The sequence below is a fragment of the Spermophilus citellus genome (assembly GCF_964194105.1).
Source record: "Spermophilus citellus genome assembly, chromosome: 3".
Lineage (NCBI taxonomy): Eukaryota > Metazoa > Chordata > Mammalia > Rodentia > Sciuridae > Spermophilus > Spermophilus citellus.
The window spans coordinates 63,940,707-64,084,885 of NC_138184.1; positions in this window are offsets into that span (position 1 = coordinate 63,940,707).

Consider the following 144,179-nt stretch of genomic DNA (forward strand, 5'->3'; position numbering starts at 1 on the left):
GAAAACAGAGTGAAACGCCAAAATTCAAACTGTTACTGGAAACGAACGCTTCAATATAGAAGAACAAAATTTGGGGAACCAAGGGGGCTTAGTGTACCGATCATTTCCTGAAAGTATCATCCAGTTTGGGTGAAAAAATAGTTGCTGGGATTTCTGGAGACTCGTAATTTTTGGAAGCTTGGCAACCCCTTTCAATGAAAGTGTTTCTCCCCAGTCACTGCTGAGGGTTACATCAAGAGGAAACAGAACATAGAGATAGAATATGAAACTTCTCTATTGTGTCAAGTTTCAAGAAGCTAGCACAAACCGTGTTTGATTTAGAGTTCCAAATACATCTATCAGTATAGGAGAAAACAGAGTGAAACGCCAAAATTCAAACTGTTACTGGAAACGAACGCTTCAACATAGAAGAACGAAATTTGGGGAACCAAGTGGGCTTAGTGTACTGATCCCTACCTGAAAGTATCATCCAGTTTGGGTGAAAAAATAGTTGGTGAGATTTCTGGAGACTCGTAATTTTTGGAAGCTTGGCAACCCCTTTCAATGTAAGTGTTTCTCCCCAGTCACTGCTTAGGGCTACATCAAGAGGAAGCAGAACATAGAGATAGAACGTGAAACTGCTTTATTGTGTCAAGTTTCAAGAAGCTAGCACAAACCGTGTTTGATTTAGAGTTCCAAATACATCTATCAATATAGGAGAAAACAGAGTGAAACGCCAAAATTCAACCTGTTACTGGAAACGAACGCTTCTACATAGAAGAATGAAATTTGGGGAACCAAGTGGTCTTAGTATTCTGATCATTACCTGAAAGTATCATCCAGTTTGGGTGAAAAAATAGTTGCTGAAATTTCTGGAGACTCGTAATATTTGGAAGCTTGGCAACCCCTTTCAATGAAAGTGTTTCTCCCAAGTCACTGCTTAGGGTTACATCAAGAGGAAACAGAACATAGAGATAGAACGTGAAACCGCTTTATTGTGTCAAATTTCAAGAAGCTAGCACAAACCGTGTTTGATTTAGAGTTCCAAATACATCTATCAATATAGGAGAAAACAGAGTGAAACGCCAAAATTCAAACTGTTACTGGAAACTAACGCTTCAATATAGAAGAACAAAATTTGGGGAACCAAGTGGGCTTAGTGTACTGATCATTACCTGAAAGTATCATCCAGTTTGGGTGAAAAAATAGTTGCTGGGATTTCTGGAGACTTGTAATTTTTGGAAGCTTGGCAACCCCTTTCAATGAAAGTGTTTTTCCTCAGTCACTGCTTAGGGCTACATCAAGAGGAAACAGAACATAGAGATAGAACGTGAAACTGCTTTATTGTGTCAAGTTTCAAGAAGCTTTCACAAACCGTGTTTGATTTAGAGTTCCAAATACATCTATCAATATAGGAGAAAACAGAGTGAAACTCCAAAATTCAACCTGTTACTGGAAACGAACGCTTCTACATAGAAGAATGAAATTTGGGGAACCAAGTGTTCTTAGTATTCTGATCATTACCTGAAAGTATCATACAGTTTGGGTGAAAAAATAGTTGCTGAAATTTCTGGAGACTCGTAATATTTGGAAGCTTGGCCACCCCTTTCAATGAAAGTGTTTCTCCCAAGTCACTGCTTAGGGTTACATCAAGAGGAAACAGAACATAGAGATAGAACGTGAAACCGCTTTATTGTGTCAAATTTCAAGAAGCTAGCACAAACCGTGTTTGATTTAGAGTTCCAAATACATCTATCAATATAGGAGAAAACAGAGTGAAACGCCAAAATTCAAACTGTTACTGGAAACGAATGCTTCAACATAGAACGAAATTTGGGGAACCAAGTGGGCTTAGTATACTGATCATTACCTGAAAGTATCATCCAGTTTGGGTGAAAAAATAGTTGCTGAGATTTCTGGAGACTCGTAATTTTTGGAAGCTTGGCAACCCCTTTCAATGAAAGTGTTTCTCCCCAGTCACTGCTGAGGGTTACCTCAAGAGGAAACACATCATAGAGATAGAACGTGAAACTTCTTTATTGTGTCAAGTTTCAAGAAGCTAGCACAAACCGTGTTTGATTTAGGGTTCCAAATACATCTACCAATATATTAGACAACAGAGGGAAACGCCAAAATTCAAACTGTTACTGGAAATGAACGCTTCAACATACAAGAACGAAATTTGCGGAACCAAGTGTTCTTAGTATACTGATCATTACCTGAAAGTATCATCCAGTTTGGATGAAAAAATAGTTGCTGAGATTTCTGGAGACTCGTAATTTTTGGAAGCTTGGCAACCCCTTTCAATGAAAGTGTTTCTCCCCATTCACTGCTGAGTGTTACATCAAGAGGAAACACATCATAGAGATAGAACTTGAAAGTGCTTTATTCTGTCGAGTATCAAGAAGCTAGCACAAACCGTGTTTGATATAGAGTTCCAAATACATCTATCATTATAGGAGAAAACAGAGTGAAACGCCAAAATTCAAACTGTAACTGGAAACGAACGCTTCAATATAGAAGAACAAAATTTGGGGAACCAAGTGGGCTTAGTGTACCGATCATTACTTGAAAGTATCATCCAGTTTGGGTGAAAAAATAGTTTCTGGGATTTCTGGAGACTTGTAATTTTTGGAAGCTTGGCAACCCCTTTCAATGAAAGTGTTTTTCCGCAGTCACTGCTTAGGGCTACATCAAGAGGAAACAGAACACAGAGATAGAACGTGAAACCGCTTTATTGTGTCAAGTTTCAAGAAGTTAGCACAAACCGTGTTTGATTTAGAGTTCCAAATACATCTATCAGTATAGGAGAAAACAGAGTGAAACGCCAAAATTCAAACTGTTACTGGAAACTAACGCTTCAACATAGAAGAACGAAATTTGGGGAACCAAGTGGGCTTAGTGTACTGATCATTACCTGAAAGTATCATCCAGTTTGGGTGAAAAAATAGTTGCTGAGATTTCTGGAGACTCGAAATTTTTTTAAGCTTGGCAACCCCTTTCAATGAAAGTGTTTCTGGCCAGTCACTGCTTAGGGCTACATCAAGAGGAAACAGAACATAGAGATTGAACGTGAAACTGCTTCATTGTGTAAAGTTTCAAGAAGCTAGCACAAACCGTGTTTCATTTAGAGTTCCAAATACATCTATCAATATAGGAGAAAACAGAGTGAAACTCCAAAATTCAAACTGTTACTGGAAACGAACGCTTCAACATAGAAGAACGAAATTCGGGGAACCAAGTGGGCTTAGTGTACTGATCATTACCTGAAAGTGTCATCCAGTTTGGGTGAAAAAATAGTTGCTGAGATTTCTGGAGACTCGTAATTTTTGGAAGCTTGGCAACCCCTTTCAATGAAAGTGTTTTTCCCCAGTCACTGCTTAGGGCTACATCAAGAGGAAACAGAACATAGAGATAGAACGTGAAACTGCTTTATGGTGTCAAGTTTCAAGAAGCTAGCACAAACCGTGTTTCATTTAGAGTTCCAAATACATCTATCAGTATAGGAGAAAACAGAGTGAAACGCCAAAATTCAAACTGTTACTGGAAACTAACGCTTCAATATAGAAGAACAAAATTTGTGGAACCAAGTGGGCTTAGTGTACTTATCATTACCTGAAAGTATCATCCAGTTTGGGTGAAAAAATAGTTGCTGGGATTTGGAGACTTGTAATTTTTGGAAGCTTGGCAACCCCTTTCAATGAAAGTGTTTTTTCCTCAGTCACTGGTTAGGGCTACATCAAGAGGAAACAGAACATAGAGATAGAACGTGATACCAATTTATTGTGTCAAGTTTCAAGAAGCTAGCACAAACCGTGTTTGATTTAGAGTTCCAAATACATCTATCAGTATAGGAGAAAACAGAGTGAAACGCCAAAATTCAAACTGTTACTGGAAACGAACGCTTCAACATAGAAGAACGAAATTTGGGGAACTAAGTGGGCTTAGTATACTGATCATTACCTGAAAGTATCATCCAGTTTGGGTAAAAAAATAGTTGCTGAGATCTGGAGACTCGTAATTTTTGGAAGCTTGGCAACCCCTTTCAATGAAAGTGTTTCTCCCCAGTCACTGCTGAGGGTTAAATCAAGAGGAAACAGAACATAGAGATAGAACATGAAACTTCTTTATTGTGTCAAGTTTCAAGAAGCTAGCACAAACCGTGTTTGATTTAGAGTTCCAAATACATCTACCAATATATTAGAAAACAGAGAGAAACGCCAAAATTCAAACTGTTACTGGAAACGAACGCTTCAACATAGAAGAACGAAATTTGGGGAACCAAGTGTTCTTAGTATACTGATCATTACCTGAAAGTATCATCCAGTTTGGGTGAAAAAATAGTTGCTGGTATTTCTGGAGACTCGTAATTTTTGGAAGCTTGGCAACCCCTTTCAATGAAAGTGTTTCTCCCCATTCACTGCTGAGTGTTACATCAAGAGGAAACAGAACATAGAGATAGAACCTGAAAGTGCTTTATTCTGTCTAGTATCAAGATGCTAGCACAAACCTTGTTTGATTTAGAGTTCCAAATACATCTATCAGTATAGGAGAAAACAGAGTGAAACGCCAAAATTCAAACTGTTACTGGAAACGAACGCTTCAACATAGAAGAACGAAATTTGGGGAACCAAGTGGGCTTAGTGTACTGATCACTACCTGAAAGTATCATCCAGTTTCGGTGAAATAATAGTTGCTGAGATTTCTGGAGACTCGTAATTTTTCGAAGCTTGGCAACCCCTTTCAATGAAAGTGTTGTTCCCCAGTCACTGCTTAGGGCTACATCAAGAGGAAACAGAACATAGAGATAGAGCATGAAACTTCTTTATTGTGTCATGTTTCAAGAAGCTAGCACAAACCGTGTTTGATTTAGAGTTCCAAATACATCTATCAGTATAGGAGAAAACAGAGTGAAACGCCAAAATTCAAACTGTTACTGGAAACTAACGCTTCAATATAGAAGAACAAAATTTGTGGAACCAAGTGGGCTTAGTGTACTTATCATTACCTGAAAGTATCATCCAGTTTGGGTGAAAAAATAGTTGCTGGGATTTCTGGAGACTTGTAATTTTTGGAAGATTGGCAACCCCTTTCAATGAAAGTGTTTTTCCTCAGTCACTGCTTAGGGCTACATCAAGAGGAAACAGAACATAGAGATAGAGCATGAAACTTCTTTATTGTGTCAAGTTTCAAGAAGCTAGCACAAACCGTGTTTGATTTAGAGTTCCAAATACATCTATCAGTATAGGAGAAAACAGAGTGAAACGCCAAAATTCAAACTGTTACTGGAAACGTACGCTTCAACATAGAAGAACGAAATTTGGAGACCAAGTGGGCTTAGTGTACTGATCCTTACCTGAAAGTATCATCCAGTTTGGGTGAAAAAATAGTTGCTGAGATTTCTGGAGACTCGTAATTTTTGGAAGCTTGGCAACCCCTTTCAATGAAAGTGTTTCTCCCCAGTCACTGCTTAGGGCTACATCAAGAGGAAACAGAACATAGAGATAGAACGTGAAACCGCTTTATTGTGTCAAGTTTCAAGAAGCTAGCACAAACCGTGTTTGATTTAGAGTTCCAAATACATCTATCAATATAGGAGAAAACAGAGTGAAACTCCAAAATTCAAACTGTTACTGGAAACGAACGCTGCAACATAGAAGAATGAAATTTGGGTAACCAAGTGGGCTTAGTGTACTGATCATTACCTGAAAGTGTCATCCAGTTCGGGTGAAAAAATAGTTGCTGAGATTTCTGGAGACTCGTAATTTTTGGAAGCTTGGCAACCCCTTTCAATGAAAGTGTATCTCCCCATTTGCTGCTGAGTGTTACATCAAGAGGAAACAGAACATAGAGATAGAACCTGAAAGTGCTTTATTCTGTCGAGTATCAAGAAGCTAGCACAAACCGAGTTTGATTTAGAGTTCCAAATACATCTATCAGTATAGGAGAAAACAGAGTGAAACGCCAAAATTCAAACTGTTACTGGAAACGAACGCTTCAACATAGAAGAACGAAATTTGGGGAACCAAGTGGGCTTAGTGTACTGATCATTACCTGAAAGTGTAATCAAGTTTGGGTGAAAAAATAGTTGCTGAGATTTCTGGAGACTCGTAATTTTTGGAAGCTTGGCAACCCCTTTCAATGAAAGTGTTTCTCCCCAGTCACTGCTTAGGGCTACATCAAGAGGAAACAGAACATAGAGATAGAACCTGAAACTGCTTTATTGTGTCAAGTTTCAAGAAGCTAGCACAAACCATGTTTGATTTAGAGTTCCAAATACATCTATCAGTATAGGAGAAAACAGAGTGAAATGCCAAAATTCAAACTGTTACTGGAAACGGACGCTTCAACATAGAAGAACAAAATTTGGGGAACCAAGTGGGCTTAGTGTACTGATCATTACCTGAAAGTATCATCCAGTTTGGGTTAAAAAAATAGTTGCTGAGATTTCTGGAGACTCGTAAATTTTGGAAGCTTGGCAACCCCTTGCAATGAAAGTGTTTCTCCCCAGTCACTGCTTAGGGCTACATCAAGAGGAAACAGAACATAGAGACAGAACGTGAAACTGCTTTATTGTGTAAAGTTTCAAGAAGCTAGCACAAACCGTGTTTGATTTAGAGTTCCAAATACATCTATCAGTATAGGAGAAAACAGAGTGAAACGCCAAAATTCAAACTGTTACTGGAAACGAACGCTTCAACATAGAAGAACGAAATTTGGGGAACCAAGTGGGCTTAGTGTACTGATCATTACCTGAATGTATCATCCAGTTTGGGTGAAAAAATAGTTGCTGAGATTTCTGGAGACTCGTAATTTTTGGAAGCTTGGCAATCGCTTTCAATGAAAGTGTTTCTCCCCAGTCACTGCTGAGGGTTACCTCAAGAGGAAACACAACATAGAGATAGAACGTGAAACTTCTTTATTGTGTCAAGTTTCAAGAAGCTAGCACAAACCGTGTTTGATTTAGAGTTCCAAATACATCTACCAATATATTAGAAAACAGAGGGAAACGCCAAAATTCAAACTGTTACTGGAAATGAACGCTTCAAATTAGAAGAACGAAATTTGCGGAACCAAGTGTTCTTAGTATACTGATCATTACCTGAAAGTATCATCCAGTTTGGGTGAAAAAATAGTTGCTGAGATTTCTGGAGACTCGTAAATTTTGGAAGCTTGGCAACCCCTTGCAATGAAAGTGTTTCTCCCCATTCACTGCTGAGTGTTACATCAAGAGGAAACAGAACATAGAGATAGAACCTGAAAGTGCTTTATTCTGTCGAGTATCAAGAAGCTAGCACAAACCGTGTTTGATTTAGAGTTCCAAATACATCTATCATTATAGGAGAAAACAGAGTGAAACGCCAAAATTCAAACTGTTACTGGAAACGAACGCTTCAATATAGAAGAACAAAATTTGGGGAACCAAGGGGGCTTAGTGTACCGATCATTTCCTGAAAGTATCATCCAGTTTGGGTGAAAAAATAGTTGCTGGGATTTCTGGAGACTCGTAATTTTTGGAAGCTTGGCAACCCCTTTCAATGAAAGTGTTTCTCCCCAGTCACTGCTGAGGGTTACATCAAGAGGAAACAGAACATAGAGATAGAATATGAAACTTCTCTATTGTGTCAAGTTTCAAGAAGCTAGCACAAACCGTGTTTGATTTAGAGTTCCAAATACATCTATCAGTATAGGAGAAAACAGAGTGAAACGCCAAAATTCAAACTGTTACTGGAAACGAACGCTTCAACATAGAAGAACGAAATTTGGGGAACCAAGTGGGCTTAGTGTACTGATCCCTACCTGAAAGTATCATCCAGTTTGGGTGAAAAAATAGTTGGTGAGATTTCTGGAGACTCGTAATTTTTGGAAGTTTGGCAACCCCTTTCAATGTAAGTGTTTCTCCCCAGTCACTGCTTAGGGCTACATCAAGAGGAAGCAGAACATAGAGATAGAACGTGAAACTGCTTTATTGTGTCAAGTTTCAAGAAGCTAGCACAAACCGTGTTTGATTTAGAGTTCCAAATACATCTATCAATATAGGAGAAAACAGAGTGAAACGCCAAAATTCAACCTGTTACTGGAAACGAACGCTTCTACATAGAAGAATGAAATTTGGGGAACCAAGTGGTCTTAGTATTCTGATCATTACCTGAAAGTATCATCCAGTTTGGGTGAAAAAATAGTTGCTGAAATTTCTGGAGACTCGTAATATTTGGAAGCTTGGCAACCCCTTTCAATGAAAGTGTTTCTCCCAAGTCACTGCTTAGGGTTACATCAAGAGGAAACAGAACATAGAGATAGAACGTGAAACCGCTTTATTGTGTCAAATTTCAAGAAGCTAGCACAAACCGTGTTTGATTTAGAGTTCCAAATACATCTATCAATATAGGAGAAAACAGAGTGAAACGCCAAAATTCAAACTGTTACTGGAAACTAACGCTTCAATATAGAAGAACAAAATTTGGGGAACCAAGTGGGCTTAGTGTACTGATCATTACCTGAAAGTATCATCCAGTTTGGGTGAAAAAATAGTTGCTGGGATTTCTGGAGACTTGTAATTTTTGCAAGCTTGGCAACCCCTTTCAATGAAAGTGTTTTTCCTCAGTCACTGCTTAGGGCTACATCAAGAGGAAACAGAACATAGAGATAGAACGTGAAACTGCTTTATTGTGTCAAGTTTCAAGAAGCTTTCACAAACCGTGTTTGATTTAGAGTTCCAAATACATCTATCAATATAGGAGAAAACAGAGTGAAACTCCAAAATTCAACCTGTTACTGGAAACGAACGCTTCTACATAGAAGAATGAAATTTGGGGAACCAAGTGTTCTTAGTATTCTGATCATTACCTGAAAGTATCATCCAGTTTGGGTGAAAAAATAGTTGCTGAGATTTCTGGAGACTCGTAATATTTGGAAGCTTGGCCACCCCTTTCAATGAAAGTGTTTCTCCCAAGTCACTGCTTAGGGTTACATCAAGAGGAAACAGAACATAGAGATAGAACGTGAAACCGCTTTATTGTGTCAAATTTCAAGAAGCTAGCACAAACCGTGTTTGATTTAGAGTTCCAAATACATCTATCAATATAGGAGAAAACAGAGTGAAACGCCAAAATTCAAACTGTTACTGGAAACGAATGCTTCAACATAGAACGAAATTTGGGGAACCAAGTGGGCTTAGTATACTGATCATTACCTGAAAGTATCATCCAGTTTGGGTGAAAAAATAGTTGCTGAGATTTCTGGAGACTCGTAATTTTTGGAAGCTTGGCAACCCCTTTCAATGAAAGTGTTTCTCCCCAGTCACTGCTGAGGGTTACCTCAAGAGGAAACACATCATAGAGATAGAACGTGAAACTTCTTTATTGTGTCAAGTTTCAAGAAGCTAGCACAAACCGTGTTTGATTTAGGGTTCCAAATACATCTACCAATATATTAGACAACAGAGGGAAACGCCAAAATTCAAACTGTTACTGGAAATGAACGCTTCAACATACAAGAACGAAATTTGCGGAACCAAGTGTTCTTAGTATACTGATCATTACCTGAAAGTATCAACCAGTTTGGGTGAAAAAATAGTTGCTGAGATTTCTGGAGACTCGTAATTTTTGGAAGCTTGGCAACCCCTTTCAATGAAAGTGTTTCTCCCCATTCACTGCTGAGTGTTACATCAAGAGGAAACACATCATAGAGATAGAACTTGAAAGTGCTTTATTCTGTCGAGTATCAAGAAGCTAGCACAAACCGTGTTTGATATAGAGTTCCAAATACATCTATCATTATAGGAGAAAACAGAGTGAAACGCCAAAATTCAAACTGTAACTGGAAACGAACGCTTCAATATAGAAGAACAAAATTTGGGGAACCAAGTGGGCTTAGTGTACCGATCATTACTTGAAAGTATCATCCAGTTTGGGTGAAAAAATAGTTTCTGGGATTTCTGGAGACTTGTAATTTTTGGAAGCTTGGCAACCCCTTTCAATGAAAGTGTTTTTCCGCAGTCACTGCTTAGGGCTACATCAAGAGGAAACAGAACACAGAGATAGAACGTGAAACCGCTTTATTGTGTCAAGTTTCAAGAAGTTAGCACAAACCGTGTTTGATTTAGAGTTCCAAATACATCTATCAGTATAGGAGAAAACAGAGTGAAACGCCAAAATTCAAACTGTTACTGGAAACTAACGCTTCAACATAGAAGAACGAAATTTGGGGAACCAAGTGGGCTTAGTGTACTGATCATTACCTGAAAGTATCATCCAGTTTGGGTGAAAAAATAGTTGCTGAGATTTCTGGAGACTCGAAATTTTTTTAAGCTTGGCAACCCCTTTCAATGAAAGTGTTTCTGGCCAGTCACTGCTTAGGGCTACATCAAGAGGAAACAGAACATAGAGATTGAACGTGAAACTGCTTCATTGTGTAAAGTTTCAAGAAGCTAGCACAAACCGTGTTTGATTTAGAGTTCCAAATACATCTATCAATATAGGAGAAAACAGAGTGAAACTCCAAAATTCAAACTGTTACTGGAAACGAACGCTTCAACATAGAAGAACGAAATTCGGGGAACCAAGTGGGCTTAGTGTACTGATCATTACCTGAAAGTGTCATCCAGTTTGGGTGAAAAAATAGTTGCTGAGATTTCTGGAGACTCGTAATTTTTGGAAGCTTGGCAACCCCTTTCAATGAAAGTGTTTTTCCCCAGTCACTGCTTAGGGCTACATCAAGAGGAAACAGAACATAGAGATAGAACGTGAAACTGCTTTATTGTGTCAAGTTTCAAGAAGCTAGCACAAACCGTGTTTCATTTAGAGTTCCAAATACATCTATCAGTATAGGAGAAAACAGAGTGAAACGCCAAAATTCAAACTGTTACTGGAAACTAACGCTTCAATATAGAAGAACAAAATTTGTGGAACCAAGTGGGCTTAGTGTACTTATCATTACCTGAAAGTATCATCCAGTTTGGGTGAAAAAATAGTTTCTGGGATTTCTGGAGACTTGTAATTTTTGGAATTGGCAACCCCTTTCAATGAAAGTGTTTTTCCTCAGTCACTGCTTAGGGCTACATCAAGAGGAAACAGAACATAGAGATAGAGCATGAAACTTCTTTATTGTGTCAAGTTTCAAGAAGCTAGAACAAACCGTGTTTGATTTAGAGTTCCAAATACATCTATCAGTATAGGAGAAAACAGAGTGAAACGCCAAAATTCAAACTGTTACTGGAAACGTACGCTTCAACATAGAAGAACGAAATTTGGAGACCAAGTGGGCTAGGTGTACTGATCCTTACCTGAAAGTATCATCCAGTTTGGGTGAAAAAATAGTTGCTGAGATTTCTGGAGACTAGTAATTTTTGGAAGCTTGGCAACCCATTTCAATGAAAGTGTTTCTCCCCAGTCACTGCTTAGGGCTACATCAAGAGGAAACAGAACATAGAGATAGAACGTGAAACCGCTTTATTGTGTCAAGTTTCAAGAAGCTAGCACAAACCGTGTTTGATTTAGAGTTCCAAATACATCTATCAATATAGGAGAAAACAGAGTGAAACTCCAAAATTCAAACTGTTACTGGAAACGAACGCTTCAACATAGAAGAACGAAATTTGGGGAACCAAGTGGGCTTAGTGTACTGATCCCTACCTGAAAGTATCATCCAGTTTGGGTGAAAAAATAGTTGCTGAGATTTCTGGAGACTCGTAATTTTTGGAAGCTTGGCAACCCCTTTCAATGAAAGTGTTTCTCCCAAGTCACTGCTTAGGGTTACATCAAGAGGAAACAGAACATAGAGATAGAACGTGAAACCGCTTTATTGTGTCAAATTTCAAGAAGCTAGCACAAACCGTGTTTGATTTAGAGTTCCAAATACATCTATCAATATAGGAGAAAACAGAGTGAAACGCCAAAATTCAAACTGTTACTGGAAACGAATGCTTCAACATAGAACGAAATTTGGGGAACCAAGAGGGCTTAGTATACTGATCATTACCTGAAAGTATCATCCAGTTTGGGTGAAAAAATAGTTGCTGAGATTTCTGGAGACTCGTAATTTTTGGAAGCTTGGCAACCCCTTTCAATGAAAGTGTTTCTCTCCAGTCACTGCTGAGTGTTACCTCAAGAGGAAACACAACATAGAGATAGAACGTGAAACTTCTTTATTGTGTCAAGTTTCAAGAAGCTAGCAAAAACCGTGTTTGATTTAGAGTTCCAAATACATCTACCAATATATTAGAAAACAGAGGGAAACGCCAAAATTCAAACTGTTACTGGAAATGAACGCTTCAAATTAGAAGAACGAAATTTGTGGAACCAAGTGTTCTTAGTATACTGATCATTACCTGAAAGTATCATCCAGTTTGGGTGAAAAAATAGTTGCTGAGATTTCTGGAGACTCGTAATTTTTGGAAGCTTGGCAACCCCTTTCAATGAAAGTGTTTCTCCCCATTCACTGCTGAGTGTTACATCAAGAGGAAACAGAACATAGAGATAGAACCTGAAAGTGCTTTATTCTGTCGAGTATCAAGAAGCTAGCACAAACCGTGTTTGATTTAGAGTTCCAAATACATCTATCATTATAGGAGAAAACAGAGTGAAACGCCAAAATTCAAACTGTTACTGGAAACGAACGCTTCAATATAGAAGAACAAAATTTGGGGAACCAAGGGGGCTTAGTGTACCGATCATTTCCTGAAAGTATCATCCAGTTTGGGTGAAAAAATAGTTGCTGGGATTTCTGGAGACTCGTAATTTTTGGAAGCTTGGCAACCCCTTTCAATGAAAGTGTTTCTCCCCAGTCACTGCTGAGGGTTACATCAAGAGGAAACAGAACATAGAGATAGAATATGAAACTTCTTTATTGTGTCAAGTTTCAAGAAGCTAGCACAAACCGTGTTTGATTTAGAGTTCCAAATACATCTATCAGTATAGGAGAAAACAGAGTGAAACGCCAAAATTCAAACTGTTACTGGAAACGAACGCTTCAACATAGAAGAACGAAATTTGGGGAACCAAGTGGGCTTAGTGTACTGATCCCTACCTGAAAGTGTCATCCAGTTGAGGTGAAAAAATAGTTGCTGAGATTTCTGGAGACTCGTAATTTTTGGAAGCTTGGCAACCCCTTTCAATGAAAGTGTTTCTCCCCAGTCACTGCTGAGGGTTACATCAAGAGGAAACAGAACATAGAGATAGAACCTGAAAGTGCTTTATTCTGTGGAGTATCAAGAAGCTAGCACAAACCGTGTTTGATTTACAGTTCCAAATACGTCTATCAGTATAGGAGAAAACAGAGTGAAACGCCAAAATTCAAACTGTTACTGGAAACGAATGCTTCAATATAGAAGAACAAAATTTGGGGAACAAAGTGGGCTTAGTGTACTGATCATTACCTGAAAGTATCATCCAGTTTGGGTGAAAAAATAGTTGCTGGGATTTCTGGAGACTTGTAATTTTTGGAAGCTTGGCACCCCCTTTCAATGAAAGTGTTTTTCCTCAGTCACTGCTGAGGGCTACATCAAGAGGAAACAGAACATAGAGATAGAACGTGAAACTGCTTTATTTTGTCAAGTTTCAAGAAGCTAGCACAAACCGATTTTGATTTAGAGTTCCATATACATCTATCAGTATAGGAGAAAATAGAGTGAAACGCCAAAATTCAAACTGTTACTGGAAACGAACGCTTCAACATAGAAGAACGAAATTTGGGGAACCAAGTGGGCTTAGTGTACTGATCCCTACCTGAAAGTATCATCCAGTTTGGGTGAAAAAATAGTTGCTGAGATTTCTGGAGACTCGTAATTTTTGGAAGCTTGGCAACCCCTTTCAATGAAAGTGTTTCTCCCAAGTCACTGCTTAGGGTTACATCAAGAGGAAACAGAACATAGAGATAGAACGTGAAACCGCTTTATTGTGTCAAATTTCAAGAAGCTAGCACAAACCGTGTTTGATTTAGAGTTCCAAATACATCTATCAATATAGGAGAAAACAGAGTGAAACGCCAAAATTCAAACTGTTACTGGAAACGAATGCTTCAACATAGAACGAAATTTGGGGAACCAAGTGGGCTTAGTATACTGATCATTACCTGAAAGTATCATCCAGTTTGGGTGAAAAAAATAGTTGCTGAGATTTCTGGAGACTCGTAATTTTTGGAAGCTTGGCAACCCCTTTCAATGAAAGTGTTTCTCTCCAGTCACTGCTGAGTGTTACCTCAAGAGGAAACACAACATAGAGATAGAACGTGAAACTTCTTTATTGTGTCAAGTTTCAAGAAGCTAGCACAAACCGTGTTTGATTTAGAGTTCCAAATACATCTACCAATATATTAGAAAACAGAGGGAAACGCCAAAATTCAAACTGTTACTGGAAATGAACGCTTCAAATTAGAAGAACGAAATTTGCGGAACCAAGTGTTCTTAGTATACTGATCATTACCTGAAAGTATCATCCAGTTTGGGTGAAAAAATAGTTGCTGAGATTTCTGGAGACTCGTAATTTTTGGAAGCTTGGCAACCCCTTTCAATGAAAGTGTTTCTCCCCATTCACTGCTGAGTGTTACATCAAGAGGAAACAGAACATAGAGATAGAACCTGAAAGTGATTTATTCTGTCGAGTATCAAGAAGCTAGCACAAACCGTGTTTGATTTAGAGTTCCAAATACATCTATCATTATAGGAGAAAACAGAGTGAAACGCCAAAATTCAAACTGTTACTGGAAACGAACGCTTCAATATAGAAGAACAAAATTTGGGGAACCAAGGGGGCTTAGTGTACCGATCATTTCCTGAAAGTATCATCCAGTTTGGGTGAAAAAATAGTTGCTGGGATTTCTGGAGACTCGTAATTTTTGGAAGCTTGGCAACCCCTTTCAATGAAAGTGTTTCTCCCCAGTCACTGCTGAGGGTTACATCAAGAGGAAACAGAACATAGAGATAGAATATGAAACTTCTTTATTGTGTCAAGTTTCAAGAAGCTAGCACAAACCGTGTTTGATTTAGAGTTCCAAATACATCTATCAGTATAGGAGAAAACAGAGTGAAACGCCAAAATTCAAAAAGTTACTGGAAACGAACGCTTCAACATAGAAGAACGAAATTTGGGGAACCAAGTGGGCTTAGTGTACTGATCCCTACCTGAAAGTATCATCCAGTTTGGGTGAAAAAATAGTTGGTGAGATTTCTGGAGACTCGTAATTTTTGGAAGCTTGGCAACCCCTTTCAATGTAAGTGTTTCTCCCCAGTCACTGCTTAGGGCTACATCAAGAGGAAGCAGAACATAGAGATAGAACGTGAAACTGCTTTATTGTGTCAAGTTTCAAGAAGCTATCACAAACCGTGTTTGATTTAGAGTTCCAAATACATCTATCAATATAGGAGAAAACAGAGTGAAACGCCAAAATTCAACCTGTTACTGGAAACGAACGCTTCTACATAGAAGAATGAAATTTGGGGAACCAAGTGTTCTTAGTATTCTGATCATTACCTGAAAGTATCATCCAGTTTGGGTGAAAAAATAGTTGCTGAGATTTCTGGAGACTCGTAATATTTGGAAGCTTGGCAACCCCTTTCAATGAAAGTGTTTCTCCCAAGTCACTGCTTAGGGTTACATCAAGAGGAAACAGAACATAGAGATAGAACGTGAAACCGCTTTATTGTGTCAAATTTCAAGAAGCTAGCACAAACCGTGTTTGATTTAGAGTTCCAAATACATCTATCAATATAGGAGAAAACAGAGTGAAACGCCAAAATTCAAACTGTTACTGGAAACTAACGCTTCAATATAGAAGAACAAAATTTGGGGAACCAAGTGGGCTTAGTGTACTGATCATTACCTGAAAGTATCATCCAGTTTGGGTGAAAAAATAGTTGCTGGGATTTCTGGAGACTTGTAATTTTTGGAAGCTTGGCAACCCCTTTCAATGAAAGTGTTTTTCCTCAGTCACTGCTTAGGGCTACATCAAGAGGAAACAGAACATAGAGATAGAACGTGAAACTGCTTTATTGTGTCAAGTTTCAAGAAGCTATCACAAACCGTGTTTGATTTAGAGTTCCAAATACATCTATCAATATAGGAGAAAACAGAGTGAAACGCCAAAATTCAACCTGTTACTGGAAACGAACGCTTCTACATAGAAGAATGAAATTTGGGGAACCAAGTGTTCTTAGTATTCTGATCATTACCTGAAAGTATCATCCAGTTTGGGTGAAAAAATAGTTGCTGAGATTTCTGGAGACTCGTAATATTTGGAAGCTTGGCAACCCCTTTCAATGAAAGTGTTTCTCCCAAGTCACTGCTTAGGGTTACATCAAGAGGAAACAGAACATAGAGATAGAACGTGAAACCGCTTTATTGTGTCAAATTTCAAGAAGCTAGCACAAACCATGTTTGATTTAGAGTTCCAAATACATCTATCAATATAGGAGAAAACAGAGTGAAACGCCAAAATTCAAACTGTTACTGGAAACGAATGCTTCAACATAGAACGAAATTTGGGGAACCAAATGGGCTTAGTATACTGATCATTACCTGAAAGTATCATCCAGTTTGGGTGAAAAAATTGTTGCTGAGATTTCTGGAGACTCGTAATTTTTGGAAGCTTGGCAACCCCTTTCAATGAAAGTGTTTCTCCCCAGTCACTGCTGAGGGTTACCTCAAGAGGAAACACATCATAGAGATAGAACGTGAAACTTCTTTATTGTGTCAAGTTTCAAGAAGCTAGCACAAACCGTGTTTGATTTAGGGTTCCAAATACATCTACCAATATATTAGAAAACAGAGGGAAACGCCAAAATTCAAACTGTTACTGGAAATGAACGCTTCAACATACAAGAACGAAATTTGCGGAACCAAGTGTTCTTAGTATACTGATCATTACCTGAAAGTATCATCCAGTTTGGGTGAAAAAATAGTTGCTGAGATTTCTGGAGACTCGTAATTTTTGGAAGCTTGGCAACCCCTTTCAATGAAAGTGTTTCTCCCCATTCACTGCTGAGTGTTACATCAAGAGGAAACACAACATAGAGATAGAACTTGAAAGTGCTTTATTCTGTCGAGTATCAAGAAGCTAGCACAAACCGTGTTTGATTTAGAGTTCCAAATACATCTATCATTATAGGAGAAAACAGAGTGAAACGCCAAAATTCAAACTGTAACTGGAAACGAACGCTTCAATATAGAAGAACAAAATTTGGGGAACCAACTGGGCTTAGTGTACCGATCATTACTTGAAAGTATCATCCAGTTTGGTTGAAAAAATAGTTTCTGGGATTTCTGGAGACTTGTAATTTTTGGAAGCTTGGCAACCCCTTTCAATGAAAGTGTTTTTCCGCAGTCACTGCTTAGGGCTACATCAAGAGGAAACAGAACATAGAGATAGAACGTGAAACCGCTTTATTGTGTCAAGTTTCAAGAAGTTAGCACAAACCGTGTTTGATTTAGAGTTCCAAATACATCTATCAGTATAGGAGAAAACAGAGTGAAACGCCAAAATTCAAACTGTTAGTGGAAACGAACGCTTCAACATAAAAGAACGAAATTTGGGGAACCAAGTGGGCTTAGAATACTGATCATTACCTGAAAGTATCATCCAGTTTGGGTAAAAAAAATTGTTGCTGAGATTTGGAGACTCGTAATTTTTGGAAGCTTGGCAACCCCTTTCAATTAAAGTGTTTCTCCCCAGTCACTGCTGAGGGTTACATCAAGAGGAAACAGAACATAGAGATAGAACATGAAACTTCTTTATTGTGTCAAGTTTCAAGAAGCTAGCACAAACCGTGTTTGATTTAGAGTTCCAAATACATCTACCAATATATTAGAAAACAGAGTGAAACGCCAAAATTCAATCTGTTACTGGAAACGAACGCTTCAACATAGAAGAACGAAATTTGGGGAACCAAGTGTTCTTAGTATACTGATCATTACCTGAAAGTATCATCCAGTTTGGGTGAAAAAATAGTTGCTGAGATTTCTGGAGACTCGTAATTTTTGGAAGCTTGGCAACCCCTTTCAATGTAAGTGTATCTCCCCATTCGCTGCTGAGTGTTACATCAAGAGGAAACAGAACATAGAGATAGAACCTGAAAGTGCTATATTCTGTCGAGTATCAAGAAGCTAGCAAAAACCGTGTTTGATTTAGAGTTCCAAATACATCTATCAGTATAGGAGAAAACAGAGTGAAACGCCAAAATTCAAACTGTTACTGGAAACTAACGCTTCAATATAGAAAAAGGAAATTTGGGGAACCAAGTGGGCTTAGTGTACCGATCATTACTTGAAAGTATCATCCAGTTTGGGTGAAAAAATAGTTTCTGGGATTTCTGGAGAATTCTAATTTTTAGAAGCTTGGCAACCCCTTTCAATGAAAGTGTTTTTCCCCAGTCACTGCTTAGGGCTACATCAAGAGGAAACAGAACATAGAGATAGAACGTGAAACCGCTTTATTGTGTCAAGTTTCAAGAAGTTAGCACAAACCGTGTTTGATTTAGAGTTCCAAATACATCTATCAGTATAGGAGAAAACAGAGTGAAACGCCAAAATTCAAACTGTTACTGGAAACGAACGCTTCAACATAGAAGAACGAAATTTGGGGAACCAAGTGGGCTTAGTGTACTGATCATTACCTGAAAGTATCATCCAGTTTGGGTGAAAAAATAGTTGCTGGGATTTCTGGAGACTTGTAATTTTTGGAAGCTTGGCAACCCCTTTCAATGAAAGTGTTTTTCCTCAGTCACTGCTTAGGGCTACATCAAGAGGAAACAGAACATAGAGATAGAACGTGAAACTGCTTTATTGTGTCAAGTTTCAAAAAGCTATCACAAACCGTGTTTGATTTAGAGTTCCAAATACATCTATCAATATAGGAGAAAACAGAGTGAAACGCCAAAATTCAACCTGTTACTGGAAACGAACGCTTCTACATAGAAGAATGAAATTTGGGGAACCAAGTGTTCTTAGTATTCTGATCATTACCTGAAAGTATCATCCAGTTTGGGTGAAAAAATAGTTGCTGAGATTTCTGGAGACTCGTAATATTTGGAAGCTTGGCAACCCCTTTCAATGAAAGTGTTTCTCCCAAGTCACTGCTTAGGGTTACATCAAGAGGAAACAGAACATAGAGATAGAACGTGAAACCGCTTTATTGTGTCAAATTTCAAGAAGCTAGCACAAACCGTGTTTGATTTAGAGTTCCAAATACATCTATCAATATAGGAGAAAACAGAGTGAAACGCCAAAATTCAAACTGTTACTGGAAACTAACGCTTCAATATAGAAGAACAAAATTTGGGGAACCAAGTGGGCTTAGTGTACTGATCATTACCTGAAAGTATCATCCAGTTTGGGTGAAAAAATAGTTGCTGGGATTTCTGGAGACTTGTAATTTTTGGAAGCTTGGCAACCCCTTTCAATGAAAGTGTTTTTCCTCAGTCACTGCTTAGGGCTACATCAAGAGGAAACAGAACATAGAGATAGAACGTGAAACTGCTTTATTGTGTCAAGTTTCAAAAAGCTATCACAAACCGTGTTTGATTTAGAGTTCCAAATACATCTATCAATATAGGAGAAAACAGAGTGAAACGCCAAAATTCAACCTGTTACTGGAAACGAACGCTTCTACATAGAAGAATGAAATTTGGGGAACCAAGTGTTCTTAGTATTCTGATCATTACCTGAAAGTATCATCCAGTTTGGGTGAAAAAATAGTTGCTGAGATTTCTGGAGACTCGTAATATTTGGAAGCTTGGCAACCCCTTTCAATGAAAGTGTTTCTCCCAAGTCACTGCTTAGGGTTACATCAAGAGGAAACAGAACATAGAGATAGAACGTGAAACCGCTTTATTGTGTCAAATTTCAAGAAGCTAGCACAAACCATGTTTGATTTAGAGTTCCAAATACATCTATCAATATAGGAGAAAACAGAGTGAAACGCCAAAATTCAAACTGTTACTGGAAACGAATGCTTCAACATAGAACGAAATTTGGGGAACCAAGTGGGCTTAGTATACTGATCATTACCTGAAAGTATCATCCAGTTTGGGTGAAAAAATTGTTGCTGAGATTTCTGGAGACTCGTAATTTTTGGAAGCTTGGCAACCCCTTTCAATGAAAGTGTTTCTCCCCAGTCACTGCTGAGGGTTACCTCAAGAGGAAACACATCATAGAGATAGAACGTGAAACTTCTTTATTGTGTCAAGTTTCAAGAAGCTAGCACAAACCGTGTTTGATTTAGGGTTCCAAATACATCTACCAATATATTAGAAAACAGAGGGAAACGCCAAAATTCAAACTGTTACTGGAAATGAACGCTTCAACATACAAGAACGAAATTTGCGGAACCAAGTGTTCTTAGTATACTGATCATTACCTGAAAGTATCATCCAGTTTGGGTGAAAAAATAGTTGCTGAGATTTCTGGAGACTCGTAATTTTTGGAAGCTTGGCAACCCCTTTCAATGAAAGTGTTTCTCCCCATTCACTGCTGAGTGTTACATCAAGAGGAAACACAACATAGAGATAGAACTTGAAAGTGCTTTATTCTGTCGAGTATCAAGAAGCTAGCACAAACCGTGTTTGATTTAGAGTTCCAAATACATCTATCATTATAGGAGAAAACAGAGTGAAACGCCAAAATTCAAACTGTAACTGGAAACGAACGCTTCAATATAGAAGAACAAAATTTGGGGAACCAACTGGGCTTAGTGTACCGATCATTACTTGAAAGTATCATCCAGTTTGGTTGAAAAAATAGTTTCTGGGATTTCTGGAGACTTGTAATTTTTGGAAGCTTGGCAACCCCTTTCAATGAAAGTGTTTTTCCGCAGTCACTGCTTAGGGCTACATCAAGAGGAAACAGAACATAGAGATAGAACGTGAAACCGCTTTATTGTGTCAAGTTTCAAGAAGTTAGCACAAACCGTGTTTGATTTAGAGTTCCAAATACATCTATCAGTATAGGAGAAAACAGAGTGAAACGCCAAAATTCAAACTGTTAGTGGAAACGAACGCTTCAACATAGAAGAACGAAATTTGGGGAACCAAGTGGGCTTAGAATACTGATCATTACCTGAAAGTATCATCCAGTTTGGGTAAAAAAAATTGTTGCTGAGATCTGGAGACTCGTAATTTTTGGAAGCTTGGCAACCCCTTTCAATGAAAGTGTTTCTCCCCAGTCACTGCTGAGGGTTACATCAAGAGGAAACAGAACATAGAGATAGAACATGAAACTTCTTTATTGTGTCAAGTTTCAAGAAGCTAGCACAAACCGTGTTTGATTTAGAGTTCCAAATACATCTACCAATATATTAGAAAACAGAGTGAAACGCCAAAATTCAATCTGTTACTGGAAACGAACGCTTCAACATAGAAGAACGAAATTTGGGGAACCAAGTGTTCTTAGTATACTGATCATTACCTGAAAGTATCATCCAGTTTGGGTGAAAAAATAGTTGCTGAGATTTCTGGAGACTCGTAATTTTTGGAAGCTTGGCAACCCCTTTCAATGTAAGTGTATCTCCCCATTCGCTGCTGAGTGTTACATCAAGAGGAAACAGAACATAGAGATAGAACCTGAAAGTGCTATATTCTGTCGAGTATCAAGAAGCTAGCAAAAACCGTGTTTGATTTAGAGTTCCAAATACATCTATCAGTATAGGAGAAAACAGAGTGAAACGCCAAAATTCAAACTGTTACTGGAAACTAACGCTTCAATATAGAAAAAGGAAATTTGGGGAACCAAGTGGGCTTAGTGTACCGATCATTACTTGAAAGTATCATCCAGTTTGGGTGAAAAAATAGTTTCTGGGATTTCTGGAGAATTCTAATTTTTAGAAGCTTGGCAACCCCTTTCAATGAAAGTGTTTTTCCCCAGTCACTGCTTAGGGCTACATCAAGAGGAAACAGAACATAGAGATAGAACGTGAAACCGCTTTATTGTGTCAAGTTTCAAGAAGTTAGCACAAACCGTGTTTGATTTAGAGTTCCAAATACATCTATCAGTATAGGAGAAAACAGAGTGAAACGCCAAAATTCAAACTGTTACTGGAAACGAACGCTTCAACATAGAAGAACGAAATTTGGGGAACCAAGTGGGCTTAGTGTACTGATCATTACCTGAAAGTATCATCCAATTTGGGTGAAAAAATAGTTGCTGAGATTTCTGGAGACTCGTAATTTTTGGAAGCGTGGAAACCCCTTTCAATGAAAGTGTTTTTCCCCAGTCACTGCTGAGGGCTACATCAAGAGGAAACAGAACATAGAGATAGAACGTGAAACTACTTTATTGTGTCAAGTTTCAAGAAGCTAGCACAAACCGTGTTTGATTTAGAGTTCCAAATACATCTATCAGTATAGGAGAAAACAGAGTGAAACGCCAAAATTCAAACTGTTACTGGAAACGAACGCTTCAACATAGAAGAACGAAATTTGGGGAACCAAGTGGGCTTAGTGTACTGATCCCTACCTGAAAGTATCATCCAGTTTGGGTGAAAAAATAGTTGCTGAGATTTCTGGAGACACGTAATTTTTGGAAGCTTGGCAACCCCTTTCAATGAAAGTGTTTCTCCCCATTCACTGCTGAGTGTTACATCAAGAGGAAACAGAACATAGAGATAGAACGTGAAACTTCTTTATTGTGTCAAGTTTCAAGAAGCTAGCACAAACCGTGTTTGATTTAGAGTTCCAAATACATCTATCAGTATAGGAGAAAACAGAGTGAAACGCCAAAATTCAAAAAGTTACTGGAAACGAACGCTTCAACATAGAAGAACGAAATTTGGGGAACCAAGTGGGCTTAGTGTACTGATCCCTACCTGAAAGTATCATCCAGTTTGGGTGAAAAAATAGTTGGTGAGATTTCTGGAGACTCGTAATTTTTGGAAGCTTGGCAACCCCTTTCAATGTAAGTGTTTCTCCCCAGTCACTGCTTAGGGCTACATCAAGAGGAAGCAGAACATAGAGATAGAACGTGAAACTGCTTTATTGTGTCAAGTTTCAAGAAGCTATCACAAACCGTGTTTGATTTAGAGTTCCAAATACATCTATCAATATAGGAGAAAACAGAGTGAAACGCCAAAATTCAACCTGTTACTGGAAACGAACGCTTCTACATAGAAGAATGAAATTTGGGGAACCAAGTGTTCTTAGTATTCTGATCATTACCTGAAAGTATCATCCAGTTTGGGTGAAAAAATAGTTGCTGAGATTTCTGGAGACTCGTAATATTTGGAAGCTTGGCAACCCCTTTCAATGAAAGTGTTTCTCCCAAGTCACTGCTTAGGGTTACATCAAGAGGAAACAGAACATAGAGATAGAACGTGAAACCGCTTTATTGTGTCAAATTTCAAGAAGCTAGCACAAACCGTGTTTGATTTAGAGTTCCAAATACATCTATCAATATAGGAGAAAACAGAGTGAAACGCCAAAATTCAAACTGTTACTGGAAACTAACGCTTCAATATAGAAGAACAAAATTTGGGGAACCAAGTGGGCTTAGTGTACTGATCATTACCTGAAAGTATCATCCAGTTTGGGTGAAAAAATAGTTGCTGGGATTTCTGGAGACTTGTAATTTTTGGAAGCTTGGCAACCCCTTTCAATGAAAGTGTTTTTCCTCAGTCACTGCTTAGGGCTACATCAAGAGGAAACAGAACATAGAGATAGAACGTGAAACTGCTTTATTGTGTCAAGTTTCAAAAAGCTATCACAAACCGTGTTTGATTTAGAGTTCCAAATACATCTATCAATATAGGAGAAAACAGAGTGAAACGCCAAAATTCAACCTGTTACTGGAAACGAACGCTTCTACATAGAAGAATGAAATTTGGGGAACCAAGTGTTCTTAGTATTCTGATCATTACCTGAAAGTATCATCCAGTTTGGGTGAAAAAATAGTTGCTGAGATTTCTGGAGACTCGTAATATTTGGAAGCTTGGCAACCCCTTTCAATGAAAGTGTTTCTCCCAAGTCACTGCTTAGGGTTACATCAAGAGGAAACAGAACATAGAGATAGAACGTGAAACCGCTTTATTGTGTCAAATTTCAAGAAGCTAGCACAAACCGTGTTTGATTTAGAGTTCCAAATACATCTATCAATATAGGAGAAAACAGAGTGAAACGCCAAAATTCAAACTGTTACTGGAAACTAACGCTTCAATATAGAAGAACAAAATTTGGGGAACCAAGTGGGCTTAGTGTACTGATCATTACCTGAAAGTATCATCCAGTTTGGGTGAAAAAATAGTTGCTGGGATTTCTGGAGACTTGTAATTTTTGGAAGCTTGGCAACCCCTTTCAATGAAAGTGTTTTTCCTCAGTCACTGCTTAGGGCTACATCAAGAGGAAACAGAACATAGAGATAGAACGTGAAACTGCTTTATTGTGTCAAGTTTCAAAAAGCTATCACAAACCGTGTTTGATTTAGAGTTCCAAATACATCTATCAATATAGGAGAAAACAGAGTGAAACTCCAAAATTCAAACTGTTACTGGAAACGAACGCTTCAACATAGAAGAACGAAATTTGGGGAACCAAGTGGGCTTAGTGTACTGATCCCTACCTGAAAGTATCATCCAGTTTGGGTGAAAAAATAGTTGCTGAGATTTCTGGAGACTCGTAATTTTTGGAAGCTTGGCAACCCCTTTCAATGAAAGTGTTTCTCCCAAGTCACTGCTTAGGGTTACATCAAGAGGAAACAGAACATAGAGATAGAACGTGAAACCGCTTTATTGTGTCAAATTTCAAGAAGCTAGCACAAACCGTGTTTGATTTAGAGTTCCAAATACATCTATCAATATAGGAGAAAACAGAGTGAAACGCCAAAATTCAAACTGTTACTGGAAACGAATGCTTCAACATAGAACGAAATTTGGGGAACCAAGAGGGCTTAGTATACTGATCATTACCTGAAAGTATCATCCAGTTTGGGTGAAAAAATAGTTGCTGAGATTTCTGGAGACTCGTAATTTTTGGAAGCTTGGCAACCCCTTTCAATGAAAGTGTTTCTCTCCAGTCACTGCTGAGTGTTACCTCAAGAGGAAACACAACATAGAGATAGAACGTGAAACTTCTTTATTGTGTCAAGTTTCAAGAAGCTAGCAAAAACCGTGTTTGATTTAGAGTTCCAAATACATCTACCAATATATTAGAAAACAGAGGGAAACGCCAAAATTCAAACTGTTACTGGAAATGAACGCTTCAAATTAGAAGAACGAAATTTGTGGAACCAAGTGTTCTTAGTATACTGATCATTACCTGAAAGTATCATCCAGTTTGGGTGAAAAAATAGTTGCTGAGATTTCTGGAGACTCGTAATTTTTGGAAGCTTGGCAACCCCTTTCAATGAAAGTGTTTCTCCCCATTCACTGCTGAGTGTTACATCAAGAGGAAACAGAACATAGAGATAGAACCTGAAAGTGCTTTATTCTGTCGAGTATCAAGAAGCTAGCACAAACCGTGTTTGATTTAGAGTTCCAAATACATCTATCATTATAGGAGAAAACAGAGTGAAACGCCAAAATTCAAACTGTTACTGGAAACGAACGCTTCAATATAGAAGAACAAAATTTGGGGAACCAAGGGGGCTTAGTGTACCGATCATTTCCTGAAAGTATCATCCAGTTTGGGTGAAAAAATAGTTGCTGGGATTTCTGGAGACTCGTAATTTTTGGAAGCTTGGCAACCCCTTTCAATGAAAGTGTTTCTCCCCAGTCACTGCTGAGGGTTACATCAAGAGGAAACAGAACATAGAGATAGAATATGAAACTTCTTTATTGTGTCAAGTTTCAAGAAGCTAGCACAAACCGTGTTTGATTTAGAGTTCCAAATACATCTATCAGTATAGGAGAAAACAGAGTGAAACGCCAAAATTCAAACTGTTACTGGAAACGAACGCTTCAACATAGAAGAACGAAATTTGGGGAACCAAGTGGGCTTAGTGTACTGATCCCTACCTGAAAGTGTCATCCAGTTGAGGTGAAAAAATAGTTGCTGAGATTTCTGGAGACTCGTAATTTTTGGAAGCTTGGCAACCCCTTTCAATGAAAGTGTTTCTCCCCAGTCACTGCTGAGGGTTACATCAAGAGGAAACAGAACATAGAGATAGAACCTGAAAGTGCTTTATTCTGTGGAGTATCAAGAAGCTAGCACAAACCGTGTTTGATTTACAGTTCCAAATACGTCTATCAGTATAGGAGAAAACAGAGTGAAACGCCAAAATTCAAACTGTTACTGGAAACGAATGCTTCAATATAGAAGAACAAAATTTGGGGAACAAAGTGGGCTTAGTGTACTGATCATTACCTGAAAGTATCATCCAGTTTGGGTGAAAAAATAGTTGCTGGGATTTCTGGAGACTTGTAATTTTTGGAAGCTTGGCACCCCCTTTCAATGAAAGTGTTTTTCCTCAGTCACTGCTGAGGGCTACATCAAGAGGAAACAGAACATAGAGATAGAACGTGAAACTGCTTTATTTTGTCAAGTTTCAAGAAGCTAGCACAAACCGATTTTGATTTAGAGTTCCATATACATCTATCAGTATAGGAGAAAATAGAGTGAAACGCCAAAATTCAAACTGTTACTGGAAACGAACGCTTCAACATAGAAGAACGAAATTTGGGGAACCAAGTGGGCTTAGTGTACTGATCCCTACCTGAAAGTATCATCCAGTTTGGGTGAAAAAATAGTTGCTGAGATTTCTGGAGACTCGTAATTTTTGGAAGCTTGGCAACCCCTTTCAATGAAAGTGTTTCTCCCAAGTCACTGCTTAGGGTTACATCAAGAGGAAACAGAACATAGAGATAGAACGTGAAACCGCTTTATTGTGTCAAATTTCAAGAAGCTAGCACAAACCGTGTTTGATTTAGAGTTCCAAATACATCTATCAATATAGGAGAAAACAGAGTGAAACGCCAAAATTCAAACTGTTACTGGAAACGAATGCTTCAACATAGAACGAAATTTGGGGAACCAAGTGGGCTTAGTATACTGATCATTACCTGAAAGTATCATCCAGTTTGGGTGAAAAAAATAGTTGCTGAGATTTCTGGAGACTCGTAATTTTTGGAAGCTTGGCAACCCCTTTCAATGAAAGTGTTTCTCTCCAGTCACTGCTGAGTGTTACCTCAAGAGGAAACACAACATAGAGATAGAACGTGAAACTTCTTTATTGTGTCAAGTTTCAAGAAGCTAGCACAAACCGTGTTTGATTTAGAGTTCCAAATACATCTACCAATATATTAGAAAACAGAGGGAAACGCCAAAATTCAAACTGTTACTGGAAATGAACGCTTCAAATTAGAAGAACGAAATTTGCGGAACCAAGTGTTCTTAGTATACTGATCATTACCTGAAAGTATCATCCAGTTTGGGTGAAAAAATAGTTGCTGAGATTTCTGGAGACTCGTAATTTTTGGAAGCTTGGCAACCCCTTTCAATGAAAGTGTTTCTCCCCATTCACTGCTGAGTGTTACATCAAGAGGAAACAGAACATAGAGATAGAACCTGAAAGTGATTTATTCTGTCGAGTATCAAGAAGCTAGCACAAACCGTGTTTGATTTAGAGTTCCAAATACATCTATCATTATAGGAGAAAACAGAGTGAAACGCCAAAATTCAAACTGTTACTGGAAACCAACGCTTCAATATAGAAGAACAAAATTTGGGGAACCAAGGGGGCTTAGTGTACCGATCATTTCCTGAAAGTATCATCCAGTTTGGGTGAAAAAATAGTTGCTGGGATTTCTGGAGACTCGTAATTTTTGGAAGCTTGGCAACCCCTTTCAATGAAAGTGTTTCTCCCCAGTCACTGCTGAGGGTTACATCAAGAGGAAACAGAACATAGAGATAGAATATGAAACTTCTTTATTGTGTCAAGTTTCAAGAAGCTAGCACAAACCGTGTTTGATTTAGAGTTCCAAATACATCTATCAGTATAGGAGAAAACAGAGTGAAACGCCAAAATTCAAAAAGTTACTGGAAACGAACGCTTCAACATAGAAGAACGAAATTTGGGGAACCAAGTGGGCTTAGTGTACTGATCCCTACCTGAAAGTATCATCCAGTTTGGGTGAAAAAATAGTTGGTGAGATTTCTGGAGACTCGTAATTTTTGGAAGCTTGGCAACCCCTTTCAATGTAAGTGTTTCTCCCCAGTCACTGCTTAGGGCTACATCAAGAGGAAGCAGAACATAGAGATAGAACGTGAAACTGCTTTATTGTGTCAAGTTTCAAGAAGCTATCACAAACCGTGTTTGATTTAGAGTTCCAAATACATCTATCAATATAGGAGAAAACAGAGTGAAACGCCAAAATTCAACCTGTTACTGGAAACGAACGCTTCTACATAGAAGAATGAAATTTGGGGAACCAAGTGTTCTTAGTATTCTGATCATTACCTGAAAGTATCATCCAGTTTGGGTGAAAAAATAGTTGCTGAGATTTCTGGAGACTCGTAATATTTGGAAGCTTGGCAACCCCTTTCAATGAAAGTGTTTCTCCCAAGTCACTGCTTAGGGTTACATCAAGAGGAAACAGAACATAGAGATAGAACGTGAAACCGCTTTATTGTGTCAAATTTCAAGAAGCTAGCACAAACCGTGTTTGATTTAGAGTTCCAAATACATCTATCAATATAGGAGAAAACAGAGTGAAACGCCAAAATTCAAACTGTTACTGGAAACTAACGCTTCAATATAGAAGAACAAAATTTGGGGAACCAAGTGGGCTTAGTGTACTGATCATTACCTGAAAGTATCATCCAGTTTGGGTGAAAAAATAGTTGCTGGGATTTCTGGAGACTTGTAATTTTTGGAAGCTTGGCAACCCCTTTCAATGAAAGTGTTTTTCCTCAGTCACTGCTTAGGGCTACATCAAGAGGAAACAGAACATAGAGATAGAACGTGAAACTGCTTTATTGTGTCAAGTTTCAAGAAGCTATCACAAACCGTGTTTGATTTAGAGTTCCAAATACATCTATCAATATAGGAGAAAACAGAGTGAAACGCCAAAATTCAACCTGTTACTGGAAACGAACGCTTCTACATAGAAGAATGAAATTTGGGGAACCAAGTGTTCTTAGTATTCTGATCATTACCTGAAAGTATCATCCAGTTTGGGTGAAAAAATAGTTGCTGAGATTTCTGGAGACTCGTAATATTTGGAAGCTTGGCAACCCCTTTCAATGAAAGTGTTTCTCCCAAGTCACTGCTTAGGGTTACATCAAGAGGAAACAGAACATAGAGATAGAACGTGAAACCGCTTTATTGTGTCAAATTTCAAGAAGCTAGCACAAACCATGTTTGATTTAGAGTTCCAAATACATCTATCAATATAGGAGAAAACAGAGTGAAACGCCAAAATTCAAACTGTTACTGGAAACGAATGCTTCAACATAGAACGAAATTTGGGGAACCAAATGGGCTTAGTATACTGATCATTACCTGAAAGTATCATCCAGTTTGGGTGAAAAAATTGTTGCTGAGATTTCTGGAGACTCGTAATTTTTGGAAGCTTGGCAACCCCTTTCAATGAAAGTGTTTCTCCCCAGTCACTGCTGAGGGTTACCTCAAGAGGAAACACATCATAGAGATAGAACGTGAAACTTCTTTATTGTGTCAAGTTTCAAGAAGCTAGCACAAACCGTGTTTGATTTAGGGTTCCAAATACATCTACCAATATATTAGAAAACAGAGGGAAACGCCAAAATTCAAACTGTTACTGGAAATGAACGCTTCAACATACAAGAACGAAATTTGCGGAACCAAGTGTTCTTAGTATACTGATCATTACCTGAAAGTATCATCCAGTTTGGGTGAAAAAATAGTTGCTGAGATTTCTGGAGACTCGTAATTTTTGGAAGCTTGGCAACCCCTTTCAATGAAAGTGTTTCTCCCCATTCACTGCTGAGTGTTACATCAAGAGGAAACACAACATAGAGATAGAACTTGAAAGTGCTTTATTCTGTCGAGTATCAAGAAGCTAGCACAAACCGTGTTTGATTTAGAGTTCCAAATACATCTATCATTATAGGAGAAAACAGAGTGAAACGCCAAAATTCAAACTGTAACTGGAAACGAACGCTTCAATATAGAAGAACAAAATTTGGGGAACCAACTGGGCTTAGTGTACCGATCATTACTTGAAAGTATCATCCAGTTTGGTTGAAAAAATAGTTTCTGGGATTTCTGGAGACTTGTAATTTTTGGAAGCTTGGCAACCCCTTTCAATGAAAGTGTTTTTCCGCAGTCACTGCTTAGGGCTACATCAAGAGGAAACAGAACATAGAGATAGAACGTGAAACCGCTTTATTGTGTCAAGTTTCAAGAAGTTAGCACAAACCGTGTTTGATTTAGAGTTCCAAATACATCTATCAGTATAGGAGAAAACAGAGTGAAACGCCAAAATTCAAACTGTTAGTGGAAACGAACGCTTCAACATAGAAGAACGAAATTTGGGGAACCAAGTGGGCTTAGAATACTGATCATTACCTGAAAGTATCATCCAGTTTGGGTAAAAAAAATTGTTGCTGAGATTTGGAGACTCGTAATTTTTGGAAGCTTGGCAACCCCTTTCAATTAAAGTGTTTCTCCCCAGTCACTGCTGAGGGTTACATCAAGAGGAAACAGAACATAGAGATAGAACATGAAACTTCTTTATTGTGTCAAGTTTCAAGAAGCTAGCACAAACCGTGTTTGATTTAGAGTTCCAAATACATCTACCAATATATTAGAAAACAGAGTGAAACGCCAAAATTCAATCTGTTACTGGAAACGAACGCTTCAACATAGAAGAACGAAATTTGGGGAACCAAGTGTTCTTAGTATACTGATCATTACCTGAAAGTATCATCCAGTTTGGGTGAAAAAATAGTTGCTGAGATTTCTGGAGACTCGTAATTTTTGGAAGCTTGGCAACCCCTTTCAATGTAAGTGTATCTCCCCATTCGCTGCTGAGTGTTACATCAAGAGGAAACAGAACATAGAGATAGAACCTGAAAGTGCTATATTCTGTCGAGTATCAAGAAGCTAGCAAAAACCGTGTTTGATTTAGAGTTCCAAATACATCTATCAGTATAGGAGAAAACAGAGTGAAACGCCAAAATTCAAACTGTTACTGGAAACTAACGCTTCAATATAGAAAAAGGAAATTTTGGGAACCAAGTGGGCTTAGTGTACCGATCATTACTTGAAAGTATCATCCAGTTTGGGTGAAAAAATAGTTTCTGGGATTTCTGGAGAATTCTAATTTTTAGAAGCTTGGCAACCCCTTTCAATGAAAGTGTTTTTCCCCAGTCACTGCTTAGGGCTACATCAAGAGGAAACAGAACATAGAGATAGAACGTGAAACCGCTTTATTGTGTCAAGTTTCAAGAAGTTAGCACAAACCGTGTTTGATTTAGAGTTCCAAATACATCTATCAGTATAGGAGAAAACAGAGTGAAACGCCAAAATTCAAACTGTTACTGGAAACGAACGCTTCAACATAGAAGAACGAAATTTGGGGAACCAAGTGGGCTTAGTGTACTGATCATTACCTGAAAGTATCATCAAGTTTGGGTGAAAAAATAGTTGCTGGGATTTCTGGAGACTTGTAATTTTTGGAAGCTTGGCAACCCCTTTCAATGAAAGTGTTTTTCCTCAGTCACTGCTTAGGGCTACATCAAGAGGAAACAGAACATAGAGATAGAACGTGAAACTGCTTTATTGTGTCAAGTTTCAAAAAGCTATCACAAACCGTGTTTGATTTAGAGTTCCAAATACATCTATCAATATAGGAGAAAACAGAGTGAAACGCCAAAATTCAACCTGTTACTGGAAACGAACGCTTCTACATAGAAGAATGAAATTTGGGGAACCAAGTGTTCTTAGTATTCTGATCATTACCTGAAAGTATCATCCAGTTTGGGTGAAAAAATAGTTGCTGAGATTTCTGGAGACTCGTAATATTTGGAAGCTTGGCAACCCCTTTCAATGAAAGTGTTTCTCCCAAGTCACTGCTTAGGGTTACATCAAGAGGAAACAGAACATAGAGATAGAACGTGAAACCGCTTTATTGTGTCAAATTTCAAGAAGCTAGCACAAACCGTGTTTGATTTAGAGTTCCAAATACATCTACCAATATATTAGAAAACAGAGGGAAACGCCAAAATTCAAACTGTTACTGGAAATGAACGCTTCAAATTAGAAGAACGAAATTTGCGGAACCAAGTGTTCTTAGTATACTGATCATTACCTGAAAGTATCATCCAGTTTGGGTGAAAAAATAGTTGCTGAGATTTCTGGAGACTCGTAATTTTTGGAAGCTTGGCAACCCCTTTCAATGAAAGTGTTTCTCCCCATTCACTGCTGAGTGTTACATCAAGAGGAAACAGAACATAGAGATAGAACCTGAAAGTGATTTATTCTGTCGAGTATCAAGAAGCTAGCACAAACCGTGTTTGATTTAGAGTTCCAAATACATCTATCATTATAGGAGAAAACAGAGTGAAACGCCAAAATTCAAACTGTTACTGGAAACCAACGCTTCAATATAGAAGAACAAAATTTGGGGAACCAAGGGGGCTTAGTGTACCGATCATTTCCTGAAAGTATCATCCAGTTTGGGTGAAAAAATAGTTGCTGGGATTTCTGGAGACTCGTAATTTTTGGAAGCTTGGCAACCCCTTTCAATGAAAGTGTTTCTCCCCAGTCACTGCTGAGGGTTACATCAAGAGGAAACAGAACATAGAGATAGAATATGAAACTTCTTTATTGTGTCAAGTTTCAAGAAGCTAGCACAAACCGTGTTTGATTTAGAGTTCCAAATACATCTATCAGTATAGGAGAAAACAGAGTGAAACGCCAAAATTCAAAAAGTTACTGGAAACGAACGCTTCAACATAGAAGAACGAAATTTGGGGAACCAAGTGGGCTTAGTGTACTGATCCCTACCTGAAAGTATCATCCAGTTTGGGTGAAAAAATAGTTGGTGAGATTTCTGGAGACTCGTAATTTTTGGAAGCTTGGCAACCCCTTTCAATGTAAGTGTTTCTCCCCAGTCACTGCTTAGGGCTACATCAAGAGGAAGCAGAACATAGAGATAGAACGTGAAACTGCTTTATTGTGTCAAGTTTCAAGAAGCTATCACAAACCGTGTTTGATTTAGAGTTCCAAATACATCTATCAATATAGGAGAAAACAGAGTGAAACGCCAAAATTCAACCTGTTACTGGAAACGAACGCTTCTACATAGAAGAATGAAATTTGGGGAACCAAGTGTTCTTAGTATTCTGATCATTACCTGAAAGTATCATCCAGTTTGGGTGAAAAAATAGTTGCTGAGATTTCTGGAGACTCGTAATATTTGGAAGCTTGGCAACCCCTTTCAATGAAAGTGTTTCTCCCAAGTCACTGCTTAGGGTTACATCAAGAGGAAACAGAACATAGAGATAGAACGTGAAACCGCTTTATTGTGTCAAATTTCAAGAAGCTAGCACAAACCGTGTTTGATTTAGAGTTCCAAATACATCTATCAATATAGGAGAAAACAGAGTGAAACGCCAAAATTCAAACTGTTACTGGAAACTAACGCTTCAATATAGAAGAACAAAATTTGGGGAACCAAGTGGGCTTAGTGTACTGATCATTACCTGAAAGTATCATCCAGTTTGGGTGAAAAAATAGTTGCTGGGATTTCTGGAGACTTGTAATTTTTGGAAGCTTGGCAACCCCTTTCAATGAAAGTGTTTTTCCTCAGTCACTGCTTAGGGCTACATCAAGAGGAAACAGAACATAGAGATAGAACGTGAAACTGCTTTATTGTGTCAAGTTTCAAGAAGCTATCACAAACCGTGTTTGATTTAGAGTTCCAAATACATCTATCAATATAGGAGAAAACAGAGTGAAACGCCAAAATTCAACCTGTTACTGGAAACGAACGCTTCTACATAGAAGAATGAAATTTGGGGAACCAAGTGTTCTTAGTATTCTGATCATTACCTGAAAGTATCATCCAGTTTGGGTGAAAAAATAGTTGCTGAGATTTCTGGAGACTCGTAATATTTGGAAGCTTGGCAACCCCTTTCAATGAAAGTGTTTCTCCCAAGTCACTGCTTAGGGTTACATCAAGAGGAAACAGAACATAGAGATAGAACGTGAAACCGCTTTATTGTGTCAAATTTCAAGAAGCTAGCACAAACCATGTTTGATTTAGAGTTCCAAATACATCTATCAATATAGGAGAAAACAGAGTGAAACGCCAAAATTCAAACTGTTACTGGAAACGAATGCTTCAACATAGAACGAAATTTGGGGAACCAAATGGGCTTAGTATACTGATCATTACCTGAAAGTATCATCCAGTTTGGGTGAAAAAATTGTTGCTGAGATTTCTGGAGACTCGTAATTTTTGGAAGCTTGGCAACCCCTTTCAATGAAAGTGTTTCTCCCCAGTCACTGCTGAGGGTTACCTCAAGAGGAAACACATCATAGAGATAGAACGTGAAACTTCTTTATTGTGTCAAGTTTCAAGAAGCTAGCACAAACCGTGTTTGATTTAGGGTTCCAAATACATCTACCAATATATTAGAAAACAGAGGGAAACGCCAAAATTCAAACTGTTACTGGAAATGAACGCTTCAACATACAAGAACGAAATTTGCGGAACCAAGTGTTCTTAGTATACTGATCATTACCTGAAAGTATCATCCAGTTTGGGTGAAAAAATAGTTGCTGAGATTTCTGGAGACTCGTAATTTTTGGAAGCTTGGCAACCCCTTTCAATGAAAGTGTTTCTCCCCATTCACTGCTGAGTGTTACATCAAGAGGAAACACAACATAGAGATAGAACTTGAAAGTGCTTTATTCTGTCGAGTATCAAGAAGCTAGCACAAACCGTGTTTGATTTAGAGTTCCAAATACATCTATCATTATAGGAGAAAACAGAGTGAAACGCCAAAATTCAAACTGTAACTGGAAACGAACGCTTCAATATAGAAGAACAAAATTTGGGGAACCAACTGGGCTTAGTGTACCGATCATTACTTGAAAGTATCATCCAGTTTGGTTGAAAAAATAGTTTCTGGGATTTCTGGAGACTTGTAATTTTTGGAAGCTTGGCAACCCCTTTCAATGAAAGTGTTTTTCCGCAGTCACTGCTTAGGGCTACATCAAGAGGAAACAGAACATAGAGATAGAACGTGAAACCGCTTTATTGTGTCAAGTTTCAAGAAGTTAGCACAAACCGTGTTTGATTTAGAGTTCCAAATACATCTATCAGTATAGGAGAAAACAGAGTGAAACGCCAAAATTCAAACTGTTAGTGGAAACGAACGCTTCAACATAGAAGAACGAAATTTGGGGAACCAAGTGGGCTTAGAATACTGATCATTACCTGAAAGTATCATCCAGTTTGGGTAAAAAAAATTGTTGCTGAGATTTGGAGACTCGTAATTTTTGGAAGCTTGGCAACCCCTTTCAATTAAAGTGTTTCTCCCCAGTCACTGCTGAGGGTTACATCAAGAGGAAACAGAACATAGAGATAGAACATGAAACTTCTTTATTGTGTCAAGTTTCAAGAAGCTAGCACAAACCGTGTTTGATTTAGAGTTCCAAATACATCTACCAATATATTAGAAAACAGAGTGAAACGCCAAAATTCAATCTGTTACTGGAAACGAACGCTTCAACATAGAAGAACGAAATTTGGGGAACCAAGTGTTCTTAGTATACTGATCATTACCTGAAAGTATCATCCAGTTTGGGTGAAAAAATAGTTGCTGAGATTTCTGGAGACTCGTAATTTTTGGAAGCTTGGCAACCCCTTTCAATGTAAGTGTATCTCCCCATTCGCTGCTGAGTGTTACATCAAGAGGAAACAGAACATAGAGATAGAACCTGAAAGTGCTATATTCTGTCGAGTATCAAGAAGCTAGCAAAAACCGTGTTTGATTTAGAGTTCCAAATACATCTATCAGTATAGGAGAAAACAGAGTGAAACGCCAAAATTCAAACTGTTACTGGAAACTAACGCTTCAATATAGAAAAAGGAAATTTTGGGAACCAAGTGGGCTTAGTGTACCGATCATTACTTGAAAGTATCATCCAGTTTGGGTGAAAAAATAGTTTCTGGGATTTCTGGAGAATTCTAATTTTTAGAAGCTTGGCAACCCCTTTCAATGAAAGTGTTTTTCCCCAGTCACTGCTTAGGGCTACATCAAGAGGAAACAGAACATAGAGATAGAACGTGAAACCGCTTTATTGTGTCAAGTTTCAAGAAGTTAGCACAAACCGTGTTTGATTTAGAGTTCCAAATACATCTATCAGTATAGGAGAAAACAGAGTGAAACGCCAAAATTCAAACTGTTACTGGAAACGAACGCTTCAACATAGAAGAACGAAATTTGGGGAACCAAGTGGGCTTAGTGTACTGATCATTACCTGAAAGTATCATCAAGTTTGGGTGAAAAAATAGTTGCTGGGATTTCTGGAGACTTGTAATTTTTAGAAGCTTGGCAACCCCTTTCAATGAAAGTGTTTTTCCTCAGTCACTGCTTAGGGCTACATCAAGAGGAAACAGAACATAGAGATAGAACGTGAAACTGCTTTATTGTGTCAAGTTTCAAAAAGCTATCACAAACCGTGTTTGATTTAGAGTTCCAAATACATCTATCAATATAGGAGAAAACAGAGTGAAACGCCAAAATTCAACCTGTTACTGGAAACGAACGCTTCTACATAGAAGAATGAAATTTGGGGAACCAAGTGTTCTTAGTATTCTGATCATTACCTGAAAGTATCATCCAGTTTGGGTGAAAAAATAGTTGCTGAGATTTCTGGAGACTCGTAATATTTGGAAGCTTGGCAACCCCTTTCAATGAAAGTGTTTCTCCCAAGTCACTGCTTAGGGTTACATCAAGAGGAAACAGAACATAGAGATAGAACGTGAAACCGCTTTATTGTGTCAAATTTCAAGAAGCTAGCACAAACCGTGTTTGATTTAGAGTTCCAAATACATCTATCAATATAGGAGAAAACAGAGTGAAACGCCAAAATTCAAACTGTTACTGGAAACTAACGCTTCAATATAGAAGAACAAAATTTGGGGAACCAAGTGGGCTTAGTGTACTGATCATTACCTGAAAGTATCATCCAGTTTGGGTGAAAAAATAGTTGCTGGGATTTCTGGAGACTTGTAATTTTTGGAAGCTTGGCAACCCCTTTCAATGAAAGTGTTTTTCCTCAGTCACTGCTTAGGGCTACATCAAGAGGAAACAGAACATAGAGATAGAACGTGAAACTGCTTTATTGTGTCAAGTTTCAAAAAGCTATCACAAACCGTGTTTGATTTAGAGTTCCAAATACATCTATCAATATAGGAGAAAACAGAGTGAAACGCCAAAATTCAACCTGTTACTGGAAACGAACGCTTCTACATAGAAGAATGAAATTTGGGGAACCAAGTGTTCTTAGTATTCTGATCATTACCTGAAAGTATCATCCAGTTTGGGTGAAAAAATAGTTGCTGAGATTTCTGGAGACTCGTAATATTTGGAAGCTTGGCAACCCCTTTCAATGAAAGTGTTTCTCCCAAGTCACTGCTTAGGGTTACATCAAGAGGAAACAGAACATAGAGATAGAACGTGAAACCGCTTTATTGTGTCAAATTTCAAGAAGCTAGCACAAACCATGTTTGATTTAGAGTTCCAAATACATCTATCAATATAGGAGAAAACAGAGTGAAACGCCAAAATTCAAACTGTTACTGGAAACGAATGCTTCAACATAGAACGAAATTTGGGGAACCAAGTGGGCTTAGTATACTGATCATTACCTGAAAGTATCATCCAGTTTGGGTGAAAAAATTGTTGCTGAGATTTCTGGAGACTCGTAATTTTTGGAAGCTTGGCAACCCCTTTCAATGAAAGTGTTTCTCCCCAGTCACTGCTGAGGGTTACCTCAAGAGGAAACACATCATAGAGATAGAACGTGAAACTTCTTTATTGTGTCAAGTTTCAAGAAGCTAGCACAAACCGTGTTTGATTTAGGGTTCCAAATACATCTACCAATATATTAGAAAACAGAGGGAAACGCCAAAATACAAACTGTTACTGGAAATGAACGCTTCAACATACAAGAACGAAATTTGCGGAACCAAGTGTTCTTAGTATACTGATCATTACCTGAAAGTATCATCCAGTTTGGGTGAAAAAATAGTTGCTGAGATTTCTGGAGACTCGTAATTTTTGGAAGCTTGGCAACCCCTTTCAATGTAAGTGTATCTCCCCATTCGCTGCTGAGTGTTACATCAAGAGGAAACAGAACATAGAGATAGAACCTGAAAGTGCTATATTCTGTCGAGTATCAAGAAGCTAGCAAAAACCGTGTTTGATTTAGAGTTCCAAATACATCTATCAGTATAGGAGAAAACAGAGTGAAACGCCAAAATTCAAACTGTTACTGGAAACTAACGCTTCAATATAGAAAAAGGAAATTTGGGGAACCAAGTGGGCTTAGTGTACCGATCATTACTTGAAAGTATCATCCAGTTTGGGTGAAAAAATAGTTTCTGGGATTTCTGGAGAATTCTAATTTTTAGAAGCTTGGCAACCCCTTTCAATGAAAGTGTTTTTCCCCAGTCACTGCTTAGGGCTACATCAAGAGGAAACAGAACATAGAGATAGAACGTGAAACCGCTTTATTGTGTCAAGTTTCAAGAAGTTAGCACAAACCGTGTTTGATTTAGAGTTCCAAATACATCTATCAGTATAGGAGAAAACAGAGTGAAACGCCAAAATTCAAACTGTTACTGGAAACGAACGCTTCAACATAGAAGAACGAAATTTGGGGAACCAAGTGGGCTTAGTGTACTGATCATTACCTGAAAGTATCATCCAGTTTGGGTGAAAAAATAGTTGCTGGGATTTCTGGAGACTTGTAATTTTTGGAAGCTTGGCAACCCCTTTCAATGAAAGTGTTTTTCCTCAGTCACTGCTTAGGGCTACATCAAGAGGAAACAGAACATAGAGATAGAACGTGAAACTGCTTTATTGTGTCAAGTTTCAAAAAGCTATCACAAACCGTGTTTGATTTAGAGTTCCAAATACATCTATCAATATAGGAGAAAACAGAGTGAAACGCCAAAATTCAACCTGTTACTGGAAACGAACGCTTCTACATAGAAGAATGAAATTTGGGGAACCAAGTGTTCTTAGTATTCTGATCATTACCTGAAAGTATCATCCAGTTTGGGTGAAAAAATAGTTGCTGAGATTTCTGGAGACTCGTAATATTTGGAAGCTTGGCAACCCCTTTCAATGAAAGTGTTTCTCCCAAGTCACTGCTTAGGGTTACATCAAGAGGAAACAGAACATAGAGATAGAACGTGAAACCGCTTTATTGTGTCAAATTTCAAGAAGCTAGCACAAACCGTGTTTGATTTAGAGTTCCAAATACATCTATCAATATAGGAGAAAACAGAGTGAAACGCCAAAATTCAAACTGTTACTGGAAACTAACGCTTCAATATAGAAGAACAAAATTTGGGGAACCAAGTGGGCTTAGTGTACTGATCATTACCTGAAAGTATCATCCAGTTTGGGTGAAAAAATAGTTGCTGGGATTTCTGGAGACTTGTAATTTTTGGAAGCTTGGCAACCCCTTTCAATGAAAGTGTTTTTCCTCAGTCACTGCTTAGGGCTACATCAAGAGGAAACAGAACATAGAGATAGAACGTGAAACTGCTTTATTGTGTCAAGTTTCAAAAAGCTATCACAAACCGTGTTTGATTTAGAGTTCCAAATACATCTATCAATATAGGAGAAAACAGAGTGAAACGCCAAAATTCAACCTGTTACTGGAAACGAACGCTTCTACATAGAAGAATGAAATTTGGGGAACCAAGTGTTCTTAGTATTCTGATCATTACCTGAAAGAATCATCCAGTTTGGGTGAAAAAATAGTTGCTGAGATTTCTGGAGACTCGTAATATTTGGAAGCTTGGCAACCCCTTTCAATGAAAGTGTTTCTCCCAAGTCACTGCTTAGGGTTACATCAAGAGGAAACAGAACATAGAGATAGAACGTGAAACCGCTTTATTGTGTCAAATTTCAAGAAGCTAGCACAAACCATGTTTGATTTAGAGTTCCAAATACATCTATCAATATAGGAGAAAACAGAGTGAAACGCCAAAATTCAAACTGTTACTGGAAACGAATGCTTCAACATAGAACGAAATTTGGGGAACCAAGTGGGCTTAGTATACTGATCATTACCTGAAAGTATCATCCAGTTTGGGTGAAAAAATTGTTGCTGAGATTTCTGGAGACTCGTAATTTTTGGAAGCTTGGCAACCCCTTTCAATGAAAGTGTTTCTCCCCAGTCACTGCTGAGGGTTACCTCAAGAGGAAACACATCATAGAGATAGAACGTGAAACTTCTTTATTGTGTCAAGTTTCAAGAAGCTAGCACAAACCGTGTTTGATTTAGGGTTCCAAATACATCTACCAATATATTAGAAAACAGAGGGAAACGCCAAAATTCAAACTGTTACTGGAAATGAACGCTTCAACATACAAGAACGAAATTTGCGGAACCAAGTGTTCTTAGTATACTGATCATTACCTGAAAGTATCATCCAGTTTGGGTGAAAAAATAGTTGCTGAGATTTCTGGAGACTCGTAATTTTTGGAAGCTTGGCAACCCCTTTCAATGAAAGTGTTTCTCCCCATTCACTGCTGAGTGTTACATCAAGAGGAAACACAACATAGAGATAGAACTTGAAAGTGCTTTATTCTGTGGAGTATCAAGAAGCTAGCACAAACCGTGTTTGATTTAGAGTTCCAAATACATCTATCATTATAGGAGAAAACAGAGTGAAACGCCAAAATTCAAACTGTAACTGGAAACGAACGCTTCAATATAGAAGAACAAAATTTGGGGAACCAACTGGGCTTAGTGTACCGATCATTACTTGAAAGTATCATCCAGTTTGGTTGAAAAAATAGTTTCTGGGATTTCTGGAGACTTGTAATTTTTGGAAGCTTGGCAACCCCTTTCAATGAAAGTGTTTTTCCGCAGTCACTGCTTAGGGCTACATCAAGAGGAAACAGAACATAGAGATAGAACGTGAAACCGCTTTATTGTGTCAAGTTTCAAGAAGTTAGCACAAACCGTGTTTGATTTAGAGTTCCAAATACATCTATCAGTATAGGAGAAAACAGAGTGAAACGCCAAAATTCAAACTGTTAGTGGAAACGAACGCTTCAACATAGAAGAACGAAATTTGGGGAACCAAGTGGGCTTAGAATACTGATCATTACCTGAAAGTATCATCCAGTTTGGGTAAAAAAAATTGTTGCTGAGATCTGGAGACTCGTAATTTTTGGAAGCTTGGCAACCCCTTTCAATGAAAGTGTTTCTCCCCAGTCACTGCTGAGGGTTACATCAAGAGGAAACAGAACATAGAGATAGAACATGAAACTTCTTTATTGTGTCAAGTTTCAAGAAGCTAGCACAAACCGTGTTTGATTTAGAGTTCCAAATACATCTACCAATATATTAGAAAACAGAGTGAAACGCCAAAATTCAATCTGTTACTGGAAACGAACGCTTCAACATAGAAGAACGAAATTTGGGGAACCAAGTGTTCTTAGTATACTGATCATTACCTGAAAGTATCATCCAGTTTGGGTGAAAAAATAGTTGCTGAGATTTCTGGAGACTCGTAATTTTTGGAAGCTTGGCAACCCCTTTCAATGTAAGTGTATCTCCCCATTCGCTGCTGAGTGTTACATCAAGAGGAAACAGAACATAGAGATAGAACCTGAAAGTGCTATATTCTGTCGAGTATCAAGAAGCTAGCAAAAACCGTGTTTGATTTAGAGTTCCAAATACATCTATCAGTATAGGAGAAAACAGAGTGAAACGCCAAAATTCAAACTGTTACTGGAAACTAACGCTTCAATATAGAAAAAGGAAATTTGGGGAACCAAGTGGGCTTAGTGTACCGATCATTACTTGAAAGTATCATCCAGTTTGGGTGAAAAAATAGTTTCTGGGATTTCTGGAGAATTCTAATTTTTAGAAGCTTGGCAACCCCTTTCAATGAAAGTGTTTTTCCCCAGTCACTGCTTAGGGCTACATCAAGAGGAAACAGAACATAGAGATAGAACGTGAAACCGCTTTATTGTGTCAAGTTTCAAGAAGTTAGCACAAACCGTGTTTGATTTAGAGTTCCAAATACATCTATCAGTATAGGAGAAAACAGAGTGAAACGCCAAAATTCAAACTGTTACTGGAAACGAACGCTTCAACATAGAAGAACGAAATTTGGGGAACCAAGTGGGCTTAGTGTACTGATCATTACCTGAAAGTATCATCCAATTTGGGTGAAAAAATAGTTGCTGAGATTTCTGGAGACTCGTAATTTTTGGAAGCGTGGAAACCCCTTTCAATGAAAGTGTTTTTCCCCAGTCACTGCTGAGGGCTACATCAAGAGGAAACAGAACATAGAGATAGAACGTGAAACTACTTTATTGTGTCAAGTTTCAAGAAGCTAGCACAAACCGTGTTTGATTTAGAGTTCCAAATACATCTATCAGTATAGGAGAAAACAGAGTGAAACGCCAAAATTCAAACTGTTACTGGAAACGAACGCTTCAACATAGAAGAACGAAATTTGGGGAACCAAGTGGGCTTAGTGTACTGATCCCTACCTGAAAGTATCATCCAGTTTGGGTGAAAAAATAGTTGCTGAGATTTCTGGAGACACGTAATTTTTGGAAGCTTGGCAACCCCTTTCAATGAAAGTGTTTCTCCCCATTCACTGCTGAGTGTTACATCAAGAGGAAACAGAACATAGAGATAGAACGTGAAACTTCTTTATTGTGTCAAGTTTCAAGAAGCTAGCACAAACCGTGTTTGATTTAGAGTTCCAAATACATCTATCAGTATAGGAGAAAACAGAGTGAAACGCCAAAATTCAAAAAGTTACTGGAAACGAACGCTTCAACATAGAAGAACGAAATTTGGGGAACCAAGTGGGCTTAGTGTACTGATCCCTACCTGAAAGTATCATCCAGTTTGGGTGAAAAAATAGTTGGTGAGATTTCTGGAGACTCGTAATTTTTGGAAGCTTGGCAACCCCTTTCAATGTAAGTGTTTCTCCCCAGTCACTGCTTAGGGCTACATCAAGAGGAAGCAGAACATAGAGATAGAACGTGAAACTGCTTTATTGTGTCAAGTTTCAAGAAGCTATCACAAACCGTGTTTGATTTAGAGTTCCAAATACATCTATCAATATAGGAGAAAACAGAGTGAAACGCCAAAATTCAACCTGTTACTGGAAACGAACGCTTCTACATAGAAGAATGAAATTTGGGGAACCAAGTGTTCTTAGTATTCTGATCATTACCTGAAAGTATCATCCAGTTTGGGTGAAAAAATAGTTGCTGAGATTTCTGGAGACTCGTAATATTTGGAAGCTTGGCAACCCCTTTCAATGAAAGTGTTTCTCCCAAGTCACTGCTTAGGGTTACATCAAGAGGAAACAGAACATAGAGATAGAACGTGAAACCGCTTTATTGTGTCAAATTTCAAGAAGCTAGCACAAACCGTGTTTGATTTAGAGTTCCAAATACATCTATCAATATAGGAGAAAACAGAGTGAAACGCCAAAATTCAAACTGTTACTGGAAACTAACGCTTCAATATAGAAGAACAAAATTTGGGGAACCAAGTGGGCTTAGTGTACTGATCATTACCTGAAAGTATCATCCAGTTTGGGTGAAAAAATAGTTGCTGGGATTTCTGGAGACTTGTAATTTTTGGAAGCTTGGCAACCCCTTTCAATGAAAGTGTTTTTCCTCAGTCACTGCTTAGGGCTACATCAAGAGGAAACAGAACATAGAGATAGAACGTGAAACTGCTTTATTGTGTCAAGTTTCAAAAAGCTATCACAAACCGTGTTTGATTTAGAGTTCCAAATACATCTATCAATATAGGAGAAAACAGAGTGAAACGCCAAAATTCAACCTGTTACTGGAAACGAACGCTTCTACATAGAAGAATGAAATTTGGGGAACCAAGTGTTCTTAGTATTCTGATCATTACCTGAAAGTATCATCCAGTTTGGGTGAAAAAATAGTTGCTGAGATTTCTGGAGACTCGTAATATTTGGAAGCTTGGCAACCCCTTTCAATGAAAGTGTTTCTCCCAAGTCACTGCTTAGGGTTACATCAAGAGGAAACAGAACATAGAGATAGAACGTGAAACCGCTTTATTGTGTCAAATTTCAAGAAGCTAGCACAAACCGTGTTTGATTTAGAGTTCCAAATACATCTATCAATATAGGAGAAAACAGAGTGAAACGCCAAAATTCAAACTGTTACTGGAAACTAACGCTTCAATATAGAAGAACAAAATTTGGGGAACCAAGTGGGCTTAGTGTACTGATCATTACCTGAAAGTATCATCCAGTTTGGGTGAAAAAATAGTTGCTGGGATTTCTGGAGACTTGTAATTTTTGGAAGCTTGGCAACCCCTTTCAATGAAAGTGTTTTTCCTCAGTCACTGCTTAGGGCTACATCAAGAGGAAACAGAACATAGAGATAGAACATGAAACTGCTTTATTGTGTCAAGTTTCAAAAAGCTATCACAAACCGTGTTTGATTTAGAGTTCCAAATACATCTATCAATATAGGAGAAAACAGAGTGAAACTCCAAAATTCAAACTGTTACTGGAAACGAACGCTTCAACATAGAAGAACGAAATTTGGGGAACCAAGTGGGCTTAGTGTACTGATCCCTACCTGAAAGTATCATCCAGTTTGGGTGAAAAAATAGTTGCTGAGATTTCTGGAGACTCGTAATTTTTGGAAGCTTGGCAACCCCTTTCAATGAAAGTGTTTCTCCCAAGTCACTGCTTAGGGTTACATCAAGAGGAAACAGAACATAGAGATAGAACGTGAAACCGCTTTATTGTGTCAAATTTCAAGAAGCTAGCACAAACCGTGTTTGATTTAGAGTTCCAAATACATCTATCAATATAGGAGAAAACAGAGTGAAACGCCAAAATTCAAACTGTTACTGGAAACGAATGCTTCAACATAGAACGAAATTTGGGGAACCAAGAGGGCTTAGTATACTGATCATTACCTGAAAGTATCATCCAGTTTGGGTGAAAAAATAGTTGCTGAGATTTCTGGAGACTCGTAATTTTTGGAAGCTTGGCAACCCCTTTCAATGAAAGTGTTTCTCTCCAGTCACTGCTGAGTGTTACCTCAAGAGGAAACACAACATAGAGATAGAACGTGAAACTTCTTTATTGTGTCAAGTTTCAAGAAGCTAGCAAAAACCGTGTTTGATTTAGAGTTCCAAATACATCTACCAATATATTAGAAAACAGAGGGAAACGCCAAAATTCAAACTGTTACTGGAAATGAACGCTTCAAATTAGAAGAACGAAATTTGTGGAACCAAGTGTTCTTAGTATACTGATCATTACCTGAAAGTATCATCCAGTTTGGGTGAAAAAATAGTTGCTGAGATTTCTGGAGACTCGTAATTTTTGGAAGCTTGGCAACCCCTTTCAATGAAAGTGTTTCTCCCCATTCACTGCTGAGTGTTACATCAAGAGGAAACAGAACATAGAGATAGAACCTGAAAGTGCTTTATTCTGTCGAGTATCAAGAAGCTAGCACAAACCGTGTTTGATTTAGAGTTCCAAATACATCTATCATTATAGGAGAAAACAGAGTGAAACGCCAAAATTCAAACTGTTACTGGAAACGAACGCTTCAATATAGAAGAACAAAATTTGGGGAACCAAGGGGGCTTAGTGTACCGATCATTTCCTGAAAGTATCATCCAGTTTGGGTGAAAAAATAGTTGCTGGGATTTCTGGAGACTCGTAATTTTTGGAAGCTTGGCAACCCCTTTCAATGAAAGTGTTTCTCCCCAGTCACTGCTGAGGGTTACATCAAGAGGAAACAGAACATAGAGATAGAATATGAAACTTCTTTATTGTGTCAAGTTTCAAGAAGCTAGCACAAACCGTGTTTGATTTAGAGTTCCAAATACATCTATCAGTATAGGAGAAAACAGAGTGAAACGCCAAAATTCAAACTGTTACTGGAAACGAACGCTTCAACATAGAAGAACGAAATTTGGGGAACCAAGTGGGCTTAGTGTACTGATCCCTACCTGAAAGTGTCATCCAGTTGAGGTGAAAAAATAGTTGCTGAGATTTCTGGAGACTCGTAATTTTTGGAAGCTTGGCAACCCCTTTCAATGAAAGTGTTTCTCCCCAGTCACTGCTGAGGGTTACATCAAGAGGAAACAGAACATAGAGATAGAACCTGAAAGTGCTTTATTCTGTGGAGTATCAAGAAGCTAGCACAAACCGTGTTTGATTTACAGTTCCAAATACGTCTATCAGTATAGGAGAAAACAGAGTGAAACGCCAAAATTCAAACTGTTACTGGAAACGAATGCTTCAATATAGAAGAACAAAATTTGGGGAACAAAGTGGGCTTAGTGTACTGATCATTACCTGAAAGTATCATCCAGTTTGGGTGAAAAAATAGTTGCTGGGATTTCTGGAGACTTGTAATTTTTGGAAGCTTGGCACCCCCTTTCAATGAAAGTGTTTTTCCTCAGTCACTGCTGAGGGCTACATCAAGAGGAAACAGAACATAGAGATAGAACGTGAAACTGCTTTATTTTGTCAAGTTTCAAGAAGCTAGCACAAACCGATTTTGATTTAGAGTTCCAAATACATCTATCAGTATAGGAGAAAATAGAGTGAAACGCCAAAATTCAAACTGTTACTGGAAACGAACGCTTCAACATAGAAGAACGAAATTTGGGGAACCAAGTGGGCTTAGTGTACTGATCCCTACCTGAAAGTATCATCCAGTTTGGGTGAAAAAATAGTTGCTGAGATTTCTGGAGACTCGTAATTTTTGGAAGCTTGGCAACCCCTTTCAATGAAAGTGTTTCTCCCAAGTCACTGCTTAGGGTTACATCAAGAGGAAACAGAACATAGAGATAGAACGTGAAACCGCTTTATTGTGTCAAATTTCAAGAAGCTAGCACAAACCGTGTTTGATTTAGAGTTCCAAATACATCTATCAATATAGGAGAAAACAGAGTGAAACGCCAAAATTCAAACTGTTACTGGAAACGAATGCTTCAACATAGAACGAAATTTGGGGAACCAAGAGGGCTTAGTATACTGATCATTACCTGAAAGTATCATCCAGTTTGGGTGAAAAAATAGTTGCTGAGATTTCTGGAGACTCGTAATTTTTGGAAGCTTGGCAACCCCTTTCAATGAAAGTGTTTCTCTCCAGTCACTGCTGAGTGTTACCTCAAGAGGAAACACAACATAGAGATAGAACGTGAAACTTCTTTATTGTGTCAAGTTTCAAGAAGCTAGCAAAAACCGTGTTTGATTTAGAGTTCCAAATACATCTACCAATATATTAGAAAACAGAGGGAAACGCCAAAATTCAAACTGTTACTGGAAATGAACGCTTCAAATTAGAAGAACGAAATTTGTGGAACCAAGTGTTCTTAGTATACTGATCATTACCTGAAAGTATCATCCAGTTTGGGTGAAAAAATAGTTGCTGAGATTTCTGGAGACTCGTAATTTTTGGAAGCTTGGCAACCCCTTTCAATGAAAGTGTTTCTCCCCATTCACTGCTGAGTGTTACATCAAGAGGAAACAGAACATAGAGATAGAACCTGAAAGTGCTTTACTCTGTCGAGTATCAAGAAGCTAGCACAAACCGTGTTTGATTTAGAGTTCCAAATACATCTATCATTATAGGAGAAAACAGAGTGAAACGCCAAAATTCAAACTGTTACTGGAAACGAACGCTTCAATATAGAAGAACAAAATTTGGGGAACCAAGGGGGCTTAGTGTACCGATCATTTCCTGAAAGTATCATCCAGTTTGGGTGAAAAAATAGTTGCTGGGATTTCTGGAGACTCGTAATTTTTGGAAGCTTGGCAACCCCTTTCAATGAAAGTGTTTCTCCCCAGTCACTGCTGAGGGTTACATCAAGAGGAAACAGAACATAGAGATAGAATATGAAACTTCTTTATTGTGTCAAGTTTCAAGAAGCTAGCACAAACCGTGTTTGATTTAGAGTTCCAAATACATCTATCAGTATAGGAGAAAACAGAGTGAAACGCCAAAATTCAAACTGTTACTGGAAACGAACGCTTCAACATAGAAGAACGAAATTTGGGGAACCAAGTGGGCTTAGTGTACTGATCCCTACCTGAAAGTGTCATCCAGTTGAGGTGAAAAAATAGTTGCTGAGATTTCTGGAGACTCGTAATTTTTGGAAGCTTGGCAACCCCTTTCAATGAAAGTGTTTCTCCCCAGTCACTGCTGAGGGTTACATCAAGAGGAAACAGAACATAGAGATAGAACCTGAAAGTGCTTTATTCTGTGGAGTATCAAGAAGCTAGCACAAACCGTGTTTGATTTACAGTTCCAAATACGTCTATCAGTATAGGAGAAAACAGAGTGAAACGCCAAAATTCAAACTGTTACTGGAAACGAATGCTTCAATATAGAAGAACAAAATTTGGGGAACAAAGTGGGCTTAGTGTACTGATCATTACCTGAAAGTATCATCCAGTTTGGGTGAAAAAATAGTTGCTGGGATTTCTGGAGACTTGTAATTTTTGGAAGCTTGGCACCCCCTTTCAATGAAAGTGTTTTTCCTCAGTCACTGCTGAGGGCTACATCAAGAGGAAACAGAACATAGAGATAGAACGTGAAACTGCTTTATTTTGTCAAGTTTCAAGAAGCTAGCACAAACCGATTTTGATTTAGAGTTCCATATACATCTATCAGTATAGGAGAAAATAGAGTGAAACGCCAAAATTCAAACTGTTACTGGAAACGAACGCTTCAACATAGAAGAACGAAATTTGGGGAACCAAGTGGGCTTAGTGTACTGATCCCTACCTGAAAGTATCATCCAGTTTGGGTGAAAAAATAGTTGCTGAGATTTCTGGAGACTCGTAATTTTTGGAAGCTTGGCAACCCCTTTCAATGAAAGTGTTTCTCCCAAGTCACTGCTTAGGGTTACATCAAGAGGAAACAGAACATAGAGATAGAACGTGAAACCGCTTTATTGTGTCAAATTTCAAGAAGCTAGCACAAACCGTGTTTGATTTAGAGTTCCAAATACATCTATCAATATAGGAGAAAACAGAGTGAAACGCCAAAATTCAAACTGTTACTGGAAACGAATGCTTCAACATAGAACGAAATTTGGGGAACCAAGTGGGCTTAGTATACTGATCATTACCTGAAAGTATCATCCAGTTTGGGTGAAAAAAATAGTTGCTGAGATTTCTGGAGACTCGTAATTTTTGGAAGCTTGGCAACCCCTTTCAATGAAAGTGTTTCTCTCCAGTCACTGCTGAGTGTTACCTCAAGAGGAAACACAACATAGAGATAGAACGTGAAACTTCTTTATTGTGTCAAGTTTCAAGAAGCTAGCACAAACCGTGTTTGATTTAGAGTTCCAAATACATCTACCAATATATTAGAAAACAGAGGGAAACGCCAAAATTCAAACTGTTACTGGAAATGAACGCTTCAAATTAGAAGAACGAAATTTGCGGAACCAAGTGTTCTTAGTATACTGATCATTACCTGAAAGTATCATCCAGTTTGGGTGAAAAAATAGTTGCTGAGATTTCTGGAGACTCGTAATTTTTGGAAGCTTGGCAACCCCTTTCAATGAAAGTGTTTCTCCCCATTCACTGCTGAGTGTTACATCAAGAGGAAACAGAACATAGAGATAGAACCTGAAAGTGATTTATTCTGTCGAGTATCAAGAAGCTAGCACAAACCGTGTTTGATTTAGAGTTCCAAATACATCTATCATTATAGGAGAAAACAGAGTGAAACGCCAAAATTCAAACTGTTACTGGAAACCAACGCTTCAATATAGAAGAACAAAATTTGGGGAACCAAGGGGGCTTAGTGTACCGATCATTTCCTGAAAGTATCATCCAGTTTGGGTGAAAAAATAGTTGCTGGGATTTCTGGAGACTCGTAATTTTTGGAAGCTTGGCAACCCCTTTCAATGAAAGTGTTTCTCCCCAGTCACTGCTGAGGGTTACATCAAGAGGAAACAGAACATAGAGATAGAATATGAAACTTCTTTATTGTGTCAAGTTTCAAGAAGCTAGCACAAACCGTGTTTGATTTAGAGTTCCAAATACATCTATCAGTATAGGAGAAAACAGAGTGAAACGCCAAAATTCAAAAAGTTACTGGAAACGAACGCTTCAACATAGAAGAACGAAATTTGGGGAACCAAGTGGGCTTAGTGTACTGATCCCTACCTGAAAGTATCATCCAGTTTGGGTGAAAAAATAGTTGGTGAGATTTCTGGAGACTCGTAATTTTTGGAAGCTTGGCAACCCCTTTCAATGTAAGTGTTTCTCCCCAGTCACTGCTTAGGGCTACATCAAGAGGAAGCAGAACATAGAGATAGAACGTGAAACTGCTTTATTGTGTCAAGTTTCAAGAAGCTATCACAAACCGTGTTTGATTTAGAGTTCCAAATACATCTATCAATATAGGAGAAAACAGAGTGAAACGCCAAAATTCAACCTGTTACTGGAAACGAACGCTTCTACATAGAAGAATGAAATTTGGGGAACCAAGTGTTCTTAGTATTCTGATCATTACCTGAAAGTATCATCCAGTTTGGGTGAAAAAATAGTTGCTGAGATTTCTGGAGACTCGTAATATTTGGAAGCTTGGCAACCCCTTTCAATGAAAGTGTTTCTCCCAAGTCACTGCTTAGGGTTACATCAAGAGGAAACAGAACATAGAGATAGAACGTGAAACCGCTTTATTGTGTCAAATTTCAAGAAGCTAGCACAAACCGTGTTTGATTTAGAGTTCCAAATACATCTATCAATATAGGAGAAAACAGAGTGAAACGCCAAAATTCAAACTGTTACTGGAAACTAACGCTTCAATATAGAAGAACAAAATTTGGGGAACCAAGTGGGCTTAGTGTACTGATCATTACCTGAAAGTATCATCCAGTTTGGGTGAAAAAATAGTTGCTGGGATTTCTGGAGACTTGTAATTTTTGGAAGCTTGGCAACCCCTTTCAATGAAAGTGTTTTTCCTCAGTCACTGCTTAGGGCTACATCAAGAGGAAACAGAACATAGAGATAGAACGTGAAACTGCTTTATTGTGTCAAGTTTCAAGAAGCTATCACAAACCGTGTTTGATTTAGAGTTCCAAATACATCTATCAATATAGGAGAAAACAGAGTGAAACGCCAAAATTCAACCTGTTACTGGAAACGAACGCTTCTACATAGAAGAATGAAATTTGGGGAACCAAGTGTTCTTAGTATTCTGATCATTACCTGAAAGTATCATCCAGTTTGGGTGAAAAAATAGTTGCTGAGATTTCTGGAGACTCGTAATATTTGGAAGCTTGGCAACCCCTTTCAATGAAAGTGTTTCTCCCAAGTCACTGCTTAGGGTTACATCAAGAGGAAACAGAACATAGAGATAGAACGTGAAACCGCTTTATTGTGTCAAATTTCAAGAAGCTAGCACAAACCATGTTTGATTTAGAGTTCCAAATACATCTATCAATATAGGAGAAAACAGAGTGAAACGCCAAAATTCAAACTGTTACTGGAAACGAATGCTTCAACATAGAACGAAATTTGGGGAACCAAATGGGCTTAGTATACTGATCATTACCTGAAAGTATCATCCAGTTTGGGTGAAAAAATTGTTGCTGAGATTTCTGGAGACTCGTAATTTTTGGAAGCTTGGCAACCCCTTTCAATGAAAGTGTTTCTCCCCAGTCACTGCTGAGGGTTACCTCAAGAGGAAACACATCATAGAGATAGAACGTGAAACTTCTTTATTGTGTCAAGTTTCAAGAAGCTAGCACAAACCGTGTTTGATTTAGGGTTCCAAATACATCTACCAATATATTAGAAAACAGAGGGAAACGCCAAAATTCAAACTGTTACTGGAAATGAACGCTTCAACATACAAGAACGAAATTTGCGGAACCAAGTGTTCTTAGTATACTGATCATTACCTGAAAGTATCATCCAGTTTGGGTGAAAAAATAGTTGCTGAGATTTCTGGAGACTCGTAATTTTTGGAAGCTTGGCAACCCCTTTCAATGAAAGTGTTTCTCCCCATTCACTGCTGAGTGTTACATCAAGAGGAAACACAACATAGAGATAGAACTTGAAAGTGCTTTATTCTGTCGAGTATCAAGAAGCTAGCACAAACCGTGTTTGATTTAGAGTTCCAAATACATCTATCATTATAGGAGAAAACAGAGTGAAACGCCAAAATTCAAACTGTAACTGGAAACGAACGCTTCAATATAGAAGAACAAAATTTGGGGAACCAACTGGGCTTAGTGTACCGATCATTACTTGAAAGTATCATCCAGTTTGGTTGAAAAAATAGTTTCTGGGATTTCTGGAGACTTGTAATTTTTGGAAGCTTGGCAACCCCTTTCAATGAAAGTGTTTTTCCGCAGTCACTGCTTAGGGCTACATCAAGAGGAAACAGAACATAGAGATAGAACGTGAAACCGCTTTATTGTGTCAAGTTTCAAGAAGTTAGCACAAACCGTGTTTGATTTAGAGTTCCAAATACATCTATCAGTATAGGAGAAAACAGAGTGAAACGCCAAAATTCAAACTGTTAGTGGAAACGAACGCTTCAACATAGAAGAACGAAATTTGGGGAACCAAGTGGGCTTAGAATACTGATCATTACCTGAAAGTATCATCCAGTTTGGGTAAAAAAAATTGTTGCTGAGATTTGGAGACTCGTAATTTTTGGAAGCTTGGCAACCCCTTTCAATTAAAGTGTTTCTCCCCAGTCACTGCTGAGGGTTACATCAAGAGGAAACAGAACATAGAGATAGAACATGAAACTTCTTTATTGTGTCAAGTTTCAAGAAGCTAGCACAAACCGTGTTTGATTTAGAGTTCCAAATACATCTACCAATATATTAGAAAACAGAGTGAAACGCCAAAATTCAATCTGTTACTGGAAACGAACGCTTCAACATAGAAGAACGAAATTTGGGGAACCAAGTGTTCTTAGTATACTGATCATTACCTGAAAGTATCATCCAGTTTGGGTGAAAAAATAGTTGCTGAGATTTCTGGAGACTCGTAATTTTTGGAAGCTTGGCAACCCCTTTCAATGTAAGTGTATCTCCCCATTCGCTGCTGAGTGTTACATCAAGAGGAAACAGAACATAGAGATAGAACCTGAAAGTGCTATATTCTGTCGAGTATCAAGAAGCTAGCAAAAACCGTGTTTGATTTAGAGTTCCAAATACATCTATCAGTATAGGAGAAAACAGAGTGAAACGCCAAAATTCAAACTGTTACTGGAAACTAACGCTTCAATATAGAAAAAGGAAATTTGGGGAACCAAGTGGGCTTAGTGTACCGATCATTACTTGAAAGTATCATCCAGTTTGGGTGAAAAAATAGTTTCTGGGATTTCTGGAGAATTCTAATTTTTAGAAGCTTGGCAACCCCTTTCAATGAAAGTGTTTTTCCCCAGTCACTGCTTAGGGCTACATCAAGAGGAAACAGAACATAGAGATAGAACGTGAAACCGCTTTATTGTGTCAAGTTTCAAGAAGTTAGCACAAACCGTGTTTGATTTAGAGTTCCAAATACATCTATCAGTATAGGAGAAAACAGAGTGAAACGCCAAAATTCAAACTGTTACTGGAAACGAACGCTTCAACATAGAAGAACGAAATTTGGGGAACCAAGTGGGCTTAGTGTACTGATCATTACCTGAAAGTATCATCCAGTTTGGGTGAAAAAATAGTTGCTGGGATTTCTGGAGACTTGTAATTTTTGGAAGCTTGGCAACCCCTTTCAATGAAAGTGTTTTTCCTCAGTCACTGCTTAGGGCTACATCAAGAGGAAACAGAACATAGAGATAGAACGTGAAACTGCTTTATTGTGTCAAGTTTCAAAAAGCTATCACAAACCGTGTTTGATTTAGAGTTCCAAATACATCTATCAATATAGGAGAAAACAGAGTGAAACGCCAAAATTCAACCTGTTACTGGAAACGAACGCTTCTACATAGAAGAATGAAATTTGGGGAACCAAGTGTTCTTAGTATTCTGATCATTACCTGAAAGTATCATCCAGTTTGGGTGAAAAAATAGTTGCTGAGATTTCTGGAGACTCGTAATATTTGGAAGCTTGGCAACCCCTTTCAATGAAAGTGTTTCTCCCAAGTCACTGCTTAGGGTTACATCAAGAGGAAACAGAACATAGAGATAGAACGTGAAACCGCTTTATTGTGTCAAATTTCAAGAAGCTAGCACAAACCGTGTTTGATTTAGAGTTCCAAATACATCTATCAATATAGGAGAAAACAGAGTGAAACGCCAAAATTCAAACTGTTACTGGAAACTAACGCTTCAATATAGAAGAACAAAATTTGGGGAACCAAGTGGGCTTAGTGTACTGATCATTACCTGAAAGTATCATCCAGTTTGGGTGAAAAAATAGTTGCTGGGATTTCTGGAGACTTGTAATTTTTGGAAGCTTGGCAACCCCTTTCAATGAAAGTGTTTTTCCTCAGTCACTGCTTAGGGCTACATCAAGAGGAAACAGAACATAGAGATAGAACGTGAAACTGCTTTATTGTGTCAAGTTTCAAAAAGCTATCACAAACCGTGTTTGATTTAGAGTTCCAAATACATCTATCAATATAGGAGAAAACAGAGTGAAACGCCAAAATTCAACCTGTTACTGGAAACGAACGCTTCTACATAGAAGAATGAAATTTGGGGAACCAAGTGTTCTTAGTATTCTGATCATTACCTGAAAGTATCATCCAGTTTGGGTGAAAAAATAGTTGCTGAGATTTCTGGAGACTCGTAATATTTGGAAGCTTGGCAACCCCTTTCAATGAAAGTGTTTCTCCCAAGTCACTGCTTAGGGTTACATCAAGAGGAAACAGAACATAGAGATAGAACGTGAAACCGCTTTATTGTGTCAAATTTCAAGAAGCTAGCACAAACCGTGTTTGATTTAGAGTTCCAAATACATCTATCAATATAGGAGAAAACAGAGTGAAACGCCAAAATTCAAACTGTTACTGGAAACTAACGCTTCAATATAGAAGAACAAAATTTGGGGAACCAAGTGGGCTTAGTGTACTGATCATTACCTGAAAGTATCATCCAGTTTGGGTGAAAAAATAGTTGCTGGGATTTCTGGAGACTTGTAATTTTTGGAAGCTTGGCAACCCCTTTCAATGAAAGTGTTTTTCCTCAGTCACTGCTTAGGGCTACATCAAGAGGAAACAGAACATAGAGATAGAACGTGAAACTGCTTTATTGTGTCAAGTTTCAAGAAGCTATCACAAACCGTGTTTGATTTAGAGTTCCAAATACATCTATCAATATAGGAGAAAACAGAGTGAAACGCCAAAATTCAACCTGTTACTGGAAACGAACGCTTCTACATAGAAGAATGAAATTTGGGGAACCAAGTGTTCTTAGTATTCTGATCATTACCTGAAAGTATCATCCAGTTTGGGTGAAAAAATAGTTGCTGAGATTTCTGGAGACTCGTAATATTTGGAAGCTTGGCAACCCCTTTCAATGAAAGTGTTTCTCCCAAGTCACTGCTTAGGGTTACATCAAGAGGAAACAGAACATAGAGATAGAACGTGAAACCGCTTTATTGTGTCAAATTTCAAGAAGCTAGCACAAACCATGTTTGATTTAGAGTTCCAAATACATCTATCAATATAGGAGAAAACAGAGTGAAACGCCAAAATTCAAACTGTTACTGGAAACGAATGCTTCAACATAGAACGAAATTTGGGGAACCAAATGGGCTTAGTATACTGATCATTACCTGAAAGTATCATCCAGTTTGGGTGAAAAAATTGTTGCTGAGATTTCTGGAGACTCGTAATTTTTGGAAGCTTGGCAACCCCTTTCAATGAAAGTGTTTCTCCCCAGTCACTGCTGAGGGTTACCTCAAGAGGAAACACATCATAGAGATAGAACGTGAAACTTCTTTATTGTGTCAAGTTTCAAGAAGCTAGCACAAACCGTGTTTGATTTAGGGTTCCAAATACATCTACCAATATATTAGAAAACAGAGGGAAACGCCAAAATTCAAACTGTTACTGGAAATGAACGCTTCAACATACAAGAACGAAATTTGCGGAACCAAGTGTTCTTAGTATACTGATCATTACCTGAAAGTATCATCCAGTTTGGGTGAAAAAATAGTTGCTGAGATTTCTGGAGACTCGTAATTTTTGGAAGCTTGGCAACCCCTTTCAATGAAAGTGTTTCTCCCCATTCACTGCTGAGTGTTACATCAAGAGGAAACACAACATAGAGATAGAACTTGAAAGTGCTTTATTCTGTCGAGTATCAAGAAGCTAGCACAAACCGTGTTTGATTTAGAGTTCCAAATACATCTATCATTATAGGAGAAAACAGAGTGAAACGCCAAAATTCAAACTGTAACTGGAAACGAACGCTTCAATATAGAAGAACAAAATTTGGGGAACCAACTGGGCTTAGTGTACCGATCATTACTTGAAAGTATCATCCAGTTTGGTTGAAAAAATAGTTTCTGGGATTTCTGGAGACTTGTAATTTTTGGAAGCTTGGCAACCCCTTTCAATGAAAGTGTTTTTCCGCAGTCACTGCTTAGGGCTACATCAAGAGGAAACAGAACATAGAGATAGAACGTGAAACCGCTTTATTGTGTCAAGTTTCAAGAAGTTAGCACAAACCGTGTTTGATTTAGAGTTCCAAATACATCTATCAGTATAGGAGAAAACAGAGTGAAACGCCAAAATTCAAACTGTTAGTGGAAACGAACGCTTCAACATAGAAGAACGAAATTTGGGGAACCAAGTGGGCTTAGAATACTGATCATTACCTGAAAGTATCATCCAGTTTGGGTAAAAAAAATTGTTGCTGAGATTTGGAGACTCGTAATTTTTGGAAGCTTGGCAACCCCTTTCAATTAAAGTGTTTCTCCCCAGTCACTGCTGAGGGTTACATCAAGAGGAAACAGAACATAGAGATAGAACATGAAACTTCTTTATTGTGTCAAGTTTCAAGAAGCTAGCACAAACCGTGTTTGATTTAGAGTTCCAAATACATCTACCAATATATTAGAAAACAGAGTGAAACGCCAAAATTCAATCTGTTACTGGAAACGAACGCTTCAACATAGAAGAACGAAATTTGGGGAACCAAGTGTTCTTAGTATACTGATCATTACCTGAAAGTATCATCCAGTTTGGGTGAAAAAATAGTTGCTGAGATTTCTGGAGACTCGTAATTTTTGGAAGCTTGGCAACCCCTTTCAATGTAAGTGTATCTCCCCATTCGCTGCTGAGTGTTACATCAAGAGGAAACAGAACATAGAGATAGAACCTGAAAGTGCTATATTCTGTCGAGTATCAAGAAGCTAGCAAAAACCGTGTTTGATTTAGAGTTCCAAATACATCTATCAGTATAGGAGAAAACAGAGTGAAACGCCAAAATTCAAACTGTTACTGGAAACTAACGCTTCAATATAGAAAAAGGAAATTTGGGGAACCAAGTGGGCTTAGTGTACCGATCATTACTTGAAAGTATCATCCAGTTTGGGTGAAAAAATAGTTTCTGGGATTTCTGGAGAATTCTAATTTTTAGAAGCTTGGCAACCCCTTTCAATGAAAGTGTTTTTCCCCAGTCACTGCTTAGGGCTACATCAAGAGGAAACAGAACATAGAGATAGAACGTGAAACCGCTTTATTGTGTCAAGTTTCAAGAAGTTAGCACAAACCGTGTTTGATTTAGAGTTCCAAATACATCTATCAGTATAGGAGAAAACAGAGTGAAACGCCAAAATTCAAACTGTTACTGGAAACGAACGCTTCAACATAGAAGAACGAAATTTGGGGAACCAAGTGGGCTTAGTGTACTGATCATTACCTGAAAGTATCATCCAGTTTGGGTGAAAAAATAGTTGCTGGGATTTCTGGAGACTTGTAATTTTTGGAAGCTTGGCAACCCCTTTCAATGAAAGTGTTTTTCCTCAGTCACTGCTTAGGGCTACATCAAGAGGAAACAGAACATAGAGATAGAACGTGAAACTGCTTTATTGTGTCAAGTTTCAAAAAGCTATCACAAACCGTGTTTGATTTAGAGTTCCAAATACATCTATCAATATAGGAGAAAACAGAGTGAAACGCCAAAATTCAACCTGTTACTGGAAACGAACGCTTCTACATAGAAGAATGAAATTTGGGGAACCAAGTGTTCTTAGTATTCTGATCATTACCTGAAAGTATCATCCAGTTTGGGTGAAAAAATAGTTGCTGAGATTTCTGGAGACTCGTAATATTTGGAAGCTTGGCAACCCCTTTCAATGAAAGTGTTTCTCCCAAGTCACTGCTTAGGGTTACATCAAGAGGAAACAGAACATAGAGATAGAACGTGAAACCGCTTTATTGTGTCAAATTTCAAGAAGCTAGCACAAACCGTGTTTGATTTAGAGTTCCAAATACATCTATCAATATAGGAGAAAACAGAGTGAAACGCCAAAATTCAAACTGTTACTGGAAACTAACGCTTCAATATAGAAGAACAAAATTTGGGGAACCAAGTGGGCTTAGTGTACTGATCATTACCTGAAAGTATCATCCAGTTTGGGTGAAAAAATAGTTGCTGGGATTTCTGGAGACTTGTAATTTTTGGAAGCTTGGCAACCCCTTTCAATGAAAGTGTTTTTCCTCAGTCACTGCTTAGGGCTACATCAAGAGGAAACAGAACATAGAGATAGAACGTGAAACTGCTTTATTGTGTCAAGTTTCAAAAAGCTATCACAAACCGTGTTTGATTTAGAGTTCCAAATACATCTATCAATATAGGAGAAAACAGAGTGAAACGCCAAAATTCAACCTGTTACTGGAAACGAACGCTTCTACATAGAAGAATGAAATTTGGGGAACCAAGTGTTCTTAGTATTCTGATCATTACCTGAAAGTATCATCCAGTTTGGGTGAAAAAATAGTTGCTGAGATTTCTGGAGACTCGTAATATTTGGAAGCTTGGCAACCCCTTTCAATGAAAGTGTTTCTCCCAAGTCACTGCTTAGGGTTACATCAAGAGGAAACAGAACATAGAGATAGAATGTGAAACCGCTTTATTGTGTCAAATTTCAAGAAGCTAGCACAAACCATGTTTGATTTAGAGTTCCAAATACATCTATCAATATAGGAGAAAACAGAGTGAAACGCCAAAATTCAAACTGTTACTGGAAACGAATGCTTCAACATAGAACGAAATTTGGGGAACCAAGTGGGCTTAGTATACTGATCATTACCTGAAAGTATCATCCAGTTTGGGTGAAAAAATTGTTGCTGAGATTTCTGGAGACTCGTAATTTTTGGAAGCTTGGCAACCCCTTTCAATGAAAGTGTTTCTCCCCAGTCACTGCTGAGGGTTACCTCAAGAGGAAACACATCATAGAGATAGAACGTGAAACTTCTTTATTGTGTCAAGTTTCAAGAAGCTAGCACAAACCGTGTTTGATTTAGGGTTCCAAATACATCTACCAATATATTAGAAAACAGAGGGAAACGCCAAAATTCAAACTGTTACTGGAAATGAACGCTTCAACATACAAGAACGAAATTTGCGGAACCAAGTGTTCTTAGTATACTGATCATTACCTGAAAGTATCATCCAGTTTGGGTGAAAAAATAGTTGCTGAGATTTCTGGAGACTCGTAATTTTTGGAAGCTTGGCAACCCCTTTGAATGAAAGTGTTTCTCCCCATTCACTGCTGAGTGTTACATCAAGAGGAAACACAACATAGAGATAGAACTTGAAAGTGCTTTATTCTGTGGAGTATCAAGAAGCTAGCACAAACCGTGTTTGATTTAGAGTTCCAAATACATCTATCATTATAGGAGAAAACAGAGTGAAACGCCAAAATTCAAACTGTAACTGGAAACGAACGCTTCAATATAGAAGAACAAAATTTGGGGAACCAACTGGGCTTAGTGTACCGATCATTACTTGAAAGTATCATCCAGTTTGGTTGAAAAAATAGTTTCTGGGATTTCTGGAGACTTGTAATTTTTGGAAGCTTGGCAACCCCTTTCAATGAAAGTGTTTTTCCGCAGTCACTGCTTAGGGCTACATCAAGAGGAAACAGAACATAGAGATAGAACGTGAAACCGCTTTATTGTGTCAAGTTTCAAGAAGTTAGCACAAACCGTGTTTGATTTAGAGTTCCAAATACATCTATCAGTATAGGAGAAAACAGAGTGAAACGCCAAAATTCAAACTGTTAGTGGAAACGAACGCTTCAACATAGAAGAACGAAATTTGGGGAACCAAGTGGGCTTAGAATACTGATCATTACCTGAAAGTATCATCCAGTTTGGGTAAAAAAAATTGTTGCTGAGATCTGGAGACTCGTAATTTTTGGAAGCTTGGCAACCCCTTTCAATGAAAGTGTTTCTCCCCAGTCACTGCTGAGGGTTACATCAAGAGGAAACAGAACATAGAGATAGAACATGAAACTTCTTTATTGTGTCAAGTTTCAAGAAGCTAGCACAAACCGTGTTTGATTTAGAGTTCCAAATACATCTACCAATATATTAGAAAACAGAGTGAAACGCCAAAATTCAATCTGTTACTGGAAACGAACGCTTCAACATAGAAGAACGAAATTTGGGGAACCAAGTGTTCTTAGTATACTGATCATTACCTGAAAGTATCATCCAGTTTGGGTGAAAAAATAGTTGCTGAGATTTCTGGAGACTCGTAATTTTTGGAAGCTTGGCAACCCCTTTCAATGTAAGTGTATCTCCCCATTCGCTGCTGAGTGTTACATCAAGAGGAAACAGAACATAGAGATAGAACCTGAAAGTGCTATATTCTGTCGAGTATCAAGAAGCTAGCAAAAACCGTGTTTGATTTAGAGTTCCAAATACATCTATCAGTATAGGAGAAAACAGAGTGAAACGCCAAAATTCAAACTGTTACTGGAAACTAACGCTTCAATATAGAAAAAGGAAATTTGGGGAACCAAGTGGGCTTAGTGTACCGATCATTACTTGAAAGTATCATCCAGTTTGGGTGAAAAAATAGTTTCTGGGATTTCTGGAGAATTCTAATTTTTAGAAGCTTGGCAACCCCTTTCAATGAAAGTGTTTTTCCCCAGTCACTGCTTAGGGCTACATCAAGAGGAAACAGAACATAGAGATAGAACGTGAAACCGCTTTATTGTGTCAAGTTTCAAGAAGTTAGCACAAACCGTGTTTGATTTAGAGTTCCAAATACATCTATCAGTATAGGAGAAAACAGAGTGAAACGCCAAAATTCAAACTGTTACTGGAAACGAACGCTTCAACATAGAAGAACGAAATTTGGGGAACCAAGTGGGCTTAGTGTACTGATCATTACCTGAAAGTATCATCCAATTTGGGTGAAAAAATAGTTGCTGAGATTTCTGGAGACTCGTAATTTTTGGAAGCGTGGAAACCCCTTTCAATGAAAGAGTTTTTCCCCAGTCACTGCTGAGGGCTACATCAAGAGGAAACAGAACATAGAGATAGAACGTGAAACTACTTTATTGTGTCAAGTTTCAAGAAGCTAGCACAAACCGTGTTTGATTTAGAGTTCCAAATACATCTATCAGTATAGGAGAAAACAGAGTGAAACGCCAAAATTCAAACTGTTACTGGAAACGAACGCTTCAACATAGAAGAACGAAATTTGGGGAACCAAGTGGGCTTAGTGTACTGATCCCTACCTGAAAGTATCATCCAGTTTGGGTGAAAAAATAGTTGCTGAGATTTCTGGAGACACGTAATTTTTGGAAGCTTGGCAACCCCTTTCAATGAAAGTGTTTCTCCCCATTCACTGCTGAGTGTTACATCAAGAGGAAACAGAACATAGAGATAGAACGTGAAACTTCTTTATTGTGTCAAGTTTCAAGAAGCTAGCACAAACCGTGTTTGATTTAGAGTTCCAAATACATCTATCAGTATAGGAGAAAACAGAGTGAAACGCCAAAATTCAAAAAGTTACTGGAAACGAACGCTTCAACATAGAAGAACGAAATTTGGGGAACCAAGTGGGCTTAGTGTACTGATCCCTACCTGAAAGTATCATCCAGTTTGGGTGAAAAAATAGTTGGTGAGATTTCTGGAGACTCGTAATTTTTGGAAGCTTGGCAACCCCTTTCAATGTAAGTGTTTCTCCCCAGTCACTGCTTAGGGCTACATCAAGAGGAAGCAGAACATAGAGATAGAACGTGAAACTGCTTTATTGTGTCAAGTTTCAAGAAGCTATCACAAACCGTGTTTGATTTAGAGTTCCAAATACATCTATCAATATAGGAGAAAACAGAGTGAAACGCCAAAATTCAACCTGTTACTGGAAACGAACGCTTCTACATAGAAGAATGAAATTTGGGGAACCAAGTGTTCTTAGTATTCTGATCATTACCTGAAAGTATCATCCAGTTTGGGTGAAAAAATAGTTGCTGAGATTTCTGGAGACTCGTAATATTTGGAAGCTTGGCAACCCCTTTCAATGAAAGTGTTTCTCCCAAGTCACTGCTTAGGGTTACATCAAGAGGAAACAGAACATAGAGATAGAACGTGAAACCGCTTTATTGTGTCAAATTTCAAGAAGCTAGCACAAACCGTGTTTGATTTAGAGTTCCAAATACATCTATCAATATAGGAGAAAACAGAGTGAAACGCCAAAATTCAAACTGTTACTGGAAACTAACGCTTCAATATAGAAGAACAAAATTTGGGGAACCAAGTGGGCTTAGTGTACTGATCATTACCTGAAAGTATCATCCAGTTTGGGTGAAAAAATAGTTGCTGGGATTTCTGGAGACTTGTAATTTTTGGAAGCTTGGCAACCCCTTTCAATGAAAGTGTTTTTCCTCAGTCACTGCTTAGGGCTACATCAAGAGGAAACAGAACATAGAGATAGAACGTGAAACTGCTTTATTGTGTCAAGTTTCAAAAAGCTATCACAAACCGTGTTTGATTTAGAGTTCCAAATACATCTATCAATATAGGAGAAAACAGAGTGAAACGCCAAAATTCAACCTGTTACTGGAAACGAACGCTTCTACATAGAAGAATGAAATTTGGGGAACCAAGTGTTCTTAGTATTCTGATCATTACCTGAAAGTATCATCCAGTTTGGGTGAAAAAATAGTTGCTGAGATTTCTGGAGACTCGTAATATTTGGAAGCTTGGCAACCCCTTTCAATGAAAGTGTTTCTCCCAAGTCACTGCTTAGGGTTACATCAAGAGGAAACAGAACATAGAGATAGAACGTGAAACCGCTTTATTGTGTCAAATTTCAAGAAGCTAGCACAAACCGTGTTTGATTTAGAGTTCCAAATACATCTATCAATATAGGAGAAAACAGAGTGAAACGCCAAAATTCAAACTGTTACTGGAAACGAATGCTTCAACATAGAACGAAATTTGGGGAACCAAGTAGGCTTAGTATACTGATCATTACCTGAAAGTATCATCCAGTTTGGGTGAAAAAATAGTTGCTGAGATTTCTGGAGACTCGTAATTTTTGGAAGCTTGGCAACCCCTTTCAATGAAAGTGTTTCTCCCCAGTCACTGCTGAGGGTTACCTCAAGAGGAAACACATCATAGAGATAGAACGTGAAACTTCTTTATTGTGTCAAGTTTCAAGAAGCTAGCACAAACCGTGTTTGATTTAGGGTTCCAAATACATCTACCAATATATTAGAAAACAGAGGGAAACGCCAAAATTCAAACTGTTACTGGAAATGAACGCTTCAACATACAAGAACGAAATTTGCGGAACCAAGTGTTCTTAGTATACTGATCATTACCTGAAAGTATCATCCAGTTTGGGTGAAAAAATAGTTGCTGAGATTTCTGGAGACTCGTAATTTTTGGAAGCTTGGCAACCCCTTTCAATGAAAGTGTTTCTCCCCATTCACTGCTGAGTGTTACATCAAGAGGAAACACAACATAGAGATAGAACTTGAAAGTGCTTTATTCTGTCGAGTATTAAGAAGCTAGCACAAACCGTGTTTGATATAGAGTTCCAAATACATCTATCATTATAGGAGAAAACAGAGTGAAACGCCAAAATTCAATCTGTAACTGGAAACGAACGCTTCAATATAGAAGAACAAAATTTGGGGAACCAAGTGGGCTTAGTGTACTTATCATTACCTGAAAGTGTCATCCAGTTTGGGTGAAAAAATAGTTTCTGGGATTTCTGGAGACTTGTAATTTTTGGAAGCTTGGCAACCACTTTCAATGAAAGTGTTTTTCCGCAGTCACTGCTTAGGGCTACATCAAGAGGAAACAGAACATAGAGATAGAACGTGAAACCGCTTTATTGTGTCAAGTTTCAAGAAGTTAGCACAAACCGTGTTTGATTTAGAGTTCCAAATACATCTATCAGTATAGGAGAAAACAGAGTGAAACGCCAAAATTCAAACTGTTACTGGAAACTAACGCTTCAACATAGAAGAACGAAATTTGGGGAACCAAGTGGGCTTAGTGTACTGATCATTACCTGAAAGTATCATCCAGTTTGGGTGAAAAAATAGTTGCTGAGATTTCTGGAGACTCGAAATTTTTTTAAGCTTGGCAACCCCTTTCAATGAAAGTGTTTCTGGCCAGTCACTGCTTAGGGCTACATCAAGAGGAAACAGAACATAGAGATAGAACGTGAAACTGCTTTATTGTGTCAAGTTTCAAGAAGCTAGCACAAACCGTGTTTCATTTAGAGTTCCAAATACATCTATCAATATAGGAGAAAACAGAGTGAAACTCCAAAATTCAAACTGTTACTGGAAACGAACGCTTCAACATAGAAGAACGAAATTCGGGGAACCAAGTGGGCTTAGTGTACTGATCATTACCTGAAAGTGTCATCCAGTTTGGGTGAAAAAATAGTTGCTGAGATTTCTGGAGACTCGTAATTTTTGGAAGCTTGGCAACCCCTTTCAATGAAAGTGTTTTTCCCCAGTCACTGCTTAGGGCTACATCAAGAGGAAACAGAACATAGAGATAGAACGTGAAACTGCTTTATTGTGTCAAGTTTCAAGAAGCTAGCACAAACCGTGTTTCATTTAGAGTTCCAAATACATCTATCAGTATAGGAGAAAACAGAGTGAAACGCCAAAATTCAAACTGTTACTGGAAACTAACGCTTCAATATAGAAGAACAAAATTTGGGGAACCAAGTGGGCTTAGTGTACTGATCATTACCTGAAAGTATCATCCAGTTTGGGTGAAAAAATAGTTGCTGGGATTTCTGGAGACTTGTAATTTTTGGAAGATTGGCAACCCCTTTCAATGAAAGTGTTTTTCCTCAGTCACTGCTTAGGGCTACATCAAGAGGAAACAGAACATAGAGATAGAGCATGAAACTTCTTTATTGTGTCAAGTTTCAAGAAGCTAGCACAAACCGTGTTTGATTTAGAGTTCCAAATACATCTATCAGTATAGGAGAAAACAGAGTGAAACGCCAAAATTCAAACTGTTACTGGAAACGTACGCTTCAACATAGAAGAACGAAATTTGGAGACCAAGTGGGCTTAGTGTACTGATCCTTACCTGAAAGTATCATCCAGTTTGGGTGAAAAAATAGTTGCTGAGATTTCTGGAGACTCGTAATTTTTGGAAGCTTGGCAACCCCTTTCAATGAAAGTGTTTCTCCCCAGTCACTGCTTAGGGCTACATCAAGAGGAAACAGAACATAGAGATAGAACGTGAAACTGCTTTATTGTGTCAAGTTTCAAGAAGCTAGCACAAACCGTGTTTCATTTAGAGTTCCAAATACATCTATCAGTATAGGAGAAAACAGAGTGAAACGCCAAAATTCAAACTGTTACTGGAAACTAACGCTTCAATATAGAAGAACAAAATTTGTGGAACCAAGTGGGCTTAGTGTACTTATCATTACCTGAAAGTATCATCCAGTTTGGGTGAAAAAATAGTTGCTAGGATTTCTGGAGACTTGTAATTTTTGGAAGATTGGCAAGCCCTTTCAATGAAAGTGTTTTTCCTCAGTCACTGCTTAGGGCTACATCAAGAGGAAACAGAACATAGAGATAGAGCATGAAACTTCTTTATTGTGTCAAGTTTCAAGAAGCTAGCACAAACCGTGTTTGATTTAGAGTTCCAAATACATCTATCAGTATAGGAGAAAACAGAGTGAAACGCCAAAATTCAAACTGTTACTGGAAACGTACGCTTCAACATAAAAGAACAAAATTTGGAGACCAAGTGGGCTTAGTGTACTGATCCTTACCTGAAAGTATCATCCAGTTTGGGTGAAAAAATAGTTGCTGAGATTTCTGGAGACTCGTAATTTTTGGAAGCTTGGCAACCCCTTTCAATGAAAGTGTTTCTCCCCAGTCACTGCTTAGGGCTACATCAAGAGGAAACAGAACATAGAGATAGAACGTGAAACCGCTTTATTGTGTCAAGTTTCAAGAAGCTAGCACAAACCGTGTTTGATTTAGAGTTCCAAATACATCTATCAATATAGGAGAAAACAGAGTGAAACTCCAAAATTCAAACTGTTACTGGAAACGAACGCTTCAACATAGAAGAACGAAATTTGGGGAACCAAGTGGGCTTAGTATACTGATCATTACCTGAAAGTATCATCCAGTTTGGGTGAAAAAATAGTTGCTGAGATTTCTGGAGACTCGTAATTTTTGGAAGCTTGGCAACCCCTTTCAATGAAAGTGTTTCTCCCCATTCACTGCTGAGTGTTACATCAAGAGGAAACAGAACATAGAGATAGAACCTGAAAGTGCTTTATTCTGTCGAGTATCAAGAAGCTAGCACAAACCGTGTTTGATTTAGAGTTCCAAATACATCTATCAGTATAGGAGAAAACAGAGTGAAACGCCAAAATTCAAACTGTTACTGGAAACGAACGCTTCAACATAGAAGAACGAAATTTGGGGAACCAAGTGGGCTTAGTGTACTGATCCCTACCTGAAAGTGTCATCCAGTTGAGGTGAAAAAATAGTTGCTGAGATTTCTGGAGACGCGTAATTTTTGGAAGCTTGGCAACCCCTTTCAATGAAAGTGTTTCTCCCCAGTCACTGCTGAGGGTTACATCAAGAGGAAACAGAACATAGAGATAGAACCTGAAAGTGCTTTATTCTGTCGAGTATCAAGAAGATAGCACAAACCGTGTTTGATTTACAGTTCCAAATACGTCTATCAGTATAGGAGAAAACAGAGTGAAACGCCAAAATTCAAACTGTTACTGGAAACGAATGCTTCAATATAGAAGAACAAAATTTGGGGAACAAAGTGGGCTTAGTGTACTGATCATTACCTGAAAGTATCATCCAGTTTGGGTGAAAAAATAGTTGCTGGGATTTCTGGAGACTTGTAATTTTTGGAAGCTTGGCACCCCCTTTCAATGAAAGTGTTTTTCCTCAGTCACTGCTTAGGGCTACATCAAGAGGAAACAGAACATAGAGATAGAACGTGAAACTGCTTTATTGTGTCAAGTTTCAAGAAGCTAGCACAAACCGATTTTGATTTAGAGTTCCATATACATCTATCAGTATAGGAGAAAATAGAGTGAAACGCCAAAATTCAAACTGTTACTGGAAACGAACGCTTCAACATAGAAGAACGAAATTTGGGGAACCAAGTGGGCTTAGTGTACTGATCCCTACCTGAAAGTATCATCCAGTTTGGGTGAAAAAATAGTTGCTGAGATTTCTGGAGACTCGTAATTTTTGGAAGCTTGGCAACCCCTTTCAATGAAAGTGTTTCTCCCAAGTCACTGCTTAGGGTTACATCAAGAGGAAACAGAACATAGAGATAGAACGTGAAACCGCTTTATTGTGTCAAATTTCAAGAAGCTAGCACAAACCGTGTTTGATTTAGAGTTCCAAATACATCTATCAATATAGGAGAAAACAGAGTGAAACGCCAAAATTCAAACTGTTACTGGAAACGAATGCTTCAACATAGAACGAAATTTGGGGAACCAAGTGGGCTTAGTATACTGATCATTACCTGAAAGTATCATCCAGTTTGGGTGAAAAAATAGTTGGTGATATTTCTGGAGACTCGTAATTTTTGGAAGCTTGGCAACCCCTTTCAATGTAAGTGTTTCTCCCCAGTCACTGCTTAGGGCTACATCAAGAGGAAGCAGAACATAGAGATAGAACGTGAAACTGCTTTATTGTGTCAAGTTTCAAGAAGCTATCACAAACCGTGTTTGATTTAGAGTTCCAAATACATCTATCAATATAGGAGAAAACAGAGTGAAACGCCAAAATTCAACCTGTTACTGGAAACGAACGCTTCTACATAGAAGAATGAAATTTGGGGAACCAAGTGTTCTTAGTATTCTGATCATTACCTGAAAGTATCATCCAGTTTGGGTGAAAAAATAGTTGCTGAGATTTCTGGAGACTCGTAGTATTTGGAAGCTTGGCAACCCCTTTCAATGAAAGTGTTTCTCCCAAGTCACTGCTTAGGGTTACATCAAGAGGAAACAGAACATAGAGATAGAACGTGAAACCGCTTTATTGTGTCAAATTTCAAGAAGCTAGCACAAACCGTGTTTGATTTAGAGTTCCAAATACATCTATCAATATAGGAGAAAACAGAGTGAAACGCCAAAATTCAAACTGTTACTGGAAACTAACGCTTCAATATAGAAGAACAAAATTTGGGGAACCAAGTGGGCTTAGTGTACTGATCATTACCTGAAAGTATCATCCAGTTTGGGTGAAAAAATAGTTGCTGGGATTTCTGGAGACTTGTAATTTTTGGAAGCTTGGCAACCCCTTTCAATGAAAGTGTTTTTCCTCAGTCACTGCTTAGGGCTACATCAAGAGGAAACAGAACATAGAGATAGAACGTGAAACTGCTTTATTGTGTCAAGTTTCAAGAAGCTATCACAAACCGTGTTTGATTTAGAGTTCCAAATACATCTATCAATATAGGAGAAAACAGAGTGAAACGCCAAAATTCAACCTGTTACTGGAAACGAACGCTTCTACATAGAAGAATGAAATTTGGGGAACCAAGTGTTCTTAGTATTCTGATCATTACCTGAAAGTATCATCCAGTTTGGGTGAAAAAATAGTTGCTGAGATTTCTGGAGACTCGTAGTATTTGGAAGCTTGGCAACCCCTTTCAATGAAAGTGTTTCTCCCAAGTCACTGCTTAGGGTTACATCAAGAGGAAACAGAACATAGAGATAGAACGTGAAACCGCTTTATTGTGTCAAATTTCAAGAAGCTAGCACAAACCGTGTTTGATTTAGAGTTCCAAATACATCTATCAATATAGGAGAAAACAGAGTGAAACGCCAAAATTCAAACTGTTACTGGAAACGAATGCTTCAACATAGAACGAAATTTGGGGAACCAAGTAGGCTTAGTATACTGATCATTACCTGAAAGTATCATCCAGTTTGGGTGAAAAAATAGTTGCTGAGATTTCTGGAGACTCGTAATTTTTGGAAGCTTGGCAACCCCTTTCAATGAAAGTATTTCTCCCCAGTCACTGCTGAGGGTTACCTCAAGAGGAAACACATCATAGAGATAGAACGTGAAACTTCTTTATTGTGTCAAGTTTCAAGAAGCTAGCACAAACCGTGTTTGATTTAGGGTTCCAAATACATCTACCAATATATTAGAAAACAGAGGGAAACGCCAAAATTCAAACTGTTACTGGAAATGAACGCTTCAACATACAAGAACGAAATTTGCGGAACCAAGTGTTCTTAGTATACTGATCATTACCTGAAAGTATCATCCAGTTTGGGTGAAAAAATAGTTGCTGAGATTTCTGGAGACTCGTAATTTTTGGAAGCTTGGCAACCCCTTTCAATGAAAGTGTTTCTCCCCATTCACTGCTGAGTGTTACATCAAGAGGAAACACAACATAGAGATAGAACTTGAAAGTGCTTTATTCTGTCGAGTATCAAGAAGCTAGCACAAACCGTGTATGATTTAGAGTTCCAAATACATCTATCATTATAGGAGAAAACAGAGTGAAACGCCAAAATTCAAACTGTAACTGGAAACGAACGCTTCAATATAGAAGAACAAAATTTGGGGAACCAAGTGGGCTTAGTGCACCGATCATTACTTGAAAGTATCATCCAGTTTGGGTGAAAAAATAGTTTCTGGGATTTCTGGAGACTTGTAATTTTTGGGAGCTTGGCAACCCCTTTCAATGAAAGTGTTTTTCCGCAGTCACTGCTTAGGGCTACATCAAGAGGAAACAGAACATAGAGATAGAACGTGAAACCGCTTTATTGTGTCAAGTTTCAAGAAGTTAGCACAAACCGTGTTTGATTTAGAGTTCCAAATACATCTATCAGTATAGGAGAAAACAGAGTGAAACGCCAAAATTCAAACTGTTACTGGAAACTAACGCTTCAACATAGAAGAACGAAATTTGGGGAACCAAGTGGGCTTAGTGTACTGATCATTACCTGAAAGTATCATCCAGTTTGGGTGAAAAAATAGTTGCTGAGATTTCTGGAGACTCGAAATTTTTTTAAGCTTGGCAACCCCTTTCAATGAAAGTGTTTCTGGCCAGTCACTGCTTAGGGCTACATCAAGAGGAAACAGAACATAGAGATTGAACGTGAAACTGCTTCATTGTGTAAAGTTTCAAGAAGCTAGCACAAACCGTGTTTCATTTAGAGTTCCAAATACATCTATCAATATAGGAGAAAACAGAGTGAAACTCCAAAATTAAAACTGTTACTGGAAACGAACCCTTCAACATAGAAGAACGAAATTTGGGGAACCAAGTGGGCTTAGTGTACTGATCATTACCTGAAAGTGTCATCCAGTTTGGGCGAAAAAATAGTTGCTGAGATTTCTGGAGACTCGTAATTTTTGGAAGCTTGGCAACCCCTTTCAATGAAAGTGTTTTTCCCCAGTCACTGCTTAGGGCTACATCAAGAGGAAACAGAACATAGAGATAGAACGTGAAACTGCTTTATTGTGTCAAGTTTCAAGAAGCTAGCACAAACCGTGTTTGATTTAGAGTTCCAAATACATCTATCAGTATAGGAGAACACAGAGTGAAACGCCAAAATTCAAACTGTTACTGGAAACGAACGCTTCAACATAGAAGAACGAAATTTGGGGAACCAAGTGGGCTTAGAATACTGATCATTACCTGAAAGTATCATACAGTTTGGGTAAAAAAAATTGTTGCTCAGATCTGGAGACTCGTAATTTTTGGAAGCTTGGCAACCCCTTTCAATGAAAGTGTTTCTCCCCAGTCACTGCTGAGGGTTACATTAAGAGGAAACAGAACATAGAGATAGAACATGAAACTTCTTTATTGTGTCAAGTTTCAAGAAGCTAGCACAAACCGTGTTTGATTTAGAGTTCCAAATACATCTACCAATATATTAGAAAACAGAGTGAAACCCCAAAATTCAAACTGTTACTGGAAACGAACGCTTCAACATAGAAGAACGAAATTTGGGAAACCAAGTGTTCTTAGTATACTGATCATTACCTGAAAGTATCATCCAGTTTGGGTGAAAAAATAGTTGCTGAGATTTCTGGAGTCTCGTAATTTTTGGAAGCTTGGCAACCCCTTTCAATGAAAGTGTATCTCCCCATTCGCTGCTGAGTGTTACATCAAGAGGAAACAGAACATAGAGATAGAACCTGAAAGTGCTTTATTCTGTCGAGTATCAAGAAGCTAGCACAAACCGAGTTTGATTTAGAGTTCCAAATACATCTATCAGTATAGGAGAAAACAGAGTGAAACGCCAAAATTCAAACTGTTACTGGAATCTAACGCTTCAATATAGAAAAACAAAATTTGGGGAACCAAGTGGGCTTAGTGTACCGATCATTTCCTGAAAGTATCATCCAGTTTGGGTGAAAAAATAGTTGCTGGGATTTCTGGAGACTCGTAATTTTTGGAAGCTTGGCAACCCCTTTCAATGAAAGTGTTTCTCCCCAGTCACTGCTGAGGGTTACATCAAGAGGAAACAGAACATAGAGATAGAATATGAAACTTCTTTATTGTGTCAAGTTTCAAGAAGCTAGCACAAACCGTGTTTGATTTAGAGTTCCAAATACATCTATCAGTATAGGAGAAAACAGAGTGAAACGCCAAAATTCAAACTGTTACTGGAAACGAACGCTTCAACATAGAAGAACGAAATTTGGGGAACCAAGTGGGCTTAGTGTACTGATCATTACCTGAAAGTGTCATCCAGTTTGGGTGAAAAAATAGTTGCTGAGATTTCTGGAGACTCGTAATTTTTGGAAGCTTGGCAACCCCTTTCAATGAAAGTGTTTCTCCCCAGTCACTGCTTAGGGCTACATCAAGAGGAAACAGAACATAGAGATAGAACGTGAAACTGCTTTATTGTGTCAAATTTCAAGAAGCTAGCACAAACCGATTTTGATTTAGAGTTCCATATACATCTATCAGTATATGAGAAAATAGAGTGAAACACCAAAATTCAAACTGTTACTGGAAACGAACGCTTCAACATAGAAGAACGAAATTTGGGGAACCAAGTGGGCTTAGTGTACTGATCCCTACCTGAAAGTATCATCCAGTTTGGGTGAAAAAATAGTTGCTGAGATTTCTGGAGACTCGTAATTTTTGGAAGCTTGGCAACCCCTTTCAATGAAAGTGTTTCTCCCAAGTCACTGCTTAGGGTTACATCAAGAGGAAACAGAACATAGAGATAGAACATGAAACCGCTTTATTGTGTCAAATTTCAAGAAGCTAGCACAAACCATGTTTGATTTAGAGTTCCAAATACATCTATCAATATAGGAGAAAACAGAGTGAAACGCCAAAATTCAAACTGTTACTGGAAACGAATGCTTCAACATAGAACGAAATTTGGGGAACCAAGTGGGCTTAGTATACTGATCATTACCTGAAAGTATCATCCAGTTTGGGTGAAAAAAATAGTTGCTGAGATTTCTGGAGACTCGTAATTTTTGGAAGCTTGGCAACCCCTTTCAATGAAAGTGTTTCTCTCCAGTCACTGCTGAGTGTTACCTCAAGAGGAAACACAACATAGAGATAGAAAGAGAAACTTCTTTATTGTGTCAAGTTTCAAGAAGCTAGCACAAACCGTGTTTGATTTAGAGTTCCAAATACATCTACCAATATATTAGAAAACAGAGGGAAACGCCAAAATTCAAACTGTTACTGGAAATGAACGCTTCAAATTAGAAGAACGAAATTTGCGGAACCAAGTGTTCTTAGTATACTGATCATTACCTGAAAGTATCATCCAGTTTGGGTGAAAAAATAGTTGCTGAGATTTCTGGAGACTCGTAATTTTTGGAAGCTTGGCAACCCCTTTCAATGAAAGTGTTTCTCCCCATTCACTGCAGAGTGTTACATCAAGAGGAAACAGAACATAGAGATAGAACCTGAAAGTGCTTTATTCTGTCGAGTATCAAGAAGCTAGCACAAACCGTGTTTGATTTAGAGTTCCAAATACATCTATCATTATAGGAGAAAACAGAGTGAAACGCCAAAATTCAAACTGTTACTGGAAACGAACGCTTCAATATAGAAGAACAAAATTTGGGGAACCAAGGGGGCTTAGTGTACCGATCATTTCCTGAAAGTATCATCCAGTTTGGGTGAAAAAATAGTTGCTGGGATTTCTGGAGACTCGTAATTTTTGGAAGCTTGGCAACCCCTTTCAATGAAAGTGTTTCTCCCCAGTCACTGCTGAGGGTTACATCAAGAGGAAACAGAACATAGAGATTGAATATGAAACTTCTTTATTGTGTCAAGTTTCAAGAAGCTAGCACAAACCGTGTTTGATTTAGAGTTCCAAATACATCTATCAGTATAGGAGAAAACAGAGTGAAACGCCAAAATTCAAACTGTTACTGGAAACGAACGCTTCAACATAGAAGAACGAAATTTGGGGAACCAAGTGGGCTTAGTGTACTGATCCCTACCTGAAAGTATCATCCAGTTTGGGTGAAAAAATTGTTGGTGAGATTTCTGGAGACTCGTAATTTTTGGAAGCTTGGCAACCCCTTTCAATGAAAGTGTTTTTCCCCAGTCACTGCTTAGGGCTACATCAAGAGGAAACAGAACATAGAGATAGAACGTGAAACTGCTTTATTGTGTCAAGTTTCAAGAAGCTAGCACAAACCGTGTTTCATTTAGAGTTCCAAATACCTCTATCTGTATAGGAGAAAACAGAGTGAAACGCCAAAATTCAAACTGTTAGTGGAAACGAACGCTTCAACATAGAAGAACGAAATTTGGGGAACCAAGTGGGCTTAGAATACTGATCATTACCTGAAAGTATCATCCAGTTTGGGTAAAAAAAATTGTTGCTGAGATCTGGAGACTCGTAATTTTTGGAAGCTTGGCAACCCCTTTCAATGAAAGTGTTTCTCCCCAGTCACTGCTGAGGGTTACATCAAGAGGAAACAGAACATAGAGATAGAACATGAAACCTTTTATTGTGTCAAGTTTCAAGAAGCTAGCACAAACCGTGTTTGATTTAGAGTTCCAAATACATCTACCAATATATTAGAAAACAGAGTGAAACGCCAAAATTCAATCTGTTACTGGAAACGAACGCTTCAACATAGAAGAACGATATTTGGGGAACCAAGTGTTCTTAGTATACTGATCATTACCTGAAAGTATCATCCAGTTTGGGTGAAAAAATAGTTGCTGAGATTTCTGGAGACTCGTAATTTTTGGAAGCTTGGCAACCCCTTTCAATGAAAGTGTATCTCCCCATTCGCTGCTGAGTGTTACATCAAGAGGAAACAGAACATAGAGATAGAACCTGAAAGTGCTTTATTCTGTCGAGTATCAAGAAGCTAGCACAAACCGTGTTTGATTTAGAGTTCCAAATGCATCTATCAGTATAGGAGAAAACAGAGTGAAACGCCAAAATTCAAACTGTTACTGGAAACTAACGCTTCAATATAGAAAAAGGAAATTTGGGGAACCAAGTGGGCTTAGTGTACCGATCATTACTTGAAAGTATCATCCAGTTTGGGTGAAAAAATAGTTTCTGGGATTTCTGGAGAATTGTAATTTTTAGAAGCTTGGCAACCCCTTTCAATGAAAGTGTTTTTCCCCAGTCACTGCTTAGGGCTACATCAAGAGGAAACAGAACATAGAGATAGAACGTGAAACCGCTTTATTGTGTCAAGTTTCAAGAAGCTAGCACAAACCGTGTTTGATTTAGAGTTCCAAATACATCTATCAATATAGGAGAAAACAGAGTGAAACTCCAAAATTCAAACTGTTACTGGAAACGAACCCTACAACATAGAAGAACGAAATTTGGGGAACCAAGTGGGCTTAGTGTACTGATCATTACCTGAAAGTGTCATCCAGTTTGGGTGAAAAAATAGTTGCTGAGATTTCTGGAGACTCGTAATTTTTGGAAGCTTGGCAACCCCTTTCAATGAAAGTGTTTTTCCCCAGTCACTGCTTAGGGCTACATCAAGAGGAAACAGAACATAGAGATAGAACGTGAAACTGCTTTATTGTGTCAAGTTTCAAGAAGCTAGCACAAACCGTGTTTCATTTAGAGTTCCAAATACATCTATCAGTATAGGAGAACACAGAGTGAAACGCCAAAATTCAAACTGTTACTGGAAACGAACGCTTCAACATAGAAGAACGAAATTTGGGGAACCAAGTGGGCTTAGAATACTGATCATTACCTGAAAGTATCATACAGTTTGGGTAAAAAAAATTGTTGCTCAGATCTGGAGACTCGTAATTTTTGGAAGCTTGGCAACCCCTTTCAATGAAAGTGTTTCTCCCCAGTCACTGCTGAGGGTTACATTAAGAGGAAACAGAACATAGAGATAGAACATGAAACTTCTTTATTGTGTCAAGTTTCAAGAAGCTAGCACAAACCGTGTTTGATTTAGAGTTCCAAATACATCTACCAATATATTAGAAAACAGAGTGAAACCCCAAAATTCAAACTGTTACTGGAAACGAACGCTTCAACATAGAAGAACGAAATTTGCGGAACCAAGTGTTCTTAGTATACTGATCATTACCTGAAAGTATCATCCAGTTTGGGTGAAAAAATAGTTGCTGAGATTTCTGGAGACTCGTAATTTTTGGAAGCTTGGCAACCCCTTTCAATGAAAGTGTTTCTCCCCATTCACTGCAGAGTGTTACATCAAGAGGAAACAGAACATAGAGATAGAACCTGAAAGTGCTTTATTCTGTCGAGTATCAAGAAGCTAGCACAAACCGTGTTTGATTTAGAGTTCCAAATACATCTATCATTATAGGAGAAAACAGAGTGAAACGCCAAAATTCAAACTGTTACTGGAAACGAACGCTTCAATATAGAAGAACAAAATTTGGGGAACCAAGGGGGCTTAGTGTACCGATCATTTCCTGAAAGTATCATCCAGTTTGGGTGAAAAAATAGTTGCTGGGATTTCTGGAGACTCGTAATTTTTGGAAGCTTGGCAACCCCTTTCAATGAAAGTGTTTCTCCCCAGTCACTGCTGAGGGTTACATCAAGAGGAAACAGAACATAGAGATTGAATATGAAACTTCTTTATTGTGTCAAGTTTCAAGAAGCTAGCACAAACCGTGTTTGATTTAGAGTTCCAAATACATCTATCAGTATAGGAGAAAACAGAGTGAAACGCCAAAATTCAAACTGTTACTGGAAACGAACGCTTCAACATAGAAGAACGAAATTTGGGGAACCAAGTGGGCTTAGTGTACTGATCCCTACCTGAAAGTATCATCCAGTTTGGGTGAAAAAATTGTTGGTGAGATTTCTGGAGACTCGTAATTTTTGGAAGCTTGGCAACCCCTTTCAATGAAAGTGTTTTTCCCCAGTCACTGCTTAGGGCTACATCAAGAGGAAACAGAACATAGAGATAGAACGTGAAACTGCTTTATTGTGTCAAGTTTCAAGAAGCTAGCACAAACCGTGTTTCATTTAGAGTTCCAAATACCTCTATCTGTATAGGAGAAAACAGAGTGAAACGCCAAAATTCAAACTGTTAGTGGAAACGAACGCTTCAACATAGAAGAACGAAATTTGGGGAACCAAGTGGGCTTAGAATACTGATCATTACCTGAAAGTATCATCCAGTTTGGGTAAAAAAAATTGTTGCTGAGATCTGGAGACTCGTAATTTTTGGAAGCTTGGCAACCCCTTTCAATGAAAGTGTTTCTCCCCAGTCACTGCTGAGGGTTACATCAAGAGGAAACAGAACATAGAGATAGAACATGAAACTTTTTATTGTGTCAAGTTTCAAGAAGCTAGCACAAACCGTGTTTGATTTAGAGTTCCAAATACATCTACCAATATATTAGAAAACAGAGTGAAACGCCAAAATTCAATCTGTTACTGGAAACGAACGCTTCAACATAGAAGAACGATATTTGGGGAACCAAGTGTTCTTAGTATACTGATCATTACCTGAAAGTATCATCCAGTTTGGGTGAAAAAATAGTTGCTGAGATTTCTGGAGACTCGTAATTTTTGGAAGCTTGGCAACCCCTTTCAATGAAAGTGTATCTCCCCATTCGCTGCTGAGTGTTACATCAAGAGGAAACAGAACATAGAGATAGAACCTGAAAGTGCTTTATTCTGTCGAGTATCAAGAAGCTAGCACAAACCGTGTTTGATTTAGAGTTCCAAATGCATCTATCAGTATAGGAGAAAACAGAGTGAAACGCCAAAATTCAAACTGTTACTGGAAACTAACGCTTCAATATAGAAAAAGGAAATTTGGGGAACCAAGTGGGCTTAGTGTACCGATCATTACTTGAAAGTATCATCCAGTTTGGGTGAAAAAATAGTTTCTGGGATTTCTGGAGAATTGTAATTTTTAGAAGCTTGGCAACCCCTTTCAATGAAAGTGTTTTTCCCCAGTCACTGCTTAGGGCTACATCAAGAGGAAACAGAACATAGAGATAGAACGTGAAACCGCTTTATTGTGTCAAGTTTCAAGAAGCTAGCACAAACCGTGTTTGATTTAGAGTTCCAAATACATCTATCAATATAGGAGAAAACAGAGTGAAACTCCAAAATTCAAACTGTTACTGGAAACGAACCCTACAACATAGAAGAACGAAATTTGGGGAACCAAGTGGGCTTAGTGTACTGATCATTACCTGAAAGTGTCATCCAGTTTGGGTGAAAAAATAGTTGCTGAGATTTCTGGAGACTCGTAATTTTTGGAAGCTTGGCAACCCCTTTCAATGAAAGTGTTTTTCCCCAGTCACTGCTTAGGGCTACATCAAGAGGAAACAGAACATAGAGATAGAACGTGAAACTGCTTTATTGTGTCAAGTTTCAAGAAGCTACCACAAACCGTGTTTCATTTAGAGTTCCAAATACATCTATCAGTATAGGAGAACACAGAGTGAAACGCCAAAATTCAAACTGTTACTGGAAACGAACGCTTCAACATAGAAGAACGAAATTTGGGGAACCAAGTGGGCTTAGAATACTGATCATTACCTGAAAGTATCATACAGTTTGGGTAAAAAAAATTGTTGCTCAGATCTGGAGACTCGTAATTTTTGGAAGCTTGGCAACCCCTTTCAATGAAAGTGTTTCTCCCCAGTCACTGCTGAGGGTTACATTAAGAGGAAACAGAACATAGAGATAGAACATGAAACTTCTTTATTGTGTCAAGTTTCAAGAAGCTAGCACAAACCGTGTTTGATTTAGAGTTCCAAATACATCTACCAATATATTAGAAAACAGAGTGAAACCCCAAAATTCAAACTGTTACTGGAAACGAACGCTTCAACATAGAAGAACGAAATTTGGGAAACCAAGTGTTCTTAGTATACTGATCATTACCTGAAAGTATCATCCAGTTTGGGTGAAAAAATAGTTGCTGAGATTTCTGGAGTCTCGTAATTTTTGGAAGCTTGGCAACCCCTTTCAATGAAAGTGTATCTCCCCATTCGCTGCTGAGTGTTACATCAAGAGGAAACAGAACATAGAGATAGAACCTGAAAGTGCTTTATTCTGTCGAGTATCAAGAAGCTAGCACAAACCGAGTTTGATTTAGAGTTCCAAATACATCTATCAGTATAGGAGAAAACAGAGTGAAACGCCAAAATTCAAACTGTTACTGGAAACTAACGCTTCAATATAGAAAAACAAAATTTGGGGAACCAAGTGGGCTTAGTGTACCGATCATTTCCTGAAAGTATCATCCAGTTTGGGTGAAAAAATAGTTGCTGAGATTTCTGGAGACTCGAAATTTTTTTAAGCTTGGCAACCCCTTTCAATGAAAGTGTTTCTGGCCAGTCACTGCTTAGGGCTACATCAAGAGGAAACAGAACATAGAGATTGAACGTGAAACTGCTTCATTGTGTAAAGTTTCAAGAAGCTAGCACAAACCGTGTTTCATTTAGAGTTCCAAATACATCTATCAATATAGGAGAAAACAGAGTGAAACTCCAAAATTCAAACTGTTACTGGAAACGAACGCTTCAACATAGAAGAACGAAATTCGGGGAACCAAGTGGGCTTAGTGTACTGATCATTACCTGAAAGTGTCATCCAGTTTGGGTGAAAAAATAGTTGCTGAGATTTCTGGAGACTCGTAATTTTTGGAAGTTTGGCAACCCCTTTCAATGAAAGTGTTTTTCCCCAGTCACTGCTTAGGGCTACATCAAGAGAAAACAGAACATAGAGATAGAACGTGAAACTGCTTTATTGTGTCAAGTTTCAAGAAGCTAGCACAAACCGTGTTTCATTTAGAGTTCCAAATACCTCTATCTGTATAGGAGAAAACAGAGTGAAACGCCAAAATTCAAACTGTTAGTGGAAACGAACGCTTCAACATAGAAGAACGAAATTTGGGGAACCAAGTGGGCTTAGAATACTGATCATTACCTGAAAGTATCATCCAGTTTGGGTAAAAAAAATTGTTGCTCAGATCTGGAGACTCGTAATTTTTGGAAGCTTGGCAACCACTTTCAATGAAAGTGTTTCTCCCCAGTCACTGCTGAGGGTTACATCAAGAGGAAACAGAACATAGAGATAGAACATGAAACTTTTTATTGTGTCAAGTTTCAAGAAGCTAGCACAAACCGTGTTTGATTTAGAGTTCCAAATACATCTACCAATATATTAGAAAACAGAGTGAAACGCCAAAATTCAATCTGTTACTGGAAACGAACGCTTCAACATAGAAGAACGAAATTTGGGGAACCAAGTGTTCTTAGTATACTGATCATTACCTGAAAGTATCATCCAGTTTGGGTGAAAAAATAGTTGCTGAGATTTCTGGAGACTCGTAATTTTTGGAAGCTTGGCAACCCCTTTCAATGAAAGTGTATCTCCCCATTCGCTGCTGAGTGTTACATCAAGAGGAAACAGAACATAGAGATAGAACCTGAAAGTGCTTTATTCTGTCGAGTATCAAGAAGCTAGCACAAACCGTGTTTGATTTAGAGTTCCAAATGCATCTATCAGTATAGGAGAAAACAGAGTGAAACGCCAAAATTCAAACTGTTACTGGAAACTAACGCTTCAATATAGAAAAAGGAAATTTGGGGAACCAAGTGGGCTTAGTGTACCGATCATTACTTGAAAGTATCATCCAGTTTGGGTGAAAAAATAGTTTCTGGGATTTCTGGAGAATTGTAATTTTTAGAAGCTTGGCAACCCCTTTCAATGAAAGTGTTTTTCCCCAGTCACTGCTTAGGGCTACATCAAGAGGAAACAGAACATAGAGATAGAACGTGAAACCGCTTTATTGTGTTAAGTTTCAAGAAGTTAGCACAAACCGTGTTTGATTTAGAGTTCGAAATACATCTATCAGTATAGGAGAAAACAGAGTGAAACGCCAAAATTCAAACTGTTACTGGAAACGAACGCTTCAACATAGAAGAACAAAATTTGGGGAACCAAGTGGGCTTAGTGTACTGATCATTACCTGAAAGTATCATCCAATTTGGGTGAAAAAATAGTTGCTGAGATTTCTGGAGACTTGTAATTTTTGGAAGCTTGGCAACCCCTTTCAATGAAAGTGTTTTTCCTCAGTCACTGCTTAGGGCTACATCAAGAGGAAACAGAACATAGAGATAGAACGTGAAACTGCTTTATTGTGTCAAGTTTCAAGAAGCTATCACAAACCGTGTTTGATTTAGAGTTCCAAATACATCTATCAATATAGGAGAAAACAGAGTGAAACGCCAAAATTCAACCTGTTACTGGAAACGAACGCTTCTACATAGAAGAATGAAATTTGGGGAACCAAGTGTTCTTAGTATTCTGATCATTACCTGAAAGTATCATCCAGTTTGGGTGAAAAAATAGTTGCTGAGATTTCTGGAGACTCGTAGTATTTGGAAGCTTGGCAACCCCTTTCAATGAAAGTGTTTCTCCCAAGTCACTGCTTAGGGTTACATCAAGAGGAAACAGAACATAGAGATAGAACGTGAAACCGCTTTATTGTGTCAAATTTCAAGAAGCTAGCACAAACCGTGTTTGATTTAGAGTTCCAAATACATCTATCAATATAGGAGAAAACAGAGTGAAACGCCAAAATTCAAACTGTTACTGGAAACGAATGCTTCAACATAGAACGAAATTTGGGGAACCAAGTAGGCTTAGTATACTGATCATTACCTGAAAGTATCATCCAGTTTGGGTGAAAAAATAGTTGCTGAGATTTCTGGAGACTCGTAATTTTTGGAAGCTTGGCAACCCCTTTCAATGAAAGTGTTTCTCCCCAGTCACTGCTGAGGGTTACCTCAAGAGGAAACACATCATAGAGATAGAACGTGAAACTTCTTTATTGTGTCAAGTTTCAAGAAGCTAGCACAAACCGTGTTTGATTTAGGGTTCCAAATACATCTACCAATATATTAGAAAACAGAGGGAAACGCCAAAATTCAAACTGTTACTGGAAATGAACGCTTCAACATACAAGAACGAAATTTGCGGAACCAAGTGTTCTTAGTATACTGATCATTACCTGAAAGTATCATCCAGTTTGGGTGAAAAAATAGTTGCTGAGATTTCTGGAGACTCGTAATTTTTGGAAGCTTGGCAACCCCTTTCAATGAAAGTGTTTCTCCCCATTCACTGCTGAGTGTTACATCAAGAGGAAACACAACATAGAGATAGAACTTGAAAGTGCTTTATTCTGTCGAGTATCAAGAAGCTAGCACAAACCGTGTATGATTTAGAGTTCCAAATACATCTATCATTATAGGAGAAAACAGAGTGAAACGCCAAAATTCAAACTGTAACTGGAAACGAACGCTTCAATATAGAAGAACAAAATTTGGGGAACCAAGTGGGCTTAGTGCACCGATCATTACTTGAAAGTATCATCCAGTTTGGGTGAAAAAATAGTTTCTGGGATTTCTGGAGACTTGTAATTTTTGGGAGCTTGGCAACCCCTTTCAATGAAAGTGTTTTTCCGCAGTCACTGCTTAGGGCTACATCAAGAGGAAACAGAACATAGAGATAGAACGTGAAACCGCTTTATTGTGTCAAGTTTCAAGAAGCTAGCACAAACCGTGTTTCATTTAGAGTTCCAAATACATCTATCAATATAGGAGAAAACAGAGTGAAACTCCAAAATTCAAACTGTTACTGGAAACGAACCCTTCAACATAGAAGAACGAAATTTGGGGAACCAAGTGGGCTTAGTGTACTGATCATTACCTGAAAGTGTCATCCAGTTTGGGCGAAAAAATAGTTGCTGAGATTTCTGGAGACTCGTAATTTTTGGAAGCTTGGCAACCCCTTTCAATGAAAGTGTTTTTCCCCAGTCACTGCTTAGGGCTACATCAAGAGGAAACAGAACATAGAGATAGAACGTGAAACTGCTTTATTGTGTCAAGTTTCAAGAAGCTAGCACAAACCGTGTTTGATTTAGAGTTCCAAATACATCTATCAGTATAGGAGAACACAGAGTGAAACGCCAAAATTCAAACTGTTACTGGAAACGAACGCTTCAACATAGAAGAACGAAATTTGGGGAACCAAGTGGGCTTAGAATACTGATCATTACCTGAAAGTATCATACAGTTTGGGTAAAAAAAATTGTTGCTCAGATCTGGAGACTCGTAATTTTTGGAAGCTTGGCAACCCCTTTCAATGAAAGTGTTTCTCCCCAGTCACTGCTGAGGGTTACATTAAGAGGAAACAGAACATAGAGATAGAACATGAAACTTCTTTATTGTGTCAAGTTTCAAGAAGCTAGCACAAACCGTGTTTGATTTAGAGTTCCAAATACATCTACCAATATATTAGAAAACAGAGTGAAACCCCAAAATTCAAACTGTTACTGGAAACGAACGCTTCAACATAGAAGAACGAAATTTGGGAAACCAAGTGTTCTTAGTATACTGATCATTACCTGAAAGTATCATCCAGTTTGGGTGAAAAAATAGTTGCTGAGATTTCTGGAGTCTCGTAATTTTTGGAAGCTTGGCAACCCCTTTCAATGAAAGTGTATCTCCCCATTCGCTGCTGAGTGTTACATCAAGAGGAAACAGAACATAGAGATAGAACCTGAAAGTGCTTTATTCTGTCGAGTATCAAGAAGCTAGCACAAACCGAGTTTGATTTAGAGTTCCAAATACATCTATCAGTATAGGAGAAAACAGAGTGAAACGCCAAAATTCAAACTGTTACTGGAATCTAACGCTTCAATATAGAAAAACAAAATTTGGGGAACCAAGTGGGCTTAGTGTACCGATCATTTCCTGAAAGTATCATCCAGTTTGGGTGAAAAAATAGTTGCTGGGATTTCTGGAGACTCGTAATTTTTGGAAGCTTGGCAACCCCTTTCAATGAAAGTGTTTCTCCCCAGTCACTGCTGAGGGTTACATCAAGAGGAAACAGAACATAGAGATAGAATATGAAACTTCTTTATTGTGTCAAGTTTCAAGAAGCTAGCACAAACCGTGTTTGATTTAGAGTTCCAAATACATCTATCAGTATAGGAGAAAACAGAGTGAAACGCCAAAATTCAAACTGTTACTGGAAACGAACGCTTCAACATAGAAGAACGAAATTTGGGGAACCAAGTGGGCTTAGTGTACTGATCATTACCTGAAAGTGTCATCCAGTTTGGGTGAAAAAATAGTTGCTGAGATTTCTGGAGACTCGTAATTTTTGGAAGCTTGGCAACCCCTTTCAATGAAAGTGTTTCTCCCCAGTCACTGCTTAGGGCTACATCAAGAGGAAACAGAACATAGAGATAGAACGTGAAACTGCTTTATTGTGTCAAGTTTCAAGAAGCTAGCACAAACCGATTTTGATTTAGAGTTCCATATACATCTATCAGTATATGAGAAAATAGAGTGAAACGCCAAAATTCAAACTGTTACTGGAAACGAACGCTTCAACATAGAAGAACGAAATTTGGGGAACCAAGTGGGCTTAGTGTACTGATCCCTACCTGAAAGTATCATCCAGTTTGGGTGAAAAAATAGTTGCTGAGATTTCTGGAGACTCGTAATTTTTGGAAGCTTGGCAACCCCTTTCAATGAAAGTGTTTCTCCCAAGTCACTGCTTAGGGTTACATCAAGAGGAAACAGAACATAGAGATAGAACGTGAAACCGCTTTATTGTGTCAAATTTCAAGAAGCTAGCACAAACCGTGTTTGATTTAGAGTTCCAAATACATCTATCAATATAGGAGAAAACAGAGTGAAACGCCAAAATTCAAACTGTTACTGGAAACGAATGCTTCAACATAGAACGAAATTTGGGGAACCAAGTGGGCTTAGTATACTGATCATTACCTGAAAGTATCATCCAGTTTGGGTGAAAAAAATAGTTGCTGAGATTTCTGGAGACTCGTAATTTTTGGAAGCTTGGCAACCCCTTTCAATGAAAGTGTTTCTCTCCAGTCACTGCTGAGTGTTACCTCAAGAGGAAACACAACATAGAGATAGAAAGTGAAACTTCTTTATTGTGTCAAGTTTCAAGAAGCTAGCACAAACCGTGTTTGATTTAGAGTTCCAAATACATCTACCAATATATTAGAAAACAGAGGGAAACGCCAAAATTCAAACTGTTACTGGAAATGAACGCTTCAAATTAGAAGAACGAAATTTGGGGAACCAAGTGTTCTTAGTATACTGATCATTACCTGAAAGTATCATCCAGTTTGGGTAAAAAAAATTGTTGCTCAGATCTGGAGACTCGTAATTTTTGGAAGCTTGGCAACCCCTTTCAATGAAAGTGTTTCTCCCCAGTCACTGCTGAGGGTTACATCAAGAGGAAACAGAACATAGAGATAGAACATGAAACTTTTTATTGTGTCAAGTTTCAAGAAGCTAGCACAAACCGTGTTTGATTTAGAGTTCCAAATACATCTACCAATATATTAGAAAACAGAGTGAAACGCCAAAATTCAATCTGTTACTGGAAACGAACGCTTCAACATAGAAGAACGAAATTTGGGGAACCAAGTGTTCTTAGTATACTGATCATTACCTGAAAGTATCATCCAGTTTGGGTGAAAAAATAGTTGCTGAGATTTCTGGAGACTCGTAATTTTTGGAAGCTTGGCAACCCCTTTCAATGAAAGTGTATCTCCCCATTCGCTGCTGAGTGTTACATCAAGAGGAAACAGAACATAGAGATAGAACCTGAAAGTGCTTTATTCTGTCGAGTATCAAGAAGCTAGCACAAACCGTGTTTGATTTAGAGTTCCAAATGCATCTATCAGTATAGGAGAAAACAGAGTGAAACGCCAAAATTCAAACTGTTACTGGAAACTAACGCTTCAATATAGAAAAAGGAAATTTGGGGAACCAAGTGGGCTTAGTGTACCGATCATTACTTGAAAGTATCATCCAGTTTGGGTGAAAAAATAGTTTCTGGGATTTCTGGAGAATTGTAATTTTTAGAAGCTTGGCAACCCCTTTCAATGAAAGTGTTTTTCCCCAGTCACTGCTTAGGGCTACATCAAGAGGAAACAGAACATAGAGATAGAACGTGAAACCGCTTTATTGTGTTAAGTTTCAAGAAGTTAGCACAAACCGTGTTTGATTTAGAGTTCGAAATACATCTATCAGTATAGGAGAAAACAGAGTGAAACGCCAAAATTCAAACTGTTACTGGAAACGAACGCTTCAACATAGAAGAACAAAATTTGGGGAACCAAGTGGGCTTAGTGTACTGATCATTACCTGAAAGTATCATCCAATTTGGGTGAAAAAATAGTTGCTGAGATTTCTGGAGACTCGTAATTTTTGGAAGCTTGGAAACCCCTTTCAATGAAAGTGTTTTTCCCCAGTCACTGCTTAGGGCTACATCAAGAGTAAACAGAACATAGAGATAGAACGTGAAACAGCTTTATTGTGTCAAGTTTCAAGAAGCTAGCACAAACCGTGTTTGATTTAGAGTTCCAAATACATCTATCAATATAGGAGAAAACAGAGTGAAACTCCAAAATTCAAACTGTTACTGGAAACGAACCCTTCAACATAGAAGAACGAAATTTGGGGAACCAAGTGGGCTTAGTGTACTGATCATTACCTGAAAGTGTCATCCAGTTTGGGCGAAAAAATAGTTGCTGAGATTTCTGGAGACTCGTAATTTTTGGAAGCTTGGCAACCCCTTTCAATGAAAGTGTTTTTCCCCAGTCACTGCTTAGGGCTACATCAAGAGGAAACAGAACATAGAGATAGAACGTGAAACTGCTTTATTGTGTCAAGTTTCAAGAAGCTAGCACAAACCGTGTTTGATTTAGAGTTCCAAATACATCTATCAGTATAGGAGAACACAGAGTGAAACGCCAAAATTCAAACTGTTACTGGAAACGAACGCTTCAATATAGAAGAACGAAATTTGGGGAACCAAGTGGGCTTAGAATACTGATCATTACCTGAAAGTATCATACAGTTTGGGTAAAAAAAATTGTTGCTCAGATCTGGAGACTCGTAATTTTTGGAAGCTTGGCAACCCCTTTCAATGAAAGTGTTTCTCCCCAGTCACTGCTGAGGGTTACATTAAGAGGAAACAGAACATAGAGATAGAACATGAAACTTCTTTATTGTGTCAAGTTTCAAGAAGCTAGCACAAACCGTGTTTGATTTAGAGTTCCAAATACATCTACCAATATATTAGAAAACAGAGTGAAACCCCAAAATTCAAACTGTTACTGGAAACGAACGCTTCAACATAGAAGAACGAAATTTGGGAAACCAAGTGTTCTTAGTATACTGATCATTACCTGAAAGTGTCATCCAGTTTGGGTGAAAAAATAGTTGCTGAGATTTCTGGAGTCTCGTAATTTTTGGAAGCTTGGCAACCCCTTTCAATGAAAGTGTATCTCCCCATTCGCTGCTGAGTGTTACATCAAGAGGAAACAGAACATAGAGATAGAACCTGAAAGTGCTTTATTCTGTCGAGTATCAAGAAGCTAGCACAAACCGAGTTTGATTTAGAGTTCCAAATACATCTATCAGTATAGGAGAAAACAGAGTGAAACGCCAAAATTCAAACTGTTACTGGAAACTAACGCTTCAATATAGAAAAACAAAATTTGGGGAACCAAGTGGGCTTAGTGTACCGATCATTTCCTGAAAGTATCATCCAGTTTGGGTGAAAAAATAGTTGCTGGGATTTCTGGAGACTCGTAATTTTTGGAAGCTTGGCAACCCCTTTCAATGAAAGTGTTTCTCCCCAGTCACTGCTGAGGGTTACATCAAGAGGAAACAGAACATAGAGATAGAATATGAAACTTCTTTATTGTGTAAAGTTTCAAGAAGCTAGCACAAACCGTGTTTGATTTAGAGTTCCAAATACATCTATCAGTATAGGAGAAAACAGAGTGAAACGCCAAAATTCAAACTGTTACTGGAAACGAACGCTTCAACATAGAAGAACGAAATTTGGGGAACCAAGTGGGCTTAGTGTACTGATCCCTACCTGAAAGTGTCATCCAGTTGAGGTGAAAAAATAGTTGCTGAGATTTCTGGAGACTCGTAATTTTTGGAAGCTTGGCAACCCCTTTCAATGAAAGTGTTTCTCCCCAGTCACTGCTGAGGGTTACATCAAGAGGAAACAGAACATAGAGATAGAACCTGAAAGTGCTTTATTCTGTCGAGTATCAAGAAGATAGCACAAACCGTGTTTGATTTACAGTTCCAAATACGTCTATCAGTATAGGAGAAAACAGAGTGAAACGCCAAAATTCAAACTGTTACTGGAAACGAATGCTTCAATATAGAAGAACAAAATTTGGGGAACAAAGTGGGCTTAGTGTACTGATCATTACCTGAAAGTATCATCCAGTTTGGGTGAAAAAATAGTTGCTGGGATTTCTGGAGACTTGTAATTTTTGGAAGCTTGGCACCCCCTTTCAATGAAAGTGTTTTTCCTCAGTAACTGCTTAGGGCTACATCAAGAGGAAACAGAACATAGAGATAGAACGTGAAACTGCTTTATTGTGTCAAGTTTCAAGAAGCTAGCACAAACCGATTTTGATTTAGAGTTCCATATACATCTATCAGTATATGAGAAAATAGAGTGAAACGCCAAAATTCAAACTGTTACTGGAAACGAACGCTTCAACATAGAAGAACGAAATTTGGGGAACCAAGTGGGCTTAGTGTACTGATCCCTACCTGAAAGTATCATCCAGTTTGGGTGAAAAAATAGTTGCTGAGATTTCTGGAGACTCGTAATTTTTGGAAGCTTGGCAACCCCTTTCAATGAAAGTGTTTCTCCCCAGTCACTGCTGAGGGTTACATCAAGAGGAAACAGAACATAGAGATAGAACATGAAACTTTTTATTGTGTCAAGTTTCAAGAAGCTAGCACAAACCGTGTTTGATTTAGAGTTCCAAATACATCTACCAATATATTAGAAAACAGAGTGAAACGCCAAAATTCAATCTGTTACTGGAAACGAACGCTTCAACATAGAAGAACGAAATTTGGGGAACCAAGTGTTCTTAGTATACTGATCATTACCTGAAAGTATCATCCAGTTTGGGTGAAAAAATAGTTGCTGAGATTTCTGGAGACTCGTAATTTTTGGAAGCTTGGCAACCCCTTTCAATGAAAGTGTATCTCCCCATTCGCTGCTGAGTGTTACATCAAGAGGAAACAGAACATAGAGATAGAACCTGAAAGTGCTTTATTCTGTCGAGTATCAAGAAGCTAGCACAAACCGTGTTTGATTTAGAGTTCCAAATGCATCTATCAGTATAGGAGAAAACAGAGTGAAACGCCAAAATTCAAACTGTTACTGGAAACTAACGCTTCAATATAGAAAAAGGAAATTTGGGGAACCAAGTGGGCTTAGTGTACCGATCATTACTTGAAAGTATCATCCAGTTTGGGTGAAAAAATAGTTTCTGGGATTTCTGGAGAATTGTAATTTTTAGAAGCTTGGCAACCCCTTTCAATGAAAGTGTTTTTCCCCAGTCACTGCTTAGGGCTACATCAAGAGGAAACAGAACATAGAGATAGAACGTGAAACCGCTTTATTGTGTCAAGTTTCAAGAAGCTAGCACAAACCGTGTTTGATTTAGAGTTCCAAATACATCTATCAATATAGGAGAAAACAGAGTGAAACTCCAAAATTCAAACTGTTACTGGAAACGAACCCTACAACATAGAAGAACGAAATTTGGGGAACCAAGTGGGCTTAGTGTACTGATCATTACCTGAAAGTGTCATCCAGTTTGGGTGAAAAAATAGTTGCTGAGATTTCTGGAGACTCGTAATTTTTGGAAGCTTGGCAACCCCTTTCAATGAAAGTGTTTTTCCCCAGTCACTGCTTAGGGCTACATCAAGAGGAAACAGAACATAGAGATAGAACGTGAAACTGCTTTATTGTGTCAAGTTTCAAGAAGCTAGCACAAACCGTGTTTCATTTAGAGTTCCAAATACATCTATCAGTATAGGAGAACACAGAGTGAAACGCCAAAATTCAAACTGTTACTGGAAATGAACGCTTCAACATAGAAGAACGAAATTTGGGGAACCAAGTGGGCTTAGAATACTGATCATTACCTGAAAGTATCATACAGTTTGGGTAAAAAAAATTGTTGCTCAGATCTGGAGAGTCGTAATTTTTGGAAGCTTGGCAACCCCTTTCAATGAAAGTGTTTCTCCCCAGTCACTGCTGAGGGTTACATTAAGAGGAAACAGAACATAGAGATAGAACATGAAACTGCTTTATTGTGTCAAGTTTCAAGAAGCTAGCACAAACCGTGTTTGATTTAGAGTTCCAAATACATCTACCAATATATTAGAAAACAGAGTGAAACCCCAAAATTCAAACTGTTACTGGAAACGAACGCTTCAACATAGAAGAACGAAATTTGGGGAACCAAGTGGGCTTAGTGTACTGATCATTACCTGAAAGTATCATCCAGTTTGGGTGAAAAAATAGTTGCTGAGATTTCTGGAGACTCGAAATTTTTTTAAGCTTGGCAACCCCTTTCAATGAAAGTGTTTCTGGCCAGTCACTGCTTAGGGCTACATCAAGAGGAAACAGAACATAGAGATTGAACGTGAAACTGCTTCATTGTGTAAAGTTTCAAGAAGCTAGCACAAACCGTGTTTCATTTAGAGTTCCAAATACATCTATCAATATAGGAGAAAACAGAGTGAAACTCCAAAATTCAAACTGTTACTGGAAACGAACGCTTCAACATAGAAGAACGAAATTCGGGGAACCAAGTGGGCTTAGTGTACTGATCATTACCTGAAAGTGTCATCCAGTTTGGGTGAAAAAATAGTTGCTGAGATTTCTGGAGACTCGTAATTTTTGGAAGTTTGGCAACCCCTTTCAATGAAAGTGTTTTTCCCCAGTCACTGCTTAGGGCTACATCAAGAGAAAACAGAACATAGAGATAGAACGTGAAACTGCTTTATTGTGTCAAGTTTCAAGAAGCTAGCACAAACCGTGTTTCATTTAGAGTTCCAAATACCTCTATCTGTATAGGAGAAAACAGAGTGAAACGCCAAAATTCAAACTGTTAGTGGAAACGAACGCTTCAACATAGAAGAACGAAATTTGGGGAACCAAGTGGGCTTAGAATACTGATCATTACCTGAAAGTATCATCCAGTTTGGGTAAAAAAAATTGTTGCTCAGATCTGGAGACTCGTAATTTTTGGAAGCTTGGCAACCCCTTTCAATGAAAGTGTTTCTCCCCAGTCACTGCTGAGGGTTACATCAAGAGGAAACAGAACATAGAGATAGAACATGAAACTTCTTTATTGTGTCAAGTTTCAAGAAGCTAGCACAAACCGTGTTTGATTTAGAGTTCCAAATACATCTACCAATATATTAGAAAACAGAGTGAAACCCCAAAATTCAAACTGTTACTGGAAACGAACGCTTCAACATAGAAGAACGAAATTTGGGAAACCAAGTGTTCTTAGTATACTGATCATTACCTGAAAGTATCATCCAGTTTGGGTGAAAAAATAGTTGCTGAGATTTCTGGAGTCTCGTAATTTTTGGAAGCTTGGCAACCCCTTTCAATGAAAGTGTATCTCCCCATTCGCTGCTGAGTGTTACATCAAGAGGAAACAGAACATAGAGATAGAACCTGAAAGTGCTTTATTCTGTCGAGTATCAAGAAGCTAGCACAAACCGAGTTTGATTTAGAGTTCCAAATACATCTATCAGTATAGGAGAAAACAGAGTGAAACGCCAAAATTCAAACTGTTACTGGAAACTAACGCTTCAATATAGAAAAACAAAATTTGGGGAACCAAGTGGGCTTAGTGTACCGATCATTTCCTGAAAGTATCATCCAGTTTGGGTGAAAAAATAGTTGCTGGAATTTCTGGAGACTCGTAATTTTTGGAAGCTTGGCAACCCCTTTCAATGAAAGTGTTTCTCCCCAGTCACTGCTGAGGGTTACATCAAGAGGAAACAGAACATAGAGATAGCATATGAAACTTCTTTATTGTGTCAAGTTTCAAGAAGCTAGCACAAACCGTGTTTGATTTAGAGTTCCAAATACATCTATCAGTATAGGAGAAAACAGAGTGAAACGCCAAAATTCAAACTGTTACTGGAAACGAACGCTTCAACATAGAAGAACGAAATTTGGGGAACCAAGTGGGCTTAGTGTACTGATCCCTACCTGAAAGTGTCATCCAGTTGAGGTGAAAAAATAGTTGCTGAGATTTCTGGAGACTCGTAATTTTTGGAAGCTTGGCAACCCCTTTCAATGAAAGTGTTTCTCCCCAGTCACTGCTGAGGGTTACATCAAGAGGAAACAGAACATAGAGATAGAACCTGAAAGTGCTTTATTCTGTCGAGTATCAAGAAGATAGCACAAACCGTGTTTGATTTACAGTTCCAAATACGTCTATCAGTATAGGAGAAAACAGAGTGAAACGCCAAAATTCAAACTGTTACTGGAAACGAATGCTTCAATATAGAAGAACAAAATTTGGGGAACAAAGTGGGCTTAGTGTACTGATCATTACCTGAAAGTATCATCCAGTTTGGGTGAAAAAATAGTTGCTGGGATTTCTGGAGACTTGTAATTTTTGGAAGCTTGGCACCCCCTTTCAATGAAAGTGTTTTTCCTCAGTAACTGCTTAGGGCTACATCAAGAGGAAACAGAACATAGAGATAGAACGTGAAACTGCTTTATTGTGTCAAGTTTCAAGAAGCTAGCACAAACCGATTTTGATTTAGAGTTCCATATACATCTATCAGTATATGAGAAAATAGAGTGAAACGCCAAAATTCAAACTGTTACTGGAAACGAACGCTTCAACATAGATGAACGAAATTTGGGGAACCAAGTGGGCTTAGTGTACTGATCCCTACCTGAAAGTATCATCCAGTTTGGGTGAAAAAATAGTTGCTGAGATTTCTGGAGACTCGTAATTTTTGGAAGCTTGGCAACCCCTTTCAATGAAAGTGTTTCTCCCAAGTCACTGCTTAGGGTTACATCAAGAGGAAACAGAACATAGAGATAGAACGTGAAACCGCTTTATTGTGTCAAATTTCAAGAAGCTAGCACAAACCGTGTTTGATTTAGAGTTCCAAATACATCTATCAATATAGGATAAAACAGAGTGAAACGCCAAAATTCAAACTGTTACTGGAAACGAATGCTTCAACATAGAACGAAATTTGGGGAACCAAGTGGGCTTAGTATACTGATCATTACCTGAAAGTATCATCCAGGTTGGGTGAAAAAAATAGTTGCTGAGATTTCTGGAGACTCGTAATTTTTGGAAGCTTGGCAACCCCTTTCAATGAAAGTGTTTCTCTCCAGTCACTGCTGAGTGTTACCTCAAGAGGAAACACAACATAGAGATAGAAAGTGAAACTTCTTTATTGTGTCAAGTTTCAAGAAGCTAGCACAAACCGTGTTTGATTTAGAGTTCCAAATACATCTACCAATATATTAGAAAACAGAGGGAAACGCCAAAATTCAAACTGTTACTGGAAATGAACGCTTCAAATTAGAAGAACGAAATTTGCGGAACCAAGTGTTCTTAGTATACTGATCATTACCTGAAAGTATCATCCAGTTTGGGTGAAAAAATAGTTGCTGAGATTTCTGGAGACTCGTAATTTTTGGAAGCTTGGCAACCCCTTTCAATGAAAGTGTTTCTCCCCATTCACTGCAGAGTGTTACATCAAGAGGAAACAGAACATAGAGATAGAACCTGAAAGTGCTTTATTCTGTCGAGTATCAAGAAGCTAGCACAAACCGTGTTTGATTTAGAGTTCCAAATACATCTATCATTATAGGAGAAAACAGAGTGAAACGCCAAAATTCAAACTGTTACTGGAAACGAACGCTTCAATATAGAAGAACAAAATTTGGGAACCAAGGGGGCTTAGTGTACCGATCATTTCCTGAAAGTATCATCCAGTTTGGGTGAAAAAATAGTTGCTGGGATTTCTGGAGACTCGTAATTTTTGGAAGCTTGGCAACCCCTTTCAATGAAAGTGTTTCTCCCCAGTCACTGCTGAGGGTTACATCAAGAGGAAACAGAACATAGAGATTGAATATGAAACTTCTTTATTGTGTCAAGTTTCAAGAAGCTAGCACAAACCGTGTTTGATTTAGAGTTCCAAATACATCTATCAGTATAGGAGAAAACAGAGTGAAACGCCAAAATTCAAACTGTTACTGGAAACGAACGCTTCAACATAGAAGAACGAAATTTGGGGAACCAAGTGGGCTTAGTGTACTGATCCCTACCTGAAAGTATCATCCAGTTTGGGTGAAAAAATTGTTGGTGAGATTTCTGGAGACTCGTAATTTTTGGAAGCTTGGCAACCCCTTTCAATGAAAGTGTTTTTCCCCAGTCACTGCTTAGGGCTACATCAAGAGGAAACAGAACATAGAGATAGAACGTGAAACTGCTTTATTGTGTCAAGTTTCAAGAAGCTAGCACAAACCGTGTTTCATTTAGAGTTCCAAATACCTCTATCTGTATAGGAGAAAACAGAGTGAAACGCCAAAATTCAAACTGTTAGTGGAAACGAACGCTTCAACATAGAAGAACGAAATTTGGGGAACCAAGTGGGCTTAGAATACTGATCATTACCTGAAAGTATCATCCAGTTTGGGTAAAAAAAATTGTTGCTGAGATCTGGAGACTCGTAATTTTTGGAAGCTTGGCAATCCCTTTCAATGAAAGTGTTTCTCCCCAGTCACTGCTGAGGGTTACATCAAGAGGAAACAGAACATAGAGATAGAACATGAAACTTTTTATTGTGTCAAGTTTGAAGAAGCTAGCACAAACCGTGTTTGATTTAGAGTTCCAAATACATCTACCAATATATTAGAAAACAGAGTGAAACGCCAAAATTCAATCTGTTACTGGAAACGAACGCTTCAACATAGAAGAACGAAATTTGGGGAACCAAGTGTTCTTAGTATACTGATCATTACCTGAAAGTATCATCCAGTTTGGGTGAAAAAATAGTTGCTGAGATTTCTGGAGACTCGTAATTTTTGGAAGCTTGGCAACCCCTTTCAATGAAAGTGTATCTCCCCATTCGCTGCTGAGTGTTACATCAAGAGGAAACAGAACATAGAGATAGAACCTGAAAGTGCTTTATTCTGTCGAGTATCAAGAAGCTAGCACAAACCGTGTTTGATTTAGAGTTCCAAATGCATCTATCAGTATAGGAGAAAACAGAGTGAAACGCCAAAATTCAAACTGTTACTGGAAACTAACGCTTCAATATAGAAAAAGGAAATTTGGGGAACCAAGTGGGCTTAGTGTACCGATCATTACTTGAAAGTATCATCCAGTTTGGGTGAAAAAATAGTTTCTGGGATTTCTGGAGAATTGTAATTTTTAGAAGCTTGGCAACCCCTTTCAATGAAAGTGTTTTTCCCCAGTCACTGCTTAGGGCTACATCAAGAGGAAACAGAACATAGAGATAGAACGTGAAACCGCTTTATTGTGTCAAGTTTCAAGAAGCTAGCACAAACCGTGTTTGATTTAGAGTTCCAAATACATCTATCAATATAGGAGAAAACAGAGTGAAACTCCAAAATTCAAACTGTTACTGGAAACGAACCCTACAACATAGAAGAACGAAATTTGGGGAACCAAGTGGGCTTAGTGTACTGATCATTACCTGAAAGTGTCATCCAGTTTGGGTGAAAAAATAGTTGCTGAGATTTCTGGAGACTCGTAATTTTTGGAAGCTTGGCAACCCCTTTCAATGAAAGTGTTTTTCCCCAGTCACTGCTTAGGGCTACATCAAGAGGAAACAGAACATAGAGATAGAACGTGAAACTGCTTTATTGTGTCAAGTTTCAAGAAGCTAGCACAAACCGTGTTTCATTTAGAGTTCCAAATACATCTATCAGTATAGGAGAACACAGAGTGAAACGCCAAAATTCAAACTGTTACTGGAAACGAACGCTTCAACATAGAAGAACGAAATTTGGGGAACCAAGTGGGCTTAGAATACTGATCATTACCTGAAAGTATCATACAGTTTGGGTAAAAAAAATTGTTGCTCACATCTGGAGACTCGTAATTTTTGGAAGCTTGGCAACCCCTTTCAATGAAAGTGTTTCTCCCCAGTCACTGCTGAGGGTTACATTAAGAGGAAACAGAACATAGAGATAGAACATGAAACTTCTTTATTGTGTCAAGTTTCAAGAAGCTAGCACAAACCGTGTTTGATTTAGAGTTCCAAATACATCTACCAATATATTAGAAAACAGAGTGAAACCCCAAAATTCAAACTGTTACTGGAAACGAACGCTTCAACATAGAAGAACGAAATTTGGGAAACCAAGTGTTCTTAGTATACTGATCATTACCTGAAAGTATCATCCAGTTTGGGTGAAAAAATAGTTGCTGAGATTTCTGAAGACTCGTAATTTTTGGAAGCTTGGCAACCCCTTTCAATGAAAGTGTATCTCCCCATTCGCTGCTGAGTGTTACATCAAGAGGAAACAGAACATAGAGATAGAACCTGAAAGTGCTTTATTCTGTCGAGTATCAAGAAGCTAGCACAAACCGAGTTTGATTTAGAGTTCCAAATACATCTATCAGTATAGGAGAAAACAGAGTGAAACGCCAAAATTCAAACTGTTACTGGAAACTAACGCTTCAATATAGAAAAACAAAATTTGGGGAACCAAGTGGGCTTAGTGTACTGATCATTACCTGAAAGTATCATCCAGTTTAAGTGAAAAAATATTTGCTGGGATTTCTGGAGACTTGTAATTTTTGGAAGATTGGCAACCCCTTTCAATGAAAGTGTTTTTCCTCAGTCACTGCTTAGGGCTACATCAAGAGGAAACAGAACATAGAGATAGAACGTGAAACCGCTTTATTGTGTCAAGTTTCAAGAAGCTAGCACAAACCGTGTTTGATTTAGAGTTCCAAATACATCTATCAGTATAGGAGAAAACAGAGTGAAACGCCAAAATTCAAACTGTTACTGGAAACGAACGCTTCAACATAGAAAAACGAAATTTGGGGAACCAAGTGTTCTTAGTATACTGATCATTACCTGAAAGTATCATCCAGTTTGGGTGAAAAAATAGTTGCTGAGATTTCTGGAGACTCGTAATTTTTGGAAGCTTGGCAACCCCTTTCAATGGAAGTGTTTCTCGCCATTCACTGCTGAGTGTTACATCAAGAGGAAACAGAACATAGAGATAGAACCTGAAAGTGCTTTATTCTGTCGAGTATCAAGATGCTAGCACAAACCGTGTTTGATTTAGAGTTCCAAATACATCTATCAGTATAGGAGAAAACAGAGTGAAACGCCAAAATTCAAACTGTTACTGGAAACGTACGCTTCAACATAGAAGAACGAAGTTTGGAGACCAAGTGGGCTTAGTGTACTGATCCTTACCTGAAAGTATCATCCAGTTTGGGTGAAAAAATAGTTGCTGAGATTTCTGGAGACTCGTAATTTTTGGAAGCTTGGCAACCCCTTTCAATGAAAGTGTTTCTCCCCAGTCACTGCTTAGGGCTACATCAAGAGGAAACAGAACATAGAGATAGAACGTGAAACTGCTTTATTGTGTCAAGTTTCAAGAAGCTAGCACAAACCGTGTTTGATTTAGAGTTCCAAATACATCTATCAATATAGGAGAAAACAGAGTGAAACTCCAAAATTCAAACTGTTACTGGAAACGAACGCTTCAACATAGAAGAATGAAATTTGGGTAACCAAGTGGGCTTAGTGTACTGATCATTACCTGAAAGTGTCATCCAGTTCGGGTGAAAAAATAGTTGCTGAGATTTCTGGAGACTCGTAATTTTTGGAAGCTTGGCAACCCCTTTCAATGAAAGTGTATCTCCCCATTCGCTGCTGAGTGTTACATCAAGAGGAAACAGAACATAGAGATAGAACCTGAAAGTGCTTTATTCTGTCGAGTATCAAGAAGCTAGCACAAACCGAGTTTGATTTAGAGTTCCAAATACATCTATCAGTATAAGAAAACAGAGTGAAACGCCAAAATTCAAACTGTTACTGGAAACGAACGCTTCAACATAGAAGAACGAAATTTGGGGAACCAAGTGGGCTTAGTGTACTGATCGCTACCTGAAAGTATCATCCAGTTTCGGTGAAAAAATAGTTGCTGAGATTTCTGGAGACTCGTAATTTTTGGAAGCTTGGCAACCCCTTTCAATGAAAGTGTTGTTCCCCAGTCACTGCTTAGGGCTACATCAAGAGGAAACAGAACATAGAGATAGAGCATGAAACTTCTTTACTGTGTCAAGTTTCAAGAAGCTAGCACAAACCGTGTTTGATTTAGAGTTCCAAATACATCTATCAGTATAGGAGAAAACAGAGTGAAACGCCAAAATTCAAACTGTTACTGGAAACGAACGCTTCAACATAGAAGAACGAAATTTGGGGAACCAAGTGGGCTTAGTGTACTGATCCCTACCTGAAAGTATCATCCAGTTTGGGTGAAAAAATAGTTGCTGAGATTTCTGGAGACTCGTAATTTTTGGAAGCTTGGCAACCCCTTTCAATGAAAGTGTTTTTCCCCAGTCACTGCTTAGGGCTACATCAAGAGGAAACAGAACATAGAGATAGAACTTGAAACTGCTTTATTTTGTCAAGTTTCAAGAAGCTAGCACAGACCGTGTTTGATTTAGAGTTCCAAATACATCTATCAATATAGGAGAAAACAGAGTGAAACTCCAAAATTCAAACTGTTACTGGAAACGAACGCTTCAACATAGAAGAATGAAATTTGGGTAACCAAGTGGGCTTAGTGTACTGATCATTACCTGAAAGTGTCATCCAGTTCGGGTGAAAAAATAGTTGCTGAGATTTCTGGAGACTCGTAATTTTTGGAAGCTTGCAACCCCTTTCAATGAAAGTGTTTTTCCCCAGTCACTGCTTAGGGCTACATCAAGAGGAAACAGAACATAGAGATAGAACGTGAAACTGCTTTATTGTGTCAAGTTTCAAGAAGCTAGCACAAACCGTGTTTGATTTAGAGTTCCAAATACATCTATCAGTATAGGAGAACACAGAGTGAGACGCCAAAATTCAAACTGTTACTGGAAACGAACGCTTCAATATAGAAGAACGAAATTTTGGGGAACCAAGTGGGCTTAGTGTACTGATCATTACCTGAAAGTATCATCCAGTTTGGGTGAAAAAATAGTTGCTGAGATTTCTGGAGACTCGTAATTTTTGGAAGCTTGGCAATCCCTTTCAATGAAAGTGTTTCTCCCCAGTCACTGCTTAGGGCTACATCAAGAGGAAACAGAACATAGAGATAGAACGTGAAACTGCTTTATTGTGTCAAGTTTCAAGAAGCTAGCACAAACCGTGTTTGATTTAGAGTTCCAAATACATCTATGAATATAGGAGAAAACAGAGTGAAACGCCAAAATTCAAACTGTTACTGGAAACGAACGCTTCAACATAGAAGAACGAAATTTGGGGAACCAAGTGGGCTTAGTGTACTGATCCCTACCTGAAAGTATCATCCAGTTTGAGTGAAAAAATAGTTGCTGAGATTTCTGGAGACTCGTAATTTTTGGAAGCTTGGCAACCCCTTTCAATGGAAGTGTTTTTCCCCAGTCACTGCTTAGGGCTACATCAAGAGGAAACAGAACATAGAGATGGAACTTGAAACTGCTTTATTGTGTCAAGTTTCAAGAAGCTAGCACAAACCGTGTTTGATTTAGAGTTCCAAATACATCTATCAGTATAGGAGAAAACAGAGTGAAACGCCAAAATTCAAACTGTTACTGGAAACGAACGCTTCAACATAGAAAAACGAAATTTGGGGAACCAAGTGTTCTTAGTATACTGATCATTACCTGAAAGTATCATCCAGTTTGGGTGAAAAAATAGTTGCTGAGATTTCTGGAGACTCGTAATTTTTGGAAGCTTGGCAACCCCTTTCAATGAAAGTGTTTCTCCCCAGTCACTGCAGAGTGTTACATCAAGAGGAAACAGAACATAGAGATAGAACCTGAAAGTGCTTTATTCTGTCGAGTATCAAGATGCTAGCACAAACCGTGTTTGATTTAGAGTTCCAAATACATCTATCAGTATAGGAGAAAACAGAGTGAAACGCCAAAATTCAAACTGTTACTGGAAACGTACGCTTCAACATAGAAGAACGAAATTTGGGGAACCAAGTGGGATTAGTATACTGATCATTACCTGAAAGTGTCATCCAGTTTGGGTGAAAAAATAGTTGCTGAGATTTCTGGAGACTCGTAATTTTTGGAAGCTTGGCAACCCCTTTCAATGAAAGTGTTTCTCCCCAGTCACTGCTGAGTGTTACATCAAGAGGAAACAGAACATAGAGATATAACCTGAAAGTGCTTTATTCTGTCGAGTATCAAGAAGCTAGCACAAACCGTGTTTGATTTAGAGTTCCAAATACATCTATCAGTATAGGAGAAAACAGAGTGAAACGCCAAAATTCAAACTGTTACTGGAAACGAACGCTTCAACATAGAAGAACGATATTTGGGGAACCAAGTGGGCTTAGTGTACTGATCATTACCTGAAAGTATCATCCAGTTTGGGTGAAAAAATAGTTGCTGAGATTTCTGGAGACTCGAAATTTTTTTAAGCTTGGCAACCCCTTTCAATGAAAGTGTTTCTCCCCAGTCACTGCTTAGGGCTACATCAAGAGGAAACAGAACATAGGGATAGAACGTGAAACTACTTTATTGTGTCAAGTTTCAAGAAGCTAGCACAAACCGTGTTTGATTTAGAGTTCCAAATACATCTACCAATATATTAGAAAACAGAGTGAAACGCCAAAATTCAAACTGTTACTGGAAACGAACGCTTCAACATAGAATAACGAAATTTGGGGAACCAAGTGGGCTTAGTATACTGATCATTACCTGAAAGTATCATCCAGTTTGGGTGAAAAAATAGTTGCTGAGATTTCTGGAGACTCGTAATTTTTGGAAGCTTGGCAACCACTTTCAATGAAAGTGTTTCTCCCCAGTCACTGCTGAGGGTTACATGAAGAGGAAACAGAACATAGAGATAGAACATGAAACTTCTTTATTGTGTCAAGTTTCAAGAAGCTAGCACAAACCGTGTTTGATTTAGAGTTCCAAATACATCTATCAGTATAGGAGAAAACAGAGTGAAACGCCAAAATTCAAACTGTTACTGGAAACGAACGCTTCAACATAGAAGAACGAAATTTGGGGACCAAGTGGGCTTAGTGTACTGATCCTTACCTGAAAGTATCATCCAGTTTGGGTGAAAAAAATAGTTGCTGAGATTTCTTGAGACTCGTAATTTTTGGAAGCTTGGCAACCCCTTTCAATGAAAGTGTTTCTCCCCAGTCACTGCTTAGGGCTACATCAAGAGGAAACAGAACATAGAGATAGAACGTGAAACTGCTTTATTGTGTCAAGTTTCAAGAAGCTAGCACAAACCGTGTTTGATTTAGAGTTCCAAATACATCTATCAGTATAAGAGAAAACAGAGTGAAACGCCAAAATTCAAACTGTTACTGGAAACTAACGCTTCAATATAGAAGAACAAAATTTGGGGAACCAAGTGGGCTTAATGTACTTATCATTACCTGAAAGTATCATCCAGTTTGGGTGAAAAAATAGTTGCTGGGATTTCTGGAGACTTGTAATTTTTGGAAGCTTGGCAACCCCTTTCAATGAAAGTGTTTTTCCTCAGTCACTGGTTAGGGCTACATCAAGAGGAAACAGAACATAGAGATACAGCATGAAACTTCTTTATTGTGTCAAGTTTCAAGAAGCTAGCACAAACCGTGTTTGATTTAGAGTTCCAAATACATCTATCAGTATAGGAGAAAACAGAGTGAAACGCCAAAATTCAAACTGTTACTGGAAACGAACGCTTCAACATACAAGAACGAAATTTGGGGAACCAAGTGGGCTTAGTGTACTGATCCCTACCTGAAAGTATCATCCAGTTTGGGTGAAAAAATAGTTGCTGAGATTTCTGGAGACTCGTAATTTTTGGAAGCTTGGCAACCCCTTTCAATGAAAGTGTTTCTCCCCAGTCACTGCTTAGGGCTACATCAAGAGGAAACAGAACATAGAGATAGAACGTGAAACTGCTTTATTGTGTCATGTTTCAAGAAGCTAGCACAAACCGTGTTTGATTTAGAGTTCCAAATACATCTATCAATATAGGAGAAAACAGAGTGAAACTCCAAAATTCAAACTGTTACTGGAAACGAACCCTTCAACATAGAAGAACGAAATTTGGGGAACAAAGTGGGCTTAGTGTACTGATCATTACCTGATAGTGTCATCCAGTTTGGGTGAAAAAATTGTTGCTGAGATCTGGAGACTCGTAATTTTTGGAAGCTTGGCAACCCCTTTCAATGAAAGTGTTTCTCCCCAGTCACTGCTGAGGGTTCCATCAAGAGGAAACAGAACATAGAGATAGAACATGAAACTTCTTTATTGTGTCAAGTTTCAAGAAGCTAGCACAAACCGTGTTTGATTTAGAGTTCCAAATACATCTACCAATATATTAGAAAACAGAGTGAAACGCCAAAATTCAAACTGTTACTGGAAATGAACGCTTCAACATAGAAGAACGAAATTTGGGGAACCAAGTGTTCTTAGTATACTGATCATTACCTGAAAGTATCATCCAGTTTGGTTGAAAAAATAGTTGCTGAGATTTCTGGAGACTCGTAATTTTTGGAAGTTTGGCAACCCCTTTCAATGAAAGTGTTTCTCACCATTCGCTGCTGAGTGTTACATCAAGAGGAAACAGAACATAGAGATAGAACATGAAACTTCTTTATTGTGTCAAGTTTCAAGAAGCTAGCACAAACCGTGTTTGATTTAGAGTTCCAAATACATCTATCAGTATAGGAGAAAACAGAGTGAAACGCCAAAATTCAAACTGTTACTGGAAACGAACGCTTCAACATAGAAGAACGAAATTCGGGGAACCAAGTGGGCTTAGTGTACTGATCCCTACCTGAAAGTATCATCCAGTTTGGGTGAAAAAATAGTTGCTGAGATTTCTGGAGACTCGTAATTTTTGGAAGCTTGGCAACCCCTTTCAATGAAAGTGTTTTTCCCCAGTCACTGCTTAGGGCTACATCAAGAGGAAACAGAACATAGAGATAGAACTTGAAACTGCTTTATTGTGTCAAGTTTCAAGAAGCTAGCACAAACCGTGTTTGATTTAGAGTTCCAAATACATCTATCAATATAGGAGAAAACAGAGTGAAACTCCAAAATTCAAACTGTTACTGGAAACGAACGCTTCAACATAGAAGAATGAAATTTGGGTAACCAAGTGGGCTTAGTGTACTGATCATTACCTGAAAGTGTCATCCAGTTCGGGTGAAAAAATAGTTGCTGAGATTTCTGGAGACTCGTAATTTTTGGAAGCTTGCAACCCCTTTCAATGAAAGTGTTTTTCCCCAGTCACTGCTTAGGGCTACATCAAGAGGAAACAGAACATAGAGATAGAACGTGAAACTGCTTTATTGTGTCAAGTTTCAAGAAGTTAGCACAAACCGTGTTTGATTTAGAGTTCCAAATACATCTATCAGTATAGGAGAACACAGAGTGAGACGCCAAAATTCAAACTGTTACTGGAAACGAACGCTTCAATATAGAAGAACGAAATTTGGGGAACCAAGTGGGCTTAGTGTACTGATCATTACCTGAAAGTATCATCCAGTTTGGGTGAAAAAATAGTTGCTGAGATTTCTGGAGACTCGTAATTTTTGGAAGCTTGGCAATCCCTTTCAATGAAAGTGTTTCTCCCCAGTCACTGCTTAGGGCTACATCAAGAGGAAACAGAACATAGAGATAGAACGTGAAACTGCTTTATTGTGTCAAGTTTCAAGAAGCTAGCACAAACCGTGTTTGATTTAGAGTTCCAAATACATCTATCAATATAGGAGAAAACAGAGTGAAACGCCAAAATTCAAACTGTTACTGGAAACGAACGCTTCAACATAGAAGAACGAAATTTGGGGAACCAAGTGGGCTTAGTGTACTGATCCCTACCTGAAAGTATCATCCAGTTTGGGTGAAAAAATAGTTGCTGAGATTTCTGGAGACTCGTAATTTTTGGAAGCTTGGCAACCCCTTTCAATGGAAGTGTTTTTCCCCAGTCACTGCTTAGGGCTACATCAAGAGGAAACAGAACATAGAGATAGAACTTGAAACTGCTTTATTGTGTCAAGTTTCAAGAAGCTAGCACAAACCGTGTTTGATTTAGAGTTCCAAATACATCTATCAGTATAGGAGAAAACAGAGTGAAACGCCAAAATTCAAACTGTTACTGGAAACGAACGCTTCAACATAGAAGAACGATATTTGGGGAACCAAGTGGGCTTAGTGTACTGATCATTACCTGAAAGTATCATCCAGTTTGGGTGAAAAAATAGTTGCTGAAATTTCTGGAGACTCGAAATATTTTTAAGCTTGGCAACCCCTTTCAATGAAAGTGTTTCTCCCCAGTCACTGCTTAGGGCTACATCAAGAGGAAACAGAACATAGAGATAGAACCTGAAAGTGCTTTATTCTGTCGAGTATCAAGATGCTAGCACAAACCGTGTTTGATTTAGAGTTCCAAATACATCTATCAGTATAGGAGAAAACAGAGTGAAACGCCAAAATTCAAACTGTTACTGGAAACGAACGCTTCAACATAGAAGAACGAAATTTGGGGAACCAAGTGGGATTAGTATACTGATCATTACCTGAAAGTGTCATCCAGTTTGGGTGAAAAAATAGTTGCTGAGATTTCTGGAGACTCGTAATTTTTGGAAGCTTGGCAACCCCTTTCAATGAAAGTGTTTCTCCCCAGTCACTGCTGAGTGTTACATCAAGAGGAAACAGAACATAGAGATATAACCTGAAAGGGCTTTATTCTGTCGAGTATCAAGAAGCTAGCACAAACCGTGTTTGATTTAGAGTTCCAAATACATCTATCAGTATAGGAGAAAACAGAGTGAAACGCCAAAATTCAAACTGTTACTGGAAACGAACGCTTCAACATAGAAGAACGATATTTGGGGAACCAAGTGGGCTTAGTGTACTGATCATTACCTGAAAGTATCATCCAGTTTGGGTGAAAAAATAGTTGCTGAGATTTCTGGAGACTCGAAATTTTTTTAAGCTTGGCAACCCCTTTCAATGAAAGTGTTTCTCCCCAGTCACTGCTTAGGGCTACATCAAGAGGAAACAGAACATAGGGATAGAACGTGAAACTACTTTATTGTGTCAAGTTTCAAGAAGCTAGCACAAACCGTGTTTGATTTAGAGTTCCAAATACATCTACCAATATATTAGAAAACAGAGTGAAACGCCAAAATTCAAACTGTTACTGGAAACGAACGCTTCAACATAGAATAACGAAATTTGGGGAACCAAGTGGGCTTAGTATACTGATCATTACCTGAAAGTATCATCCAGTTTGGGTGAAAAAATAGTTGCTGAGATTTCTGGAGACTCGTAATTTTTGGAAGCTTGGCAACCACTTTCAATGAAAGTGTTTCTCCCCAGTCACTGCTGAGGGTTACATGAAGAGGAAACAGAACATAGAGATAGAACATGAAACTTCTTTATTGTGTCAAGTTTCAAGAAGCTAGCACAAACCGTGTTTGATTTAGAGTTCCAAATACATCTATCAGTATAGGAGAAAACAGAGTGAAACGCCAAAATTCAAACTGTTACTGGAAACGAACGCTTCAACATAGAAGAACGAAATTTGGGGACCAAGTGGGCTTAGTGTACTGATCCTTACCTGAAAGTATCATCCAGTTTGGGTGAAAAAAATAGTTGCTGAGATTTCTTGAGACTCGTAATTTTTGGAAGCTTGGCAACCCCTTTCAATGAAAGTGTTTCTCCCCAGTCACTGCTTAGGGCTACATCAAGAGGAAACAGAACATAGAGATAGAACGTGAAACTGCTTTATTGTGTCAAGTTTCAAGAAGCTAGCACAAACCGTGTTTGATTTAGAGTTCCAAATACATCTATCAGTATAAGAGAAAACAGAGTGAAACGCCAAAATTCAAACTGTTACTGGAAACTAACGCTTCAATATAGAAGAACAAAATTTGGGGAACCAAGTGGGCTTAATGTACTTATCATTACCTGAAAGTATCATCCAGTTTGGGTGAAAAAATAGTTGCTGGGATTTCTGGAGACTTGTAATTTTTGGAAGCTTGGCAACCCCTTTCAATGAAAGTGTTTTTCCTCAGTCACTGGTTAGGGCTACATCAAGAGGAAACAGAACATAGAGATACAGCATGAAACTTCTTTATTGTGTCAAGTTTCAAGAAGCTAGCACAAACCGTGTTTGATTTAGAGTTCCAAATACATCTATCAGTATAGGAGAAAACAGAGTGAAATGCCAAAATTCAAACTGTTACTGGAAACGAACGCTTCAACATACAAGAACGAAATTTGGGGAACCAAGTGGGCTTAGTGTACTGATCCCTACCTGAAAGTATCATCCAGTTTGGGTGAAAAAATAGTTGCTGAGATTTCTGGAGACTCGTAATTTTTGGAAGCTTGGCAACCCCTTTCAATGAAAGTGTTTCTCCCCAGTCACTGCTTAGGGCTACATCAAGAGGAAACAGAACATAGAGATAGAACGTGAAACTGCTTTATTGTGTCATGTTTCAAGAAGCTAGCACAAACCGTGTTTGATTTAGAGTTCCAAATACATCTATCAATATAGGAGAAAACAGAGTGAAACTCCAAAATTCAAACTGTTACTGGAAACGAACCCTTCAACATAGAAGAACGAAATTTGGGGAACAAAGTGGGCTTAGTGTACTGATCATTACCTGAAAGTGTCATCCAGTTTGGGTGAAAAAATTGTTGCTGAGATCTGGAGACTCGTAATTTTTGGAAGCTTGGCAACCCCTTTCAATGAAAGTGTTTCTCCCCAGTCACTGCTGAGGGTTCCATCAAGAGGAAACAGAACATAGAGATAGAACATGAAACTTCTTTATTGTGTCAAGTTTCAAGAAGCTAGCACAAACCGTGTTTGATTTAGAGTTCCAAATACATCTACCAATATATTAGAAAACAGAGTGAAACGCCAAAATTCAAACTGTTACTGGAAATGAACGCTTCAACATAGAAGAACGAAATTTGGGGAACCAAGTGTTCTTAGTATACTGATCATTACCTGAAAGTATCATCCAGTTTGGTTGAAAAAATAGTTGCTGAGATTTCTGGAGACTCGTAATTTTTGGAAGTTTGGCAACCCCTTTCAATGAAAGTGTTTCTCACCATTCGCTGCTGAGTGTTACATCAAGAGGAAACAGAACATAGAGATAGAACATGAAACTTCTTTATTGTGTCAAGTTTCAAGAAGCTAGCACAAACCGTGTTTGATTTAGAGTTCCAAATACATCTATCAGTATAGGAGAAAACAGAGTGAAACGCCAAAATTCAAACTGTTACTGGAAACGAACGCTTCAACATAGAAGAACGAAATTCGGGGAACCAAGTGGGCTTAGTGTACTGATCCCTACCTGAAAGTATCATCCAGTTTGGGTGAAAAAATAGTTGCTGAGATTTCTGGAGACTCGTAATTTTTGGAAGCTTGGCAACCCCTTTCAATGAAAGTGTTTTTCCCCAGTCACTGCTTAGGGCTACATCAAGAGGAAACAGAACATAGAGATAGAACTTGAAACTGCTTTATTGTGTCAAGTTTCAAGAAGCTAGCACAAACCGTGTTTGATTTAGAGTTCCAAATACATCTATCAATATAGGAGAAAACAGAGTGAAACTCCAAAATTCAAACTGTTACTGGAAACGAACGCTTCAACATAGAAGAATGAAATTTGGGTAACCAAGTGGGCTTAGTGTACTGATCATTACCTGAAAGTGTCATCCAGTTCGGGTGAAAAAATAGTTGCTGAGATTTCTGGAGACTCGTAATTTTTGGAAGCTTGCAACCCCTTTCAATGAAAGTGTTTTTCCCCAGTCACTGCTTAGGGCTACATCAAGAGGAAACAGAACATAGAGATAGAACGTGAAACTGCTTTATTGTGTCAAGTTTCAAGAAGCTAGCACAAACCGTGTTTGATTTAGAGTTCCAAATACATCTATCAGTATAGGAGAACACAGAGTGAGACGCCAAAATTCAAACTGTTACTGGAAACGAACGCTTCAATATAGAAGAACGAAATTTGGGGAACCAAGTGGGCTTAGTGTACTGATCATTACCTGAAAGTATCATCCAGTTTGGGTGAAAAAATACTTGCTGAGATTTCTGGAGACTCGTAATTTTTGGAAGCTTGGCAATCCCTTTCAATGAAAGTGTTTCTCCCCAGTCACTGCTTAGGGCTACATCAAGAGGAAACAGAACATAGAGATAGAACGTGAAACTGCTTTATTGTGTCAAGTTTCAAGAAGCTAGCACAAACCGTGTTTGATTTAGAGTTCCAAATACATCTATCAATATAGGAGAAAACAGAGTGAAACGCCAAAATTCAAACTGTTACTGGAAACGAACGCTTCAACATAGAAGAACGAAATTTGGGGAACCAAGTGGGCTTAGTGTACTGATCCCTACCTGAAAGTATCATCCAGTTTGGGTGAAAAAATAGTCGCTGAGATTTCTGGAGACTCGTAATTTTTGGAAGCTTGGCAACCCCTTTCAATGGAAGTGTTTTTCCCCAGTCACTGCTTAGGGCTACATCAAGAGGAAACAGAACATAGAGATAGAACTTGAAACTGCTTTATTGTGTCAAGTTTCAAGAAGCTAGCACAAACCGTGTTTGATTTAGAGTTCCAAATACATCTATCAGTATAGGAGAAAACAGAGTGAAACGCCAAAATTCAAACTGTTACTGGAAACGAACGCTTCAACATAGAAGAACGATATTTGGGGAACCAAGTGGGCTTAGTGTACTGATCATTACCTGAAAGTATCATCCAGTTTGGGTGAAAAAATAGTTGCTGAAATTTCTGGAGACTCGAAATTTTTTTAAGCTTGGCAACCCCTTTCAATGAAAGTGTTTCTCCCCAGTCACTGCTTAGGGCTACATCAAGAGGAAACAGAACATAGAGATAGAACCTGAAAGTGCTTTATTCTGTCGAGTATCAAGATGCTAGCACAAACCGTGTTTGATTTAGAGTTCCAAATACATCTATCAGTATAGGAGAAAACAGAGTGAAACGCCAAAATTCAAACTGTTACTGGAAACGAACGCTTCAACATAGAAGAACGAAATTTGGGGAACCAAGTGGGATTAGTATACTGATCATTACCTGAAAGTGTCATCCAGTTTGGGTGAAAAAATAGTTGCTGAGATTTCTGGAGACTCGTAATTTTTGGAAGCTTGGCAACCCCTTTCAATGAAAGTGTTTCTCCCCAGTCACTGCTGAGTGTTACATCAAGAGGAAACAGAACATAGAGATATAACCTGAAAGGGCTTTATTCTGTCGAGTATCAAGAAGCTAGCACAAACCGTGTTTGATTTAGAGTTCCAAATACATCTATCAGTATAGGAGAAAACAGAGTGAAACGCCAAAATTCAAACTGTTACTGGAAACGAACGCTTCAACATAGAAGAACGATATTTGGGGAACCAAGTGGGCTTAGTGTACTGATCATTACCTGAAAGTATCATCCAGTTTGGGTGAAAAAATAGTTGCTGAGATTTCTGGATACTCGAAATTTTTTTAAGCTTGGCAACCCCTTTCAATGAAAGTGTTTCTCCCCAGTCACTGCTTAGGGCTACATCAAGAGGAAACAGAACATATTGATAGAACGTGAAACTACTTTATTGTGTCAAGTTTCAAGAAGCTAGCACAAACCGTGTTTGATTTAGAGTTCCAAATACATCTACCAATATATTAGAAAACAGAGTGAAACGCCAAAATTCAAACTGTTACTGGAAACGAACGCTTCAACATAGAAGAACGAAATTTGGGGAACCAAGTGGGCTTAGTATACTGATCATTACCTGAAAGTATCATCCAGTTTGGGTGAAAAAATAGTTGCTGAGATTTCTGGAGACTCGTAATTTTTGGAAGGTTGGCAACCACTTTCAATGAAAGTGTTTCTCCCCAGTCACTGCAGAGGGTTACATGAAGAGGAAACAGAACATAGAGATACAACATGAATCTTCTTTATTGTGTCAAGTTTCAAGAAGCTAGCACAAACCGTGTTTGATTTAGAGTTCCAAATACATCTACCAGTATAGGAGAAAACTGAGTGAAATGCCAAAATTCAAACTGTTACTGGAAACGAACGCTTCAACATAGAAGAACGAAATTTGGGGAACCAAGTGGGCTTAGTGTACTGATCCTTACCTGAAAGTATCATCCAGTTTGGGTGAAAAAATAGTTGCTGAGATTTCTGGAGACTCGTAATTTTTGGAAGCTTGGCAACCCCTTTCAATGAAAGTGTTTCTCCCCCATCACTGCTTAGGGCTACATCAAGAGGAAACAGAACATAGAGAGAGAACGTGAAACCGCTTTATTGTGTCAAGTTTCAAGAAGCTAGCACAAACCGTGTTTGATTTAGAGTTCCAAATACATCTATCAGTATAGGAGAAAACAGAGTGAAACGCCAAAATTCAAACTGTTACTGGAAACGAACGCTTCAACATAGAAGAACGAAATTTGGGGAACCAAGTGGGCTTAGTGTACTGATCCCTACCTGAAAGTATCATCCAGTTTGGGTGAAAAAATAGTTGCTGAGATTTCTGGAGATTCGTAATTTTTGGAAGCTTGGCAACCCCTTTCAATGAAAGTGTTTTTCCCCAGTCACTGCTTAGGGCTACATCAAGAGGAAACAGAACATAGAGATAGAACTTGAAACTGCTTTATTGTGTCAAGTTTCAAGAAGCTAGCACAAACCTTGTTTGATTTAGAGTTCCAAATACATCTATCAGTATAGGAGAAAACAGAGTGAAACGCCAAAATTCAAACTGTTACTGGAAACGAACGCTTCAACATAGAAGAACGAAATTTGGGGAACCAAGTGGGCTAAGTATACTGATCATTACCTGAAAGTATCATCCAGTTTGGGTGAAAAAATAGTTGCTGAGATTTCTGGAGACTCGTAATTTTTGGAAGCTTGGCAACCCCTTTCAATGAAAGTGTTTCTCCCCATTCGCTGCTGAGTGTTACATCAAGAGGAAACAGAACATAGAGATAGAACATGAAACTTCTTTATTGTGTCAAGTTTCAAGAAGCTAGCACAAACCGTGTTTGATTTAGAGTTCCAAATACATCTATCAGTATAGGAGAAAACAGAGTGAAACGCCAAAATTCAAACTGTTACTGGAAACGAACGCTTCAACATAGAAGAACGAAATTTGGGGACCAAGTGGGCTTAGTGTACTGATCCTTACCTGAAAGTATCATCCAGTTTGGGTGAAAAAAATAGTTGCTGAGATTTCTTGAGACTCGTAATTTTTGGAAGCTTGGCAACCCCTTTCAATGAAAGTGTTTCTCCCCAGTCACTGCTTAGGGCTACATCAAGAGGAAACAGAACATAGAGATAGAACGTGAAACTGCTTTATTGTGTCAAGTTTCAAGAAGCTAGCACAAACCGTGTTTGATTTAGAGTTCCAAATACATCTACCAATATATTAGAAAACAGAGTGAAACGCCAAAATTCAAACTGTTACTGGAAATGAACGCTTCAACATAGAAGAACGAAATTTGGGGAACCAAGTGTTCTTAGTATACTGATCATTACCTGAAAGTATCATCCAGTTTGGTTGAAAAAATAGTTGCTGAGATTTCTGGAGACTCGTAATTTTTGGAAGCTTGGCAACCCCTTTCAATGAAAGTGTTTCTCACCATTCGCTGCTGAGTGTTACATCAAGAGGAAACAGAACATAGAGATAGAACATGAAACTTCTTTATTGTGTCAAGTTTCAAGAAGCTAGCACAAACCGTGTTTGATTTAGAGTTCCAAATACATCTATCAGTATAGGAGAAAACAGAGTGAAACGCCAAAATTCAAACTGTTACTGGAAACGAACGCTTCAACATAGAAGAACGAAATTTGGGGAACCAAGTGGGCTTAGTGTACTGATCCCTACCTGAAAGTATCATCCAGTTTGGGTGAAAAAATAGTTGCTGAGATTTCTGGAGACTCGTAATTTTTGGAAGCTTGGCAACCCCTTTCAATGAAAGTGTTTTTCCCCAGTCACTGCTTAGGGCTACATCAAGAGGAAACAGAACATAGAGATAGAACTTGAAACTGCTTTATTGTGTCAAGTTTCAAGAAGCTAGCACAAACCGTGTTTGATTTAGAGTTCCAAATACATCTATCAATATAGGAGAAAACAGAGTGAAACTCCAAAATTCAAACTGTTACTGGAAACGAACGCTTCAACATAGAAGAATGAAATTTGGGTAACCAAGTGGGCTTAGTGTACTGATCATTACCTGAAAGTGTCATCCAGTTCGGGTGAAAAAATAGTTGCTGAGATTTCTGGAGACTCGTAATTTTTGGAAGCTTGCAACCCCTTTCAATGAAAGTGTTTTTCCCCAGTCACTGCTTAGGGCTACATCAAGAGGAAACAGAACATAGAGATAGAACGTGAAACTGCTTTATTGTGTCAAGTTTCAAGAAGCTAGCACAAACCGTGTTTGATTTAGAGTTCCAAATACATCTATCAGTATAGGAGAACACAGAGTGAGACGCCAAAATTCAAACTGTTACTGGAAACGAACGCTTCAATATAGAAGAACGAAATTTGGGGAACCAAGTGGGCTTAGTGTACTGATTATTACCTGAAAGTATCATCCAGTTTGGGTGAAAAAATAGTTGCTGAGATTTCTGGAGACTCGTAATTTTTGGAAGCTTGGCAATCCCTTTCAATGAAAGTGTTTCTCCCCAGTCACTGCTTAGGGCTACATCAAGAGGAAACAGAACATAGAGATAGAACGTGAAACTGCTTTATTGTGTCAAGTTTCAAGAAGCTAGCACAAACCGTGTTTGATTTAGAGTTCCAAATACATCTATCAATATAGGAGAAAACAGAGTGAAACGCCAAAATTCAAACTGTTACTGGAAACGAACGCTTCAACATAGAAGAACGAAATTTGGGGAACCAAGTCGGCTTAGTGTACTGATCCCTACCTGAAAGTATCATCCAGTTTGGGTGAAAAAATAGTTGCTGAGATTTCTGGAGACTCGTAATTTTTGGAAGCTTGGCAACCCCTTTCAATGGAAGTGTTTTTCCCCAGTCACTGCTTAGGGCTACATCAAGAGGAAACAGAACATAGAGATAGAACTTGAAACTGCTTTATTGTGTCAAGTTTCAAGAAGCTAGCACAAACCGTGTTTGATTTAGAGTTCCAAATACATCTATCAGTATAGGAGAAAACAGAGTGAAACGCCAAAATTCAAACTGTTACTGGAAACGAACGCTTCAACATAGAAGAACGATATTTGGGGAACCAAGTGGGCTTAGTGTACTGATCATTACCTGAAAGTATCATCCAGTTTGGGTGAAAAAATAGTTGCTGAGATTTCTGGAGACTCGAAATTTTTTTAAGCTTGGCAACCCCTTTCAATGAAAGTGTTTCTCCCCAGTCACTGCTTAGGGCTACATCAAGAGGAAACGGAACATAGAGATAGAACCTGAAAGTGCTTTATTCTGTCGAGTATCAAGATGCTAGCACAAACCGTGTTTGATTTAGAGTTCCAAATACATCTATCAGTATAGGAGAAAACAGAGTGAAACGCCAAAATTCAAACTGTTACTGGAAACGAACGCTTCAACATAGAAGAACGAAATTTGGGGAACCAAGTGGGATTAGTATACTGATCATTACCTGAAAGTGTCATCCAGTTTGGGTGAAAAAATAGTTGCTGAGATTTCTGGAGACTCGTAATTTTTGGAAGCTTGGCAACCCCTTTCAATGAAAGTGTTTCTCCCCAGTCACTGCTGAGTGTTACATCAAGAGGAAACCGAACATAGAGATATAACCTGAAAGGGCTTTATTCTGTCGAGTATCAAGAAGCTAGCACAAACCGTGTTTGATTTAGAGTTCCAAATACATCTATCAGTATAGGAGAAAACAGAGTGAAACGCCAAAATTCAAACTGTTACTGGAAACGAACGCTTCAACATAGAAGAACGATATTTGGGGAACCAAGTGGGCTTAGTGTACTGATCATTACCTGAAAGTATCATCCAGTTTGGGTGAAAAAATAGTTGCTGAGATTTCTGGATACTCGAAATTTTTTTAAGCTTGGCAACCCCTTTCAATGAAAGTGTTTCTCCCCAGTCACTGCTTAGGGCTACATCAAGAGGAAACAGAACATATTGATAGAACGTGAAACTACTTTATTGTGTCAAGTTTCAAGAAGCTAGCACAAACCGTGTTTGATTTAGAGTTCCAAATACATCTACCAATATATTAGAAAACAGAGTGAAACGCCAAAATTCAAACTGTTACTGGAAACGAACGCTTCAACATAGAAGAACGAAATTTGGGGAACCAAGTGGGCTTAGTATACTGATCATTACCTGAAAGTATCATCCAGTTTGGGTGAAAAAATAGTTGCTGAGATTTCTGGAGACTCGTAATTTTTGGAAGGTTGGCAACCACTTTCAATGAAAGTGTTTCTCCCCAGTCACTGCAGAGGGTTACATGAAGAGGAAACAGAACATAGAGATACAACATGAATCTTCTTTATTGTGTCAAGTTTCAAGAAGCTAGCACAAACCGTGTTTGATTTAGAGTTCCAAATACATCTACCAGTATAGGAGAAAACTGAGTGAAATGCCAAAATTCAAACTGTTACTGGAAACGAACGCTTCAACATAGAAGAACGAAATTTGGGGAACCAAGTGGGCTTAGTGTACTGATCCTTACCTGAAAGTATCATCCAGTTTGGGTGAAAAAATAGTTGCTGAGATTTCTGGAGACTCGTAATTTTTGGAAGCTTGGCAACCCCTTTCAATGAAAGTGTTTCTCCCCCATCACTGCTTAGGGCTACATCAAGAGGAAACAGAACATAGAGAGAGAACGTGAAACCGCTTTATTGTGTCAAGTTTCAAGAAGCTAGCACAAACCGTGTTTGATTTAGAGTTCCAAATACATCTATCAATATAGGAGAAAACAGAGTGAAACGCCAAAATTCAAACTGTTACTGGAAACGTACGCTTCAACATAGAAGAACGAAATTTGGGGAACCAAGTGGGCTTAGTGTACTGATCCCTACCTGAAAGTATCATCCAGTTTCGGTGAAAAAATAGTTGCTGAGATTTCTGGAGACTCGTAATTTTTGGAAGCTTGGCAACCCCTTTCAATGAAAGTGTTGTTCCCCAGTCACTGCTTAGGGCTACATCAAGAGGAAACAGAACATAGAGATAGAGCATGAAACTTCTTTATTGTGTCAAGTTTCAAGAAGCTAGCACAAACCGTGTTTGATTTAGAGTTCCAAATACATCTATCAGTATAGGAGAAAACAGAGTGAAACGCCAAAATTCAAACTGTTACTGGAAACGAACGCTTCAACATAGAAGAACGAAATTTGGGGAACCAAGTGGGCTTAGTGTACTGATCCCTACCTGAAAGTATCATCCAGTTTGGGTGAAAAAATAGTTGCTGAGATTTCTGGAGACTCGTAATTTTTGGAAGCTTGGCAACCCCTTTCAATGAAAGTGTTTTTCCCCAGTCACTGCTTAGGGCTACATCAAGAGGAAACAGAACATAGAGATAGAACTTGAAACTGCTTTATTGTGTCAAGTTTCAAGAAGCTAGCACAAACCGTGTTTGATTTAGAGTTCCAAATACATCTACCAATATATTAGAAAACAGAGTGTAACGCCAAAATTCAAACTGTTACTGGAAACGAACGCTTCATCATAGAAGAATGAAATTTGGGGAACTAAGTGGGCTTAGTGTACTGATCATTACCTGAAAGTATCATCCAGTTTGGGTGAAAAAATAGTTGCTGAGATTTCTGGAGACTCGTAATTTTTGGAAGCTTGGCAACCCCTTTCAATGAAAGTGTTTCTCCCCAGTCACTGCTTAGGGTTACCTCAAGAGGAAACAGAAAATAGAGTTAGAACCTGAAACTTCTTTATTGTGTCAAGTTTCAAGAAGCTAGCACAAACCGTGTTTGATTTAGAGTTCCAAATACATCTATCAGTATAGGAGAAAACAGAGTGAAACGCTAAAATTCAAACTGTTACTGGAAACGAACGCTTCAACATAGAAGAACGAAATTTGGGGACCAAGTGGGCTTAGTGTACTTATCCTTACCTGAAAGTATCATCCAGTTTGGGTGAAAAAATAGTTGCTGAGATTTCTGGAGACTCGTAATTTTTGGAAGCTTGGCAACCCCTTTCAATGAAAGTGTTTCTCCCCAGTCACTGCTTAGGGCTACATCAAGAGGAAACAGAACATAGAGATAGAACGTGAAACTGCTTTATTGTGTCAAGTTTCAAGAAGCTAGCACAAACCGTGTTTGATTTAGAGTTCCAAATACATCTATCAATATAGGAGAAAACAGAGTGAAACGCCAAAATTCAAACTGTTACTGGAAACGAACGCTTCAATATAGAAGAACAAAATTTGGGGAACCAAGTGGGCTTAATGTACTTATCATTACCTGAAAGTATCATCCAGTATGGGTGAAAAAATAGTTGCTGGGATTTCTGGAGACTTGTAATTTTTGGAAGCTTGGCCACCCCTTTCAATGAAAGTGTTTTTCCTCAGTCACTGGTTAGGGCTACATCAAGAGGAAACAGAACATAGAGATACAGCATGAAACTTCTTTATTGTGTCAAGTTTCAAGAAGCTAGCACAAACCGTGTTTGATTTAGAGTTCCAAATACATCTATCAGTGTAGGAGAAAACAGAGTGAAACGCCAAAATTCAAACTGTTACTGGAAACGAACGCTTCAACATACAAGAACGAAATTTGGGGAACCAAGTGGGCTTAGTGTACTGATCCCTACCTGAAAGTATCATCCAGTTTGGGTGAAAAAATAGTTGCTGAGATTTCTGGAGACTCGTAATTTTTGGAAGCTTGGCAACCCCTTTCAATGAAAGTGTTTCTCCCCAGTCACTGCTTAGGGCTACATCAAGAGGAAACAGAACATAGAGATAGAACGTGAAACTGCTTTATTGTGTCAAGTTTCAAGAAGCTAGCACAAACCGTGTTTGATTTAGAGTTCCAAATACATCTATCAATATAGGAGAAAACAGAGTGAAACTCCAAAATTCAAACTGTTACTGGAAACGAACCCTTCAACATAGAAGAACGAAATTTGGGGAACAAAGTGGGCTTAGTGTACTGATCATTACCTGAAAGTGTCATCCAGTTTGGGTGAAAAAATTGTTGCTGAGATCTGGAGATTCGTAATTTTTGGAAGCTTGGCAACCCCTTTCAATGAAAGTGTTTCTCCCCAGTCACTGCTGAGGGTTACATCAAGAGGAAACAGAACATAGATATAGAACATGAAACTTCTTTATTGTGTCAAGTTTCAAGAAGCTAGCACAAACCGGGTTTGATTTAGAGTTCCAAATACATCTACCAATATATTAGAAAACAGAGTGTAACGCCAAAATTCAAACTGTTACTGGAAACGAACGCTTCAACAAAGAAGAACGAAATTTGGGGAACCAAGTGTTCTTAGTATACTGATCATTACCTGAAAGTATCATCCAGTTTGGGTGAAAAAATAGTTGCTGAGATTTCTGGAGACTCTTAATTTTTGGAAGCTTTGCAACCCCTTTCAATGAAAGTGTTTCTCCCCAGTCACTGCTTAGGGCTACATCAAGAGGAAAAAGAACATAGAGATAGAACCTGAAACTGCTATATTTTGTCAAGTTTCAAGAAGCTAGCACAAACCGTGTTTGATTTAGAGTTCCAAATACATTTATCAGTATAGGAGAAAACAGAGTGAAACGCCAAAATTCAAACTGTTACTGGAAACGTACGCTTCAACATAGAAGAACGAAATTTGGTGACCAAGTTGGCTTAGTGTACTGATCCTTACCTGAAAGTATCATCAAGTTCGGGTGAAAAAATAGTTGCTGAGATTTCTGGAGACTCGTAATTTTTGGAAGCTTGGCAACCCCCTTCAATGAAAGTGTTTCTCCCCAGTCACTGCTTAGGGCTACATCAAGAGGAAACAGAACATAGAGATAGAACGTGAAACTGCTTTATTGTGTCAAGTTTCAAGAAGCTAGCACAAACCGTGTTTGATTTAGAGTTCCAAATACATCTATCAATATAGGAGAAAACAGAGTGAAACGCCAAAATTCAAACTGTTACTGGAAACGAACGCTTCATCATAGAAGAATGAAATTTGGGGAACTAAGTGGGCTTAGTGTACTGATCATTACCTGAAAGTATCATCCAGTTTGGGTGAAAAAATAGTTGCTGAGATTTCTGGAGACTCGTAATTTTTGGAAGCTTGGCAACCCCTTTCAATGAAAGTGTTTCTCCCCAGTCACTACTTAGGGTTACCTCAAGAGGAAACAGAAAATAGAGTTAGAACCTGAAACTTCTTTATTGTGTCAAGTTTCAAGAAGCTAGCACAAACCGTGTTTGATTTAGAGTTCCAAATACATCTATCAATATAGGAGAAAACAGAGTGAAACTCCAAAATTCAAACTGTTACTGGAAACGAACGCTTCAACATAGAAGAACGAAATTTGGGGAACAAGTGGGCTTAGTGTACTGATCCTTACCTGAAAGTATCATCCAGTTTGGGTGAAAAAAATAGTTGCTGAGATTTCTGGAGACTCGTAATTTTTGGAAGCTTGGCAACCCCTTTCAATGAAAGTGTTTCTCCCCAGTCACTGCTTAGGGCTACATCAAGAGGAAAAAGAACATAGAGATAGAACCTGAAACTGCTTTATTGTGTCAAGTTTCAAGAAGCTAGCACAAACCGTGTTTGATTTAGAGTTCCAAATACATCTACCAATATATTAGAAAACAGAGTGAAACGCCAAAATTCAAACTGTTACTGGAAACGAACGCTTCAACATAGAAGAACGAAATTTGGGGAACCAAGTGTTCTTAGTGTACTGATCATTACCTGAAAGTATCATCCAGTTTGGGTGAAAAAATAGTTGCTGAGATTTCTGGAGACTCGTAATTTTTGGAAGCTTGGCAACCCCTTTCAATGAAAGTGTTTTTCCCCAGTCACTGCTTAGGGCTACATCAAGAGGAAACAGAACATAGAGATAGAACTTGAAACTGCTTTATTGTGTCAAGTTTCAAGAAGCTAGCACAAACCGTGTTTGATTTAGAGTTCCAAATACATCTATCAATATAGGAGAAAACAGAGTGAAACGCCAAAATTCAAAGTGTTACTGGAAACGAACGCTTCAATATAGAAGAACGAAATTTGGGGAACCAAGTGGGCTTAGTGTACTTACTGATCCCTACCTGAAAGTATCATCCAGTTTGGGTGAAAAAATAGTTGCTGAGATTTCTGGAGACTCGTAATTTTTGGAAGCTTGGCAACCCCTTTCAATGAAAGTGTTGTTCCCCAGTCACTGCTTAGGGCTACATCAAGAGGAAACAGAACATAGAGATACAACATGAAACTTCTTTATAGTGTCAAGTTTCAAGAAGCTAGCACAAACCGTGTTTGATTTAGAGTTCCAAATACATCTACCAGTATAGGAGAAAACTGAGTGAAATGCCAAAATTCAAACTGTTACTGGAAACGAACGCTTCAACATAGAAGAACGAAATTTGGGGAACCAAGTGGGCTTAGTGTACTGATCCTTACCTGAAAGTATCATCCAGTTTGGGTCAAAAAATAGTTGCTGAGATTTCTGGAGACTCGTAATTTTTGGAAGCTTGGCAACCCCTTTCAATGAAAGTGTTTCTCCCCCATCACTGCTTAGGGCTACATCAAGAGGAAACAGAACATAGAGAGAGAACGTGAAACCGCTTTATTGTGTCAAGATTCAAGAAGCTAGCACAAACCGTGTTTGATTTAGAGTTCCAAATACATCTATCAATATAGGAGAAAACAGAGTGAAACGCCAAAATTCAAACTGTTACTGGAAACGTACGCTTCAACATAGAAGAACGCAATTTGGGGAACCAAGTGGGCTTAGTGTACTGATCGTTACCTGAAAGTTTCATCAAGTTTGGGTGAAAAAATAGTTGCTGAGATTTCTGGAGACTCGTAATTTTTGGAAGCTTGGCAACCCCTTTCAATGAAAGTGTTTCTCCCCAGTCACTGCTTAGGGCTACATCAAGAGGAAACAGAACATAGAGATAGAACGTGAAACTGCTTTATTGTGTCAAGTTTCAAGAAGCTAGCACAAACCGTGTTTGATTTAGAGTTCCAAATACATCTATCAGTATAGGAGAACACAGAGTGAAACGCCAAAATTCAAACTGTTACTGGAAACGAACGCTTCAATATAGAAGAACGAAATTTGGGGAACCAAGTGGGCTTAGTGTACTGATCATTACCTGAAAGTGTCATCCAGTTTGGGTGAAAAAATAGTTGCTGAGATTTCTGGAGACTCGTAATTTTTGGAAGCTTGGCAACCCCTTTCAATGAAAGTGTTTCTCCCCAGTCACTGCTGAGGGTTACATCAAGAGGAAACAGAACATAGAGATAGAATGTGAAACTGCTTTATTGTGTCAAGTTTCAAGAAGCTAGCACAAACCGTGTTTGATTTAGAGTTCCAATTACATCTATCAGTATAGGAGAAAACAGAGTGAAACGCCAAAATTCAAACTGTTACTGGAAACGAACGCTTCAACATAGAAGAACGAAATTTGGGGAACCAAGTGGGCTTAGTGTACTGATCATTACCTGAATGTGTCATCCAGTTTGGGTGAAAAAATAGTTGCTGAGATTTCTGGGGACTCGTAATTTTTGGAAGCTTGGCAACCCCTTGCAATGTAAGTGTTTCTCCCCAGTCACTGCTTAGGGCTACATAGAGGAAACAGAACATAGAGTTAGAACATGAAACTGCTTTATTGTGTCAAGTTTCAAGAAGCTAGCACAAACTGTGTTTGATTTAGAGTTCCAAATACATCTATCAGTATAGGAGAAAACAGAGTGAAACGCCAAAATTCAAACTGTTACTGGAAACGAACGCTTCAACATAGAAGAACGAAATTTGGGGAACCAAGTGGGCTTAGTGTACTGATCATTACCTGAAAGTATCATCCACTTTGGGTGAAAAAATAGTTGCTGAGATTTCTGGAGACTCGTAATTTTTGGAAGCTTGGCAACCCCGGGCAATGAAAGTGTTTCTCCCCAGTCACTGCTTAGGGCTACATCAAGAGGAAACAGAACATAGAGATAGAACGTGAAACTGCTTTATTGTGTCAAGTTTCAAGAAGCTAGCAAAAACCGTGTTTGATTTAGAGTTCCAAACACATCTATCAGTATAGGAGAAAACAGAGTGAATCGCCAAAATTCAAACTGTTACTGGAAACGAACGCTTCAACATAGAAAAACGAAATTTGGGGATCCAAGTGGGCCTAGTGTACTGATCATTACCTGAAAGTATCATCCAGTTTGGGTGAAAAAATAGTTGCTGAGATTTCTGGAGACTCGTAATTTTTGGAAGCTTGGCAACCCCTTTCAATGAAAGTGTTTCTCCCCAGTCACTGCTTAGGGCTACATCAAGAGGAAAAAGAACATAGAGATAGAACCTGAAACTGCTATATTTTGTCAAGTTTCAAGAAGCTAGCACAAACCGTGTTGATTTAGAGTTCCAAATACATCTATCAGTATAGGAGAAAACAGAGTGAAACGCCAAAATTCGAACTGTTACTGGAAACGAACGCTTCAACATAGAAGAACGAAATTTGGGGAACCAAGTGGGCTTAGTGTACTGATCATTACCTGAAAGTGTCATCCAGTTTGGGTGAAAAAATAGTTGCTGAGATTTCTGGAGACTCGTAATTTTTGGAAGCTTGGCAACCCCTTTCAATGAAAGTGTTTCTCCCCAGTCACTGCTTAGGGCTACATCAAGAGGAAACAGAACATAGAGATAGAACATGAAACTGCTTTATTGTGTCAAGTTTCAAGAAGCTAGCACAAACCGTGTTTGATTTAGAGTTCCAAATACATCTATCAGTATAGGAGAAAACAGAGTGAAATGCCAAAATTCAAACTGTTACTGGAAACGAACACTTCAATATAGAAGAACGAAATTTGGGGAACCAAGTGGGCTTAGTGTACTGATCATTACCTGAAAGTATCATCCAGTTTGGGTGAAAAAATAGTTGCTGAGATTTCTGGAGACTCGTAATTTTTGGAAGCTTGGCAACCCCTTTCAATGAAAGTGTTTCTCCCCAGTCACTGCTGAGGGTTACATCAAGAGGAAACAGAACATAGAGATAGAACGTGAAACTGCTTTATTATGTCAAGTTTCAAGAAGCTAGCACAAAACGTGTTTGATTTAGAGTTCCAAATACTTCTATCAGTATAGGAGAAAACAGAGTGAAACGCCAAAATTCAAACTGTTACTGGAAACGAACGCTTCAAAATAGAAGAACGAAATTTGGGGAACCAAGTGGGCTTAGTGTACTGATCATTACCTGAAAGTGTCATCAAGTTTGGTTTAAAAAATAGTTGCTGAGATTTCTGGAGACTCGTAATTTTTGGAAGCTTGGCAACCCCTTTCAATGAAAGTGTTTCTCCCCAGTCACTGCTTAGGGCTACATCAAGAGGAAACAGAACATAGAGATAGAACGTGAAACTGCTTTATTGTGTCAAGTTTCAAGAAGCTAGCACAAACCGTGTTTGATTTAGAGTTCCAAATACATCTATCAGTATAGGAGAAAACAGAGTGAATCGCCAAAATTCAAACTGTTACTGGAAACGAACGCTTCAACATAGAAAAACGAAATTTGGGGATCCAAGTGGGCTTAGTGTACTGATCATTACCTGAAAGTATCATCCAGTTTGGGTGAAAAAATAGTTGCTGAGATTTCTGGAGACTCGTAATTTTTGGAAGCTTGGCAACCCCTTTCAATGAAAGTGTTTCTCCCCAGTCACTGCTTAGGGCTACATCAAGAGGAAAAAGAACATAGAGATAGAACCTGAAACTGCTATATTTTGTCAAGTTTCAAGAAGCTAGCACAAACCGTGTTGATTTAGAGTTCCAAATACATCTATCAGTATAGGAGAAAACAGAGTGAAACGCCAAAATTCGAACTGTTACTGGAAACGAACGCTTCAACATAGAAGAACGAAATTTGGGGAACCAAGTGGGCTTAGTGTACTGATCATTACCTGAAAGTGTCATCCAGTTTGGGTGAAAAAATAGTTGCTGAGATTTCTGGAGACTCGTAATTTTTGGAAGCTTGGCAACCCCTTTCAATTAAAGTGTTTCTCCCCAGTCACTGCTGAGGGTTACATCAAGAGGAAACAGAACATAGAGATAGAATGTGAAACTGCTTTATTGTGTCAAGTTTCAAGAAGCTAGCATAAAACGTGTTTGATTTAGAGTTCCAAATACTTCTATCAGTATAGGAGAAAACAGAGTGAAACGCCAAAATTCAAACTGTTACTGGAAACGAACGCTTCAAAATAGAAGAACGAAATTTGGGGAACCAAGTGGGCTTAGTGTACTGATCATTACCTGAAAGTGTCATCAAGTTTGGGTGAAAAAATAGTTGCTGAGAATTCTGGAGACTCGTAATTTTTGGAAGCTTGGCAACCCCTTTCAATGAAAGTGTTTCTCCCCAGTCACTGCTTAGGGCTACATCAATAGCATACAGAACATAGAGATAGAACATGAAACTGCTTTATTGTGTCAAATTTCAAGAAGCTAGCACAAACCGTGTTTGATTTAGAGTTCCAAATACATCTATCAGTATAGGAGAAAACAGAGTGAAACGCCAAAATTCAAACTGTTACTGGAAACGAACACTTCAATATAGAAGAACGAAATTTGGGCAACCAAGTGGGCTTAGTGTACTGATCATTACCTGAAAGTATCATCCAGTTTGGGTGAAAAAATAGTTGCTGAGATTTCTGGAGACTCGTAATTTTTGGAAGCTTGGCAACCCCTTTCAATGAAAGTGTTTCTCCCCAGTCACTGCTGAGGGTTACATCAAGAGGAAACAGAACATAGAGATAGAACGTGAAACTGCTTTATTGTGTCAAGTTTCAAGAAGCTAGCACAAAACCTGTTTGATTTAGAGTTCCAAATACTTCTATCAGTATAGGAGAAAACAGAGTGAAACGCCAAAATTCAAACTGTTACTGGAAACGAACGCTTCAAAATAGAAGAACGAAATTTGGGGAACCAAGTGGGCTTAGTGTACTGATCATTACCTGAAAGTGTCATCAAGTTTGGGTGAAAAAATAGTTGCTGAGATTTCTGGAGACTCGTAATTTTTGGAAGCTTGGCAACCCCTTTCAATGAAAGTGTTTCTCCCCAGTCACTGCTTAGGGCTACATCAAGAGGAAAAAGAACATAGAGATAGAACCTGAAACTGCTTTATTGTGTCAAGTTTCAAGAAGCTAGCACAAACCATGTTTGATTTAGAGTTCCAAATACATCTATCAGTATAGGAGAAAACAGAGTGAAACGCCAAAATTCAAACTATTACTGGAAACGGACGCTTCAACATAGAAGAACGAAATTTGGGGAACCAAGTGGGCTTAGTGTACTGATCATTACCTGAAAGTGTCATCCAGTTTGGGTGAAAAAATAGTTGCTGAGATTTCTGGAGACTCGTAATTTTTGGAAGCTTGGCAACCCCTTTCAATGAAAGTGTTTCTCCCCAGTCACTGCTTAGGGCTACATCAAGAGGAAACAGAACATAGAGATAGAACGTGAAACTGCTTTATTGTGTCAAATTTCAAGAAGCTAGCACAAACCGTGTTTGATTTAGAGTTCCAAATACATCTATCAGTATAGGAGAAAACAGAGTGAAACGCCAAAATTCAAACTGTTACTGGAAACGAACGCTTCAATATAGAAGAACGAAATTTGGGGAACCAAGTGGGCTTAGTGTACTGATCATTACCTGAAAGTATCATCCAGTTTGGGTGAAAAAATAGTTGCTGAGATTTCTGGAGACTCGTAATTTTTGGAAGCTTGGCAACCCCTTTCAATGAAAGTGTTTCTCCCCAGTCACTGCTGAGGGTTACATCAAGAGGAAACAGAACATAGAGATAGAACGTGAAACTGCTTTATTGTGTCAAGTTTCAAGAAGCTAGCACAAACCGTGTTTGATTTAGAGTTCCAAATACATCTATCAGTATAGGAGAAAACAGAGTGAAACGCCAAAATTCAAACTGTTACTGGAAACGAACGCTTCAAAATAGAAGAACGAAATTTGGGGAACCAAGTGGGCTTAGTGTACTGATCATTACCTGAAAGTGTCATGCAGTTTGGGTGAAAAAATAGTTGCTGAGATTTCTGGAGACTCGTAATTTTTGGAAGCTTGGCAACCCCTTTCAATGAAAGTGTTTCTCCCCAGTCACTGCTGAGGGTTACATCAAGAGGAAACAGAACATAGAGATAGAACGTGAAACTGCTTTATTGTGTCAAGTTTCAAGAAGCTAGCACAAACCGTGTTTGATTTAGAGTTCCAAATACATCTATCAGTATAGGAGAACACAGAGTGAAACGCCAAAATTCAAACTGTTACTTGAAACGAACGCTTCAATATAGAAGAACGAAATTTGGGGAACCAAGTGGGCTTAGTGTACTGATCATTACCTGAAAGTGTCATCCAGTTTGGGTGAAAAAATAGTTGCTGAGATTTCTGGAGACTCGTAATTTTTGGAAGCTTGGCAACCCCTTTCAATGAAAGTGTTTCTCCCCAGTCACTGCTGAGGGTTACATCAAGAGGAAACAGAACATAGAGATAGAACGTGAAACTGCTTTATTGTGTCAAGTTTCAAGAAGCTAGCACAAACCGTGTTTGATTTAGAGTTCCAATTACATCTATCAGTATAGGAGAAAACAGAGTGAAACGCCAAAATTCAAACTGTTACTGGAAACGAACGCTTCAACATAGAAGAACGAAATTTGGGGAACCAAGTGGGCTTAGTGTACTGATCATTACCTGAATGTGTCATCCAGTTTGGGTGAAAAAATAGTTGCTGAGATTTCTGGAGACTCGTAATTTTTGGAACCTTGGCAACCCCTTTCAATGAAAGTGTTTCTCCCCAGTCACTGCTTAGGGCTACATCAAGAGGAAACAGAACATAGAGATAGAACGTGAAACTGCTTTATTGTGTCAAGTTTCAAGAAGCTAGCAAAAACCGTGTTTGATTTAGAGTTCCAAATACATCTATCAGTATAGGAGAAAACAGAGTGAATCGCCAAAATTCAAACTGTTACTGGAAACGAATGCTTCAACATAGAAGAACGAAAATTGGGCAACCAAGTGGGCTTAGTGTACTGATCATTACCTGAAAGTATCATCCAGTTTGGGTGAAAAAATAGTTGCTGAGATTTCTGGAGACTCGTAATTTTTGGAAGCTTGGCAACCCCTTTCAATGAAAGTGTTTCTCCCCAGTCACTGCTTAGGGCTACATCAAGAGAAAAAAGAACATAGAGATAGAACCTGAAACTGCTATATTGTGTCAAGTTTCAAGAAGCTAGCACAAACCGTGTTGATTTAGAGTTCCAAATACATCTATCAGTATAGGAGAAAACAGAGTGAAACGCCAAAATTCAAACTGTTACTGGAAACGAACGCTTCAACATAGAAGAACGAAATTTGGGGAACCAAGTGGGCTTAGTGTACTGATCATTACCTGAAAGTGTCATCCAGTTTGGGTGAAAAAATAGTTGCTGAGATTTCTGGAGACTCGTAATTTTTGGAAGCTTGGCAACCCCTTTCAATGAAAGTGTTTCTCCCCAGTCACTGCTTAGGGCTACATCAAGAGGAAACAGAACATAGAGATAGAACGTGAAACTGCTTTATTGTGTCAAGTTTCAAGAAGCTAGCACAAAACGTGTTTGATTTAGAGTTCCAAATACTTCTATCAGTATAGGAGAAAACAGAGTGAAACGCCAAAATTCAAACTGTTACTGGAAACGAACGCTTCAAAATAGAAGAACGAAATTTGGGGAACCAAGTGGGCTTAGTGTACTGATCATTACCTGAAAGTGTCATCAAGTTTGGGTTAAAAAATAGTTGCTGAGATTTCTGGAGACTCGTAATTTTTGGAAGCTTGGCAACCCCTTTCAATGAAAGTGTTTCTCCCCAGTCACTGCTTAGGGCTACATCAAGAGGAAACAGAACATAGAGATAGAACGTGAAACTGCTTTATTGTGTCAAGTTTCAAGAAGCTAGCACAAACCGTGTTTGATTTAGAGTTCCAAATACATCTATCAGTATAGGAGAAAACAGAGTGAATCGCCAAAATTCAAACTGTTACTGGAAACGAACGCTTCAACATAGAAAAACGAAATTTGGGGATCCAAGTGGGCTTAGTGTACTGATCATTACCTGAAAGTATCATCCAGTTTGGGTGAAAAAATAGTTGCTGAGATTTCTGGAGACTCGTAATTTTTGGAAGCTTGGCAACCCCTTTCAATGAAAGTGTTTCTCCCCAGTCACTGCTTAGGGCTACATCAAGAGGAAAAAGAACATAGAGATAGAACCTGAAACTGCTATATTTTGTCAAGTTTCAAGAAGCTAGCACAAACCGTGTTGATTTAGAGTTCCAAATACATCTATCAGTATAGGAGAAAACAGAGTGAAACGCCAAAATTCGAACTGTTACTGGAAACGAACGCTTCAACATAGAAGAACGAAATTTGGGGAACCAAGTGGGCTTAGTGTACTGATCATTACCTGAAAGTGTCATCCAGTTTGGGTGAAAAAATAGTTGCTGAGATTTCTGGAGACTCGTAATTTTTGGAAGCTTGGCAACCCCTTTCAATGAAAGTGTTTCTCCCCAGTCACTGCTTAGGGCTACATCAAGAGGAAACAGAACATAGAGATAGAACATGAAACTGCTTTATTGTGTCAAATTTCAAGAAGCTAGCACAAACCGTGTTTGATTTAGAGTTCCAAATACATCTATCAGTATAGGAGAAAACAGAGTGAAACGCCAAAATTCAAACTGTTACTGGAAACAAACACTTCAATATAGAAGAACGAAATTTGGGCAACCAAGTGGGCTTAGTGTACTGATCATTACCTGAAAGTATCATCCAGTTTGGGTGAAAAAATAGTTGCTGAGATTTCTGGAGACTCGTAATTTTTGGAAGCTTGGCAACCCCTTTCAATGAAAGTGTTTCTCCCCAGTCACTGCTGAGGGTTACAGCAAGAGGAAACAGAACATAGAGATAGAACGTGAAACTGCTTTATTGTGTCAAGTTTCAAGAAGCTAGCACAAAACCTGTTTGATTTAGAGTTCCAAATACTTCTATCAGTATAGGAGAAAACAGAGTGAAACGCCAAAATTCAAACTGTTACTGGAAACGAACGCTTCAAAATAGAAGAACGAAATTTGGGGAACCAAGTGGGCTTAGTGTACTGATCATTACCTGAAAGTGTCATCAAGTTTGGGTGAAAAAATAGTTGCTGAGATTTCTGGAGACTCGTAATTTTTGGAAGCTTGGCAACCCCTTTCAATGAAAGTGTTTCTCCCCAGTCACTGCTTAGGACTACATCAAGAGGAAACAGAACATAGAGATAGAACGTGAAACCACTTTATTGTGTCAAGTTTCAAGAAGCTAGCACAAACCATGTTTGATTTAGAGTTCCAAATACATCTATCAGTATAGGAGAAAACAGAGTGAAACGCCAAAATTCAAACTATTACTGGAAACGGACGCTTCAACATAGAAGAACGAAATTTGGGGAACCAAGTGGGCTTAGTGTACTGATCATTACCTGAAAGTGTCATCCAGTTTGGGTGAAAAAATAGTTGCTGAGATTTCTGGAGACTCGTAATTTTTGGAAGCTTGGCAACCCCTTTCAATGAAAGTGTTTCTCCCCAGTCACTGCTTAGGGCTACATCAAGAGGAAACAGAACATAGAGATAGAACGTGAAACTGCTTTATTGTGTCAAATTTCAAGAAGCTAGCACAAACCGTGTTTGATTTAGAGTTCCAAATACATCTATCAGTATAGGAGAAAACAGAGTGAAACGCCAAAATTCAAACTGTTACTGGAAACGAACGCTTCAATATAGAAGAACGAAATTTGGGGAACCAAGTGGGCTTAGTGTACTGATCATTACCTGAAAGTATCATCCAGTTTGGGTGAAAAAATAGTTGCTGAGATTTCTGGAGACTCGTAATTTTTGGAAGCTTGGCAACCCCTTTCAATGAAAGTGTTTCTCCCCAGTCACTGCTTAGGGCTACATCAAGAGGAAACAGAACATAGAGATAGAACGTGAAACTGCTTTATTGTGTCAAGTTTCAAGAAGCTAGCAAAAACCGTGTTTGATTTAGAGTTCCAAATACATCTATCAGTATAGGAGAAAACAGAGTGAATCGCCAAAATTCAAACTGTTACTGGAAACGAATGCTTCAACATAGAAGAACGAAAATTGGGCAACCAAGTGGGCTTAGTGTACTGATCATTACCTGAAAGTATCATCCAGTTTGGGAGAAAAAATAGTTGCTGAGATTTCTGGAGACTCGTAATTTTTGGAAGCTTGGCAACCCCTTTCAATGAAAGTGTTTCTCCCCAGTCACTGCTTAGGGCTACATCAAGAGAAAAAAGAACATAGAGATAGAACCTGAAACTGCTATATTGTGTCAAGTTTCAAGAAGCTAGCACAAACCGTGTTGATTTAGAGTTCCAAATACATCTATCAGTATAGGAGAAAACAGAGTGAAACGCCAAAATTCAAACTGTTACTGGAAACGAACGCTTCAACATAGAAGAACGAAATTTGGGGAACCAAGTGGGCTTAGTGTACTGATCATTACCTGAAAGTGTCATCCAGTTTGGGTGAAAAAATAGTTGCTGAGATTTCTGGAGACTCGTAATTTTTGGAAGCTTGGCAACCCCTTTCAATGAAAGTGTTTCTCCCCAGTCACTGCTTAGGGCTACATCAAGAGGAAACAGAACATAGAGATAGAACGTGAAACTGCTTTATTGTGTCAAGTTTCAAGAAGCTAGCACAAAACGTGTTTGATTTAGAGTTCCAAATACTTCTATCAGTATAGGAGAAAACAGAGTGAAACGCCAAAATTCAAACTGTTACTGGAAACGAACGCTTCAAAATAGAAGAACGAAATTTGGGGAACCAAGTGGGCTTAGTGTACTGATCATTACCTGAAAGTGTCATCAAGTTTGGGTTAAAAAATAGTTGCTGAGATTTCTGGAGACTCGTAATTTTTGGAAGCTTGGCAACCCCTTTCAATGAAAGTGTTTCTCCCCAGTCACTGCTTAGGGCTACATCAAGAGGAAACAGAACATAGAGATAGAACGTGAAACTGCTTTATTGTGTCAAGTTTCAAGAAGCTAGCACAAACCGTGTTTGATTTAGAGTTCCAAATACATCTATCAGTATAGGAGAAAACAGAGTGAATCGCCAAAATTCAAACTGTTACTGGAAACGAACGCTTCAACATAGAAAAACGAAATTTGGGGATCCAAGTGGGCTTAGTGTACTGATCATTACCTGAAAGTATCATCCAGTTTGGGTGAAAAAATAGTTGCTGAGATTTCTGGAGACTCGTAATTTTTGGAAGCTTGGCAACCCCTTTCAATGAAAGTGTTTCTCCCCAGTCACTGCTTAGGGCTACATCAAGAGGAAAAAGAACATAGAGATAGAACCTGAAACTGCTATATTTTGTCAAGTTTCAAGAAGCTAGCACAAACCGTGTTGATTTAGAGTTCCAAATACATCTATCAGTATAGGAGAAAACAGAGTGAAACGCCAAAATTCGAACTGTTACTGGAAACGAACGCTTCAACATAGAAGAACGAAATTTGGGGAACCAAGTGGGCTTAGTGTACTGATCATTACCTGAAAGTGTCATCCAGTTTGGGTGAAAAAATAGTTGCTGAGATTTCTGGAGACTCGTAATTTTTGGAAGCTTGGCAACCCCTTTCAATGAAAGTGTTTCTCCCCAGTCACTGCTTAGGGCTACATCAAGAGGAAACAGAACATAGAGATAGAACATGAAACTGCTTTATTGTGTCAAATTTCAAGAAGCTAGCACAAACCGTGTTTGATTTAGAGTTCCAAATACATCTATCAGTATAGGAGAAAACAGAGTGAAACGCCAAAATTCAAACTGTTACTGGAAACAAACACTTCAATATAGAAGAACGAAATTTGGGCAACCAAGTGGGCTTAGTGTACTGATCATTACCTGAAAGTATCATCCAGTTTGGGTGAAAAAATAGTTGCTGAGATTTCTGGAGACTCGTAATTTTTGGAAGCTTGGCAACCCCTTTCAATGAAAGTGTTTCTCCCCAGTCACTGCTGAGGGTTACAGCAAGAGGAAACAGAACATAGAGATAGAACGTGAAACTGCTTTATTGTGTCAAGTTTCAAGAAGCTAGCACAAAACCTGTTTGATTTAGAGTTCCAAATACTTCTATCAGTATAGGAGAAAACAGAGTGAAACGCCAAAATTCAAACTGTTACTGGAAACGAACGCTTCAAAATAGAAGAACGAAATTTGGGGAACCAAGTGGGCTTAGTGTACTGATCATTACCTGAAAGTGTCATCAAGTTTGGGTGAAAAAATAGTTGCTGAGATTTCTGGAGACTCGTAATTTTTGGAAGCTTGGCAACCCCTTTCAATGAAAGTGTTTCTCCCCAGTCACTGCTTAGGACTACATCAAGAGGAAACAGAACATAGAGATAGAACGTGAAACCACTTTATTGTGTCAAGTTTCAAGAAGCTAGCACAAACCATGTTTGATTTAGAGTTCCAAATACATCTATCAGTATAGGAGAAAACAGAGTGAAACGCCAAAATTCAAACTATTACTGGAAACGGACGCTTCAACATAGAAGAACGAAATTTGGGGAACCAAGTGGGCTTAGTGTACTGATCATTACCTGAAAGTGTCATCCAGTTTGGGTGAAAAAATAGTTGCTGAGATTTCTGGAGACTCGTAATTTTTGGAAGCTTGGCAACCCCTTTCAATGAAAGTGTTTCTCCCCAGTCACTGCTTAGGGCTACATCAAGAGGAAACAGAACATAGAGATAGAACGTGAAACTGCTTTATTGTGTCAAATTTCAAGAAGCTAGCACAAACCGTGTTTGATTTAGAGTTCCAAATACATCTATCAGTATAGGAGAAAACAGAGTGAAACGCCAAAATTCAAACTGTTACTGGAAACGAACGCTTCAATATAGAAGAACGAAATTTGGGGAACCAAGTGGGCTTAGTGTACTGATCATTACCTGAAAGTATCATCCAGTTTGGGTGAAAAAATAGTTGCTGAGATTTCTGGAGACTCGTAATTTTTGGAAGCTTGGCAACCCCTTTCAATGAAAGTGGTTCTCCCCAGTCACTGCTGAGGGTTACATCAAGAGGAAACAGAACATAGAGATAGAACGTGAAACTGCTTTATTGTGTCAAGTTTCAAGAAGCTAGCACAAACCGTGTTTGATTTAGAGTTCCAAATACATCTATCAGTATAGGAGAAAACAGAGTGAAACGCCAAAATTCAAACTGTTACTGGAAACGAACGCTTCAAAATAGAAGAACGAAATTTGGGGAACCAAGTGGGCTTAGTGTACTGATCATTACCTGAAAGTGTCATGCAGTTTGGGTGAAAAAATAGTTGCTGAGATTTCTGGAGACTCGTAATTTTTGGAAGCTTGGCAACCCCTTTCAATGAAAGTGTTTCTCCCCTGTCACTGCTTAGGGCTACATCAAGAGGAAACAGAACATAGAGATAGAACGTGAAACTGCTTTATTGTGTCAAGTTTCAAGAAGCTAGCACAAACCGTGTTTGATTTAGAGTTCCAAATACATCTATCAGTATAGGAGAACACAGAGTGAAACGCCAAAATTCAAACTGTTACTTGAAACGAACGCTTCAATATAGAAGAACGAAATTTGGGGAACCAAGTGGGCTTAGTGTACTGATCATTACCTGAAAGTGTCATCCAGTTTGGGTGAAAAAATAGTTGCTGAGATTTCTGGAGACTCGTAATTTTTGGAAGCTTGGCAACCCCTTTCAATGAAAGTGCTTCTCCCCAGTCACTGCTTAGGGCTACATCAAGAGGAAACAGAACATAGAGATGGAACGTGAAACTGCTTTATTGTGTCAAATTTCAAGAAGCTAGCACAAACCGTGTTTGATTTAGAGTTCCAAATACATCTATCAGTATAGGAGAAAACAGAGTGAAAAGCCAAAATTCAAACTGTTACTGGAAACGAACGCTTCAACATAGAAGAACGAAATTTGGGGAACCAAGTGGGCTTAGTGTACTGATCATTACCTGAATGTGTCATCCAGTTTGGGTGAAAAAATAGTTGCTGAGATTTCTGGAGACTCGTAATTTTTGGAACCTTGGCAACCCCTTTCAATGAAAGTGTTTCTCCCCAGTCACTGCTTAGGGCTACATCAAGAGGAAACAGAACATAGAGATAGAACGTGAAACTGCTTTATTGTGTCAAGTTTCAAGAAGCTAGCACAAACCGTGTTTGATTTAGAGTTCCAAATACATCTATCAGTATAGGAGAACACAGAGTGAAACGCCAAAATTCAAACTGTTACTTGAAACGAACGCTTCAATATAGAAGAACGAAATTTGGGGAACCAAGTGGGCTTCGTGTACTGATCATTACCTGAAAGTGTCATCCAGTTTGGGTGAAAAAATAGTTGCTGAGATTTCTGGAGACTCGTAATTTTTGGAAGCTTGGCAACCCCTTTCAATGAAAGTGTTTCTCCCCAGTCACTGCTGAGGGTTACATCAAGAGGAAACAGAACATAGAGATAGAACGTGAAACTGCTTTATTGTGTCAAGTTTCAAGAAGCTAGCACAAACCGTGTTTGATTTAGAGTTCCAATTACATCTATCAGTATAGGAGAAAACAGAGTGAAACGCCAAAATTCAAACTGTTACTGGAAACGAACGCTTCAACATAGAAGAACGAAATTTGGGGAACCAAGTGGGCTTAGTGTACTGATCATTACCTGAATGTGTCATCCAGTTTGGGTGAAAAAATAGTTGCTGAGATTTCTGGAGACTCGTAATTTTTGGAAGCTTGGCAACCCCTTTCAATGAAAGTGTTTCTCCCCAGTCACTGCTTAGGGCTACATCAAGAGGAAACAGAACATAGAGATAGAACGTGAAACTGCTTTATTGTGTCAAGTTTCAAGAAGCTAGCAAAAACCGTGTTTGATTTAGAGTTCCAAATACATCTATCAGTATAGGAGAAAACAGATGAATCGCCAAAATTCAAACTGTTACTGGAAACGAACGCTTCAACATAGAAGAACGAAATTTGGGGAACCAAGTGGGCTTAGTGTACTGATCATTACCTGAAAGTATCATCCAGTTTGGGTGAAAAAATAGTTGCTGAGATTTCTGGAGACTCGTAATTTTTGGAAGCTTGGCAACCCCTTTCAATGAAAGTGTTTCTCCCCAGTCACTGCTTAGGGCTACATCAAGAGGAAACAGAACATAGAGATAGAACGTGAAACTGCTTTATTGTGTCAAGTTTCAAGAAGCTAGCACAAACCATGTTTGATTTAGAGTTCCAAATACATCTATCAGTATAGGAGAAAACAGAGTGAAACGCCAAAATTCAAACTGTTACTGGAAACGGACGCTTCAACATAGAAGAACGAAATTTGGGGAACCAAGTGGGCTTAGTGTACTGATCATTACCTGAAAGTGTCATCCAGTTTGGGTGAAAAAATAGTTGCTGAGATTTCTGGAGACTCGTAAATTTTGGAAGCTTGGCAACCCCTTGCAATGAAAGTGTTTCTCCCCAGTCATTGCTTAGGGCTACATCAAGAGGAAACAGAACATAGAGATAGAACATGAAACTGCTTTATTGTGTCAAATTTCAAGAAGCTAGCACAAACCGTGTTTGATTTAGAGTTCCAAATACATCTATCAGTATAGGAGAACACAGAGTGAAATGCCTAAATTCAAACTGTTACTGGGAATGATCGCTTCAATATAGAAGAACGAAATTTGGGGAACCAAGTGGGCTTAGTGTACTGATCATTACCTGAAAGTATCATCCAGTTTGGGTGAAAAAATAGTTGCTGAGATTTCTGGAGACTCGTAATTTTTGGAAGCTTGGCAACCCCTTTCAATGAAAGTGTTTCTCCCCAGTCACTGCTGAGGGTTACATCAAGAGGAAACAGAACATAGAGATAGAACGTGAAACTGCTTTATTTTGTCAAGTTTCAAGAAGCTAGCACAAACCGTGTTTGATTTAGAGTTCCAAATACATCTATCAGTATAGGAGAAAACAGAGTGTAACGCCAAAATTCAAACTGTTACTGGAAACGAACGCTTCAACATAGAAGAACGAAATTTGTGGAACCAAGTGGGCTTAGTGTACTGATCATTACCTGAAAGTGTCATCCAGTTTGGGTGAAAAAATAGTTGCTGAGATTTCTGGAGACTCGTAATTTTTGGAAGCTTGGCAACCCCTTTCAATTAAAGTGTTTCTCCCCAGTCACTGCTTAGGGCTACATCAAGAGGAAACAGAACATAGAAATAGAACGTGAAACTGCTTTATTGTGTCAAGTTTCAAGAAGCTAGCACAAACCGTGTTTGATGTAGAGTTCCAAATACATCTATCAGTATAGGAGAAAACAGAGTGAAACGCCAAAATTCAAACTGTTACTGGAAACGAACGCTTCAAAATAGAAGAACGAAATTTGGGGAACCAAGTGGGCTTAATGTACTGATCATTACCTGAAAGTATCATCCAGTTTGGGTGAAAAAATAGTTGCTGAGATTTCTGGAGACTCGTAATTTTTGGAAGCTTGGCAACCCCTTTCAATGAAAGTGTTTCTCCCCAGTCACTGCTTAGGGCTACATCAAGAGGAAACAGAACATAGAGATAGAACGTGAAACTGCTTTATTGTGTCAAGTTTCAAGAAGCTAGCACAAACCGTGTTTGATTTAGAGTTCCAAATACATCTATCAGTATAGGAGAAAACAGAGTGAAACGCCAAAATTCAAACTGTTACTGGAAACGAACGCTTCAACATAGAAGAACGAAATTTGGGGATCCAAGTGGGCTTAGTGTACTGATCATTACCTGAAAGTATCATCCAGTTTGGGTGAAAAAATAGTTGCTGAGATTTCTGGAGACTCGTAATTTTTGGAAGCTTGGCAACCCCTTTCAATGTAAGTGTTTCTCCCCAGTCACTGCTTAGGGCTACATCAAGAGGAAAAAGAACATAGAGATAGAACCTGAAACTGCTATATTGTGTCAAGTTTCAAGAAGCTAGCACAAACCGTGTTTGATTTAGAGTTTCAAATACATCTATCAGTATAGGAGAAAACAGAGTGAAACGCCAAAATTCAAACTGTTACTGGAAACGAACGCTTCAACATAGAAGAACGAAATTTGGGGAACCAAGTGGGCTTAGTGTACTGATCATTACCTGAAAGTGTCATCCAGTTTGGGTGAAAAAATAGTTGCTGAGATTTCTGGAGACTCGTAATTTTTGGAAGCTTGGCAACCCCTTTCAATGAAAGTGTTTCTCCCCATCACTGCTTAGGGCTACATCAAGAGGAAACAGAACATAGAGATAGAACCTGAAACTGCTTTATTGTGTCAAGTTTCAAGAAGCTAGCACAAACCGTGTTTGATTTAGAGTTCCAAATACATCTATCAGTATAGGAGAAAACAGAGTGAAACGCCAAAATTCAAACTGTTACTGGAAACGAACGCTTCAATATAGAAGAACGAAATTTGGGGAACCAAGTGGGCTTAGTGTACTGATCATTACCTGAAAGTATCATCCAGTTTGGGTGAAAAAATAGTTGCTGAGATTTCTGGAGACTCGTAATTTTTGGAAGCTTGGCAACCCCTTGCAATGTAAGTGTTTCTCCCCAGTCACTGCTTAGGGCTACATCAAGAGGAAACAGAACATAGAGATAGAACATGAAACTGCTTTATTGTGTCAAGTTTCAAGAAGCTAGCACAAACTGTGTTTGATTTAGAGTTCCAAATACATCTATCAGTATAGGAGAAAACAGAGTGAAACGCCAAAATTCAAACTGTTACTGGAAACGAACGCTTCAACATAGAAGAACGAAATTTGGGGAACCAAGTGGGCTTAGTGTACTGATCATTACCTGAAAGTGTCATCCAGTTTGGGTGAAAAAATAGTTGCTGAGATTTCTGGAGACTCGTAATTTTTGGAAGCTTGGCAACCCCTTTCAATGAAAGTGTTTCTCCCCAGTCACTGCTTAGGGCTACATCAAGAGGAAAAAGAACATAGAGATAGAACCTGAAACTGCTTTATTGTGTCAAGTTTCAAGAAGCTAGCACAAACCGTGTTTGATTTAGAGTTCCAAATACATCTGTCATTATAGGAGAAAACAGAGTGAAACGCCAAAATTCAAACTGTTACTGGAAACGAACACTTCAATATAGAAGAACGAAATTTGGGGAACCAAGTGGGCTTAGTGTACTGATCATTACCTGAAAGTATCATCCAGTTTGGGAGAAAAAATAGTTGCTGAGATTTCTGGAGACTCGTAATTTTTGGAAGCTTGGCAACCCCTTTCAATGAAAGTGTTTCTCCCCAGTCACTGCTGAGGGTTACATCAAGAGGAAACAGAACATAGAGATAGAACGTGAAACTGCTTTATTGTGTCAAGTTCCAAGAAGCTAGCACAAAACGTGTTTGATTTAGAGTTCCAAATACTTGTATCAGTATAGGAGAAAACAGAGTGAAACGCCAAAATTCAAACTGTTACTGGAAACGAACGCTTCAAAATAGAAGAACGAAATTTGGGGAACCAAGTGGGCTTAGTGTACTGATCATTACCTGAAAGTGTCATGCAGTTTGGGTGAAAAAATAGTTGCTGAGATTTCTGGAGACTCGTAATTTTTGGAAGCTTGGCAACCCCTTTTAATGAAAGTGTTTCTCCCCAGTCACTGCTTAGGGCTACATCAAGAGGAAAAAGAACATAGTGATAGAACCTGAAACTGCTTTATTGTGTCAAGTTTCAAGAAGCTAGCACAAACCATGTTTGATTTAGAGTTCCAAATACATCTATCAGTATAGGAGAAAACAGAGTGAAACGCCAAAATTCAAACTGTTACTGGAAACGGACGCTTCAACATAGAAGAACGAAATTTGGGGAACCAAGTGGGCTTAGTGTACTGATCATTACCTGAAAGTGTCATCCAGTTTGGGTGAAAAAATAGTTGCTGGGATTTCTGGAGACTCGTAATTTTTGGAAGCTTGGCAACCCCTTGCAATGTAAGTGTTTCTCCCCAGTCACTGCTTAGGGCTACATGAAGAGGAAACAGAACATAGAGATAGAACATGAAACTGCTTTATTGTGTCAAGTTTCAAGAAGCTAGCACATACTGTGTTTGATTTAGAGTTCCAAATACATCTATCAGTATAGGAGAAAACAGAGTGAAACGCCAAAATTCAAACTGTTACTGGAAACGAACGCTTCAACATAGAAGAACGAAATTTGGGGAACCAAGTGGGCTTAGTGTACTGATCATTACCTGAAAGTGTCATCCAGTTTGGGTGAAAAAATAGTTGCTGAGATTTCTGGAGACTCGTAATTTTTGGAAGCTTGGCAACCCCTTTCAATGAAAGGGTTTCTCCCCAGTCACTGCTTAGGGCTACATCAAGAGGAAACAGAACATAGAGATAGAACGTGAAACTGCTTTATTGTGTCAAGTTTCAAGAAGCTAGCACAAACCGTGTTTGATTTAGAGTTCCAAATACATCTATCAGTATAGGAGAAAACAGAGTGAAACGCCAAAATTCAAACTGTTACTGGAAACGAACGCTTCAACATAGAAGAACGAAATTTGGGGATCCAAGTGGGCTTAGTGTACTGATCATTACCTGAAAGTATCATCCAGTTTGGGTGAAAAAATAGTTGCTGAGATTTCTGGAGACTCGTAATTTTTGGAAGCTTGGCAACCCCTTTCAATGAAAGTGTTTCTCCCCAGTCACTGCTTAGGGCTACATCAAGAGGAAAAAGAACATAGAGATAGAACCTGAAACTGCTATATTGTGTCAAGTTTCAAGAAGCTAGCACAAACCGTGTTTGATTTAGAGTTCCAAATACATCTATCAGTATAGGAGAAAACAGAGTGAAACGCCAAAATTCAAACTGTTACTGGAAATGAACGCTTCAACATAGAAGAACGAAATATGGGGAACCAAGTGGGCTTAGTGTACTGATCATTACCTGAAAGTGTCATCCAGTTTGGGTGAAAAAATAGTTGCTGAGATTTCTGGAGACTCGTAATTTTTGGAAGCTTGGCAACCCCTTTCAATGAAAGTGTTTCTCCCCAGTCACTGCTTAGGGCTACATCAAGAGGAAACAGAACATAGAGATAGAACATGAAACTGCTTTATTGTGTCAAATTTCAAGAAGCTAGCACAAACCGTGTTTGATTTAGAGTTCCAAATACATCTATCAGTATAGGAGAACACAGAGTGAAATGCCAAAATTCAAACTGTTACTGGAAACGAACGCTTCAATATAGAAGAACGAAATTTGGGGAACCAAGTGGGCTTAGTGTACTGATCATTACCTGAAAGTATCATCCAGTTTGGGTGAAAAAATAGTTGCTGAGATTTCTGGAGACTCGTAATTTTTGGAAGCTTGGCAACCCCTTTCAATGAAAGTGTTTCTCCCCAGTCACTGCTGAGGGCTACATCAAGAGGAAACAGAACATAGAGATAGAACGTGAAACTGCTTTATTGTGTCAAGTTTCAAGAAGCTAGAACAAACCGTGTTTGATTTAGAGTTCCAAATACATCTATCAGTATAGGAGAAAACAGAGTGAAACGCCAAAATTCAAACTGTTACTGGAAACGAACGCTTCAACATAGAAGAACGAAATTTGGGGAACTAAGTGGGCTTAGTGTACTGATCATTACCTGAATGTGTCATCCAGTTTGGGTGAAAAAATAGTTGCTGAGATTTCTGGAGACTCGTAATTTTTGGAAGCTTGGCAACCCCTTGCAATGTAAGTGTTTCTCCCCAGTCACTGCTTAGGGCTACATCAAGAAAAAACAGAACATAGAGATAGAACGTGAAACTGCTTTATTGTGTCAAGTTTCAAGAAGCTAGCACAAACTGTGTTTGATTTAGAGTTCCAAATACATCTATCAGTATAGGAGAAAACAGAGTGAAACGCCAAAATTCAAACTGTTACTGGAAACGAACGCTTCAAAATAGAAGAACGAAATTTGGGGAACCAAGTGGGCTTAGTGTACTGATCATTACCTGAAAGTGTCATCAAGTTTGGGTGAAAAAATAGTTGCTGAGATTTCTGGAGACTCGTAATTTTTTGAAGCTTGGCAACCCCTTTCAATGAAAGTGTTTCTCCCCAGTCACTGCTTAGGGCTACATCAAGAGGAAAAAGAACATAGAGATAGAACCTGAAACTGCTTTATTGTGTCAAGTTTCAAGAAGCTAGCACAAACCGTGTTTGATTTAGAGTTCCAAATACATCTGTCAGTATAGGAGAAAACAGAGTGAAACGCCAAAATTCAAACTGTTACTGGAATCCAACGCTTCAACATAGAAGAACGAAATTTGGGGAACCAAGTGGGCTTACTGTACTGATCATTACCTGAAAGTGTCATCAAGTTTGGGTGAAAAAATAGTTGCTGAGATTTCTGGAGACTCGTAATTTTTGGAAGCTTGGCAACCCCTTTCAATGAAAGTGTTTCTCCCCAGTCACTGCTTAGGGCTACATCAAGAGGAAACAGAACATAGAGATAGAACGTGAAACTGCTTTATTGTGTCAAGTTTCAAGAAGCTAGCACAAACCGTGTTTGATTTAGAGTTCCAAATACATCTGTCAGTATAGGAGAAAACAGAGTGAAACGCCAAAATTCAAACTGTTACTGGAAACGAACGCTTCAACATAGAAGAACGAAATTTGGGGATCCAAGTGGGCTTAGTGTACTGATCATTACCTGAAAGTATCATCCAGTTTGGGTGAAAAAATAGTTGCTGAGATTTCTGGAGACTCGTAATTTTTGGAAGCTTGGCAACCCCTTTCAATGAAAGTGTTTCTCCCCAGTCACTGCTTAGGGCTACATCAAGAGGAAAAAGAACATAGAGATAGAACCTGAAACTGCTATATTGTGTCAAGTTTCAAGAAGCTAGCACAAACCGTGTTTGATTTAGAGTTCCAAATACATCTATCAGTATAGGAGAAAACAGAGTGAAACGCCAAAATTCAAACTGTTACTGGAAATGAACGCTTCAACATAGAAGAACGAAATTTGGGGAACCAAGTGGGCTTAGTGTACTGATCATTACCTGAAAGTGTCATCCAGTTTGGGTGAAAAAATAGTTGCTGAGATTTCTGGAGACTCGTAATTTTTGGAAGCTTGGCAACCCCTTTCAATGAAAGTGTTTCTCCCCAGTCACTGCTTAGGGCTACATCAAGAGGAAACAGAACATAGAGATAGAACATGAAACTGCTTTATTGTGTCAAATTTCAAGAAGCTAGCACAAACCGTGTTTGATTTAGAGTTCCAAATACATCTATCAGTATAGGAGAACACAGAGTGAAATGCCAAAATTCAAACTGTTACTGGAAACGAACGCTTCAATATAGAAGAACGAAATTTGGGGAACCAAGTGGGCTTAGTGTACTGATCATTACCTGAAAGTATCATCCAGTTTGGGTGAAAAAATAGTTGCTGAGATTTCTGGAGACTCGTAATTTTTGGAAGCTTGGCAACCCCTTTCAATGAAAGTGTTTCTCCCCAGTCACTGCTGAGGGCTACATCAAGAGGAAACAGAACATAGAGATAGAACGTGAAACTGCTTTATTGTGTCAAGTTTCAAGAAGCTAGAACAAACCGTGTTTGATTTAGAGTTCCAAATACATCTATCAGTATAGGAGAAAACAGAGTGAAACGCCAAAATTCAAACTGTTACTGGAAACGAACGCTTCAACATAGAAGAACGAAATTTGGGGAACCAAGTGGGCTTAGTGTACTGATCATTACCTGAATGTGTCATCCAGATTGGGTGAAAAAATAGTTGCTGAGATTTCTGGAGACTCGTAATTTTTGGAAGCTTGGCAACCCCTTGCAATGTAAGTGTTTCTCCCCAGTCACTGCTTAGGGCTACATCAAGAAAAAACAGAACATAGAGATAGAACGTGAAACTGCTTTATTGTGTCAAGTTTCAAGAAGCTAGCACAAACTGTGTTTGATTTAGAGTTCCAAATACATCTATCAGTATAGGAGAAAACAGAGTGAAATGCCAAAATTCAAACTGTTACTGGAAACGAACGCTTCAAAATAGAAGAACGAAATTTGGGGAACCAAGTGGGCTTAGTGTACTGATCATTACCTGAAAGTGTCATCAAGTTTGGGTGAAAAAATAGTTGCTGAGATTTCTGGAGACTCGTAATTTTTTGAAGCTTGGCAACCCCTTTCAATGAAAGTGTTTCTCCCCAGTCACTGCTTAGGGCTACATCAAGAGGAAAAAGAACATAGAGATAGAACCTGAAACTGCTTTATTGTGTCAAGTTTCAAGAAGCTAGCACAAACCGTGTTTGATTTAGAGTTCCAAATACATCTGTCAGTATAGGAGAAAACAGAGTGAAACGCCAAAATTCAAACTGTTACTGGAATCCAACGCTTCAACATAGAAGAACGAAATTTGGGGAACCAAGTGGGCTTACTGTACTGATCATTACCTGAAAGTGTCATCAAGTTTGGGTGAAAAAATAGTTGCTGAGATTTCTGGAGACTCGTAATTTTTGGAAGCTTGGCAACCCCTTTCAATGAAAGTGTTTCTCCCCAGTCACTGCTTAGGGCTACATCAAGAGGAAACCGAACATAGAGACAGAACGTGAAACTGCTTTATTGTGTCAAGTTTCAAGAAGCTAGCACAAACCGTGTTTGATTTAGAGTTCCAAATACATCTGTCAGTATAGGAGAAAACAGAGTGAAACGCCAAAATTCAAACTGTTACTGGAAACGAACGCTTCAACATAGAAGAACGAAATTTGGGGAACCAAGTGGTCTTAGTGTACTGATCATTACCTGAAAGTATCATCCAGTTTGGGTGAAAAAATAGTTGCTGAGATTTCTGGAGACTCGTAATTTTTGGAAGCTTGGCAACCCCTTTCAATGAAAGTGTTTCTCCCCAGTCACTGCTTAGGGCTACATCAAGAGGAAAAAGAACATAGAGATAGAACGTGAAACTGCTTTATTGTGTCAAGTTTCAAGAAGCTAGCACAAACCGTGTTTGATTTAGAGTTCCAAATACATCTATCAGTATAGGAGAAAACAGAGTGAAACGCCAAAATTCAAACTGTTACTGGAAACCAACGCTTCAACATAGAAGAACGAAATTTGGGGAACCAAGTGGGCTTAGTGTACTGATCATTACCTGAATGTGTCATCCAGTTTGAGTGAAAAAATAGTTGCTGAGATTTCTGGAGACTCGTAATTTTTGGAAGCTTGGCAACCCCTTGCAATGTAAGTGTTTCTCCCCAGTCACTGCTTAGGGCTACATCAAGAGGAAACAGAACATAGAGATAGAACATGAAACTGCGTTATTGTGTCAAGTTTCAAGAAGCTTGCACAAACTGTGTTTGATTTAGAGTTCCAAATACATGTATCAGTATAGGAGAAAACAGAGTGAAACGCCAAAATTCAAACTGTTACTGGAAACGAACGCTTCAACATAGAAGAACGAAATTTGGGGAACCAAGTGGGCTTAGTGTACTGATCATTACCTGAAAGTATCATCCAGTTTGGGTGAAAAAATAGTTGCTGAGATTTCTGGAGAGTCATAATTTTTGGAAGATTAGCAACCCCTTTCAATGAAAGTGTTTCTCCCCAGTCACTGCTTAGGGCTACATCAAGAGGAAAAAGAACATAGAGATAGAACTTGAAACTGCTTTATTGTGTCAAGTTTCAAGAAGCTAGCACAAACCGTGTTTGATTTAGAGTTCCAAATACATCTATCAGTATAGGAGAAAACAGAGTGAAACGCCAAAATTCAAACTGTTACTGGAAACGAACGCTTCAACATAGAATAACGAAATTTGGGGAACCAAGTGGGCTTAGTGTACTGATCATTACCTGAAAGTATCATCCAGTTTGGGTGAAAAAATAGTTGCTGAGATTTCTGGAGACTCGTAA